Source organism: Tachypleus tridentatus, chromosome 10 (assembly GCF_004210375.1).
Source record: "Tachypleus tridentatus isolate NWPU-2018 chromosome 10, ASM421037v1, whole genome shotgun sequence".
In the NCBI taxonomy this organism is placed as follows: domain Eukaryota; kingdom Metazoa; phylum Arthropoda; class Merostomata; order Xiphosura; family Limulidae; genus Tachypleus; species Tachypleus tridentatus.
In genome coordinates this window covers 119,050,354-119,185,395 of record NC_134834.1, presented here as the reverse complement: position 1 = coordinate 119,185,395, position 135,042 = coordinate 119,050,354, and the positions used below count along the sequence as shown (strand labels likewise).

At 34.1% G+C, this 135,042-nt stretch overlaps 2 protein-coding genes across 4 annotated transcripts; one reads left to right on the top strand and one right to left on the bottom strand.

Moving 5' to 3' along the window:
- The first annotated feature begins 15,410 nt into the window (after positions 1 to 15,410).
- LOC143230168 (uncharacterized) lies at positions 15,411 to 32,035 on the top strand. Of its 3 annotated transcripts, none has more exons than XM_076463247.1 (2): positions 15,411 to 16,156; positions 28,736 to 32,035. In XM_076463247.1, exon 2 carries the CDS (start codon positions 29,621 to 29,623, stop codon positions 30,671 to 30,673), a length of 1,053 nt encoding a protein of 350 aa, XP_076319362.1. In that variant the 5' UTR covers positions 15,411 to 16,156; positions 28,736 to 29,620; the 3' UTR covers positions 30,674 to 32,035. The 3 variants fall into 3 exon arrangements, with proteins under 3 accessions (XP_076319362.1, XP_076319363.1, XP_076319364.1); XM_076463248.1 differs by having other exon boundaries at positions 15,486 to 16,595; XM_076463249.1 differs by lacking the exon at positions 15,411 to 16,156 and adding an exon at positions 16,167 to 16,376.
- Positions 32,036 to 35,577: 3,542 nt separating this feature from the next.
- On the bottom strand, positions 35,578 to 107,014 carry LOC143230167 (uncharacterized). Its single transcript, XM_076463246.1, has 18 exons — positions 106,525 to 107,014; positions 91,398 to 91,817; positions 87,241 to 87,321; positions 86,922 to 87,067; positions 85,978 to 86,146; positions 83,279 to 83,653; positions 78,166 to 78,292; positions 74,979 to 75,140; positions 60,030 to 60,748; positions 55,899 to 56,171; positions 53,041 to 53,214; positions 52,723 to 52,840; positions 50,844 to 51,167; positions 49,420 to 49,589; positions 44,735 to 44,861; positions 38,476 to 38,682; positions 37,396 to 37,529; positions 35,578 to 35,926 (listed from the first exon to the last, which is right to left on the bottom strand). Exons 2-18 carry the CDS (start codon positions 91,737 to 91,739, stop codon positions 35,897 to 35,899), a joined length of 3,678 nt encoding a protein of 1,225 aa, XP_076319361.1. The 5' UTR covers positions 91,740 to 91,817; positions 106,525 to 107,014; the 3' UTR covers positions 35,578 to 35,896.
- Positions 107,015 to 135,042: the final 28,028 nt, after the last annotated feature.

Below are 135,042 nucleotides of genomic sequence, written 5' to 3'. Positions count from 1 at the left end.
TGTTCCTTCAGCAACTTCAAACACAACATGTATTGTTAGTTATATATTCAAGTACAACGAAACACCTTGTATTGTTACTTATCTACCCAAGAACAACACATAACTGTGTATTGTAACTTACCTACCCAAGAACAACACATAACTGTGTATTGTCACTTATCAACCCAAGAACAACACATAACTGTGTATTGTTACTTATCAACCCAAGAACAACACATAGCTATGTATTGTTACTTATCTATTCAAGAACAACACATAACTGTGTATTGTTACTTATCAACCCAAGAACAATACATAACTATGTTTTGTTACTTATCAACCCAAGAACAACACATAGCTATGTTTTGTTACTTATCTATCCAAGAACAACACATAACTGTGTATTGTTACTTATCTATCCAAGAACAACACATAACTGTGTATTGTTACTTATCAACCCAAGAACAACACATAGCTATCTATTGTTACTTATCTATCCAAGAACAACACATAACTGTGTATTGTTACTTATCAACCCAATAACAACACATAACTGTGCATTGTTACTTATTTATCCAAGAACAACACATAGCTATGTTTTGTTACTTATCTATCCAAGAACAACACATAACTGTGTATTGTTACTTATCTATCCAAGAACAACACATAACTGTGTATTGTTACTTATCAACCCAAGAACAACACATAGCTATGTATTGTTACTTATCTATCCAAGAACAACACATAACTGTGTATTGTTACTTATCAACCCAATAACAACACATAACTGTGCATTGTTACTTATTTATCCAAGAACAACACATAACAGTGTATTGTTACTTATCAACCCAAGAACAACACATAACTGTGTATTGTTACTTATCTACCCAAGAACAACACATAACTGTGTATTGTTACTTATCTATTTAAGAACAACACATAACTGTGTATTGTTACTTATCGATTCAAGAACAACACATAGCTATGTATTGTCACTTATCTATCCAAGAACAACACATAGCTATGTATTGTTACTTATCTATTCAAGAACAACACATGACTGTGTATTGTTACTTATCTATCCAAGAACGATACATAACTGTGTATTGTTACTTATCTACCCAATAACAACACATAACTATGTTTTGTTACTTATCTACCCAAGTACAACACATAGCTATGTATTGTTACTTATCTATCCAAGAACAACACATAACTGTGTATTATTACTTATCTACCCAAGAACAACACATAGCTATGTATTGTTACTTGTCAACCCCAAAACAACACATAACTATGTATTGTTACTTGTCAACCCCAAAACAACACATAACTATGTATTGTTACTTATCAACCCAAGAACAACACATAACTATGTATTGTTACTTATCTACCCAAGAACAACACATAACTGTATTTTGTAACTTACCTGCCCAAGTACAACACACTTATAAAAGTTACTTTTATTATATGAAAAACTTTGCTGTGTAGATACATCTACGTATGAAAGTGGTTTTATTCATATTACTGTGTTGATTGTGTAGCCATATATATCTTTATACTTATATATCCAGATACAACGAATCACTTTATATTGTTACTTATCTGTCTAGCCGCAATGAAGCACTTTGTAACGTGTTTAATATCCACTGTTAATAGGTATATGTGACGTGTTTAATACTCCATTATTAGTAGTTACTAGCCGATTACCCCTGGCGCCTGACTTGAGGTACCAGCTATTGGTAGGAATGACTGTGCATGTTTGCTATGAGTAATTGCAGCCTTGTATAGTAAAATTCTTTTCTTTTTGTTGTCCAATGACAAAAGACATTTATTCAGCTATTGGTGAGCAACATAATAATTAATAATAACAACACTATTCATCGCTTTGTAACTCTGTGATTTTTCAAACACGATTAGATCTACGTGTGACGTATTCATGACGTCACATCTGCACCCCATGTATTTATAAATTAATAGCACCGCTTAGAGAACATTTTTCCAAGTTTCTTTTAATTTCTGGCCGCAAATGACAGTTTTTCGCTTGGATAATCTGTATACTCGGTAGCTACTTAAAAAAAAAACCTGTTTCTGACGCTATTCGTCGCTTTATATCTCAGTAAACGTTGAAACTCCGTGTGAACTCTTTAACTCAGTTTTACTTAACTAGGAGCAGGAAATTCAGCTGCCCAATTTTTTTGCTCCATTCGAATGTCACGGAGGCAAAACAGGAAAATCGAGATCCCTATTGCCAAACTATATGTACACAGGATACATTTTTGCGAAGCTGGGGTTTCACATCGCAAAATAAAAAATGTTTTTTCGGTATCATTCAAGTTTCATTACAGTTAATGTGTTTAATATCTTCTGTTAATAGTATGATATTTAATGTGTTTAATATCTTCTGTTAATAGTATGATATTTAATGTGTTTAATATCTTCTGTTAATAGTATGATATTTAATGTGTTTAATATCTTCTGTTAATAGTATGATATTTAATGTGTTTAATATCTACTGTTAATAGTATGATATTTAATGTGTTTAATATCTTCTGTTAATAGTATGATATTTAATGTGTTTTATATCTACTGTTAATGGTGTGATATTTAATGTGTTTAATATCTTCTGTTAATAGTATGATATTTAATGTGTTTATTATCTACTGTTAATAGTATGATATTTAATGTGTTTAATATCTTCTGTTAATAGTATGATATTTAATGTGTTTATTATCTACTGTTAATAGTATGATATTTAATGTGTTTAATATCTACTGTTAATAGTATGATATTTAATGGGTTTAATATCTTCTGTTAATAGTATGATATTTAATGTGTTAAATATCTGCTGTTAATAGTATGATATTTAATGTGTTTAATATCTTCTGTTAATAGTATGATATTTAATGTGTTTATTATCTACTGTTAATGGTGTGATATTTAATGTGTTTAATATCTACTGTTAATAGTATGATATTTAATGTGTTTAATATCTACTGTTAATAGTATGATATTTAATATGTTTTATATCTACTGTTAATGGTGTGATATTTAATGTGTTTAATATCTTCTGTTAATAGTATGATATTTAATGTGTTTAATATCTTCTGTTAATAGTATGATATTTAATGTGTTTAACATCTTCTGTTAATAGTTATATGTGATGTGTTAAATATCTACTGTTAATAATTATATGTGACATGTTAAATATCTACTGCTAGTAGTAATATATAACATGTTTAATATCCATGGTTAGTAGTATTATATAACATGTTTAATATCCATGGTTAGTAGTATTATAAACATGTTTAATATCCATGGTTAGTAGTTTTATATAACATGTTTAATATCTACTGTTAGTAGTTGTTGCTTATATTTAAAATTTACTTTCAAGTGTTTTTCTCATAATTGGACAATTATGAAATACAAATCTGAATAAATCAGTCTGTTATCAGTGTACAGATCGAACTTCATAAATACTACACTATAGGTTTCTACATATTACATACGTAGTTTGTTTTCATGAAATGTCATCTTTCTTTAGATCGATGACAGAGTTTCAGATAATTAGTAAAAAAGAAGTGAATGAAGTGTATTTACTGAAAACAGTCGATAGTACTTTATTATCTTTATGTTTCTCGTCACTGTGTGAGATTTGTTTTAGAAGTTTGATCCACTAGTTTGGAAGAGATTCAACTGAGAATGACTTATGAAACTGATATCTCGTCCCCTTCACATTTGTCCACTTTTCGGTTTCTTTTGTGGTCTTTAAAGGTTGTGGGAGTTCAGTTAGACTTTGGAGAAACCGATAACTCTTGTAGTGGGGTTCTTTTCAGTTTTTGGCGAGGTTTTATTTCGATACTATTGGTTTTAAACTTTGTCAAAGATTACCTATTTCTTTCAGCTACCGGATCTAACACAACAAAGTTCTTTTTGTCCTTTTCTCAAGGTTTCTCGGATCTAGTGTGCGTACTAACTCTAATCAGAATGAACCAGTGTAGTAAGAAGTTGGCAAGCATCCTGTCGGATCTTTGTGGAACAATTATTCCTGGAGTTGAAACAACGGATGAAAACAAATTCCTCCAACTTAAAATCATTCTTACAGTTTTCTGTATCTGGTGTGTTTATCTATCAGAATTTCTCTTGGAACTGTTGTTTTATTTCCCAACTCGTGGTGATCTAATAGGTTTTAACGACAGTTCATCAAACGTCACTAGAAGTAAACCGATGTATGAACATGTCTTGTACTGGTACAGTATGAGTACTTCCAATTTTCTAGTAATGCCATGTCTGTGGTTTTGTCTCACATTCTACACGTACTGCTGTGTGGCTCTTCGGTCTCACTTCCAAGCGTTCTACAAGACAGTGAACCACTTTTGGTATACAGATATTACAGCTTGGAACATAAGACACTTCAGGAAACACCATGGACGACTCTGTAGAGTTGTAGATAGTTTAAACTCTGTTTTTTCTGGAGTCATTTTGTTTTGGTATATGGAGATCGTATTGATGTTATACGTTCTTGCTTACTATCTGATCCAAGAAAAGAACAATTTCCAGGACAAGAACATATTATACACCATTGGTCCTCGAGTTCCACTCATGTTCAACACAGCTTTTATTTTCTTGTTGTTATCAGAACCACCGTCTAGTCTTACCCGAACTGCTCATGCCTTACTTCCCAAAGTTTATCAAATCCGAGAATGCAGTGATTTCCGTTTAGGCACAGAACTCTATCATGAAGTTCAGTTACTCATTTCCAGACTGAGTGGTCCATTGATTGGCCTAAACGGAGCAGACGCCTTCATTATAACAAGATCTTTTACCTTTAGTTTAGTAGGGGGCGCTGTGTCCTTTCTTGTCATCCTGCTCCAGATTAACCCCTACATTAAAAACACAATTGGTATCTGAGTGATAGAAGAAACTATGGATGACCGACGAGAAGTGAAGACACTGGTAAAGTCATCAAACACAGTTAATAAATTCAAATATTTTAAAACAATTTCACTTCACTATTTCTACTCAGGATCTATCTTTGCATTTTCTTCACACAAATTCGAATTCCGAAGCACATCCAATAAATCCACTTTTTGGATGATTCAAGATATATACCAGGCTTAATCAAGACATTCAAGCATTATCCATAAAATTCACTTACTATATAATCCACAACATCTATTCCAGGATCATCCATGACATCTATTTTAGGACCATTTAAGAAGAAGTTAATTTACTAGATAGCCCATGATATTTATTCTATCCTCATCCGAAACAACTCTATTCTAAGATATGAATTCCATATTTATTCGAGACATTTACTCGAAGATCATTCAAGACATGTATTCTAGATTCATCTGAGAAATATATTCCAGGTCCAATAGAGATATGTATTATAGGATCGTCCAAAAAGTCCATTTCCTAGATAGACCATGACATATATTCTAGGATCATCCAAGATGTGTATTCCAGGCTCGTCTGAAACATCTATTCCACGTTCCTCCAAGACATGTACTCCAGTCTTATCAAATCTATCTATTTCGTATTTGTGAAATACATCTATTCGAGGCTTATTCAAATTATCAATTTCCTGTGAACTAACCATTCAAGATGTTCCTAAATATCAAATAACGAACAGCAAGGTTAATTAAAAATCATTGACTTGGCGCCAGTTTGACAAAAATTCAACAACATCGTGACCAGACACCACAGAGAAGCTGAGACCCAGTACAAAAAAAGTAACATCAAAAAACAACTGCCTTACGAAACAGACTGGAGGCCTTACGTACATTAAGAACCATAAATTAAACACTTCTGAAGGTAGAACTCAACACCTACAAATAAATCAGGTGCTTTAAAGAAGACTAGGTGGAACATTAACACCTTGGTTGTGTAGCAGTGATATCCGTATGAAACTCAGTGATTAACACCTTGGTTGTGTAGCAGTGATATCCGTATGAAACTCAGTGACATTAACACCTTGGTTGTGTAGCAGTGATATCCGTATGAAACTCAGTGACATTAACACCTTGGTTGTGTAGCAGTGATATCCGTATGAAACTCAGTGACATTAACACCTTGGTTGTGTAGCAGTGATATCAGTATGAAACTCAGTGACATTAACACCTTGGTTGTGTAGCAGTGATATCAGTATGAAACTCAGTGACATTAACACCTTGGTTGTGTAGCAGTGATACCCGTATGAAACTCAGTGACATTAACACCTTGGTTGTGTAGCAGTGGTATCCGTATGAAACTCAGTAGTAATATTATTATTTTGAATGTCTAGTAATACATGTAGTAATATTGCTATTTTGAATGTCTAGTAATACATGTAGTAATATTATTATTTTGAATGTCTAGTAATACACATGTAGTAATATTATTATTTTGAATGTCTAGTAATACATGTAGTAATATTACTATTTTGAATGTTTAGTAATACACATGTAGTAATATTATTATTTTGAATGTCTAGTAATACATGTAGTAATATTATTATTTTGAATGTCTAGTAATACACATATAGTAATATTATTATTTTGAATGTCTAGTAATACATGTAGTAATATTATTATTTTGAATGTCTAGTAATACATGTAGTAATATTATTATTTTGAATGTCTAGTAATACATGTAGTAATATTATTATTTTGAATGTCTAGTAATACATGTAGTAATATTACTATTTTGAATGTTTAGTAATACACATGTAGTAATATTATTATTTTGAATGTCTAGTAATACATGTAGTAATATTATTATTTTGAATGTCTAGTAATACATGTAGTAATATTATTATTTTGAATGTCTAGTAATACATGTAGTAATATTATTATTTTGAATGTCTAGTAATACCCATGAAGAAGATGTACATTATGATTGTTTAAGATGTGTTGGAGAGAAGGTATACATTATGTTTGTTTAAGTTACTATTTTGTTATAATTGTTTGTACTAAAGATACATTCTGTAGTTACATAAGCCAGCACAAATGTTGTCGATTAGTTACTGTAATAGTAACTCTTGTGTTAACAACTGTTTTATGTTGGAGACCATTTATTGCTGAAGTAAGTTGGTTTCATTTTCTGTATTCCAAAGCCGATATGTATTGGTACCTCTATAGCTAAACATCTATTATTGCTGTCATTATCAAACCTTTACATCACATGAAGAGATAGTTGTTTTTTTGGTTTTAGAAAAGTTAAATTTGTTGTGGTGATTTACAGTAGTTATTATAGGAAATGACTCTGTGTTAGCGATTCAGAACATTAACGACACAATCTCTATCTCTGGGTGGGGGGTGAGTCGTGGGTTTTGAAATAATAACTGAGCACTGCAATTAGCATTCGTTTGATTTTCTTTTCGAGGAAATCACGTTGCGTATTTCGTCATGTCCCAGAATTATTGACAACAACGACTTCACCTTCATTTTGTGAAAAATCATTTGTTGAATAATCTACTCTCTACGAAAGCACTTACTCTTTAGTCTGTTGACTATAGTGACTTCAAGTTAACGATAATATGCTACCACTGACCATACAGTCGGCGTGGGCTGACCAGTCAAGAGTAGAGACGAAGGAAGAGCAAGGGAGACCGTCCTTTTTGAGGTCTTTCCGGTTTCTTTTGTGGACCTTAAAACTTCAAGGGATTCGATTAGAAGTTGGACAAACATCAAGTACTCTTCAGTCGCCGATTCTTTGGAAGATATGGCAGGTTTTGGTCGGTCTCCTGATGACCCTGAATATCGAGAGAGAGGTCATATTTCTCTGTTTCGTGAGTTCTACCACGACTGACGTCTTTCTTTCTATTGCTCGATCTTTGGCGATATATATCTGGGTATTAAACACCATTAAACTGAATCTCTCCAGTAAACAAATTTCCAAAGTTCTGTTTTTCCTCTGTTGTAAAGGTGACCTTGAGAAAGGCAGAATGACGAAACTTGTGGAAGTGAAGCTGTTGTTAACCATATTCTTCATTCTGATAACTTATTTATCAGAATACGTACTCGAACTTCTAAACTTCTTTCCTCAGACTTCGGTAGACGATCCAGAGGTTAATATAACTATGTCAAACAACACTCTCAACAATCAGGGGTTTGACACCTTTATATTTTTGTGCGACATAACAATCGGAGACTTCTTCATGATGCCTAGTTTGTGGCTGACTCTTACACTGTTCGCCTTTTCTTGCGTAATACTCAGTATACGCCTTAAGAAGTTTAACGACAGTGTGTTCTGTATCGATACGTCGACTGTCACAGTTTCTAAGATGAGGGAGATTCGTAAGACACACAGCAAGTTCTGCGAGGCTATTAACCTCCTGAACAACGTGTTCTCAACCGCAGTGACCTTGTGGTACACACTTCTCATGATATCTGCTTACTTCTACGTCTACATATTGATACAAGAAATCTTCAGTACCCCAGAGTTAAGCCTTTGGTCAGTTGTCGGTCCTCGAATTCCTTTACTCTCAGTATCTTTCCTGACCTTTATTTTACTCTCTGAACCTGCATCTACGGTGGCTCGTGAAATGCACGTGCTTCTTCCTGAGATATACCGTATTACAGAGTCCAACTATTTCCCCATGGATCCCGGACTTTATAGTGAAGTCCAGCTTTTCGTTGACAAGTTGTGTGGTCCAACGATCGGTCTTTATGGCTCAGATGTGTTTACTATAACCAGGTCTTTCTCCGTGAGTCTAATAGGAACTGCAGTGACATTTGGAGTAATCTTAATGCAAATCAATCCCGATATTAAAGAGAAAATTGGAATATGAACAGACCTTGTGACTTACTTAAAATTAAGATTATTGTTATCAATAAACAAGTTGAATCAACTAACGTCACACACATGTTAGATTTTGTGATAATAATTAGTGTTAGATTATTGTTATCACTGAACAAGTAGAATTAACTAACGATATAGTGTCACACACACGTAAGATCTTGTTATAATAATTAGTGTTAGATTATTGTTATCACTGAACAAGTAGTATTAACTAACGATATAGTGTTACACACACGTAAGATCTTGTGATAATAATTAGTGTTAGATTATTGTTATCACTGAACAAGTAGAATTAACTAACGATATAGTGTCACACACACGTAAGATCTTGTTATAATAATTAGTGCTAGATTATTGTTATCACTGAACAAGTAGTATTAACTAACGATATAGTGTTACACACACGTAAGATCTTGTGATAATAATTAGTGTTAGATTATTGTTATCACTGAACAAGTAGTATTAACTGACGATATAGTGTTACACACACGTAAGATCTTGTTATAATAATTAGTGTTAGATTATTGTTATCACTGAACAAGTAGAATTAACTAACGATACAGTGTTACACACACGTAAGATCTTGTGATAATAATTAGTGTTAGGTTATAGTTATCACTGAACAAGTAGAATTAACTAACGATACAGTGTTACACACGTAAGATCTTGTGATAATAATTAGTGTTAGGTTATTGTTATCACTGAAGAAGTAGAATTAACTAACGAAACAGTGTTACACACACGTAAGATCTTGTGATAATAATTAGTGTTAGATTATTGTTATCACTGAACAAGTAGTATTAACTAACGATATAGTGTTACACACACGTGAGATCTTGTGAAAATAATTAGTGTTAGATTATTGTTATCACTGAACAAGTAGAATTAACTAACGTCACACACACGTAAGATCTTGTGATAATAATTAGTGTTAGGTTATAGTTATCACTGAACAAGTAGAATTAACTAACGATACAGTGTTACACACGTAAGATCTTGTGATAATAATTAGTGTTAGGTTATTGTTATCACTGAACAAGTAGAATTAACTAACGAAACAGTGTTACACACACGTAAGATCTTGTGATAATTAATTATTGTTAGGTTATAGTTATCACTAATGAAAAATATTTAACTGAAATGTGACAGAAATCAAGATACACAAAATCCTTCAGATATGTTTGTTGGTATTTAAGATTCATTAGTTTATTTTTATTTTTGAAAAACATTTTAAACTGAAAAGGAGGAAATTCTCGAGTGTTAGAAAGTGTAGCAAAACGCAGCTTTATTATGAAACAAGCATTCATACACAAAGTTTTAGACCATCTGTACCATTGTTTTGTATGTGGAATATAAGAAAAGTTAACCCGATAAGTACGGCATACTGTAGAAATGAAAGTCTTTGTTATCTCTTCTGTCTTTCTTCGCTTTGGGAAGAAATTCTGGCGGTCTATCGTGGTTAACACGTTATCGTATACAAAACGCTTGAATTTCTAGAAATAAAACACTTAACGTAACTTAAGATATTACTCAAGGGTATTATATGGATTCTAATTAGTTTATTACAATAAACTTTATTACTTTATCGTGTCGTGAAAATAAAAAAATATTGTGTGTTTCTTTGTTGTCGATTTGAATTATTTTACTACTAATAAATGATTCACTGTAAATATTAGATTATTTTCAGATAGTCAATGGTAGTTACTTAACGTCATAAAGTCTCGTGAGATAACTATTTATTTAATTAAACTTTTCGCACTGCACAGGTTAATATTATAAAACAAATGGATGGATAATTATACCAGACTTCTTACCTACAAGCTATTTTATAGTTCTTACAACGGTTTTCTGTTGCAGCACATAACCACCAGAGAATAAGTACATTTGGTTTGGTTTATTTTGAATTTCGCGCAAACTTTCAAGAGGGCTATTTGTGCCAGCTGTCCCAAATTTAGCAGTGTAAGACTAGAGGGAAGGCAGCTATTCATCACCACCCGTCGCCACTCTTGGGCTACTCTTTTGCCAACGAATAGTGGGACTGACCTACACATTATAACGCCCATACGGCTGAAAGGCCGAGCATGTTTGGTGTGACAGGTATTCGAATCCACGATAATCAGATTACGAGTCGAGTGCCTTAGTCAGTTGACCATGCCGAGCCTAGAATAAAGTAAGGTATAGAATTGGAAATATTAAACAGTTGGTAGGAGTATGTGTGGACGGAGTAAAGTATAGGTTTAGGACTGGAATATTAAACAGTTGGTAGGAGTATGTGTGGACGGAGTAAAGTATAGGTTTAGGACTGGAATATTAAACAGTTGGTAGGAGTATGTGTGGACGGAGTAAAGTATAGGTTTAGGACTGGAATATTAAACAGTTGGTAGAAGTATGTGTGGACAGAGTAAAGTATAGGTTTAGGACTGGAATATTAATCAGTTGGTAGAAGTATGTGTGGACAGAGTAAAGTATAGGTTTAGGACTGGAATATTAAACAGTTGGTAGAAGTATGTGTGGACGGAGTAAAGTATAGGTTTAGGACTGGAATATTAAACAGTTGGTAGAAGTATGTGTGGACAGAGTAAAGTATAGGTTTAGAACTGGTATATTAAACAGTTGGTAGAAGTATGTGTGGACAGAGTAAAGTATAGGTTTAGGACTGGAATATTAAACAGTTGGTAGAAGTATGTGTGGACGGAGTAAAGTATAGGTTTAGGACTGGAATATTAAACAGTTGGTAGAAGTATGTGTGGACAAAATAAAGTATAGGTTTAGGACTGGAATATCAAACAGTTGGTAGAAGTATGTGTGGACAAAATAAAGTATAGGTTTAGGACTGGAATATTAAACAGTTGGTAGAAGTATGTGTGGACAAAATAAAGTATAGGTTTAGGACTGGAATATTAAACAGTTGGTAGAAGTATGTGTGGACAAAAATAAAAGTATAGGTTTAGAACTGGAATATTAAACAGTTGGTAGAAGTATGTGTGGACAGTGTAAAGTATAGGTTTAGGACTGGAATATTAAACAGTTGGTAGAAGTATGTGTGGACAAAATAAAGTATAGGTTTAGGACTGGAATATTAAACAGTTGGTAGAAGTATGTGTGCAGATAAAATAAAGTATAGGTTTAGGACTGGAATATTAAACAGTTGGTAGAAGTATGTGTGCAGATAAAATAAAGTATAGGTTTAGGACTGGAATATTAAACAGTTGGTAGAAGTATGTGTGCAGATAAAATAAAGTATAGGTTTAGGACTGGAATATTAAACAGTTGGTAGAAGTACGTGCGCAGATAAAATAAAGTATAGGTTTAGGACTGGAATATTAAACAGTTGGTAGAAGTATGTGTGGACAAAATAAAGTATAGGTTTAGGACTGGAATATTAAACAGTTGGTAGAAGTATGTGTGGACAGAGTAAAGTATAGGTTTAGGACTGGAATATTAAACAGTTGGTAGAAGTATGTGTGGACAAAATAAAGTATAGGTTTAGGACTGGAATATTAAACAGTTGGTAGAAGTATGTGTGCAGATAAAATAAAGTATAGGTTTAGGACTGGAATATTAAACAGTTGGTAGAAGTATGTGTGGACAAAATAAAGTATAGGTTTAGGACTGGAATATTAAACAGTTGGTAGAAGTATGTGTGCAGATAAAATAAAGTATAGGTTTAGGACTGGAATATTAAACAGTTGGTAGAAGTATGTGTGGACAAAATAAAGTATAGGTTTAGGACTGGAATATTAAACAGTTGGTAGAAGTATGTGTGCAGATAAAATAAAGTATAGGTTTAGGACTGGAATATTAATCAGTTGGTAGAAGTATGTGTGCAGATAAAATAAAGTATAGGTTTAGGACTGGAATATTAAACAGTTGGTAGAAGTATGTGTGGACAAAATAAAGTATAGGTTTAGGACTGGAATATTAAACAGTTGGTAGAAGTATGTGTGCAGATAAAATAAAGTATAGGTTTAGGACTGGAATATTAAACAGTTGGTAGAAGTATGTGGACAAAATAAAGTATAGGTTTAGGACTGGAATATTAAACAGTTGGTAGAAGTATGTGTGCAGATAAAATAAAGTATAGGTTTAGGACTGGAATATTAATCAGTTGGTAGGGTTGTGTATGCACAGGATATAGGCTATGTCTGGGACCTCTAGCAATGCTCACACGATTACTGAAACCTGATTTTTAGCATTATAAGCTTTTTCAGCCGCCCGTAAGCTATTCAAGGACGATTAAGTTTTGGAAAATCTCTCTGTTAGTGAAAGAGCGTGTATTTAGAAATGAAGCTGTTGATATCCGCACTGTTCAATACTACATCTCATTCCACAAACTCTATTTACACGTTTTACCTAACATGTAGATATCATAATACGCTTATACTAGTAGCTCTGGTGTTAGTACAACTGTAGTTGTATCACTGGTGTTAGTAAACCTGTAGTAATAACACTAGTGTTAATACAACTGTAGTAATAATACTGGTGTGAAATACTTCGTCGTTTTTACAGGTGTTGAGATTTTTGTAAATAATAAGTAACTATAATATAAACATTATAAAATAATAAGTTAATTTTACTAGTTGGAACAAGGTTTGCGGAATTTTCTTCATGAAAATCTTTTCTAAAAGAAAGATAAATAGGTGGCTGTATCATTTGTATTAATTTTAATTGGTGGAAATATTGTTTTTATTATTGAACAAAGTTGAAGGAAACACAAATATTATAAAAGTTTTTTTTTTACTGCTGTTACATTTCTAAAGGTGGCAGGTCTGTGACCCACCAAAATATGTGGAAGTTTTAAGGCCAGTAATCTAGTTTATAAAGTGTTTATCTTGTACGATTTTTAACGTTGTCTTACATGACATTTTAATAAAAGTATCATCAGTTGATTCTATTTAACGATAAAGAAAATTATACATTAGTCTCAAGGATATAGACGTGTTGGAGACACAGGTATGTTCACAATAGAAAAGTAGCATGTATATATTATGTTTTAGTCCTAGTGATATGGACATGTTCGAAAAACAGGTATATTTACAATAGAAAAATAACCTATACATTTTATGTATTCGTCCTAGTGATATAGACGTTTTAGAGACACAGGTATGCTCACAATAGAAAAGTAACAAATGCATATTATGTATTAGCCCTAGCGATATGGACATGTTAGAGATACATGTATGTTTCTTTTAGAAAAGTAGCATATACATATGTATTAGTCCTAGTGAATTAGATGTGTTAGAGACACAGGAACGTTTACAATAAAAAAGTAGTATATACATATTATGTATTAGTCCTAGTGAATTAGATGTGTTAGAGAGACAGGTATATACATATTATGTATCAGTTCTAGTGATATGGACGTGTTAGAGAGACAGGTATATACATATTATGTATTAGTACTAGTCATATAGACGTGTTAGAGAGACAGGTATATACATATTATGTATCAGTTCTAGTTATATGGACGTGTTAGAGAAACGGGTACATACATATTATGTATTAGTTCTAGTGATATGGACGTGCTAGAGAGACAGGTATATACATATTATGTATTAGTACTAGTCATATAGACGTGTTAGAGAGACAGGTGTATACATATTATGTATTAGTTCTAGTGATATAGACGTGTTAGAGAGACAGGTATATACATATTATTATTAGTTTTAGTGATATGGACGTATTAGAGAGACAGATGTGTTTACAAAAGAAAAGTAACACACATTTTGTAGACGTTCACAGAAGACACCTTGTAAATGGTTTGTTTTGTTTTGAATTTCGCGCAAAGCTACACGAGAGCTATCTGTGTAAGACTAGAGGGAAGGCAGCTAGTTATCACCACCCACCACCAACTCCTGGGCTACTCTTTTACCATCGAATAGTGGGATTGATCGTGACTTTATAACGCCCCCACGGCTTAAAGGGTGAGCATGTTTGGTGTGATAGGGATTCGAACCCGCGACTCTTGGATTGCTGGTCGAGTGCCTTAAAACCTGGTCATGCCAGGCTACCTTGTAGAGGGTGTTACAGTTCTTGTGAAATACTTTTGGGAATTTTGAAATTATGCGTTTTTTTCAACAAAAGGTTTTGAAAGTGTTCTTTGATATGCCGGTAAAAACTGGGTTAATTCAACAGAACGTGTCTAAATGTTTTTTAGAAACACCGGTAAGAACTGGGTTAATTCAACAGAACGTGTCGAAGATGTTCTTAGAAACAACTCTGGCAAACTGGATTATTTTAATAGTACATGTCGAAAGTGCTCTTAGAAACAACTTTGACAAACTGGGTCGTTTCAAGAGTACGTGTCGAAAGTGTTCTGAAAAACAGCGGTGAAAAAACTAAGTTCTTTCGAGAGAATGCTCGAAAGTGCTCTTAGAAACACCGGTAAGAAAAACTGGGTTAATTCAACAGAACGTGTCGAAAGTCCTCTTTGAAACAGAGCTGAACAACTAGGTTCTTTCAAGAGAACGTTTCGAAAGTGTTCTCAGAAACACCGTGGTTGTTTCAACATGTCGAAAGTGTGAAGGGGAAGATGAGTGTAACCAGGTAGATGTTTATTCATGTTTTATCTGACAAAGCATTACTAGTAAATTACACACGGATATAAGTTTTTTGTTGTTATCTAAAAGAAGGAAGTTCCGTGCTGTGACGGAAGTTCATAAACAGATCGAGTTCGGGAAAATCCACTGTTTATTTTATATCTTTGACTTTGAAGTACATTTGTAACAGTTCATCGTTTTACACAGTTTACTTCTATTAAAAGGTCGGGTCATTAACGTCTGAAATAGTACGTCTACATGGGAATATTCTTTAATAAGCCTGGAAACAAAATTTTACCGTTTGCTGCTGCTGCAGAGATCCAGTAGGATATTTCATATTAGTCCATTTGTTTAAATGTAACATATTTCATGCTAAAATAATATCTGTGTAAGACGTTGACCTGTAATATTAATCGTGTGAGTATAATCACTCTGTAGTAGCTGTCAAACGTTAAAGTATATGTGTAATAGCGGAGATGTTCCCTGTTTTATTTATAGGGAAAACCCCAGGTAATAGAACAGGATTCATCAGTGTCCAAGGCTGTGTTCATGTCGCAGTAAAATAAAACCACTATTTAGTGATAGTTGCTACATAACTTTTAAAGTTAGAAAAACTGAAGTTACGATGTGTTCGACACATGAAATGTCTAGTGTTTAATTGTATATAATGAATGTACATACACGTACTTTTGACCAAACAACGAGCTTTTCATGAGAGAGCAGGAAAAAAAAGAAAGAAAAAAAACATGTGTCACGTGATGCTGGTTGGTTTAATCTCGTGCTGAGAATGACTGGGGGGTAATTCAGTTTGTTGGAAGATCCCGAATAGTGAAGATGGAGGAATTTCGAAAGTGGTATGTGAAGCATTGTGCATTTTCACTGTGTTTTACCAATGTTTGTATACGCAACAAGAAACGTTAGAGTGAAATACTGTATTTACACGCGACTTTGTTGGTAACAGTACCCTTACATTGAATTGTGGGTCATGTGTGAATGTTTGTAATCGCGTACTCAAGAGGGAACGATATAAACACAGTTCTTTATAATGTTTTCAACAATGTCAAGAAAACCACAGTAAGAAAACTCTAACAACTTTGGAAAAATTACAAATTGAAAAAAGTCTACAAGTTAATACTGCTATTTAATTCGAAATATATTTACTTCAAGCCAGTTAAAAAGATAACAGACTAAAGACTATACCCTTCTAGGTGCTATCTGTATTTGTACAGAATTATATAATAAGTGAAATACTTCGTTTGTAAACTACATGAAACTTGAAATATTTACAAGGAGGTAATTAAAACGGAGTAGGTCGTGCGGCTACAAGCAGTGCATACCGTATATATATCAGTGTTAAAATAGTTATAGTATGATAAATCTATCAGTGGTGAAATAGTTATATTGTGATAAATATATCAGTGGTAAAATAATAATAGTATGGTAAATATATCAGTGGTAAAATAGTTATAGTATGATAAATATATCAGTGGTAAAATAGTTATAGTGTGATAAATTTATCAGTGGGGTGATAATTATAGTATGGTAGATATATCAGTGGTGTGATAGTTATAGAATGATAAATATATCAACGGTAAAATAGTTATAGTATGATAAATATATAAGTGGTGTGATAATTACAGTATGGTAGATATATCAGTGGTGTGATAATTACAGTATGGTAGATATATCAGTGGTGTGATAGTTATAGTATGGTAGATATATCTGGTGTGATAGTTATAGTATGGTAGATATATCTGGTGTGATAGTTATAGTATGGTAGATATATGAGTGGTGTGATAGTTATAGTATGGTAGATATATCAGTGGTGTGATAGTTATAGTATGGTAATTATATCAGTGGTGTGATAGTTATAGTATGGTAGATATATCAGTGGTGTGATTGTTATAGTTATGGTAGATATATCAGTGGTGTGATAGTTATAGTGTGGTAGATATATCAGTGGTGTGATTGTTATAGTTATGGTAGATATATCAGTAGTGTGATAGTTATAGTATGGTATATATATCAGTGGTGTGATAGTTATAGTTATGGTAGATATATCAGTGGTGTGATAGTTATAGTAGATATATCAGGTGGTTGTGATAGTTATAGTATGGTAGATATATAGTTGGATAGTTATAGTGGTAGATATATCAGTGGTGTGATAGTTATAGTATGGTAGATATATCAGTGGTGATAGTTATAGTATGGTAGATATATCGGGTGATTGTGATGATAGTTATAGTATGGTAGATATATCAGTGGTGTGATAGTTATAGTATGGTAGATATATAGTGGTGTGATATAGATATATCAGTGGTGGTTATAGTTATGGTAGATATATCAGTGGTGTGATAGTTATGTAGGAGATATATCAGTGGTGTGATAGTTATAGTATGGTAGATATATCGGTGGTGTGATAGTTATAGTATGGTAGATATATCAGTGGTGTGATAGTTATAGTATGGTAGATATATCAGTGGTGTGATAGTGTGTATAGATATATAGTGGTGTGATGTTATAGTTATGGTAGATATATCATCGGTGGTGGTGTGATAGTTATAGTATGGTAGATATATCAGTGGTGTGATAGTTATAGTATGTAGATATATATGGTGTGATAGTTATAGTATGGTAGATATATCAGTGGTGTGATAGTTATAGTATGGTAGATATATATCAGTGGTGTGATAGTTATAGTATGGTAGATATATCAGTGGTGTGATAGTTATAGTATGGTAGATATATCAGGTGGTGTGATAGTTATAGTATGGTAGATATATCAGTGGTGTGATTGTTATAGTATGGTAGATATATCAGTGGTGTGATAGTTATAGTATGGTAGATATATATCAGTGGTGTGATAGTTATAGTATGGTAGATATATCAGTGGTGTGATAGTTATAGTATGGTAGATATATCAGTGGTGGTGATGAGTTATAGTTATAGTATGGTAGATAGTTATATATGGTGGTGGTGTGATAGTTATAGTATGGTAGATATATCAGTGGTGATAGTTATGTGATATATCAGTGGTTATAGTATGGTAGATATATCAGTGGTGTGATAGTTATAGTATGGTAGATATATCAGATATATCAATGGTGTGATAGTTATAGTGTGGTAGATATATCAGTGGTGTGATAGTTATAGTATGGTAGATATATATCAGTGGTGTGATAGTTATAGTATGGTAGATATATCAGTGGTGTGATAGTTATAGTATGGTAGATATATCAGTGGTGTGATAGTTATAGTATGGTAGATATATCAGTGGTGTGATAGTTATAGTATGGTAGATATATGGTGGTGATGATAGTTATAGTATGGTAGATATATCAGTATATCAGTGTTGTGATAGTTATAGTATGGTAGATATATCAGTGGTGTGATAGTTATAGTATGGTGAGTGGTGTGATGTTTAGTATAGATATATATAGTTATAGTATGGTAGATATATCAGTGGTGTGATAGTTATAGTTATGGTAGATATATCAGTGGGTGTGTTATATATGGTAGATATATCAGTGGTTGTGATAGTTATAGTATGGTAGATATATGGTGTGATATATGGTAGATATATAGTGGTGTGATAGTTATAGTATGGTAGATATATCAAGTGGTGTGATAGTTATGATAGTTATAGTTATAGTATGGTAGATATATCAGTGTGTGTGATAGTTATAGTATGGTAGATATATCAGTGGTGTGATAGTTATAGATATGGTAGATATATCAGGTGGTGTGATAGTTATAGTTATGGTAGATATATAGTGTGATAGTTATAGTATGGTAGATATATCAGTGGTGTGATAGTTATAGTTATGGTAGATATATCAGTGGTTGATAGTTATAGTATGGTAGATATATCAGTGGTGTGATGGTGGTGATCAGTGGTGTGATAGTTATGGTAGATATATCAGTGGTGTGATAGTTATAGTATGGTAGATATATCAGTGGTGTGATAGTTATAGTATGGTAGATATATCAGTGGTGTGATAGTTATAGTTATGGTAGATATATATCAGTGGTGTGTGTGATAGTTATAGTATGGTAGATATATGGTAGTGGTGTGGTGTGATAGTTATAGTATGTAGATATATCCAGTGGTGTGATAGTTATAGTATGGTAGATATATCAGTGTGTGATAGTTATAGTTATGGTAGATATATCAGTGGTGTGATAGTTATAGTATGGTAGATATATCGGTGGTGTGATAGTTATAGTATGGTAGATATATGGTGGTGTGATAGTTATAGTATGGTAGATATATCAGTGGTGTGTGATAGTTATAGTATGGTAGATATATCAGTGGTGTGATAGTTATAGTATGGTAGATATATATAGTGGTGTGATAGTTATAGTATGGTAGATATATCAGTGGTGTGATAGTTATAGTATGGTAGATATATCAGTGGTGTGATAGTTATAGTATGGTAGATATATCCAGTGGTGTGATAGTTATAGTATGGTAGATATATCAGTGGTGTGATAGTTATTATGGTAGATATATCAGTGGTGTGATAGTTATAGTATGGTCAGTGGTGTGATAGTTATAGTATGGTAGATATATCAGTGGTGTGATAGTTATAGTATGGTAGATATATCAGTGGTGTGATGATAGTTATAGTTATGGTAGATATATCAGTGGTGTGATAGTTATAGTATGGTAGATATATCAGTGGTGTGATAGTTATAGTATGGTAGATATATCAGTGGTGTGATAGTTATAGTATGGTAGATATATCAGTGGTGTGATAGTTATAGTATGGTAGATATATCAGTGGTGTGATAGTTATAGTATGGTAGATATATCAGTGGTGTGATAGTTATAGTATGGTAGATATATCAGTGGTGTGATAGTTATAGTATGGTAGATATATCAGTGGTGTGATAGTTATAGTATGGTAGATATATCAGTGGTGTGATAGTTATAGTATGGTAGATATATCAGTGGTGTGATAGTTATAGTATGGTAGATATATCAGTGGTGTGATAGTTATAGTATGGTAGATATATCAGTGGTGTGATAGTTATAGTATGGTAGATATATCAGTGGTGTGATAGTTATAGTATGGTAGATATATCAGTGGTGTGATAGTTATAGTATGGTAGATATATCAGTGGTGTGATGTTATGATAGTTATGATAGTTATGGTAGATATATCAGTGGTGTGATAGTTATAGTATGGTAGATATATCAGTGGTGTGATAGTTATAGTATGGTAGATATATCAGTGGTGTGATAGTTATAGTATGGTAGATATATCAGTGGTGTGATAGTTATAGTTATGGTAGATATATCAGTGGTGTGATAGTTATAGTATGGTAGATATATCAGTGGTGTGATCAGTGGTGTGATAGTTATAGTATGGTAGATATATCAGTGGTGTGATAGTTATAGTATGGTAGATATATCAGTGGTGTGATAGTTATAGTATGGTAGATATATCAGTGGTGATAGTTATAGTATGGTAGATGATATCGGTGGTTATAGTTATGTATGGTAGATATATCAGTGGTGTGATAGTTATATATGGTAGATATATCAGTGGTGTGATAGTTATAGTATGGTAGATATATCAGTGGTGTGATAGTTATAGTATGGTAGATATATCAGTGGTGTGATAGTTATAGTATGGTAGATATATCAGTGGTGTGATAGTTATAGTATGGTAGATATATCAGTGGTGTGATAGTTATAGTATGGTAGATATATTAGTGGTGTGATAGTTATAGTTATATGGTAGATGATAGTTATAGTATGGTAGATATATCAGTAGTGTGATGATAGTTATAGTTATGGTAGATATATCAGTAGTGTGATAGTTATAGTATGGTAGATATATCAGTGGTGTGATAGTTATAGTATGGGTAGATATATCAGTGGTGTGATAGTTATAGTATGGTAGATATATCAGTGGTGTGATGGAGTATGGTAGATATATCAGTGGTGTGATAGTTATAGTTATGGTAGATATATCAGTGGTGTGATAGTTATAGTATGGTAGATATATCAGTGGTGTGATAGTTATAGTATGGTAGATATATCAGTGGTGTGATAGTTATAGTATGGTGATAGTTATAGTAGTGATATATCAGTGGTGTGATAGTTATAGATAGATATATAGTGATGGTAGATATATCAGTGGTGTGATAGTTATAGTATGGTAGATATATATGGGTGTGTGTGATAGTTATAGTATGGTAGATATATCAGTGGTGTGATAGTTATAGTATGGTAGATATATCAGTGGTGTGATAGTTATAGTATGGTAGATATATCAGTGGTGTGATAGTTATAGTATGGTAGATATATCAGTGGTGTGAGTTATAGTATGGTAGATATATCAGTGGTGTGATAGTTATAGTGATAGTATGGTAGATATATCAGTGGTGTGATAGTTATAGTTATGGTAGATATATCAGTGGTGTGGTTATGTAGTTATAGCTGTTGGTGATCAGTGTGATAGTTATAGTATGGTAGATATATCAGTGGTGTTAGATATATAGTGTGATAGTATGGTAGATATATATCAGTGGTGTGATAGTTATAGTATGGTAGATATATCAGTGGTGTGATAGTTATAGTATGGTAGATATATCAGTGGTGTGATAGTTATAGTATGGTAGATATATCAGTGGTGTGATAGTTATAGTATGGTAGATATATAGTGGTGTGATAGTTATAGTATGGTAGATATATCAGTGGTGTGATAGTTATAGTATGGTAGATATATCAGTGGTGTGATAGTTATAGTATGGTAGATATATCAGTGGTGTGATAGTTATAGTATGGTAGATATATCAGTGGTGTGATAGTTATAGTATGGTAGATATATCAGTGGTGTGATAGTTATAGTATGGTAGATATATCAGTGGTGTGATAGTTATAGTTATGGTAGATATATCAGTGGTGTGATAGTTATAGTATGGTAGATATATCAGTGGTGTGATAGTTATAGTATGGTAGATATATCAGTGGTGTGATAGTTATAGTATGGTAGATATATCAGTGGTGTGATAGTTATGATGGTAGATATATCAGTGGTGTGATAGTTATAGTATGGTAGATATATCAGTGGTGTGATAGTTATAGTATGGTAGATATATCAGTGGTGTGATAGTTATAGTATGGTAGATATATCAGTGGTGTGATAGTTATAGTATGGTAGATATATCAGTGGTGTGATAGTTATAGTATGGTAGATATATCAGTGGTGTGATAGTTATAGTATGGTAGATATATCAGTGGTGTGATAGTTATAGTAGTGTGATAGTTATAGATGGTAGATATATAGTGTGTGTAGTATGTTATAGTGGTAGATATATATCAGTGGTGTGATAGTTATAGTATGGTAGATATATCAGTGGTGTGATAGTTATAGTATGGTAGATATATCAGTGGTGTGATAGTTATAGTATGGTAGATATATCAGTGGTGTGATAGTTATAGTATGGTAGATATATCAGTGGTGTGATAGTTATAGTATGGTAGATATATCAGTGGTGTGATAGTTATAGTATGGTAGATATATCAGTGGTGTGATAGTTATAGTATGGTAGATATATCATCAGTGGTGTGATGGTGTGATAGTTATAGTATGGTAGAGATATATCAGTGGTGTGATAGTTATAGTATGGTAGATATATCAGTGGTGTGATAGTTATAGTATGGTAGATATATCAGTGGTGTGATAGTTATAGTATGGTAGATATATCAATGGTGTGATAGTTATAGTAGAGGTAGATATAGTGGTGTGATAGTAGTGGTGATCAGTGGTGTGATAGTTATAGTATGGTAGATATATCAGTGGTGTGATGGTGTGATATATCAGTGGTTATAGTATGGTAGATATATCAGTGGTGTGAGTGTGGTAGTATATAGTATGGTAGATATATCAGTGGTGTGATAGTTATAGTATGGTAGATATATCAGTGGTGTGATAGTTATAGTATGGTAGATATATCAGTGGTGTGATAGTTATAGTATGGTAGATATATCAGTGGTGTGATAGTTATAGTATGGTAGATATATCAGTGGTGTGATAGTTATAGTATGGTAGATATATCAGTGGTGTGATAGTTATAGTATGGTAGATATATCAGTGGTGTGATAGTTATAGTATGGTAGATATATCAGTGGATATATCAGTGTGATAGTTATAGTATGGTAGATATATCAGTGGTGTGATAGTTATAGTTATGGTAGATATATCAGTGGTGTGATAGTTATAGTATGGTAGATATATCAGTGGTGTGATAGTTATAGTATGGTAGATATATCAGTGGTGTGATAGTTATAGTATGGTAGATATATCAGTGGTGTGATAGTTATAGTATGGTAGATATATCAGTGGTGTGATATCAGTGGTTATAGTATGGTAGATATATCAGTGGTGTGATAGTTATAGTATGGTAGATATATCAGTGGTGTGATAGTTATAGTATGGTAGATATATCAGTGGTGTGATAGTTATAGTATGGTAGATATATCAGTGGTGTGATAGTTATAGTATGGTAGATATATCAGTGGTGTGATAGTTATAGTTATGGTAGATATATAGTGGTGTGATAGTTATAGTATGGTAGATATATCAGTGGTGTGATAGTTATAGTATGGTAGATATATCAGTGGTGTGATAGTTATAGATATATGGTAGATATATCCAGTGGTGTGATAGTTATAGTATGGTAGATATATCAGTGGTGTGATAGTTATAGATTATGGTAGATATATCAGTAGTGTGATAGTTATAGTATGGTAATTATATCAGTGGTGTGATAGTTATAGTATGGTAGATATATCAGTGGTGTGATAGTTATAGTATGGTAGATATACCAGTGGTGTGATAGTTATAGTAAGGTAGATATATCAGTGATGTGATAGTTATAGAATGGTAGATATATCAGTGATGTGATAGTTATAGAATGGTAGATATATCAGTGATGTGATAGTTATAGTATGATAAATATATCAGTGGTAAAACAGTTATGGAATGACAAATATATCAGTGGTAAAAAAACAGATAATATATCAGTGGTATAGGTATAGTATGATAAATATGTCATAAAATATATAAATATATCAGTGGTAAAATAGTTATACTATGTAAATATATTAGTAATAAAATAGTTATAATCAGTGGTTATAGTATGATAAATATATCAGTGGTAAAATATATACTATGATAAAATATCAGTGGTAAAATAGGTATAGTATGATAAAAATATCAGTGGTAAAATAGTTATAGTATGATAAATATATCAGTGGTAAAATAGTTATACTATGATAAATATATTAGTGGTAAAATAGTTATAATGATAAATATATCAGTGGTGTGATAGTTATAGTATGATAAATATATCAGTGGTAAAATAGTTATACTATGATAAATATATCAGTGGTAAAATAGGTATAGTATGATAAAAATATCAGTGGTAAAATAGTTATAGTATGATAAATATATCACTGGTAAAATAATTTTAGTATGATAAATATATCAGTGGTGGAATAGTTATAGTATGATAAATATATCACTGGTAAAATAATTATAGTATGATAAATTTATCAGTTGTGGAATAGTTATAGTATGATAAATATATAAGTGGTAAAACAGTTATAGTATGATAAATATATCACTGGTAAAATAATTATAGTATGATAAATTTATCAGTGGTGGAATAGTTATAGTATGATAAATATATCAGTGGTAAAACAGTTATGGAATGATAAATATATCAGTGGTAAAATAGATATAGTGTGATAAATATATCAGTTGTAAAATAGTTATAGTGTGATAAATATATCAGTGGTGGAATAGTTATAGCATGTTAGATATATCAGCAGTAAAATAGTTATAGTATGATAAATATACTCTTCAAAAAAAGAAACGCAAAAGGCAAAATTTGAGACATATTGTTAACAAGTTTATTCCGGGTAGGTTTGTATGATATGTGTGAAACTTTGCACATTCACTGCTGAACATCCAAAGTCTGCAAAGGTGAAGTCCACGCTCACTAGTTGACGTTTAACGTCACTCAACGTCAATAACGAGTATGACCTCCGTGAGCATCAATAACTGCTTGGTATCTCCTGCCCATGGAAACGATGAGATGACGAATCACATCCTGTGGAATGGCTGTCCACTCAGCCTGCAAAGCTGCTGCAAGCTGAGGTAGAGTTTGCGGTTGAGGTTGTCGCCGTCGCAGACGTCGGTCCAACTCGTCCCAAAGTTGTTCGATGGGGTTTAAATCTGGTGATCTGGAGGGCCAGGGAAGAACGTTGATGTTGTGGTGTCTCAAGAAGACAGTGGTGAGTCGGGCTCTGTGAGGACGGGCGTTGTCATGTTGAAAAACGTCGTTGACGTTCACCATGATGGGTTGCACATGGGGCCTAAGAATCCCGTCGACGGTTGCGTACGGTCTGATCGGAACTCCTACCCAGCCCTGGTATGGTTGAGGCAGTAGACGTCGCAGTGGTGGTCCTATCCCGAAGGTGACGTAGCCAGATGTAGCGATCTTGTGCGGGCGTGGTCACACGAGGTCTGCCAGATCGTGGACGGTCACAAGTTGATCCATGTTGTTGGTGACGATTCCATAGCCTTGTGATGGTGCTTGGGTGGACAATCACAGCTCTGGCAACATCTGATCGAGATTCGCCTGCTTCCAATCGACCAATGGCGTTGTTGCGTTGTGCTTCAGTCAGTCTTGGCGTAACTGTATTGCGTGTCGGTGGCTTGACACTGAGCTGTGGAAACCGAGAACCCGTCACTTTTATAGGGATTTTGCGCATGTTGCACTTGCAGAACATGCAGATCTCTCAAACAAATTTATTGGACACGAATGCGTTTTGGCGAAAAATCCGATGTTTTCCTCCGTTTTCAAAGTGCACAACTTTTATTGTCATTTTGGTCTGACAATCAGTGCCTTAACACGTGTAACATCACATACTCTGAGCTTGTAACGTTATTACATATATTTCTCTCTAAAATAACAAAAATATCCCTTTTGCGTTTCTTTTTTTGAAGAGTATATATCAGTGGTGGAATAGTTATAGAATGGTAGATATATCAGTGGTGTGATAGTTATAGAATGGTATATATATCAGTGGTGTGATAGTTATAGTATGGTAGATATATCAGTGGTGTGATAGTTATAGTATGGTAGATATATCAGTGGTAAAATAGGTATAGTATAATAAATATATCAGTGGTAAAATAGGTATAGTATAATAAATATATCAGTGGTAAAATCGTTATTGTGTGATAGTTATGGTATGAGAAATATATCAGTGGTAAAATAATTATAGTATGATAAATATATTAGTGGTAAAATAGTTATAGTATGATAAATACATATATCACTGGTATAACAGTAATAGTATGATAAATACATCAGTGGTATAATAGTTATAGTATGATATATATATATCACTGGTAAAATAATTATAGTATGATAAATTTATCAGTGGTGGAATAGTTATAGTATGATAAATATATAAGTGGTAAAACAGTTATGGAATGATAAATATATCAGTGGTAAAATAGATATAGTGTGATAAATATATCAGTATTAAAATAGTTATAGTGTGATAAATATATCAGTGGTGTGATAGTTATAGTATGGTAGATATATCAGTGGTAAAATAGGTATAGTATAATAAATATATCAGTGGTAAAATAGTTATAGTGTGATAAATTTATCAGTGGTGGAATAGTTATAGTATGATAAATATATAAGTGGTAAAACAGTTATGGAATGATAAATATATCAGTGGTAAAATAGTTATAGTGTGATAAATATATCAGTGGTGTGATAGTTATAGTATGGTAGATATATCAGTGGTGTGATAGTTATAGAATGGTAGATATATCAGTGGTTTGATAGTTATAGTATGGTAGATATATCAGTGTTGTGATAATTATGGTATGGTAGATATATCAGTGGTGTGATAGTTATAGTATGGTAGATATATCAGTGGTGTGATAGTTATAGAATGGTAGATATATCAGTGGTGTGATAGTTATAGTATGGTAGATATATCAGTGGTGTGATAGTTATAGAATGGTAGATATATCAGTGGTGTGATAGTTATAGTGTGGTAGATATATCAGTAAGTTCTTTTAATTTCCCTCTAAATTGATTATAACACTATATCTATAACTATATATTTTACAATAATCAATAATGATTGATACTGAGTAGAGGGGAAATTAAACTATTTGTGTCTTAGTAAACTGTAATTGTTGTTATTGATTAGAGAGGTAAACTATCTGTTTTACTGTAAACTATCATGGTTGTTACTGTGTAAATGGGTAATTAAACTACATATCTTACAGTGAACTATGATGGTTATTACTGTGTAGAGGGGTAATTAAACTACATATCTTACAGTGAACTATGATGGTTATTACTGTGTAGAGGGGTAATTAAACTACCTATCTTATAATAAAATGTAGTGGTTGTTACTGTGTAGAAGAGTAATTAAACTACCTGTTTTCCAGTAAACTGTAGTGATTGTTACTGAGTAGAGTGGTGAAATACATGTCTTACAGTAAACTATAATGGTTGTTATTAAGTAGAGAGGTAAACAACCTGTCCTACATTGACTTATAATGGTTGTTACTGTGTAGAAGGGTAATTAAACTTCCTGTCTTCCAGTAAACTGTAGTGGTTACTGAGTAGAGGGGTAATTAAACTACCTATCTTATAATAAAATGTAGTGGTTGTTATTGTGTAGAGGGGTAATTAAACTACCTATCTTATAATAAAATGTAGTGGTTGTTACTGATTAGTGGGGTAATTAAACTACCTATCTTATAATAAAATGTAGTGGTTGTTACTGATTAGTGGGGTAATTAAACTACCTATCTTATAATAAAATGTAGTGGTTGTTACTGATTAGTGGGGTAATTAAACTACCTATCTTATAGTAAAATATAGTGGTTGTACCTGAGTAGAGAGGTAATTAAAGCGCCTGTATTACAGTAAACTATCATGGTTGTTACTGTGTAAAGGGGTAATTAAACTACATATCTTACAGTGAAATATAGTGTTTGTTACTGAGTAGAGGGGTAATTAAACTACCTGTCTTACAGTGAACTATGATGTGAACTATGAATGGTTATTACTGTGTAGAGGGGTAATTAAACTACCTATCTTATAATAAAATGTAGTGGTTGTTACTGTGTAGTGGGGTAATTAAAGCACCTGTCTTATAGTATCCTATGATGGTTGTTACTGAGTATAGAGGTGATTAAACTATCTGTCTTACAGTAAACTAGAAAGGTAATAATTGAGTAGAGAGGTAGTTAAACAACCATTTGTACAGTAAACTTTTAAAAGTCATCACTGATTATGGAAGATATTTTTCTTTTTATTATTTTTCAATTGGGTAACTTTAACATAAATCTAAAAGTATTCATATTTAGTTACAGAAAGTTGGCAGTTTTTGTGAGTACTGTGTTGGTGATAAGCTCACGTTTGTTCTCTGTGCCGGGACTAGCTGATCACTTAGATGGGAAGACTTCTAGCATTTCTTATGAAGATATATATGAAATTCCGAATTGCAAATTTGATGTGAAGAACAGATATTTTAGTGTATTTTGTGAAAATGTCACCATCGACATTGTTTCTTTAATACCTAGTGAAACCAGTAAACTGGTTATAACAAATGGAAACTATCAAACTCTTACGAAGCCCTTATTTACTCACTTATCAAATCTGGAAGTTTTACACCTTCCCTCTAATAGAATTCGATACATAATCTCAAAATCACTTTTGGTTTATCTAAGCTGAAGGAACTTAATCTCGGTGATAATTTTATTGTAGTGCTGTCTCCTAAACTCTTTAAATTTACACCAGATGTCACTTCTCTCAATCTTTCTCATAATAACATCCGTAGCTTTCGGACCATAGTTGCTAGTGTCTCCGTCTTGCCATCCTTGACAGAACTAAATCTTTCTCACAACAAGCTTGTCGGTGCAATAAATGAGCAGGACTTCAATAAACTGGAAAACTGTTCTTTGGAGAAGGTTTACCTCAACGACTGTTCTATAAAAGTAGTTGAAGAAGGGGTGTTTTCAAGACTCAAGTTTCTTAAATTTCTCGACATTGGTAACAATCCATTCTCCCAGAATACTTTAAGGAATCTTACCAATGATTTGCAGGAACTCCAAGTTGAAGAACTTCGACTACAACAGTTGACACTTATCAATGATTTCCCAAGTTATGGACTGGCTCCTCTGGAAAATTCTAGTCTTCAAATACTACTGCTCGATAAGAATTATTTTACGACTGTTTATCCATTGCCCTCGATGCCTCAATTAAGAAAATTATCCATGAGTTATTGTAATATCAGAGTTTTATCAGACTCCTTTGTCAATATACCTAATTTGAAGGAGTTGATCCTTTCTCAAAATGAAATATTTGTTATAAGTTCCCCCATTACTTCTCTCAGGAACCTAAGCACTCTAGACATGCATTTTTCAACCAGAGATGTGGAACTGTTCACTTTTGTTTTCACAGATTTTGGTCTTAGTCAGTTGGAGAATCTACAGAATCTAACACTATATGGTATTCCTATTAAGAAGTCGATAAATAGGTATTATTTATTTGGATTAAAAAGTTTGAAATATCTTGATCTTGCCGACACCAAAATTGTGGATATTGAAGAATTTTCATTTGAAACATTAAGAGACCTTGAAATTCTGGATTTGTCATACAATTCCATCAGAAACATCAGGGAGAATTTATTTTATGGCTTGAACAATTTAAGGATTCTCGAGTTGCGAGAAAACTTGATATCATTTGCCAAAGATTCTCTTCCGTTTCAACATTTACCCAGATTACTGGTCTTGAACTTACGGAACAACAAAGTTAAAACACTTAACTCGGACATGTTTTCAAGTTGCTCCAGTTTAACACACCTGATGTTAGAAAGTAATTTGCTCACTTCGTGGAATCGTGACATTTTTCAAAACAATTCTCAACTCTTAGCTCTGTTGTTACGGAGGAACCAGATTAACCAAGTAACGGACACTATGCTGAAGGGTTTCTCACGCTTACGAATTTTGGATTTGTCCTACAATCCATTTTCATGTGAGTGTGGAATCCACATTAGGTTCCAAAAGTGGCTGATGGTAACGAACGTCACAGTGGTCAACTATAATAACAGAAACTATCCATTGGCCTATGTATGTTCAGAGCCGAAGGAAATGGAAGGCAATCAGTTGCTGGATGCTCTTGGGAAATGCGACGTTAGCAACAACAGGAAAATTGGAAGCATTGTGGTAGCTGCAAGTGTTTTGGCCACCCTCGTTGTATTTGTGATCTTAGTTGCTCTGTCATGCTGGTACTTCAGGGGGTAGTGTACACTACGTTACGGTGGGGATACTTTCCCAATTTCATCAGGAAAAAAGTAAGTGATGCATTTGTCACGTGGGCTACTGTGTTAGAAAAAGTCTATATCTAAATTATATTTCTTGAAGTTAAAACAAGTACTCAGAAATCGTACTTTGTTCTTCTCAACAAAGGTGATCATCACAGAGTTTCACATTCCATACATTCATATTAACCAAATGTTTTAAATTGGAAAAGGAAGTTAAAACAAAACTTTATGTATTGTTTAAATGAACTACTTCTCACATAACAATGAAATCATTTGTATTTTGATCTTTGATGTTGAGTTAAACCATTATATTACAGAGCATAGTTTTGGGTATGAATATTGTATGAAATATCTCAGTAATAGTATATAACATTGTTACAGATAACAGTAAGATAGATCTTCTAGTTTTGTAGTTACTTGTTAGATTATATAACATTGTTACAGAACACTACAATAAATTCTTAAGTATAATGTTAAATTGTTAGTTACTGTGGTAACACACTATGCATGTTAGGATTTTATCCCTTGTTATATAAGACAGTTTTTAATGTTCATTATTAACAAAGTGTTTGTACTTTATTTGTTCACAGTTTGGTATATGAAATTTATTTCATCTAAATATTTGATGTTTTTTTTTATTTTGAAATGAAAATCTGCCTTGTCCATGATAGTATGTATTAAAAGTAACAACAACAATATTTAAGATGCATACATCACCCACCATTTTAATACTTCCACAAATAAACCCATTTTGATTTTGGTTTCAGAACATAGATGGGGTGTAATATTATATTCGATTACACCAGGTCAAAACTAGACACTTAAATAAATCAACACCGTGAAACGTGGATTTTCATAACATTCGAACTTCTGTCCATAATCCGGTGGATTATTAAATCTTTAAGACATTGTTGGTGAGAACATTATTTCTTATTGAAATGTTAATGATAAAGTAGAGAAAAGTTTAAAAAGAACAATGTTTTCAGTGTGAATGGTGAACATAACAAATATTGCTTTACTATTATTTTATATGGAAAATCATAACAGTTCAAACAACGATTGTAGTTTTGAAAAATACAATAAGGATGGCTTATTAAACAGTGGCAGACTGTTTTATTAGCAGCAGTTAAATATAAATATAATGATGCCGTGTAATGTTATACCCATGTTACTTTAGTAAAGCATAGGTAGACCGATACACACACCCACAGAGTACGGACACTACAAACAATCAATCTTTCTGTATTATATATATAGTGAATTTTGCTCTACTTGTAAACAACGAATGTTTGATGGTGTGAGTAAATGGTGAGATTGTTTAATAAAAGGAAGTTTTAGAAAATCTGTTTCAAAAGATTATTTTATTTGTACATTTGATATTCGTACATTCTACACAGTGTTTCATAGAGAATTATTCAAAGATTTCCTTCCTTTTATCTACAATGTAAAATAAATATTGCCTGGATATCTCAAATTAAATAAACATTTCATCATGTTCTCTAACCATTCCCATAACAGCTGGTGTTTTAAAACACTGGAATCTTAACAGTATAGAATTTAAAATTTGTTTTAACTACATAAATATACACAAATTATTTCATTGTTCCAAGAAAAGACAATTTTGTTCTATCCACAATCTTCATAAATATGGTTTTCTTCCCATTACACACTAACATTATCAATTAAACAATTTGTAAAAATACTTACTGGAGGCCAGAATAACGATAAACATGCACATTCCTTCTGATGGACCATAATAATGGAACAAAAATTCACTGTGATTGAGTTAATCATATGTTTCATAGCTGTTGTTGGTAAACAATCAACTTGGAAACTTTTACTGATATTTAATTATAAGAACCTGAGGATAAAGTGGAATCAAAAACTAGCTTGGAGTTTTAGTTTTCACAAGTTTTAAACTATTTTGTGAAGTACAAAACCTACTACAATTTTGAAACCATATAAAGAACCATAAAAATGCACAAGTTTTAGCAGAACAAGCAACCTGTGCTCTGACCACCAGAGGTGTCCCAATTTTTAAAGAGTCACAAACCCTCAGACTCACTGTTGAGCCAATCTTCTTATAGTCCAGTCTATGTATAAATATAAACCAACAGTCAGTGGTGATGAAGACCTATTCCATACAGCCTGCACTCTTGACAAAGTGAAAATTATTACAACAGTCATACCACACACAACAGATATCTGTCAGAATCGGAAACCATTTTATATATTATCTACAAAAACAGGTGGAAAGAATACACTTGTCATAATCTTTAAGTACAAAAATGATACAGTATATAATAAACATTTTTGTGTATGAAACCATAACTCAGGATTAGTTTTAACACTGTAAATGTTGAGGATGGATTGGCCCACCTTCAATGCTTTCTTATGAACTGATATTAAACTTTCTTTAGCAAGTATGCACCATGTGATATTGCCTGGGCTGGCCCTTTGATACCAATCTGCCCCTGGGTAAGTTGAAGCTACTCTACATCAACAGTAAGAAAAATCTGTGAAAAAAACTATACAATAATGGGCAGCTGCTAAGATGAAAATATAACCTAATATTTATAAGATACATAGTAACTTTATATATAATATTTGTAGATATTATATGAATTAAAATATACTCTAATTATCAGAAAGTACAGAAAAAAGCACAAACATCTTGTCCAACTTATTATTCAATAAAACTACTTAACATTGTAAAAATAAAATTTGAGTATACCTTGAGAGTTCAATAAAAAGTTCAATCACAATCAAGCATAACAAGAACCTAAAGCCCCCAGTAAATTAATATACAATATCAAGTTCCAGGTGAAACCCTGTTATAGCTTCTAGTATAGTAAAAAACCCCAGTTGTCCATATTACAGTAGGGCATTTACTTGGTATGTTGTACTTTGGGAACTTTCATGTGTTGACAAGCAGTTCATTCACTGAAAATACTATAAAATATAGCATTGGTAACAGCAGAGCCCGGAGAGTACCATACAGCATTGACAGCAGAGCCTGGAGAGTAGCACACGGCGTTGACAGCAGAGCCAGGAATTTAGTATAGTTCACAGCTTTCATCACTCAGTGGCCTCAAACCTGACTAAACTTTAAACCTAAAATCAAAATATCTAATAAATGTAATTATATGTTCATTTAAAAAATAAGTAATGGACAGACATATTTAGAAATGTATCCTGTAATAAAATAATATGTATAATAAGTAAGTAAAACCAAGAGTACTTACTGAAAACATTTACAGTGTCAAAAATATTTTAAAATAAGGAAATATTTATATTTATAAATTAACAATTGCAAATGTAAAACAGCCATTACATAAAGATTTAAAAAACAACAACAATGATGATGATACTTAGGTCTTATTACAATAAAACATTCTATTAAATAGAGGTTGTAACCTGAGAAGGAATTAATACTCTGGCCAGTTAAATCAGCTGTCATTTGCTTGAAGTGAAATTGTTATAAAGTGCTGTTATGTGTGAATGATTTTGTAAGTTTCAGTAGCTGGTACCTACTATATAGTTTACTTTAAAGATTCAGAAGCTGGTACTTAACGTATAGTTTACTTTAAAGAAAGAAACTTACTCTGTGATGAACAATAATTTTCTCTTTGTGGACACAACATTCAGTGATTAGGTTCAGTGAATTCACTTTGGCAGGGCATAGGGTTTGGATCACCCATTTGTGTTAAAAACAGTTTGTTTAAAGACAACATAAGAATTACATTTTTGTTTTCTAAGTAGCAGTGTTAGAATTAGGTGCTATTTTGGTAAGAGAATATTGTTTATCATATCATTTTGAAACTAACATCTGAAAGGAAAGAGTGATGCAAAATACGTCACAAGTTATTTAATGGAAAACATTCAAACCAACTGACCATCGTCGTTGCTGTAACAGTTCTGGCAGTGTAGCTTGTTGTTCCGTACACGGACGTCTGTTCCACAAGATCCATTTCCTAGCTGAGCCTGACATACACAACACCGGAAGCAGTGGATGTGGTAAAACAACTGAAGGGACTCTATTATCATAGCTGCTCCCCGCCCTAATATTTCATCAACTAATTAGATCTTTGAATTACTGTTTAGAATTAGTTGGAAATCAACAAAACTTTATTATTTATTTATTTATTTTTAGCAAAGTTCTTAAATAAAACAAAAACTCCAATGACATCTGGTGCAAGAAACTGTTGAAAACAGACAAGAGAAACACAAACTCCAGTTTTCACACAGTTTCCAAAATCCAAAAAAGTTATGAATGTGTGTACAAAGCTGTAGTTTAGCCCATACATCAAGGTTTGCAATTACAAAACTTTAAGGACACAGCATAAATGTTTTGTGGTGAAACAGTGTAATACCCTTCAAATATAAAAATGTGAGTTACTTATAGCAAAAATTAATTCCAATAAATTTGAAAAGTTAAGGATTTTAAAATATCCCCCTTTTGGAAATGAAGGAAGTGATGTCATCTGACTGGTTGTGCAAAAACTGTCATTTATCATGCAACATGTCAGACTTCTAGTCATTATTTACAAATATAGGCAGTTTACTGTTTTTGAAACTTATATTATTCTAGCTATATCTCTCATTAACCAAAGTTTACTATATCTGTATATTATGCACTCTACCCACGAAGTTGTAATAATAATAGAAAAATGTATTTTTTTTTTAAAAGGTTGACCTGTAAAAGATTTATAGTTCTGATGTCTCAGAGCTCACACATAAATGAACTACATACCTAGCTCTTCACTACAATGAGAACACCGTTTCCTTCCACTCACAGAGAGCATGTGCTCCTGATGTTCAGGAAACCCTCGACTGTATCTGGTATTGGATGTAGTAGCAGGCTGACCAAACTCATTCCTGTAGTTCAGGTTTCCATGAGAATGGCTTCTGGTCTGTCCGATGGAGACGGAAGACTGAAGCTTCCAAAACTCATCTGGACCACGATCACAAGAATGTTGAGCAACTGTGTGGGGAGGCATAGAGACAGGCCTAGGGAGGTTTCTGTTTGTTCTAGTCACAACCCAATCACTATTAGAGAGAGGATACACTGGTGCAGACCTCCTACCATGCAACACCTGAGGGTCACTTGATGATCCAAGTCTCTGTCTCTCATTTTGTTCTGTAATTCGTCTCATCTCTGCTTCCTGGATTAGCCAGTGATTTAGATTGTACCTCTGTTCTCTCAGTGGGGGTCTGACCGCCTCTTCATGACCTACAGTAAACATTGTCATATTTCAGAACACAAAACATTAGTAATATTGGAAAACTAACCTTAGTATTTTATGTGTGTTACACAGCTCGTATAATATCACTACCTAAACATCCTTTCCAACTTCAGTAATTCTTAATACATACTTTAACGTTATATACTGGAACCAAAGCCACCTTTTGACTTATGGCCTAATTATGGGACAACTGTAATCTAACGCCACCTTTTGACTTATGGCCTAATTATGGGACAACTGTAATCTAACGCCACCTTTCAACTTGTGGCCTAATTATGGGACAACTGTAATCTAACGCCACCTTTCGACTTGTGGCCTAATTATGGGACAACTGTAATCTAACGCCACCTTCGACTTATGGCCTAATTATGGGACAACTGTAATCTAACGCCACCTTTCAACTTGTGGCCTAATTATGGGACAACTGTAATCTAACGCCACCTTCGACTTGTGGCCTAATTATGGGACAACTGTAATCTAACGCCACCCTTTCGACTTGTGGCCTAATTATGGGACAACTGTAATCTAATGCCACCTTTCGCTAACTGGGACAACTGTAATGGCCTAATTATGGGACAACTGTAATCTAACGCCACCTTTCGACTTATGGCCTAATTATGGGACAACTGTAATCTAATGCCACCTTTCGACTTGTGGCCTAATTATGGGACAACTGTAATCTAATGCCACCTTTCAACTTGTGGCCTAATTATGGGACAACTGTAATCTAACGCCACCTTTCAACTTGTGGCCTAATTATGGGACAACTGTAATCTAACGCCACCTTTCGACTTGTGGCCTAATTATGGGACAACTGTAATCTAACGCCACCTTTCGACTTGTGGCCTAATTATGGGACAACTGTAATCTAACGCCACCTTTCGACTTGTGGCCTAATTATGGGACAACTGTAATCTAACGCCACCTTTCGACTTGTGGCCTAATTACAGAACAACTTTAATCTAACACCACCTTTTGAGTTGTAGTCTAATTACAGAACAACTAATCTAACACCACCATTTGAGTTGTAGTCAATTGAACAACTGTAATCTAACACCACCTTTCGACTTGTGGCCTAATTACAGAACAACTTTAATCTAACACCACCTTTTGAGTTGTAGTCTAATTACAGATCAACTGTAATCCTACACCACCTTTTGAGTTGTAGTCTAATTACAGAACAACTGTAATCTAACATCACCTTTTGAGTTGTAGTCTAATTACAGAACAACTGTAATCTAACACCACCTTTTGAGTTGTAGTCTAATTACAGAACAACTGTAATCTAACACCACCTTTTGAGTTGTAGTCTAATTACAGAACAACTGTAATCTAACACTACCTTGCAATGTGATATTTACATTGTTCAAAAACTTCCTGTGACAGTTACTAACATTAGCTATTCCTCTTATCATGTACATGTAATAGTCCTGACAAAAATATAGAGACTACCAACTTTGTTTTTTATCCAAGATTGTTCATTTTGGATTATCTTGGCTCTGGGTGGAACACCGAGATCCTGTAGGGAGGCTTTGCTACGAAACTGTGCTTGGCTAGGATCTGGAGCTGAAACTTCTGTCTTTTCTTGAGCTATATGAGGAAAAATCAATTGACCATAAGCATTTGTTTGATTCGAGCTAATTACAGTTTCTCTGATTCAATGTCCGTATAACTAGTACAGTCCGTAAAATATTTCATAAGTTTGAATAATGTACACTATATGTATAAATTACCAAAAACCCTCATTTATTTATTATTGAACTGAAAAAATTTTTATTGAATCAATACTCACACAACTGATTATAAAGTTTCCGTGAATTATCATTTGAATAAATTATTGTAGTGATAATGATATTCTAGGCTCCATATTACTTCTTCTATCAGTAATATTACCTGACCTTTACATAAATGATATTCTTGGCTCCTTCCTTCCTTGGAACATCTATCAGTAACCAAGACTGTTTGTTTTTCAATTTTTAACAAAGCTACATAAGGCCTATCTGCACTGGCTGTCCCTAATTTAGCAGTGTAAGACTAGAGGGAAGGCAGCTAATCATTACCACCCACCACCTACTCTTGGGCTACTCTTTTACAAATGAATAATGGGATTGACCATCACATTATAATGCCCCCACAGTTGAAATGACGAGCATGTTTGGTGTGACAGGAATTCGAACCCGCAACCCTCAGATTACCAGTCAAGTGCCCTGACCACCTAACCAAGACTGATGGGAAAGAATTGTTATGTGTTGTTGGGATATCTTGTATGAAAGATAAGGTCACATAATATGACAAACCTTTCAGTAAGTTGATAACGCAGGTTGTCAAATGGAATTCTTACAATTCCGGCTTCTACATTGATGTTTCTGTTATGTCTTCTCTCCACTAAAACTTGTACAAAAATCACCTGTAATGTTTGTTGTTGGGCAGCAGTATTTCTTTATACTGTATAGTTTCTATCCACACACACATTTCCAATCAACATTTACATAAACCTTCTTGCTATTCTACGTTACATTTAATACATCTAACGCACCAGTAATGGTCTCCTGTTCATTAACATTCAGAGTTTCTACGAAAGGCTGTTGGTCCAATCCCTGAGGCTTTCGACTTGCCCGGATCATCTCTCCTCTAGCCCAAACATTCTCTTCTGTTGGGCTATGGGACTTGTAACTGTCCCTAACAGAAGGTTCTCCACTGTCTCTCTGGGTCCAAATTTTCTGGTAAGCAGCATCTGTGGATACTGTGTAGAATAGAGAGAAAGATTTCACTTCAATGAATGAAGTCAGTACTTGTCTAAGAGTGATAACCATCACTTGATGAGAGAGAACAAAACTGAAACTTTTATCATAAACTTAGAGTATTATGTTCTGGACATAAGCCAACTTCAGGTTCAACTTAATAGTAATAGCAGTTCCTTACTGGTGTGTATCTGAAGTAGGCCTATGGCTAGGATGTTGTACAGTGAGTCTGTTAATAACAAGTATTCAAGAAGTTTCATTGGTTGTCATGGCACTTGCTATACTGTATACATAGGATGTTGTACAGTGAGTCTGTTAATAATAAGTATTCAAAAGAAGTTTCATTGGTTGTCATGGCACTTGTCTATACTGTATACATAGGATGTTGTACAGTGAGTCTGTTAATAACAAGTATTCAAAAGAAGTTTCATTGGTTGTCATGGCACTTGTCTATATGGTATACATAGGATGTTGTACAGTGAGTCTGTTAATAATAAGTATTCAAAAGAAGTTTCATTGGTTGTCATGGCACTTGTCTATACGGTATACATAGGATGTTGTACAGTGAGTCTGTTAATAATAAGTATTCAAGAAGTTTCTTGTCATGGCACTTGTCTATACGGTATACAACTTGTCTGTAATGGTATACAACTTGTCTATACGGTATACATAGGATGTTGTACAGTGAGTCTGTTAATAATAAGTATTCAAAAGAAGTTTCATTGGTTGTCATGGCACTTGTCTATACGGTATACAACTTGTCTGTACGGTATACAACTTGTCTATACTGTATACATAGGATGTTGTACAGTGAGTCTGTTAATAATAAGTATTCAAGAAGTTTCATTGGTTGTCATGGCACTTGTCTATACTGTATACATAGGATGTTGTACAGTGAGTCTGTTAATAACAAGTATTCAAGAAGTTTCATTGGTTGTCATGGCACTTGTCTATACTGTATACATAGGATGTTGTACAGTGAGTCTGTTAATAACAAGTATTCAAAAGAAGTTTCATTGGTTGTCATGGCACTTGTCTATACTGTATACATAGGATGTTGTACAGTGAGTCTGTTAATAATAAGTATTCAAAAGAAGTTTCATTGGTTGTCATGGCACTTGTCTATACTGTATACAACTTGTCTGTACGGTATACAACTTGTCTATACGGTATACATAGGATGTTGTACAGTGAGTCTGTTAATAATAAGTATTCAAAAGAAGTTTCATTGGTTGTCATGGCACTTGTCTATACGGTATACAACTTGTCTGTACGGTATACAACTTGTCTATACGGTATACATAGGATGTTGTACAGTGAGTCTGTTAATAATAAGTATTCAAAAGAAGTTTCATTGGTTGTCATGGCACTTGTCTATACTGTATACATAGGATGTTGTACAGTGAGTCTGTTAATAATAAGTATTCAAAAGAAGTTTCATTGGTTGTCATGGCACTTGTCTATACTGTATACAACTTGTCTGTACGGTATACAACTTGTCTATACGGTATACATAGGATGTTGTACAGTGAGTCTGTTAATAATAAGTATTCAAAAGAAGTTTCATTGGTTGTCATGGCACTTGTCTATACTGTATACATAGGATGTTGTACAGTGAGTCTGTTAATAATAAGTATTCAAAAGAAGTTTCATTGGTTGTCATGGCACTTGTCTATACTGTATACATAGGATGTTGTACAGTGAGTCTGTTAATAACAAGTATTCAAAAGAAGTTTCATTGGTTGTCATGGCACTTGTCTATACTGTATACATAGGATGTTGTACAGTGAGTCTGTTAATAATAAGTATTCAAAAGAAGTTTCATTGGTTGTCATGGCACTTGTCTATACTGTATACATAGGATGTTGTACAGTGAGTCTGTTAATAATAAGTATTCAAAAGAAGTTTCATTGGTTGTCATGGCACTTGTCTATACTGTATACATAGGATGTTGTACAGTGAGTCTGTTAATAACAAGTATTCAAAAGAAGTTTCATTGGTTGTCATGGCACTTGTCTATACGGTATACATAGGATGTTGTACAGTGAGTCTGTTAATAATAAGTATTCAAGAAGTTTCATTGGTTGTCATGGCACTTGTCTATACTGTATACAACTTGTCTGTACGGTATACAACTTGTCTATACTGTATACATAGGATGTTGTACAGTGAGTCTGTTAATAATAAGTATTCAAAAGAAGTTTCATTGGTTGTCATGGCACTTGTCTATTGTATACATGGTATACAACTTGTCTATACGGTATACATAGGATGTTGTACAGTGAGTCTGTTAATAATAAGTATTCAAAAGAAGTTTCATTGGTTGTCATGGCACTTGTCTGTACGGTATACAACTTGTCTATACGGTATACATAGGATGTTGTACAGTGAGTCTGTTAATAATAAGTATTCAAAAGAAGTTTCATTGGTTGTCATGGCACTTGTCTATACGGTATACATAGGATGTTGTACAGTGAGTCTGTTAATAACAAGTATTCAAAAGAAGTTTCATTGGTTGTCATGGCACTTGCACTTGTCGGTATACAACTTGTCTGTATACATAGGATGTTGTACAGTGAGTCTGTTAATAATAAGTATTCAAAAGAAGTTTCATTGGTTGTCATGGGTATACAACTTGTCTGTACGGTATACATACGGTATACATAGGATGTTGTACAGTGAGTCTGTTAATAATAAGTATTCAAGAAGTTTCATTGGTTGTCATGGCACTTGTCTATACGGTATACATAGGATGTTGTACAGTGAGTCTGTTAATAATAAGTATTCAAAAGAAGTTTCATTGGTTGTCATGGCACTTGTCTATACTGTATACATAGGATGTTGTACAGTGAGTCTGTTAATAATAAGTATTCAAGAAGTTTCATTGGTTGTCATGGCACTTGTCTATACGGTATACATAGGATGTTGTACAGTGAGTCTGTTAATAACAAGTATTCAAAAGAAGTTTCATTGGTTGTCATGGCACTTGTCTATACAACTTGTCTGTAACGGTATACAACTTGTCTGTACGGTATACATAGGATGTTGTACAGTGAGTCTGTTAATAATAAGTATTCAAGAAGTTTCATTGGTTGTCATGGCACTTGTCTATACGGTATACATAGGATGTTGTACAGTGAGTCTGTTAATAATAAGTATTCAAAAGAAGTTTCATTGGTTGTCATGGCACTTGTCTGTCGGTATACTATACGGTATACATAGGATGTTGTACAGTGAGTCTGTTAATAATAAGTATTCAAGAAGTTTCATTGGTTGTCATGGCACTTGTCTATACTGTATACATAGGATGTTGTACAGTGAGTCTGTTAATAATAAGTATTCAAAAGAAGTTTCATTGGTTGTCATGGCACTTGTCTATGGTATACAACTTGTCTGTACGGTATACAACTGTATACATAGGATGTTGTACAGTGAGTCTGTTAATAACAAGTATTCAAGAAGTTTCATTGGTTGTCATGGCACTTGTCTATACGGTATACATAGGATGTTGTACAGTGAGTCTGTTAATAACAAGTATTCAAAAGAAGTTTCATTGGTTGTCATCATTGGTATACAACTTGTCATGGTATACAACTTGTCTATACGGTATACATAGGATGTTGTACAGTGAGTCTGTTAATAATAAGTATTCAAGAAGTTTCATTGGTTGTCATGGCACTTGTCTATACTGTATACATAGGATGTTGTACAGTGAGTCTGTTAATAACAAGTATTCAAAAGAAGTTTCATTGGTTGTCATGGCACTTGTCTATACGGTATACATAGGATGTTGTACAGTGAGTCTGTTAATAATAAGTATTCAAAAGAAGTTTCATTGGTTGTCATGGCACTTGTCTATACTGTATACAACTTGCACTTGTCTATACTGTATACATAGGATGTTGTACAGTGAGTCTGTTAATAATAAGTATTCAAAAGAAGTTTCATTGGTTGTCATGGCACTTATCGGTATACAACTTGTCTGTATGGTATACAACTTGTCTATACGGTATACATAGGATGTTGTACAGTGAGTCTGTTAATAATAAGTATTCAAAAGAAGTTTCATTGGTTGTCATGGCACTTGTCTATACGGTATACATAGGATGTTGTACAGTGAGTCTGTTAATAACAAGTATTCAAGAAGTTTCATTGGTTGTCATGGCACTTGTCTATACTGTATACATAGGATGTTGTACAGTGAGTCTGTTAATAATAAGTATTCAAAAGAAGTTTCATTGGTTGTCATGGCACTTGTCTATACTGTATACATAGGATGTTGTACAGTGAGTCTGTTAATAATAAGTATTCAAAAGAAGTTTCATTGGTTGTCATGGCACTTGTCTATACGGTATACATAGGATGTTGTACAGTGAGTCTGTTAATAATAAGTATTCAAGAAGTTTCATTGGTTGTCATGGCACTTGTCTATACGGTATACATAGGATGTTGTACAGTGAGTCTGTTAATAATAAGTATTCAAGAAGTTTCATTGGTTGTCATGGCACTTGTCATAGCAACTTGTCTGTACGGTATACAACTAGTCTATACGGTATACATAGGATGTTGTACAGTGAGTCTGTTAATAACAAGTATTCAAAAGAAGTTTCATTGGTTGTCATGGCACTTGTCTATACTGTATACATAGGATGTTGTACAGTGAGTCTGTTAATAATAAGTATTCAAAAGAAGTTTCATTGGTTGTCATGGCACTTGTCTATACTGTATACATAGGATGTTGTACAGTGAGTCTGTTAATAATAAGTATTCAAAAGAAGTTTCATTGGTTGTCATGGCACTTGTCTATACTGTATACATAGGATGTTGTACAGTGAGTCTGTTAATAATAAGTATTCAAAAGAAGTTTCATTGGTTGTCATGGCACTTGTCTATACGGTATACATAGGATGTTGTACAGTGAGTCTGTTAATAATAAGTATTCAAAAGAAGTTTCATTGGTTGTCATGGCACTTGTCTATACGGTATACATAGGATGTTGTACAGTGAGTCTGTTAATAATAAGTATTCAAGAAGTTTCATTGGTTGTCATGGCACTTGTCTATACGGTATACAACTTGTCTGTACGGTATACAACTTGTCATAGGTATACATAGGATGTTGTACAGTGAGTCTGTTAATAATAAGTATTCAAGAAGTTTCATTGGTTGTCATGGCACTTGTCTATACTGTATACATAGGATGTTGTACAGTGAGTCTGTTAATAATAAGTATTCAAGAAGTTTCATTGGTTGTCATGGCACTTGTCTATACTGTATACATAGGATGTTGTACAGTGAGTCTGTTAATAATAAGTATTCAAGAAGTTTCATTGGTTGTCATGGCACTTGTCTATACTGTATACATAGGATGTTGTACAGTGAGTCTGTTAATAATAAGTATTCAAAAGAAGTTTCATTGGTTGTCATGGCACTTGTCTATACGTATATACACTTGTCTATACAACTTGTCTACGGTATACATAGGATGTTGTACAGTGAGTCTGTTAATAACAAGTATTCAAAAGAAGTTTCATTGGTTGTCATGGCACTTGTCTGTACTGTATACATATGTAACAGGTGGCACTTGTCTATACTGTATACAACTTGTCTATACGGTATACAACTTGTCTTGTCTATACATATGTAACAGGTATATAATTAGTTGTAACTGTTTTTTGTTCAACATTTCAGTTGCTTATGTCTTAAAGAAACAGAACTACAGGGGCTCCGAGTTTGTAATTAGACTTAGATAACTGTATAGGCAACTACCCATGACAATGGTTTATATTTGATCAATACATGCTTATTTAAGTAAAATTCAGTTACCTACATGGTGAGTACAGTTCAACAGCTGTTTATTGACTGTTAAATGTTTGAAGGACTAGAAGGATCTCCTTCACCAGTGACATAATATCTTCATCTTCTAATAAGTCTAGATTAAACAAACAGTTACTGGACTTCATCTGAACTTTCATGCTGTAACCTTAACATTTAACTTTTGTGTTTCAGCTTAACACAAAAACTAGGAAAGTTTTATATACATGATGACACTGACCATTAGTGGGGACTGTTGTTCTCACATTGCCTTTGCACTGATACTGGACAAACTGGTAACTATGTTCTGGTTGAAAAACAGGGTTTCCAGTTGGATTAACTGCTTTACTATCATCCTCAAACATTGCCTTTAAACAAAATTAAACAAATGAAATCCTTTTAAAACTGTTAAGAGTCCATAATCTTGTGTTAGTTACTTACAGTAAAATAATTATTTTCTCCAAAACCCTTTCAGTTTTACACAAACAAACATATCTATAGTGTTTCAACAACACAGATTTGTTTACATTTATTCAACACTGAAGAATTATTATTAATAACGTCATTGTTATAATGAACATAATTACGAGATTGATGCAAGGAATATTTTTCAAACAATTTCTTATAATCTGACAATAATTTATTTAACTTTTAATTTACCTGTTCATACTACTCTTACCATTTGTATTCTCAAAGGTTTTTATTTTCCTATACTATAAATGTATGATAGGTACTCACCTCCTGTTACATGTTTCACTATTCTCATTCAATGCTGCACTCTATAAGATATTTTTTTCATGTGCCACAAGCCTTGCTTGAACCACATTGATGGTGGGACACATGGGAGTTTGTGTCTTGCAAATAAATCATCATGTGACAACCCTCCACCAGTAGAAGTGCAACATTAACTCCTCTCATGTGTATAGCCAGAATTCTACATTGAATAGGTGGAGGGACTGGTGCGAGGGATAGAAATGTGTGTGGGAGACCACCCCACTTTGGTACTAAGTATACCTTGCAGTCAGTGTGGAAATAGGTGTCACATACATGGAAGGAGTACAATCAAAAGGGAAAGAAAAATTCAGCAGAAAATCCACAACTGCACATGCATCCAAATTATGGTGCAAGATGGATTAAAACTTGTAGAGTCTAAACGAGCACCAATACTGGAGACAGTGCAGTCGGTGACCATGAAAACCCTATACTAAAAAAATAGACAATTTCTGATTTATTCAATTGAAAGGACAGCAGGATTGGGCAGTTTTCCTCCTTCTTATAAGTTCATTGGGTGGTATGGTATGGAATAGGCATATCATTGAAGCAAATATATTGTGAGGGAAAAACCTATTAACAATCTTGTGGAACACTCCATCTCAACAGTATGCATTATTGACCATGTGTATATTAATTCATCTTGGCCTTAAAGTACAGATTTGAGATACGGAAAGTGTACATGAACAGGCAATGCTCACCATTTAGCAAAATCTGAATCCTAAAGAGGACAGGTCCCCCAGGAGGAAAAATATATGTAGAAAAGATAAATTACACAGCCACACCAAAGTTTGTAGGATGGCAGCAGGTGTAAAGAGATACCATCCAAGAAGAAGAAACAGCTACCTAATGATGACAATAAGAAATGAACACATGAAAAGTACAACACAAACCTGACTGAAGAGTTTCCTCCAATGGATGACAGGGGTAAGACTCCAGAAAAAAGGAAGGTGCCCAATCCCAAGTAAAGACACTTGGAACAGAATTCTGGAAGTAAAAAAAACTGGAAGGAATAAACAAAGAAAGTAGTTGATAGTCTCAACTCAATGGTGAAATAAGAAAGTTCATGTACAGATGAACAATGCCAGAGAATGTAAAGGTGAAATGGTAATTGCAAAATGAGGTTATGCAAGAAATGGAACAACAAAGAGCACATACTGGACATTGAAGTCTATCCAAATCAGACTGGGAATAAACATGTGAAAAAGGGGAGAAGGAAGAATAATCCTCATGAGCTGCTAAACTTCTGAGTAGGAAAAATCAAACAGGAAGAACCACATGACAAAGAAGCCAATGAATCTTAAAGAAATGTTAAGAAAATTGGCTGGTCCAGTCATGACTAGGAAAACCTATTGCCAGTGTCTGAAAATGAAGAACCAGAGGTCAAAAAGAGGTAACTTGGTGCTGGAGTACCTCAATGACTGCATAGTTACCTGAAGGTCAAGAAACCATTTCATGGTCAGATTTTGAAAAATTACGTGCTACATGGTGAATAGCACTCTGAACATGAGAGAGAATTCATCCACAGCATATGGGCCCAATATTTGACGTAAAAGAGAAAAGGAATGGGTGCTTCCATAGCAAATAGGCCAAAATGATGGAAATGTCAGAATAAAGCATACTATTACAAGAAAATGTTGTAATGCCATAAGGTCCAAAATGTTGAAATGGTAAGATGTAATCTAAGACCTTTGTTGATAGATCAACACTCTCCAATGTGGGAGAGAAGTATCTGTGGTTTGAAACAAATCTAGAAGTACTGGAGAAAGTAGTCCTTTTCCACCACCAATGCAGACAGTTTGTAAGGGAAGAAGGAAAGGTAATTGGGAAGTTCAAGGGATCTACAGTACGATTCTATGGGCCATGCAGAGATCTTTGAGGAGAATGAATATGTACTCAATTCCAAAGAAAAATCATCCAAGAAGTCCAGGTCTCTAAAAATGACAGAATATTTTGTACAGACGTTGAGGAAGCAGTAAATGCATGGAGGACTCAAATCACTATCAAACAGAAAAGAAATGGGTCTAAATGAGGGTGATGTTAAAAAATACATCCAAGTGGATAAGATGGTGAGTAATCAAAAGAAAAGTTCCCCAATTGTAGAATCCAACCAACATGAGCTGCTACTGTTAGCAGCAGGCTGTGTTGAGGAAGGTTAGGAGGATCACATAACAAAAAACTTGAAGTAAAATGCTGGAAACGGTTGGCTGATGAACATGATAGCTTTCTGTGACAAAAGAGTGAACTTAACATTGAATATATTCTATCGGGTAGCTGGATCCTGAGATAATAGGAAGGAAATAAATATATGGATCAAAAGGTGAAGGGGAAAGGAAAAGGATGAAAAGTCCTTATGACAAAACTTGGATCAACTAATAATCAGTAGTGAATAATTTCCACAGGGGAATAAAAATTGTCCAAACACACATCCACTGGATTGAAAACTACCTAAATGTCACTGGAACTGCTGGTGACAATGAAACAAGCTTTGAGATGTACAGCAAAATTTCAAACTCCTAGTGGTTGGAACTGTCAAAGGACAGAGGTTACAGGATGAAAAATGGTATAAGAAAAATGAGTAGCCAAAGACTAAAGAGTGAAATGTAGTCTGAAAGTTTCCACACTGGAGAAAAGGAGCAATATGGAAGATAAGGGAAGGGAAGGTAGAAAAGACAGCATTCTTTTCAATATGATCCAAAAGCTAACAAAACCACATGTGAAGGGACAAGGCCAAAGACCACAAGATGATCAAGGAGGCAGAAGAAGGAAAAGTGTATCAGCAGAGTGCTGTAGTAGGTGGACATTGGTCAAGTACAACAGGAGTAGTGTAAGGGTAGTACTCATAACATCAGATGTTGTAAAATGCAAGCTTCATTATTCATCTTAAACTGTGAGGAAATCAATAATGATTAAAAACAATAAACAAATGTATGTTATTGTAGCAAACATCTACAGAAAACTGTAGCAAATAAACAGATCAAGTAAATCACTACTTCACTAAAAAAATGTGGAAAACATCTGCCTAACAAGAAGTGATTGTCTGGTCGACTTGAATATAGGGAGTCACATGCATTAGTAGAATGTGTCACACCAGTATTGATAGTTGGTTATTGCATGATGATTAATGTGCAGTTGAAACAACTTGATTGTGGGTTAATATGGGAACTCAAGGCTTGTGGCATGCAAAAAATTTTGTGCATATAGAGTGCAGCACTGAATGAAAATAGCTATGAGTGGAGGTAATATACAGTAGTGAATGTTTGAGTGGAGGTAATATACAGTAGTGAATGTTTGAGTGGAGGTAATATACAGTAGTGAATGTTTGAGTGGAGGTAATATACAGTAGTGAATGTTTGAGTGGAGGTAATATACAGTAGTGAATGTTTGAGTGGAGGTAATATACAGCAGTGAATGTTTGAGTGGAGGTAATATACAGTAGTGAATGTTTGAGTGGAGGTAATATACAGTAGTGAATGTTTGAGTGGAGGTAATATACAGTAGTGAATGTTTGAGTGGAGGTAATATACAGTAGTGAATGTTTGAGTGGAGGTAATATACAGTAGTGAATGTTTGAGTGGAGGTAATATACAGTAGTGAATGTTTGAGTGGAGGTAATATACAGTAGTGAATGTTTGAGTGGAGGTAATATACAGTAGTGAATGTTTACTTACCAGGAGTTATTAATTAAATTAACGTTCCTGGCACTACTGAATACCTGTATAATATTGTTGAATGGTATCACTGTACTTCTTATTTACTACATAAAGCCATATTTCCTATTAAGAATTCAAACTTTTACTGCACAAAGAATGTTTAAAGGCTAAGTTGCTAAGCAACAATCACATACCTTGTAGACCAATACCCTTTACTATTATTTTAATTAACCCTATAAGCTTTAAGGTATAAATATTTGAAATCTCTTAGTGAAAATATATTGAAAACTGATACAAATTGAAACAGGTTTCAAAAATGTATAGTTTTTGTTTTTCTCCAAACAAGATATTATTAAATAAGTATATAAACAGCTAATGACACCTACTTCATAATCACTAAAATTACTGCTTTCCGACAAGCAAGTCACACTTTACAAAATATCGCCATAAATCTATTTGAAAATAGAGCTAACTAGGATAAAGATATCACCAGTTGTTATACCCCTCTCTGTCTGTCTGAGAACTGACTCTCTTCTTCCATTCTCATCCGTTGCTCCTCCATCCTCATTCGTTCTTCCGACATTCTTCTCCTTTCTTCCTGAAGTCTTTGAATCCTCTCATCTTCTTCCATTACACAACCTGGTTGATCAGCAATACTCAGCTCTTGCTCATCTGGTAATAAACAAATGATTCATTCATCAGACAATTAATAAATACAAAAAGGTACCACACAACAAAATGTTATTATTCATCTTGTATAACACAAAGGGACAGATAGCTGAACACAGGTACCACACAACAAACTGTTATTATTCATCTTGTATAACACAACAGGGACAGATAGCTGAAGACAGGTACCACACAACAAACTGTTATTATTCATCTTGTATAACACAAAGGGACAGATAGCTGAACACAGGTACCACACAACAAACTGTTGTTATTTATCTTGTATAACACAAAGGGACAGATAGCTGAACACAGGTACCACACAACAAACTGTTGTTATTTATCTTGTATAACACAACAGGGACAGATAGCTGAAGACAGGTACCACACAACAAACTGTTGTTATTTATCTTTTATAACACAACAGGGACAGATAGCTGAAGACAGGTACCACACAACAAACTGTTATTATTTATCTTGTATAACACAACAGGGACAGATAGCTGAACACAGGTACCACACAACAAACTGTTATTATTCATCTTGTATAACACAAAGGGACAGATAGCTGAACACAGGTACCACACAACAAACTGTTGTTATTTATCTTGTATAACACAAAGGGACAGATAGCTGAACACAGGTACCACACAACAAACTGTTGTTATTTATCTTGTATAACACAACAGGGACAGATAGCTGAAGACAGGTACCACACAACAAACTGTTGTTATTTATCTTGTATAACACAACAGGGACAGATAGCTGAAGACAGGTACCACACAACAAACTGTTATTATTTATCTTGTATAACACAACAGGGACAGATAGCTGAAGACAGGTACCACACAACAAACTGTTATTATTCATCTTGTATAACACAACAGGGACAGATAGCTGAAGACAGGTACCACACAACAAACTGTTATTATTCATCTTGTATAACACAACAGGGACAGATAGCTGAAGACAGATAACACACAACAAACTGTTATTCACCTTGTATAACACAACAGGGACAGATAGCTGAAGACAGATAACACACAACAAACTGTTATTCACCTTGTATAACACAACAAGGACAGTTTGTATTACACAATGAGGGACAGATAGCTATGAAGACTAATAAATGCAACTCAAACAAAACACAAAACTGCGTTTAACACATTTTAAAGGACAACAGGTGAGAGCTTTAGGCTTAAAATTGACAACAAATTTGTTATTGCATATACCACAAGTATATACATAAAACTTTACCCTTCTCTATTTCATGTTGATTTCTCTCTTCCCGTTCTAGATTTTCAATAATTTCCCTTTCTTTTCGTGCAATTTCCTCGTCATCTTCTTCCAAGCACTGATCACCAGGGTAGCTATGCTGTCTCTGATATTGTGGTTGGTTTCTTGTGTCAAGTTCTGTTTGGCTCTTTGACCTCTGTAGACTCAACAAGTTTTCAGTCTGTTCAGACTCTTGACTGTTAAGTCGTAAGTCTGTCTGCAGTTGTAGACGTTGCTGTCGTTGTAATTCTCGTTCGGATACCAGGAGTTCCTCGATGGCAGGTGGTGGCTGGATAACCTGTTCATCTAAGTATGGATCCAAACAATATTTATTATCAAGGATGGTAACACCCATGATGCATTTAGCTTGGTGTTTCAAAGAAAAAAGAAAATGACAACATTTATTTCATAAGTTAGATATCTGGAACAACTAAAAATAATGTTAAAAAACACTGCTACATAGCCACAATGTTAACTCAAAGTGTTTAGTGAACACTAAGTAGCCTTGACTCAAAATGTTCAACAAATACTACATAGTTATGACAATACCTTAGAACATTCACAGACATGACTGTCCAAGCTTTCTTTTTTATTTTTCCAGAGAAATGCTTGAATAACGAACTAAAGAACACTTAGAATAAATGCTTACTTGAAAGTAAATAACACTCTCCTATTAAACATAGGTTAGAACAATGACACTATGCTTCTATTTAACACCACACAGGACAATAGTTCTCTACTTACGTGTTAACGATACTTATTACCTGGTGTGTGTGTGTGTGTGTGTGTGTGTAAGTTAATGAATTTCTGATACTAGCATAAACAACTGTAACAGTAAGTTTTAATTTTACTCATTAATTCATTGGAAACAATGAAACAATGGCAACAATAATATCTAGCTTATGGCAGGCAGAGCTACGTTATCTGGACATGTGCTGGATAAGTGGAAGTTGACCCCTCATGACTGTTGATAACATGAGAAAAGGATTTCAGAGCTAAGTCTATTTACCTGATTTAAAAACTACTTGATAATATTACTAGATACATTTACAGACACAAATGGCTTAAATATTTATATCATTTTTTAAATTGTTTGTCTACACAAAATCCTACTTTCACGGAAAGACCTAAGTCTTAAACAACAAACATTTACCTAATGTCATAATCATTCAATGCACAAATGCTTATCATAATTAATGTGTTAATGTGTAACATGGTTAAAAACTGATGCATCAGGAAGGATGGAATACAACCACAACCACTACAGTCTAAATTCCTATATCTGGTCATGTGCTACCTGACAACCTACATCTTCACAATAACCCTGCAGTTCAATTATATTGCAAATTGTTCATAACTCTTCCTTATAAGCTTCCATAATCAATCTAAAGGTGGAGGTCAATAGTCCAATCACATGTACATCCCCAGCTGGAGACTTTAACACTGTGTGTTCTGTCTTTGTATCCAGATGATTCTTCCCATAGGTACTGTTGTCTACAGTACATGGACAGCTATTACCACTATGTATTTTTCATTTTAACATTCTACAAGATGTCTAATTACAGCTTTTGTATGATTGTTGCAGGTCCCTTTCTGGATGGTCCAGGTGCTCCTTGTTAATTCATATTCCTTTTTGTCTAATCCCATGACATACAAAGGATATATTTATCTTAGATTCTCAATCTGAACACACCTGTAATATCTAAGTGTATGAATATTTTGCATTGCAAAGTGTTGTTACACACAGCTGAAAGATAACCATTTACCTGGTTCAGATTTATCATAATGTGGTAACATTTACTAAACTTACATGACAAAATAGGTTAGAAAGTTTATTAACAGTTGAAAGATAACTATTTACCTGGTTCAGATTCATCATCACCTGGCAAGTTGATCCCTAAGAAGTCTGATCGTCTCTTTAACAGTTCTTTTTTTACATTTTTTGAAGTGTCACCTCTTAACTTTATGGATGGTTCTTCCTAGAATATCAAATGTACTAAATATGTTCACTACTGGATAAGAATAAAGAAGTTAAAGTTTAAATAAGTGTAATTATGTGTGCTGTTTAGCTCACTAACATTTACTAGATACACACTTATTTAAAACTTATGTTAATTTGTTTAAGAAATATGTTAATAAACAGATTAATAGCTGATTATTTTGGAGCCACTTAGCCTACTTTCACATCCTCATCATCAGACAGCTCAGATTCAATTGGTGGTGGTGGAGGTTTCTCTTTTGGGGGTTCCATTGAACAAGGTGCCATGTCTATTTCAGCCAGCAGAATGCTGTCAAACTCTTCAGTATCAACTGGATAGCCTGGCTGATCAAAATCAGCTGTTTCTTTAGAAACCTAGAAGATAATTTAAGCATTACTTTTCAAAATAATAATTATACTGCTTATGATAAAGATATGTTTCAGATTATGTAGCTTACACAGTTCTAACGCCTGTCAATAATAATAATAAGAAAAAACAAAGTAACTGAAGCTTGGCAATTAATAACGATGTAATCAACTGATTCCTTAACCAAATACATTCAACTAATGGATCACTCTCATGTTAAACTTATGAAACAAAGAGTAATAAATGTTAACACTGCTTTCCATCACTTGACTCACAGCACTATCTGGTAGAGTCACATTTCAGGTAAAGGTCACATTCACATGATTAGCCTCTTCCTATTGGAGTCACTTGAGATAAAGGGTCACATTCACATGATTAGCCTCTTCCTATTGGAGTAACTTGAGGTAAAGGGTCACATTCACATGATTAGCCTCTTCCTATTGGAGTAACTTGAGGTAAAGGGTCACATTCACATGATTAGCCTCTTCTTATTGGAGTCACACTTGAGGTAAAGGGTCACATTCACATGATTAGCCTCTTCTTATTGGAGTCACACTTGAGGTAAAGGGTCACATTCACATGATTAGCTTCTTACTACTGGAGTCACACTTGAGGTAAAGGTCACATTCACATGACTAGCCTCTTCCTATTGGAGTCACACTTGAGGTAAAGGGTCACATTCACATGATTAGCCTCTTCCTATTGGAGTAACTTGAGGTAAAGGGTCACATTCACATGATTAGCCTCTTAACTACTGGAGTCACACTTGAGGTAAAGGTCATATTCACATGATTAGCCTCTTCCTATTGGAGTTGCTTGAGATAAAGGGTCACATTCACATGACTAGCTTCTTACTACTGGAGTCACACTTGAGGTAAAGGGTCACATTCACATGACTAGCTTCTTACTACTGGAGTCACACTTGAGGTAAAGGTCACATTCACATAATTAGCCTCTTTCTATTGGAGTAACTTGAGGTAAAGGGTCACATTCACATGATTAGCCTCTTAACTACTGGAGTCACACTTGAGGTAAAGGTCATATTCACATGATTAGCCTCTTCCTATTGGAGTCACTTGAGATAAAGGGTCACATTCACATGACTAGCCTCTTCCTATTGGAGCCACACTTGAGGTAAAGGGTCACATTCACACGATTAGCCTCTTCCTATTGGAGTTACACTTGAGGTAAAGGTCACACTCACACGATTAGCTTCTTACTACTGGAGTCACACTTGAGGTAAAGGTCACATTCACATGATTAGCCTCTTTCTATTGGAGTCACACTTGAGGTAAAGGTCACATTCACATGATTAGCTTCTTACTACTGGAGTCACACTTGAGGTAAAGGTCACATTCGCATGATTAGCCTCTTCCTATTGGAGTCACACTTGAGGTAAAGGTCACATTCACATGATTAGCCTCTTTCTATTGGAGTCACACTTGAGGTAAAGGTCACATTCACATGATTAGCCTCTTCCTATTGGAGTCACTTGAGGTAAAGGTCACCTTCACATGATTAGCCTCTTAACTACTGGAGTCACACTTGAGGTAAAGGTCATATTCACATGATTAGCTTCTTACTGTTGGAGTCACACTTGAGGTAAAGTTCATATTCATGTGATTTGCTGCTTGCTACTAGAGTCACTCTTCAGGTAAAGGCCATATTCTTAAGACTAGTTTCTTCCAAGATGACACTACCTAGAGTAGTATTTAGTCTTGAGGGTAAAGATGAAAATACTTTTGGTATTACTGGTGATGTTATAAGAAATAGTTCATTTGGTCTAGAGGTGTAGAAACACCTAGCCTACAGAGACGTAAACAAAATTTGAAAAACTTGGTACCCACTAGATATAAGAAACAATGTTGTGAATCAGCCACATGTCAGATAACAAACAGTTGGACTAGTGGTGCACAAATATTCACAATACCAGACTTCATGGAATTACAATCAATATTAAGAAACACCTTGCCAACAGAGATGTACACAAGATTTGAATAACTTTGTACCCACTAGATATAGGGAACAATGTTGTGAATCAGCACATGCCAGAAGTAAATGTAGTAAGTTAATTACATTTAAAATCTGATGTATGGGTATCATAAACCCATGTATATGTTACACATGATCATATCTCACTGTTAGAGATGAAACACTGTACAGATATAAACCTAAGAATTCAACAGATACAGTACATATAATAGAATTTTTTCAATCAAAACTAAACACAGAAGAACCCAAAAGTTAGACTCTAGTTACATGCAAGAATAACATGTAAATAATATACCACCAAATGTGAAGAATATAAACAGAAGTGAAGGAGCTGCTAACATTAAAAACATTCCACTAGCAGGGAGACTGTTACTGTGTTCACACAGTAATCTATTAACACATTAAAGTATACAAGAACTAAATCACCAAGTCCAAATGTTTACAGATAGATGGAAGTAATACATAAATTTAAACTAAAGAGTAGGTGTTCAGGGAAAAAATAAAGATAGAAAAAGGCCAAAAATCATTTTGGGATATTGTAAAAATATTTAAAAGAGAGAGATAAAAACCAGGAAAGATGTGTTTATTTAGTTACATAAAACAGCTAATAAAGTTTGTTTTCTCGATTGAATCATTTAACTGTGTAATATAAAAATTATTTTGATAATAACAGGTTTCATAACTGATTCATATAACTCACATGTTCCTGTTCCTCTTGTTCTAACTGATCCAAAATAATCTTTTCCATTTCTTCAATTACGTCCTCAGGACTCAGCAAATCCGGCTGTGTATCGCTCCTTTCCTTAGCATCCAAGTCTTTGCTAGTAACACTTTGGACATCACTGTGTAACATTTCTGTTACTGTCTGTTGATAATTAGAATTTATTTCACCCTCAGATAAGTCAGCCTGTAGATCAGTTTCTAGTTCTGAATGACAATATGCTGGTTGATTTATCTCCTGCGGTAGTGAACTCTGTTTCAATAAAACCCAAACAAGAAAGTGAGCATACACATCAACATGATTTCCAGTTTTCCCATAAGGTTATGATCATTTATGATCAGTGTTACCGTTGAATGAATTATACATGTATACACACTGTACGGTTTTTGTCAAGTGACAGAATACACACACAATCTCTTCATGTTCACCTTACAAATCTTGATGAAACTAGATGTTGTTACACAGAAAACTGTATAGAGTTGGAACCACTGAATGTTGGTTTGATATATGTTTCACATTTGAACATACAATATTTATGTTATTGCATAAGACACTACTTATGGTTTGAAGCATATAGAAAATACATCTATAAAATTAGAAATCTCTTTCCATCATCTCCTAGTGGGAAACAAACAGACTATTATATACTCTTGGGTACAACAGTATTCTTGTTCTGAAGTAAAAACAAAAATGCAACATTAGTGTTCTCTATCATTGGCTTCCTTGTGGGAAATAAATGTACTAGTATATTATGCTGGAAAGTATTGAAAATAAACGTAAGACTACGTTGTTGAAAAACGTTTAAAAAATAGTACAAATACTGGACCAAATACCCCTGATATTTTCTTTGTTCAGAGATTAAACCATTTCAATCATTACCTAGGTTCACTCTACCCTTTCCTACAATATACATACACTAGAGGGTGTTTTTGTTTTATGTACTTCACTGTTATTTCTGACAAAATTAACATTTGTATATTATAAACTGACCATTTGTATATTATAAATTGACCATTTGTATATTATAAACTGACCATTTGTATATTATAAACTGACCTTTTGTATATTATAAACTGACCAAGACACATACAATTACTTATATTTCACATCCAGTTATTCAGTTCATACAACATATCCTAAATCGCAATCTAGAAGATTTCAGAAAATAAGTAAACATGGACACCTTTCACTTTACCTAACACAGTCTGAACAAGACCAGAGCACTAAAGAGAACACCCCTTATACTTCAGAAAACCACTCACTGTTCAAATTAGTGTTGAATGTTTAATAATCATTTTATCATGCACAGAACTTTATAAAGTTTCCACAAAAGTGAAACAATGTTACCATCTACTTTAAGGATAACATTCTAATGAAAAATAATATTCATAATCTCACATTACATAGCACTGTAGACCTTTCATAACACCCACAACACTGTATTAAATAAGAATAATGCTATTCCTGGGAGATAGAAACATACCATGTTGTAACACCAGTATTTCCTTCAACCCCAAAACATCCATACATATTTTCACTACACCTACAACATTGAGGACTACTTCTACAGCAAAATTTGCACTATATGTTCTGGTCACACTAGAAAATCTGTAGCTGGTTTCAAGGGAACCTAATACATCAAAGACCATTTCATTTGTGCATTGAGATGTGTAGTATATTTTATGGTAACCAACAAACATCCATACCTAGTTTCCAGAGCACTTACTAAACTAAGAATCACTAACTGTTACATAATATAAAGTATTTTATGGTGACCACCAAACATCCATAAATAGTTTCAGTAGTACTTACTAAATCAAGGACATTGGTTGGTTGATTATTGTTTTGTGGCACAAAGCAACTAGGCTATCTGTGCCAAACATCCAGTAAAAAATCAAAAGTAAATTAAGTAAGATTATTAAAAGTAAATTAAGGTAAAACAATACAAAGTTTAATAGAAAAAACATAAATAGTATAAAACCAATGTTTATGTCTAGTCTACAACGTTAAGAGAAAAACTACAGTAATACCAGTTGTAAAGGACTTTCTGTAGCGTAATTGTAATTATCATAACTCGCCAAGAAGACTAACAGGTAAGTACAAAAACCACCATCAGTCACATGAAGTTGGGCTTTCCAGTCCTGGTTCCGTGTTATTTGACATTATGGCCATTTTCAAAAAAAAAAGTAATAAAAAGGTTTTAAAAGGCGTGTAGCAAAATTATAATAATAATTCGCCAGGATGACTAACAGGTAGCTCAAACAGCAGTGTTAATCACCTGAAGTTGACCTTTCCAGTCCTGGTTTCGAGTTATTTAATGTTACGGCCAGTTTCTAATTTCAAATCGAACTAGATGAACTGTGATTTTTAAAAGGGAGCCACATTAAAAAGGTGTAATGTATAAATTAAAAAACTTAAATAGCATTAAAAAGATTAATGGCCTTTAAAAAACTAAAAACATTTTCAAGATGGACAGTGTCACAATCACCAATAACACTGTCTATCAATATGAACAAACCTTGGGACAGAACATGTTTAAAATGGTGCCATCCTTGATAGTTGTAATGATTACAAGAAAGTAAAACGTGGCTGATAGTGATTTGAGTGTTACACAAACTACATACTGGTGCATCAGTTCCAGATAAAAAAAATGATGAGTTAAAAACTGTGACCAATGCGTAGTCTAGTTAGAACAACTTCCTCTTTTCGATCCTTATGGAAACAAGATGGTCCAAGTTCAATACAGGGTTTTATTTGGAAAAGCTTGTATTCGTGTTGCTCATTCCAAGTCGACTGCCAACTGTCACAGAGCCGAACCTTGAATACAGGACCATAATCCACATATGGGACAGGCACAGCAGTGAGAGTGCCAGGGCAGATAGACTTAGCTGTGGTATTGGCGAGCTTGTTCCTGCAAATACCAACGTGGCCTGGTATCCAGATAAACTGGATAGAAGTAGATGTTGAAGAGAAATGGGCCAGTTGGTTTTGAATATCGGCGAGTTTGAGTTGCACCAATGTGAATAGGGTGTGAACCAACATGGAGTGATTCGGGGCCAGTAGAGAAGTAAGCGAGTTGATATAAATAGTGCAGTTTCAGTACTGCTTAGCTTCTATGTGATCCAGGGCAAGAGAAATGGCGTACGGTTAAGCAGTGAACACAGAAGTTGCAGATGGGATCTGTGCACAACCACTGAACCACAACAAACCATGGCAGAGCCCACACAGTCACCTGATTTCAAACCATCTGTATAAATAGGAATGGAAAGATGGTTCGAAAGATGTTCAGCAAATAGCAGACAGTATTTCTAATCAGGAGTGTCTACTTTTATCAGATGACTTAAATATAGGTCACAATTGAGGACTGTAAGAAGCCATGGTGGGATGGGCTGACCAGTAGTCAGCCAAGCCTAAGTGAACCATCCAAATGAACCAAGGGGAGCCACCCCAAGGCCAACCATCTACAGGAATTCAAGGCCAAAGTGGTGTGTTTGGGTTAGACCCTTCAACTACCAGGATCCTCTCCTCCCCTTCATTGGTTGCTATGCACAGCAAACACGTGTGTGGATGTTTAGATCCCAGAGGAGGTAAACTGAAAGAACAGAACCTTTTCTGGGAGGTTCCCTCTACACGTACAAGAATCCACACTGAGGGACCAAATACCACTAACTGTTACACAGATATGTAGTGTATTCTATGTTGACCACCGAAAATCTGTACATAGTTTCAGCACCACTGAGTAAACCAAGGACCACTAACTGTTACATAGATATATAGTGTATTTTATGGTGACCACCAAACATCCATACATAGTTTCAAGAGCACTTACTAAACCAAGGACCACTGTCTGTTACACAGACGTGTAGAGTATTTTGTGGTGACAACCAAACATCCATACATAGTTTCAAGAGCACTTATTAAACCAAGGACCACTTTCTTACTTATAAATGTGCAGTACGTTGCTTACTATGGACAATTACCACAGCCTCAGTTTAAGTGTTTTACTATAGCATCAGGTTCAAATTCTTAAGTTATTAAATGTTAAGTATGATTCATAACAGAATACTATGAGGAACAACAGTATTAAAAAATACATAACAGTACACCTACCTCTGTTTCAAGTTTCTTTTGTTCTAGGGAAGTGTCTAAAGGGACGTCACACTCAAGGTTAGGTGTAATGAAAACCCCTTTATGAAGCTGGTCATCACAGATTGTGGAGTCAGAAATCTGGGTATAATCTGGCATAGGTTCATTGTCAATAACTTCTTTCACTCTTTCAGATTTAAGGTTGTCTTCAACAGGAGCAGCATCTGAACTTGTAGATGTCATTATTTCAGGAGAGATGTTTTCTGTTTCCTTCAGATGATCAGTAGATTCATGTTTGGTCAAGCTGTCTTCTTTAGGACTACTAGCAGCTTCTACTTCAGCTTTTAACTGTTCAAAGTCATCCACAAACATTTCATTGTCCGAACTGGAATCTGCAGAAGTTTCTTCCAGTGGACCACAACTCAGTACATTTGTAGCCTCATCCTTCCAGGTTCCAGCAGTCGTCTCTCTTTCAACAGGCATTTTCTGAATAATGGTTTCTGTTGGTAGACATTTTGGTTTTTCGGGAACAGGTGGTGGTTTCTTTGTCTTTCTCTGTATTTCGGAGAAAGATTCTATTCTTGGTATATTTGTTAGAGTTGATGCTTTGCTTGTAGATGAAGGAAACTGATTACTTGACTGAGAAGTTTGAGACAAAGCAGTTTCAGTTTGTAACCCTTCCATGTTGCTAGTACCAATTTCTAATCCGTTATCACCTGTATATTTCTTACCACCTTCTCCTTCTGTAAATAAAACATACCTTGAACTACCTAAATTTTGTTTCAAAAACAAAAACACTGGGTGTCCAACAACATCGTCCGTAACTTGTATCATCGTTTTAATATTTTCTTCATCATGTTTCATTAACTTACTTTATACTAATATCACTAAGGTTTTCTATTAAACTACTATTTACCATAGCAATAAGCTTAACAAATGTTCTGACAAGTTATCAAAAAAGGTGAATTACATAATATACAGACATTTAAAAAAAACAACTCAAAATGAGATAAAGTTGCATTTTACATTTAAATATCCTGATACTACACACCTGTGAAATACTTAGATTTTATCTATATTCAATTTTAAATTTACAATACTGATTAACTACCAACCTTGAAATATAATCTTTAATGGTTACAAAATGTCTTTCCTACTTGAATGCCAATCCTATCTGTAAATGACAGCTTTTTATCTAAGTTCATAGGTTTACTTCTAGAGAGATATAGAGTCAGTATTATTATATAATTAAAACTTTCTTTTCATCAGATTATAATTAATTTATAAACACAAATTATTAAATTCAAAAAAGAAGGATAGCGTTCTTCCTTCCACAAACATACTGTATCTTCCTTGGTTTTCCCAAATAAAATCTACTGGGTTCTAATATCACTTCTTTTTAACTTAAAAGTTACAGATTTTCCACTGTAGAGTGAAAGACAAGTTGTAGGTCATCTCAACCTTCAATGAAGGATTGCAACAATTTCATCATCAGTTTCAAGACACATTAACTTTGATGAAAGACAAAAACAACAACGTCAACCTTAATATTCAAGTTTCAAGACACATTAACTTTGTTGAAGGACAATAACAAAAACATCAACCTTAATATTCAAGTTTCAACACACCTTAACTTTGATGAGAGACAATAACAACAACATCAACCTTGATATTCAAGTTTCAAGACAGCTTAACTTTGATAAGAGACAATAACAACAACATCAACCTTGATATTGAAGTTTCAAGACACATTAACTTTGGTGAGAGACAATAACAACAACATTAACCTTGATATTCAAGTTTCAAGACAGCTTAACTTTGATAAGAGACAATAACAACAACATCAACATTGATATTCAAGTTTCAAGACAGCTTAACTTTGATAAGAGACAATAACAACAACATCAACCTTGATATTAAAGTTTCAAGACAGCTTAACTTTGGTGAGAGACACAAACAACAACATCAACCTTGATATTCCAGTTTCAAGACACATTAACTTTGATGAAGGACAATAACAACAACATCAACCTTGATATTCAAGTTTCAAAACACATTAACTTTGGTGAAGGACAATAACAACAACATCAACCTTGATATTCAAGTTTCAAGACAGCTTAACTTTGGTGAAGGACAATAACAACAACATCAACCTTAATATTCAAGTTTCAAGACACATTAACTTTGGTGAGAGACAAGAACAACAACATCAACCTGAATATTCAAGTTTCAAGACACATTAACTTTGGTGAGAGACAAGAATAACAACCTCGATATTCAAGTTTCAAGACAGCTTAACTTTGATGATAGACAATAACAACAACATCAACCTTGATATTCAAGTTTCAAGACACATTAACTTTGATGAGAGACAATAACAACAACATCAACCTTGATAGTCAAGTTTAAAGATAGCTTAACTTTGATAAGAGACAAGAACAACAACATCAACCTTGATATTCAAGTTTCAAGACAGCTTAACTTTGGTGAAGGAAAATAACAACAACATCAACGTCAATATTCAAGTTTCAAGACACATTAACTTTGGTGAGAGACAAGAACAACAACATCAACCTTGATATTCAAGTTTCAAGACACATTAACTTTGGTGAAAAACAATAACAACAACATCAACATTGATATTCAAGTTTCAAGACACCTTAACTTTGGTGAAGAACAACAACAACAACATCAACCTTGGTATTCAAGTTTCAAGACACCTTAACTTTGGTGAATGACAACAACAACAACATCAACCTTGATATTCAAGTTTCAAGAAAGCTTAACTTTGGTGAGAGACACAAACAACAACATCAACCTTGATATTCAAGTTTCAAGACATATTAACTTTGATGAAGGACAATAACAACAACATCAACCTTGATATTCAAGTTTCAAGACACATTAACTTTGGTGAAGGACAATAACAACATCAGCCTTGATATTCAAGTTTCAAGACAGCTTAACTTTGGTGAAGGACAATAACAACAACATCAACCTTAATATTCAAGTTTCAAGACACATTAACTTTGGAGAGAGACACAAACAACAACATCAACCTTGATATTCAAGTTTCAAGACATATTAACTTTGATGAAGGACAATAACAACAACATCAACCTTGATATTCAAGTTTCAAGACACATTAACTTTGGTGAAGGACAATAACAACATCAGCCTTGATATTCAAGTTTCAAGACAGCTTAACTTTGGTGAAGGACAATAACAACAACATCAACCTTAATATTCAAGTTTCAAGACACATTAACTTTGGAGAGAGACAAGAACAACAACATCAACCTTGATATTCAAGTTTCAAGACACATTAACTTTGGTGAGAGACAATAACAACAACATCAACCTTGATATTCAAGTTTCAAGACACATTAACTTTGATTAGAGACAATAACAACAACATCAACCTGATATTCAAGTTTCAAGACACATTAACTTTGGTGAGAGACACGAACAACAACATCAACCTTGATATTCAAGTTTCAAGACACATTAACTTTGGTGAAGGACAACAACAACAACATCAACCTTGGTATTCAAGTTTCAAGGCACAATAACTTTGGTGAGAGACAAGAACAACAACATCAACCTTGATATTCAAGTTTCAAGAAAGCTTAACTTTGGTGAGAGACACAAACAACAACATCAACCTTGATATTCAAGTTTCAAGACATATTAACTTTGATGAAGGACAATAACAACAACATCAGCCTTGATATTCAAGTTTCAAGACAGCTTAACTTTGGTGAAGGACAATAACAACAACATCAACCTTGATATTAAAGTTTCAAGACACATTAACTTTGGTGAGAGACAATAACAACAACATCAACCTTGATATTCAAGTTTCAAGACACATTAACTTTGATTAGAGACAATAACAACAACATCAACCTGAATATTCAAGTTTCAAGACACATTAACTTTGGTGAGAGACAAGAACAACAACATCAACCTTGATATTCAAGTTTCAAGACACATTAACTTTGGTGAAGGACAACAACAACAACATCAACCTTGGTATTCAAGTTTCAAGACACCTTAACTTTGGTGAAGGACAACAACAACAACATCAACCTTGATATTCAAGTTTCAAGACAGCTTAACTTTGGTGAGAGACACAAACAACAACATCAACCTTGATATTCAAGTTTCAAGACACATTAACTTTGATGAAGGACAATAACAACAACATCAACCTTGATATTCAAGTTTCAAGACAGCTTAACTTTGGTGAAGGACAATAACAACAACATCAACATTAATATTCAAGTTTCAAGACACATTAACTTTGGTGGAAGACAAGAACAACAACATCAACCTTGATATTCAAGTTTCAAGACACAATAACTTTGGTGAGAGACAAGAACAACAACATCAACCTTGATATTCAAGTTTCAAGACACATTAACTTTCGCGAAGGACAATAACAACAACATCAATCTTGATATTCAAGTTTCAAGACACCTTAACTTTGGTGAGAGACACAAAGAACAACATCAACCTTGATATTCAAGTTTCAAGACACATTAACTTTGGTGAAGGACAATAACAACAACATCAACCTTGATATTCAAGTTTCAAGACACATTAACTTTGGTGAAGGACAAGAACAACAACCTTGATATTCAAGTTTCAAGACACATTAACTTTGGTGAAAAACAATAACAACAACATCAACATTGATATTCAAGTTTCAAGACACCTTAACTTTGGTGAATGACAACAACAACAACATCAACCTTGATATTCAAGTTTCAAGAAAGCTTAACTTTGGTGAGAGACACAAACAACAACATCAACCTTGATATTCAAGTTTCAAGACATATTAACTTTGATGAAGGACAATAACAACAACATCAACCTTGATATTCAAGTTTCAAGACACATTAACTTTGGTGAAGGACAATAACAACATCAGCCTTGATATTCAAGTTTCAAGACAGCTTAACTTTGGTGAAGGACAATAACAACAACATCAACCTTAATATTCAAGTTTCAAGACACATTAACTTTGGAGAGAGACACAAACAACAACATCAACCTTGATATTCAAGTTTCAAGACATATTAACTTTGATGAAGGACAATAACAACAACATCAACCTTGATATTCAAGTTTCAAGACACATTAACTTTGGTGAAGGACAATAACAACATCAACCTTGATATTCAAGTTTCAAGACAGCTTAACTTTGGTGAAGGACAATAACAACAACATCAACCTTAATATTCAAGTTTCAAGACACATTAACTTTGGAGAGAGACAAGAACAACAACATCAACCTTGATATTCAAGTTTCAAGACACATTAACTTTGGTGAGAGACAATAACAACAACATCAACCTTGATATTCAAGTTTCAAGACACATTAACTTTGATTAGAGACAATAACAACAACATCAACCTGAATATTCAAGTTTCAAGACACATTAACTTTGGTGAGAGACACTAACAACAACATCAACCTTGATATTCAAGTTTCAAGACACATTAACTTTGGTGAAGGACAACAACAACAACATCAACCTTGGTATTCAAGTTTCAAGGCACAATAACTTTGGTGAGAGACAAGAACAACAACATCAACCTTGATATTCAAGTTTCAAGAAAGCTTAACTTTGGTGAGAGACACAAACAACAACATCAACCTTGATATTCAAGTTTCAAGACATATTAACTTTGATGAAGGACAATAACAACAACATCAGCCTTGATATTCAAGTTTCAAGACAGCTTAACTTTGGTGAAGGACAATAACAACAACATCAACCTTGATATTAAAGTTTCAAGACACATTAACTTTGGTGAGAGACAATAACAACAACATCAACCTTGATATTCAAGTTTCAAGACACATTAACTTTGATTAGAGACAATAACAACAACATCAACCTGAATATTCAAGTTTCAAGACACATTAACTTTGGTGAGAGACACGAACGACAACATCAACCTTGACATTCAAGTTTCAAGACACATTAACTTTGGTGAAGGACAACAACAACAACATCAACCTTGGTATTCAAGTTTCAAAACACCTTAACTTTGGTGAAGGACAACAACAACAACATCAACCTTGATATTCAAGTTTCAAGACAGCTTAACTTTGGTGAGAGACACAAACAACAACATCAACCTTGATATTCAAGTTTCAAGACACATTAACTTTGATGAAGGACAATAACAACAACATCAACCTTGATATTCAAGTTTCAAGACAGCTTAACTTTGGTGAAGGACAATAACAACAACATCAACATTAATATTCAAGTTTAAAGACACATTAACTTTGGTGGAAGACAAGAACAACAACATCAACCTTGATATTCAAGTTTCAAGACACAATAACTTTCGCGAAGGACAATAACAACAACATCAATCTTGATATTCAAGTTTCAAGACACCTTAACTTTGGTGAGAGACACAAAGAACAACATCAACCTTGATATTCAAGTTTCAAGACACATTAACTTTGGTGAAGGACAATAACAACAACATCAACCTTGATATTCAAGTTTCAAGACACATTAACTTTGGTGAAGGACAAGAACAACAACCTTGATATTCAAGTTTCAAGACATATTAACTTTGATGAAGGACAATAACAACAACATCAGCCTTGATATTCAAGTTTCAAGACAGCTTAACTTTGGTGAAGGACAATAACAACAACATCAACCTTGATATTAAAGTTTCAAGACACATTAACTTTGGTGAGAGACAATAACAACAACATCAACCTTGATATTCAAGTTTCAAGACACATTAACTTTGATTAGAGACAATAACAACAACATCAACCTTGATATTCAAGTTTCAAGACACATTAACTTTGGTGAGAGACAATAACAACAACATCAACCTTGATATTCAAGTTTCAAGACACATTAACTTTGGTGAAGGACAACAACAACAACATCAACCTTGATATTCAAGTTTCAAGACACCTTAACTTTGGTGAAGGACAACAACAACAACATCAACCTTGATATTCAAGTTTCAAGACAGCTTAACTTTGGTGAGAGACACAAACAACAACATCAACCTTGATATTCAAGTTTCAAGACACATTAACTTTGATGAAGGACAATAACAACAACATCAACCTTGATATTCAAGTTTCAAGACAGCTTAACTTTGGTGAAGGACAATAACAACAACATCAACATTAATATTCAAGTTTAAAGACACATTAACTTTGGTGGAAGACAAGAACAACAACATCAACCTTGATATTCAAGTTTCAAGACACAATAACTTTCGCGAAGGACAATAACAACAACATCAATCTTGATATTCAAGTTTCAAGACACCTTAACTTTGGTGAGAGACACAAAGAACAACATCAACCTTGATATTCAAGTTTCAAGACACATTAACTTTGGTGAAGGACAATAACAACAACATCAACCTTGATATTCAAGTTTCAAGACACATTAACTTTGGTGAAGGACAAGAACAACAACCTTGATATTCAAGTTTCAAGACACATTAACTTTGGTGAAAAACAATAACAACAACATCAACATTGATATTCAAGTTTCAAGACACCTTAACTTTGGTGAAGAACAACAACAACAACATCAACCTTGGTATTCAAGTTTCAAGACACCTTAACTTTGGTGAATGACAACAACAACAACATCAACCTTGATATTCAAGTTTCAAGAAAGCTTAACTTTGGTGAGAGACACAAACAACAACATCAACCTTGATATTCAAGTTTCAAGACACATTAACTTTGATGAAGGACAATAACAACAACATCAACCTTGATATTCAAGTTTCAAGACACATTAACTTTGGTGAAGGACAATAACAACAACATCAACCTTGATATTCAAGTTTCAAGACAGCTTAACTTTGGTGAAGGACAATAACAACAACATCAACCTTAATATTCAAGTTTCAAGACACATTAACTTTGGAGAGAGACAAGAACAACAACATCAACCTTGATATTCAAGTTTCAAGACACATTAACTTTGATTAGAGACAATAACAACAACATCAACCTGAATATTCAAGTTTCAAGACACATTAACTTTGGTGAGAGACAATAACAACAACATCAACCTTGATATTCAAGTTTCAAGACACATTAACTTTGGTGAAGGACAACAACAACAACATCAACCTTGATATTCAAGTTTCAAGACACAATAACTTTGGTGAGAGACAAGAACAACAACATCAACCTTGATATTCAAGTTTCAAGAAAGCTTAACTTTGGTGAGAGACACAAACAACAACATCAACCTTGATATTCAAGTTTCAAGACATATTAACTTTGATGAAGGACAATAACAACAACATCAGCCTTGATATTCAAGTTTCAAGACAGCTTAACTTTGGTGAAGGACAATAACAACAACATCAACCTTGATATTAAAGTTTCAAGACACATTAACTTTGGTGAGAGACAATAACAACAACATCAACCTTGATATTCAAGTTTCAAGACACATTAACTTTGATTAGAGACAATAACAACAACATCAACCTGAATATTCAAGTTTCAAGACACATTAACTTTGGTGAGAGACACGAACAACAACATCAACCTTGACATTCAAGTTTCAAGACACATTAACTTTGGTGAAGGACAACAACAACAACATCAACCTTGATATTCAAGTTTCAAGACACCTTAACTTTGGTGAAGGACAACAACAACAACATCAACCTTGATATTCAAGTTTCAAGACAGCTTAACTTTGGTGAGAGACACAAACAACAACATCAACCTTGATATTCAAGTTTCAAGACACATTAACTTTGATGAAGGACAATAACAACAACATCAACCTTGATATTCAAGTTTCAAGACAGCTTAACTTTGGTGAAGGACAATAACAACAACATCAACATTAATATTCAAGTTTCAAGACACATTAACTTTGGTGGAAGACAAGAACAACAACATCAACCTTGATATTCAAGTTTCAAGACACATTAACTTTGGTGAGAGACAAGAACAACAACATCAACCTTGATATTCAAGTTTCAAGACACAATAACTTTGGTGAGAGACAAGAACAACAACATCAACCTTGATATTCAAGTTTCAAGACAGCTTAACTTTGGTGAAGGACAATAACAACAACATCAACCTTGATATTCAAGTTTCAAGACAGCTTAACTTTGATGATAGACAATAACAACAACATCAACCTTGATATTCAAGTTTCAAGACACATTAACTTTGATTAGAGACAATAACAACAACATCAACCTGTATATTCAAGTTTCAACACACCTTAACTTTGGTCAAGGCCAATAACAAGAACATCAACCTTGATATTCAAGTTTCAAGACACATTAACTTTGGTGAAGGACAATAACAACAACATCAGCCTTGATATTCAAGTTTCAAGACAGCTTAACTTTGGTGAAGGACAATAACAACAACATCAACCTTAATATTCAAGTTTCAAGACACATTAACTTTGGAGAGAGACAAGAACAACAACATCAACCTTAATATTCAAGTTTCAAGACACATTAACTTTGGAGAGAGACAAGAACAACAACATCAACCTTGATATTAAAGTTTCAAAACACATTAACTTTGGTGAGAGACAATAACAACAACATCAACCTTGATATTCAAGTTTCAAGACACATTAACTTTGATTAGAGACAATAACAACAACATCAACCTTGATATTCAAGTTTCAAGACACATTAACTTTGGTGAGAGACAAGAACAACAACATCAACCTTGACATTCAAGTTTCAAGACACATTAACTTTGGTGAAGGACAACAACAACAACATCAACCTTGGTATTCAAGTTTCAAGACACCTTAACTTTGGTGAAGGACAACAACAACAACATCAACCTTGATATTCAAGTTTCAAGACAGCTTAACTTTGGTGAGAGACACAAACAACAACATCAACCTTGATATTCAAGTTTCAAGACACATTAACTTTGATGAAGGACAATAACAACAACATCAACCTTGATATTCAAGTTTCAAGACAGCTTAACTTTGGTTAAGGACAATAACAACAACATCAACGTTAATATTCAAGTTTAAAGACACATTAACTTTGGTGAGAGACACAAACAACAACATCAACCTTGATATTCAAGTTTCAAGACACATTAACTTTGACGAAGGACAATAACAACAACATCAATCTTGATATTCAAGTTTCAAGACACAATAACTTTGGTGAGAGACAAGAACAACAACATCAACCTTGATATTCAAGTTTCAAGACAGCTTAACTTTGGTGAAGGACAATAACAACAACATCAACCTTGATATTCAAGTTTCAAGACAGCTTAACTTTGATGATAGACAATAACAACAACATCAACCTTGATATTCAAGTTTCAAGACACATTAACTTTGATTAGAGACAATAACAACAACATCAACCTGAATATTCAAGTTTCAACACACCTTAACTTTGGTCAAGGCCAATAACAACAACATCAACCTTGATAGTCAAGTTTCAAGATAGCTTAACTTTGATAAGAGACAAGAACAACAACATCAACCTTGATATTCAAGTTTCAAGACACATTAACTTTGGTGAAGGACAATAACAACATCAACCTTGATATTCAAGTTTCAAGACACATTAACTTTGGTGAGAGACAATAACAACAACATCAGCCTTGATATTCAAGTGTCAAGACACATTAACTTTGGTGAAGGACAAGAACAACAACATCAACCTTGATATTCAAGTTTCAAGACACATTAACTTTGGTGAAGGACAATAACAACAACATCAACATTGATATTCAAGTTTCAAGACACCTTAACTTTGGTGAGAGACACGAACGACAACATCAACCTTGACATTCAAGTTTCAAGACACATTAACTTTGGTGAAGGACAAGAACAACCACATCAACCTTGATATTCAAGTTTCAAGACACCTTAACTTTGGTCAAGGCCAATAACAACAACATCAGCCTTGATATTCAAGTTTCAAGACAGCTTAACTTTGGTGAAGGACACAAACAACAACATCAACCTTGATATTCAAGTTTCAAGACAGCTTAACTTTGATGAAGGACAATAACAACAACAACAACATCAACCTTGATATTGAAATTTCAAGACACATTAACTTTGGTGAAGGACAATAACAACAACATCAACCTTGATATTCAAGTTTCAAGACAGCTTAACTTTGGTGAAGGACAATAACAACAACATCAACCTTAATATTCAAGTTTCAAGATACATTAACTTTGGTGAGAGACAAGAACAACAACATCAACATTGATATTCAAGTTTCAAGACACATTAGCTTTGGTGAGAGACAAGAACAACAACATCAACCTTGATATTCAAGTTTCAAGACAGCTTAACTTTGGTGAAGGACAATAACAACAACATCAACCTTGATATTCAAGTTTCAAGACAGCTTAACTTTGATGATATACAATAACAACAACATCAACCTTGATATTCATGTTTCAAGACACATTAACTTTGATTAGAGACAATAACAACAACATCAACCTGAATATTCAAGTTTCAAGACAGCTTAACTTTGGTGAGAGACAAGAACAACAACATCAACCTTGATATTCAAGTTTCAAGACACATTAACTTTGGTGAAGGACAATAACAACATCATCAACCTTGATATTCAAGTTTCAAGACAGCGTAACTTTGGTGAAGGACAATAACAACAACATCAACCTTAATATTCAAGTTTCAAGACACATTAACTTTGGTGAGAGACAAGAACAACAACATCAACCTTGATATTCAAGTTTCAAGACAGCTTAACTTTGGTGAAGGACAATAACAACAACATCAACCTTGATATTCAAGTTTCAAGAGAGCTTAACTTTGATGATATACAATAACAACAACATCAACCTGATATTCATATTTCAAGACACATTAACTTTGATTAGAGACAATAACAACAACATCAACCTGAATATTCAAGTTTCAAGACACATTAACTTTGATGAGAGACAATAACAACAACATCAACCTTGATATTCAAGTTTCAACACACCTTAACTTTGGTGAAGGACAAGAACAACAACATCAACCTTGATATTCAAGTTTCAAGACACATTAACTTTGATGAGAGACAATAACAACAACATCAACCTTGATAGTCAAGTTTCAAGATAGCTTAACTTTGATAAGAGACAAGAACAACAACATCAACCTTGATATTCAAGTTTCAAGACAGCTTAACTTTGGTTAAGGACAATAACAACAACATCAACATTAATATTCAAGTTTCAAGACACATGAACTTTGGTGAGAGACACAAACAACAACATCAACCTTGATATTCAAGTTTCAAGACACATTAACTTTGACGAAGGACAATAACAACAACATGAATCTTGATATTCAAGTTTCAAGACACCTTAACTTTGGTGAGAGACACAAAGAACAACGTCAACCTTGATATTCAAGTTTCAAGACACATTAACTTTGGTGAGAGACAATAACAACAACATCAACCTTGACATTCAAGTTTCAAGACACATTAACTTTGGTGAAGGACAACAACAACAACATCAACCTTGATATTCAAGTTTCAAGACACATTAACTTTGGTGAAGGACAATAACAACAACATCAACCTTGATATTCAAGTTTCAAGACAGCTTAACTTTGGTGAAGGACAATAAGAACAACATCAACCTTGATATTCAAGTTTCAAGACACATTAACATTGATGAGAGACAGTAACAACAACATCAACCTTGATATTCAAGTTTCAAGACAGCTTAACTTTGGTGAAGGACAATAACAACAACATCAACCTTGATATTCAAGTTTCAAGACACATTAACTTTGGTGAAGGACAATAACAACAACATCAACCTTGATATTCAAGTTTCAAGACAGCTTAACTTTGGTGAAGGACAATAACAACAACATCAACCTTGATATTCAAGTTTCAAGACACATTAACATTGATGAGAGACAAGTAACAACAACATCAACCTTGATATTCAAGTTTCAAGACAGCTTAACTTTGGTGAAGGACAATAACAACAACATCAACCTTGATATTCAAGTTTCAAGACACATTAACATTGATGAGAGACAGTAACAACAACATCAACCTTGATATTCAAGTTTCAAGACAGCTTAACTTTGGTGAAGGACAAGAACAACAACATCAACCTTGATGTTAACTTGTAAAGCATCATAAATTTGGCAAGCATTAGGTATAATAACAATCTTGTTCAAAAGTTGCATAGCATCTACAGTGAGAGTGAGGAACAAGAAAAATCTCGTTTATTTGCCCTTGACTTTAAGAAATAATATAAAAGAAGCTGCAGTGTATTAACCCTGACACCTTTACTGATCGTGACACAAAGTTTTAAAGTTCAAATTCGAAACTTTATTATTGATTAGTATGACATGAAATCTTAACTTATAATCCATATCTTAACAGTATACAAATTTTCAATTCCACAAGGCAATAGTAAAAAGACAAAACATTAATTTTCCCTAGTGTAACATTTTCTCCGGGCATCTTTTCTTTGCCATTTTATCTACCATCCTTTGAAAAAGTACAAAATTAAACATGATACTTATAAAATTGTCACTGCTCAGACAAACCAGAACATTTATATTATAATTTTCAATTTTGTTGGGTTACTGAATAGCAAAATTAAACCCCTCCTATCATGCCTATCTGTTTAATCCTGTCTTTCAGGATTTGTTACTGACTTTCTCTTACATTTAATTATATTACTTGTAACCAACAGGAAATCAAGGTTTCCATCTATGAAATAATGAGTTGTATAACACTCACTGGATTCTGAACAAATAACTGTGAATTTCACTTAGAATACAAGCTTTGTTTCTGTGGAATATTTAATGACTAGCTTGGATGAATTTGTAACAAACTGTCTCATAATTAGAAATCAAGAAAAAGATTTAGACTTAGGGGAAATTATTTTTCTTTCACATGTTATTATTCTATGTTGTTTGGTTCATTATTTCATCAAATAAAAATTTCTACCATTGCTACCATTAGTATACAATATATGTGTCATCAACAATCACCAGTAAGAAACTTAGGTAAGAACTTTATTTTCATCTTTATTCATTATTTATTATTATAAAATAAACTAAAATGTATAAATAGGGATCTGTTAGATTAGGTAAACTAAATAATAATAATATAAAATGTTTCACAAGGTACACATGTGAGCAGCTCATATTAGCTTGAGTGATGTAATTCAATAAGGTAAGAGGAGCCTTACCCTCCCGCTCCCCGAGTGACTTACAATTTAACAATGGCATGTACAGCAATTGGATACAATTAAAAAGATAATAAAACAATAAAATGTAATTATAAATAGATGTATACTGCTACAAGCTCAGAGCTGCTTAGGATAAATGAATGTAGTTTCATGTTACAATCTGAAGTGAATTTAGAAAGAAAGAGAATAGCTCAGATTTGTTTTGGTGGTTATGAGATCAGCCACATTGACTGACACTGTATAGACTACAGAGAAAATATAGAGTTCTACTGAGGAAATTGTCTGAAGTGTATTTAGAAGGTTTTATGTATTGCACAAAGAAGTATTTTAATCTTAACATGAAAATTACTTTGAACTCTCTTTAAAACAAATACTCAATATATTCATGAACAAATCTTTAGTTTATCTTATTAAAAATAATTCACTACAATAATTTTTTACATGTATAAGCATTATAATATTAAATGAAAGACTGCTAAATTCTGTCAAGATATACACAATATATTGCATGTTGGAAGCATTATATCTATAGATTTTAAATAAACACAAGGAAATCACATGGTCAGTTACATTAACCAAGCTTGTGTTCGGAGAGTTAACATAAAACACGTGTTGTTATTCTATATGCTGACGTTGTGTTTTTATGCAACAATATCTATTCTAGTGAGAATTATTAATAGACTTATTCTGAAAATTCGTAACTGCTAGGATGGTGAACTTACCAAATGTAGACTGGTAAGGTCTCCACACGACCAGTTCTACTGATCTTCTGTAAACAGCCTGTTTTATTACACGTTCTGAATGTGCTCTTCCTGCAGCTTTCTCTCCATCTATGGCCCAGATTTTGTCTCCCACTCTTAAACCTGCAAAATCGCTGGGACTTCCTAAGAATGAGGTGAAACCAGTTAAGTAGGTTTGAGAAGCTCCTCTAAATATGTGTTTCAAACATGTTCTCACATCTACACAGAAGAGCTTGATTTTTATGTGCACCTACCTAGCTATGAGATTTGCATGTCACTAGTTACATTAATGATGCATGGTGTCATCAATGTATGAAAATAGTTATCCACTAATAAGAGGAAGACAGTCTTTTTGCTTGAATGAATGTCTTTCTTATACACAGAAAGAAAAAAGGTACCACATATGGGAAGTCAGTCAGTCAGTGTGTGTGTGTGTCAGTCACTTGGTGTAATAGGGTCGACATAGTGGTTGTGTGTCAGTCACTTGGTGTAAGAGGTACGACATAGTGGTTGTGTGTCAGTCACTTGGTGTAAGAGGGGCGACATAGTGGTTGTGTGTCAGTCACTTGGTGTAAGAGGGTCGACATAGTGGTTGTGTGTCAGTCACTTGGTGTAAGAGGGTCGACATAGTGGTTGTGTGTCAATCACTTGGTGTAAGAGGGGCGGCATAATGGTTGTGTGTCAGTCACTTGGTGTAAGAGGGGCGACATAGTGGTTGTGTGTCAGTCACTTGGTGTAAGAGGGGCGACATAGTGGTTGTGTGTCAGTCACTTGGTGTAAGAGGGGCGACATAGTGGTTGTGTGTCAGCCACTTGGTGTAAGAGGGGCGACATAGTGGTTGTGTGTCAGTCACTTGGTGTAATAGGGTCGACATAGTGGTTGTGTGTCAGTCACTTGGTGTAAGAGGGGCGACATAGTGGTTGTGTGTCAGTCACTTGGTGTAAGAGGGGCGACATAGTAGTTGTGTGTCAGTCACTTGGTGTAAGAGGGTCGACATAGTGGTTGTGTGTCAGTCACTTGGTGTAAGAGGGTCGACATAGTGGTTGTGTGTCAGTCACTTGGTGTAAGAGGGGCGGCATAGTGGTTGTGTGTCAGTCACTTGGTGTAAGAGGGGCGACATAGTGGTTGTGTGTCAGTCACTTGGTGTAAGAGGGGCGACATAGTGGTTGTGTGTCAGCCACTTGGTGTAAGAGGGGCGACATAGTGGTTGTGTGTCAGTCACTTGGTGTAAGAGGGGCGACATAGTGGTTGTGTGTCAGTCACTTGGTGTAATAGGGTCGACATAGTGGTTGTGTATCAGTCACTTGGTGTAATAGGGTTGACACAGTGGTTGTGTGTCAGTCACTTGGTGTAATAGGGTCGACACAGTGGTTGTGTGTCAGTCACTTGGTGTAAGAGGGCCGACACAGTGGTTGTGTGTCAGTCACTTGGTGTAAGAGGGCTGACACAGTGGTTGTGTGTCAGTCACTTGGTGTAAGAGGGGCGACACAGTGGTTGTGTGTCAGTCACATGGTGTAAGAGGGGCGACACAGTGGTTGTGTGTCAGTCACTTGGTGTAAGAGGGGCAACATAGTGGTTGTGTGTCAGTCACTTGGTGTAAGAGGGGCGACATAGTGTGTGTGTGTGTGTGTGTCAGTCACTTGGTGTTATAGGGTCGACATAGTGGTTGCCACCACTGTGAAAGATTCTACACAGTCCACCATCTCAGTCATTAAAACCTTGTTAGTGGAAAAGGTTTTCCATCCTCCACTTGACAAAAGGTGGGTAAGATAATTTACACTGGGGAGTTCAGGAAAAATCCATGTACCTACATCACACAAGTTAGAAATGCAGAAAATGAAATGACTGATTATTAAATTCTAAGTTTTGTAAAAGGCACAAATAAGCCAAGAAATTTAGCAGCTAACCCCATGGTACCAGCTTTCTGCATGATAATCCATGAAATGGTATAGATCAAACAATTGCATAAGTTTAATACCAAGAAGATATCTTGAGTTATTTCACAAAGATTCTTTTCTCATTATCAATACAGTTTAAATATAATTCCCACTTTCTTCTATAGCTAAGTGTTTGTCCATTACCATAACAGTTTAGGTGTTACTGTCGCTTTCTTCTATACCTAAGTGTGTGTCCATTACCATCACAGTTTAGATATTACTGTTATCTTCTTCTATAGCTAAGTGTGTGTCCATTACCCTCACAGTTTGAATATTACTGTCATCTTCTTCTATAGCAAAGTGTGTGTCCATTACCATCACACTTTAGATGTTACTGTCATCTTCTTCTATAGCTAAGTGTGTGTTCATTACCATCACAGCTTATATGTTACTGTTATCTTCTTCTATAGCTAAGTGTGTGTCCATTACCATCACAGTTTAAATATTACTGTCACCTTCTTCTATAGCTAAGTGTATGTCCATTACCATCACAGTTTAAATATTACTGTCACTTTCTTCTATAGCTAAGTGTGTGTCCATTACCATCACACTTTAGATGTTACTGTCATCTTCTTCTATAGCTAAGTGTGTGTTCATTACCATCACAGCTTATATGTTACTGTTATCTTCTTCTATAGCTAAGTGTGTGTCCATTACCATCACAGTTTAAATATTACTGTCACTTTCTTCTATAGCTAAGTGTGTGTCCATTACCATAACAGTTTAGATGTTACTGTCATCTTCTTCTATAGCTAAGTGTGTGTTCATTACCATCACAGCTTATATGTTACTGTTATCTTCTTCTATAGCTAAGTGTGTGTCCATTACCATCACAGTTTAAATATTACTGTCACTTTCTTCTATAGCTAAGTGTGTGTCCATTACCATAACAGTTTAGATGTTACTGTCATCTTCTTCTATAGCTAAGTGTGTATCCATTACCATAACAGTTTAGATGTTACTGTCATCTTCTTCTATAGCTAAGTGTGTGTCCATTACCATTAAAGTTTAGATGTTTCTGTCGCTTTCTTCTATACCTAAGTGTGTGTCCATTACCATCACAGTTGAGATATTACTGTTATCTTCTTCTATAGCTAAGTGTGTGTCCATTACCATCATAGTTTGAATATTACTGTCACATTCTCTTAAAGCTGAATGTCAGTTACAATGTCAATAACAAATGATCTTACAAAGTTACCACTAATATATATATTTAATATTCTGATACTCACCAGCCATAACTGACTGAACAGTTACTATGTTGTTAAAACATTCATCTTTCATGATAGAGAATCCAAAGTTTTTAACATCCGTTCCTTTTCTCAGCCAAAGACGAAGACATAACTCAACGCCATCAGCCTACACATTAAAACAATAAAACAAATAGCATATACAATAAAAGCCTACCATTTTGTACCTACACTAACTCAGAGTGATGTACATAAAACTAATGTTCTACTATATGAACAGATTCCTTAACTGTATTGTGGTACACCCACACATGTATAAAAAAAAATGTGCATCTCAGAACAGCTGGTATGGGTATTAACACTTTTAGTGATAAGGAGAGAACAACTGAAGATGACCTATGAAGGTTGAAACATTGTTCTCTGCTTATTAATAAAAGTGTTAATACCCATACCAGCCTTTCTGAGATACATTTTTACTCCAAGTGGGTTTCTCATCATCAAGAATAAAAACATTTAATAATGTAATTAGTTTTATCTTCATAAACATATACTAAAGAAATCTCTAACTGTACAACACTATTGTGATATACAGAGTTAATTTGTTGATGTACATGTATGTTAAACAGATACTGCAGTATTTGGTTGGTTGGTGTTTCATGGTGGAAAACAAACAAATGGTAAAAGTAAAGAAGCAAAATATTATAAAAGGTAAACATAAATTGAATTGAAAACTTAGTTGAGTTTGAAAAATGCCAAACTTTAATAGAATTAAATATAAGTTAGACACTGTCATCATCAGGAAAAAAAATCCACAAAAAACATGTCTGAAATGGTGCCAAAGTACATGGATAGAACAACGATGTAACAGTAAAATGTGGGCTAATCTAACTTCAATGCCACACAGACCACATACTGGTGAATTAAATTCAGATAAAAGAAAATGATGACTTAAAAACTGACCAATGTATAAACTAGCCAGAACAACTTCCTCTTTCCAACCCTCATGAAACCAAGACAGCTAAAGAGCAACAAAAGGTTTGATCTGGGAATGCTTGCTATCATGTCAGTCACATCAAGTCGACTGCCAATTGGAATGACAACAAGATTCAAATACAGGACTGTAGTCCATATATAGGACAGGAACAGCACCAGAGCAGAAGGATTTAGCTGCTGTGTCAGTGAGCTCGTTACCATAAGAGCCAACATGGCCAGGTATCCAGAAAAACTGGACAGAAACAGAAGATTAAGAAACACAGATCAGTCATTTTTGAATATGAATTAGTTCTCACCCTATTCTCATGTGAAGCAACTTCAGGACCAGTAGAGAGCTAAGAGAGTCAGTGTAAATGGTACAATCAGTGTACTTCACAGCTTCTGCATAATCCAGGGCAATATAAATGATGTACAACTCAGATTTCATGAGAAACCACTGAACCACAACCATGGCAGAGTGCATGAAGTTACACGAGTTTGAACAGTAGGAGAAAGTTGGTGAGTAATAAAGAACAGGAAAGGATCAAACATAGAATCAATTGTAGAGTAAAAAATGATGAGCAAAAATGAGCAAATGGTGAAAAGCTGGAGACCACCATGGATGAGGCTACCAGAAGAAACATGCCAATATATTAGGTACAGAATGAACAGATGATTCAATGATGCACTCAGTTACTGCCTTCTCATGATAATTAACAGATAGAAGACAAACAAAGCAGGATTGAGTTCCAGGAGAGAGGTGAAGGTGAACCATTCATCCTGGCACTCAGATGATGTGGCATCAACCATGGCCAATTTCCATCAAAACAACAGATAAATGATCACTGCCCCACAGGTCACTGTCAATTCTCCAGGAAAAATGTGAAGGAGGACAGATAGATAAATCAATAGCAAGAAAAAAATGACTAGGTGTATGAAAATATGTAAAGGAACCAGTATTGAAAAGATAATGGTTGAGATCCCATAGCATATGCTCCATGAAACAACCCCTTCTGTCAATATCAGCACTATCCCAAGGAGAACTGTGTCCATTAAAGTCTCCCAGGATTACAAAGGAAGATGACAACTGTTCTTTGAAAGCATCAAGATCTGACTGATCCCAAGTCTCTCCAGGAGACAGGTAGAGAGAACAAGCATTGATGGTATGTCTCAAGGAAGCATGAATGGCTATGGCTTCCAAGGGTGTATTGAGTGGCACAGACAAGGTGGGCAAGTGCTGATCAACCAGCATTGCCACAACTCTGTGCATTCATCCATTACACAACCTGTCATTCTTGTATAAGGAAAATAGCTGAAAAGTGACAGTATCAGTAGGTTGCAGGAATTTTTCCTGTAAGGAAATACATGTAGGATGATAGGAATTGATCAAGGCCTTAATGTCAGCCAGTTTACAATGAAAACCTTGACAGTTACACTGTATCAAAGTGACCATTTTTATGTAGGTGGAGGAGAAATGGGCAGAGAACTCATCTGTTTATGACCATATCATTTTTCTTTGTTAGAAAGAGGTTTATTATCTCCATGAATCCTGCTCTAAGTCCAGTGGCAACTCTCAGTCAGTAGACAGATCCCAGTAACTGAGGTCATGAACAAATAATTATTCTGCATCTTGGGACTGACGAAGATGGACCTGAGCTGACAAAGGAAGTGTTGTTCTATGAGGAGACACACCACAATGCTAAACAAGGACACTTGAGACAATGAGAAGGCTTCACAAGCACAAGCTACCCCCAAACACCAGTGTCACACACAATATCAAAACCACTTCAGAATGTCCAGTACTGGTACTAATTCACTGCACAACAATGTTTTTGAAAAGTTTTGCTTTCTGAAAAGTTTTTGCTCATTTTGAGAGGTACCTGGTGGGAATGCACAAATATAGTTTTTGTTTTGCTTCATCATGTAGGAACTCTGAGAAATACATAGTTAACTGCTTACCGGCAATGACGTATTTAATTGCGTTTATGTTTCTAATACGCTATTAAGTTCAACATAATTAAAAGTGTTTTGATCCTGATTTTTGTTTGTATTCAATGTCATGTGCATCACGTTGCAGTGTCCAACAGTAGTCAGCAAGTATTGACGGATTCCAATTGCCCTGATATCGTTTTTCCATTGTAGCAATGTCCTGGTGAAACCTTTCACCGTGTTCGTCACTGACAGCACTGAGATTTATGGGTAAGAAGTCCAAGTGTGAGTAGAGGAAATGAATCTTGAGTGACATGTTGCACTTCATTGTTTTGTTTGCTTTGAGAAGTTTGTCTACCAGCTGAATGTAATGTGGGGCTCTGTAACTGCCAAGACAATTGTTAACAACGTCTTTGAAGGCTTTCCAGGTAATCTTTTCCGGCCCAACTAACAGATCTTCAAACTGCTTGTCACTCATAACATGTCTGGTCTGAGGGCCAACAAATATGCCCTCTTTGGTCTTGTCCTCAGTTATTCTTGGGAACACCTGTCTTAAATAACGAAAACTTTTGCCTTCTTTGTTCATTGCTTTCACAAAATTCTTCATAGGTCCCAATTTTATGTGAAGAGAAGGCAAAAAAATCTTTGCCGAGTCAACAAGCGGTTCATGTGTCACATTTTTCTGTCCTGGAACCTACTTTTTATGGAGTGACCAGCTCTGTCTTGAATAATGCGACTCTTTGGCAGGACTGTCCCATTCACAGATAACACAACAGTACTTTGTACAGCCGAGCTGCAGTCCCAGTAACAGGTCAATGACTTTCAGATCTCCACAGATATTCCAATTGTACTTGCTGTACTGGATGTGCTTTAGTAACATTTCCACGTTCTCCTGGTTTCTTTCATATCCAACAGGTACTGAATGGTGAACGTTGTCATTGTGTAACAAAACAGCTTTGAGGCTTAACATTGATGAATCAATAAAGAGACACCACTCTTGTGGGTCATGGTCACAACCCAAAGCAGAGAACAATCCTTCGATGTCAACACAGAAACAGAGACTGTTAACTTGTGCAAAGAATTTGGTTATATCATCTTAGTGGCTTCGAAAAACAGAAATTTTTGCACCTGGTGACAGCAAACACCATTCCTGCAGTCTCGAACCCAACAATTCGGCTTTTGCTTTTGACAGACCCAAATCTCTGACCAGACCATTTAATTCTGAGTGTGTTATGAGATGTGGATCGCCTAAGGAGCACTGTTCAAAATCCAGATCAATGTCACTGCCAGTTCCCTGCATTACAGTTTCTTCATCTAGTTCATCTAAGGTCCATTTCTCTGGTGGTTTCTGAATTAAAAGACTGTCATCCTGTAAAACATCTATAACATCTAACCTACTTGTTACAGTGCTACTGAGGCAATGCTATATTCTGAAACAATACGTACACACTATAAGGTCTATATTAATCCAATGAGTAGCATCTGTATATGCAAGCCACTTTTATAGCCTGCTGAGACAATGTCAAGCCAGCTCAGGCCTGCCGGGTCTGCATACTTCCACAGAACAGCTTCCAACCTGGCCTGATTTCATGCTTGGACATGCCCAGACTGCACAAAACATTGTTCATAGGTCTCTTTCAGAAACAAGAATTTTTGGACACAAATATAAGAAAAAAATGACAAAACTGAAGATTTAGATGAAATGGTACGTGATGGGCAAATTTGGATTGATTTTTGTGATCAGCAGCCAAAAAATCTATAAGGAACACCCAACAGTGTTGAAGAAGCAAAAACTTTGTTGTGCAGTGTAATTTGATCCTAGCTCAACAGGACAAACCAAGTGACCTTGGTAGAGCCATTCCAAGGACACCCATCAACAGGAACCAAGACCAAAATAGTGTATTGCATTGCTCGAAATATTACTTAACTATCAGGATTATCTCCTCCCCTTTGCAGGTCACCATGCATGGCAAACATGTAAGTGGATGTTCAGATCCCAGTGGAGGTAAACTGAAAGTACAGAACCTAAAGAAACACTACAACAGTAACACACATGTACATCAATACAGCTAATCCTACATTTCTATACATCCTAGTAAGTATACAGTAAAATCAAACTTACTCGAGTACAAAGTTAAATTCAAGAAGCTATGGCATAAAGGAAGATCCACCTTCGTGTAATATAAAGCTAATTCCAGAATTTAAAGCTAAACCTACCAGTGTAAATTAATATTTAACAAGAATTATAACATACCTTGAACTGGTTATAGAAGCTATCTTTACTACTTCCTTTCTGATATTTACTGGAACTGAATTCTTCAAGCATTTCCATTCCCACTGTCAACTCTTCATTGCCACATTCATCTTCAGTAAGGGTTTTTTCTACACCACTGCTGCTGTCAAAGCTAAAGTCTGAAGCACTATCCAACCGTTCACAGGAGTTCTGTCGACTGTCTCTTGTGAAGTTGGCACCTCTGCTTTCACTGTTTTCAGTGCAGGAAGAAAGAAGCCCAGAATCTGTGTGATATGACACATGTTCACATTCTTTGTCCAATGTCTTGTACTTATCAGGTGATATCAATGTTTCCTGTTGAAAGGTTTGATTCATTGTGCCATTTGTTTCATTTACCTACAACAAATGTGGAGAAAAACAACAAACTGTCTAAATATCATGTATATGTTGACATCCAAGAAACAACAATACATATTATTAACCAATAATAAGAATCTGCAATGATAAGAATCTAAAATAATGTAGTTCATGAAAAAAATCAATAAGAACCTACAACCATGTAATTCATAAACAAACACATAACCTGCAATAGTGCTGTTTGGTTTACAATACCTTACTATTATTTCTAGCTCAGGAACATCATAAAACATGATAAAGGCACATATAAAGAAAGTGTTTAACTGTATATTTAATTAATTCACTTCACCAATGCAGGAAGCTAAGTTTTGAAAGTGAAAAGTGAATTATAAAAAAAAACAAACAATTCCACAAGAAATATCAAATAATACAAATCCAACTTTGTTGATGAACAAAAATATTCCAGCAAAAGATTATCAAAGCAAATATCTTAATATATCTTCTTATTCTGAAAAAGGAACAACGTTAAAATGAGGTTAAATCTCTTCACAGAGTAATAAACCATGAAGAATTTCTTACATTATACAGCATGACTCGGACTTTTTAAAGCACATTAGAAATATGAAAAACTATCTGAGTTCATTATCAATCCGTCAACATTAAAATCTAAAAGATAGATAACTTTATAGTTTATCTGCTGTTTTAAACAAGGACTATCTAGAAGAAAGATAAGATAATGATCTCACTCATAACCAGACAGCAAGAACATAACATCCTGGTGAACAAAAGGTTAAAAGGAAATATAATTTGAAAGCAGACATCAGGCCTGCCAGGCCAAAACTTGCAAGAATAATTTTATTTACATGAAGCAGACATCAGGCCTGCCAGGCCAAAACTTGCAAGAATAATTTTATTTACATAAAGCAGACATCAGGCCTGCCAGGCCAAAACTTGCAAGAATAATTTTATTTACATGAAGCAGACATCAGGCCTGCCAGGCAAAACTTGCAAGAATAATTTTATCTACATGTAATGAGATTATAGTTCCTATTAGGAGGGGTATTTCTCTACTTGAAAGGCAGTTTTCTTCTTAATTATAGGTACTGTTGTAGAATCACTAAACAATAAAAGATGAACAAAGGTCCCGTTATGAGAAATAATCTGTCTTCAAGCAAGCTGATTAAAAGTTATAATGGTAACAATGCAAGATGCAGTATTAGAAAATAACAAGTGGCTGGTCTGTCAAATACAGAAAACCATTACATTCAGGAGCTTTTTCTTTCTTTCATTCACCACATTTCCACTAAGTTTTTTAAATATTTTATGTTACTATAAGACAAATAAAGCTAATGTATATCTATGATTTCTGACAATGTACTATGGTGTTTAAAGATAAGTCTTGTTATTATTCAATCAATTTTTGCTGATAATGAATAAATAACCATTTTACAATAAGTGAAGTTCCATGTACTACAACATCATGTATGGTCCTTCCAATTTTCTGACATTTGAAGCCAAATATATTAATTAATGTTTCTGATAAAATGATGGAATACTGACACATCATTCTATACACACCCAGATCAAGATCCATGAATCTCAAAGTTCTTTTTTAGGTATGGAATTTCTGTAAGAAAATCACTTTAGTGATAAAAAGTTCTTTCTATCTGAATTTATAAAAGAGTTAAATATTTCATGTATTAAATTTAAATACCTGGATGTTATTCACTCCAGACAACTGGAATATTCACCTCGTTATTCATCGCTCCAGACAACTGGAATATTCACCTCGTTATTCGCTCCAGACAACTGGAATATTCTAGACAACTGGAATATTCACCTCACCGTTATTTATTCCAGACAACTGGATATTCACCTGGAATATTCACCTCGTTATTCATTCCAGACAACTGGATATTCACCTCGTTATTCATTCCAGACAACTGGAATATTCACCTCGTTATTCATTCCAGACAACTGGATATTCACCTCGTTATTCATTCCAGACAACTGGATATTCACCTCGTTATTCATTCCAGACAACTGGATATTCACCTCGTTATTCATTCCAGACAACTGGAATATTCACCTCGTTATTCATTCCAGACAACTGGATATTCACCTCGTTATTCATTCCAGACAACTGGAATATTCACCTTGTTATTCACTCCAGACAACTGGAACATTTACCTCGTTATTCATTCCATACAACTGGATATTTACCTCATTATTGAATTTAGACACAGTTAAATACCAAGCAGTACATAAAAAGTGAGAAATAAAACTTGTCAGTTCTTTAGCTCATACAGAGGATCTTACAGTACAGGAACCTGAGGATCATGACAACAAACACCTGGACTTACCTCACCGTGCATCTGAAGAAAAACCTCCTTTTTCCAACATTCTTCCTCAGTGTTACTTTCATTATTAGAACCACACTCAGAACTGGTGTGCCTTTCTTCGTTTGAGTCAAATTGACCTTCATCTTGGGCTGAGTAAATGGACAAGTTGAAAGGTTTTCGTTTTTCTGAACTAAAATTTTAGGGAGGAAAAAAATCAGTTTTTGATAAAAATTAGTATAAGACTTCAAGATGGGCCATTAGTATATTTATACAGTTAATGATTACCCTCACTACAACACACTGAGGTGAATGAACCAGCTGTGTGTTACATATTCCCTTCTTCATGTAACTGTTCACAATATCTGTCATTCTGACTGACACAAAGTATTTGTTGTTGAGATAAACAAATGTATTTACAGACTGGTGAAATTAACATTCAACAAATGTTACAAACAACAAGAATTAATATAGTAATTAATTATTCAGATGAAAAGTGTTTTGGTAAAGTTATTTTATTCATTGTACAAGCACACTCCAGACTAGGCTACGTTACAAGCACACTCTAGACTAGGCTACGTTACAAGCACACTCTAGACTAGGCTACGTTACAAGCACACTCCAGGCTACGTTACATGCACACTCCAGGCTACGTTACATGCACACTCTAGACTAGGCTACGTTACAAGCACACACTAGACTGTGTTACATGTATGACATCAAGGTACCATGAGTTACAAAGTGGTAACATGTAACGTTGATGCTAAGTTATTATCAGGTCTGGAGTGGTAACATCTGTTGTTCAACGTGCAACATGAGGAAATGCTTAAAATGTGAAACTACTAATATCTAGTTCCAAATATAAAAGTCACTAAACCTACATTATATTATACTACATGTGAACATGTAATCTTAAACAAGTTATAAAAAATATCTTAAGTAATGTTCTGGTAACTGAATATCATTACCGTTCTTCCATCATTTTAGAGAAGGTTTTTGTCTTTTTTGGCTCATAGTTCAGTTTCTCTTCAAGTTCAATTTGGCGCATTTCCTCCATTCGTTCAATTATGTCCTTAGAGGCCTTCTTTCTTCGAGATTTCCAGCTATCCAAGTTCTTTACAAAGATTGAATGTTATATGTAAACAAGAGAATTACTAGATAAGTAACAGTAGTTTATTGTTATATCTTTCTTAAAATCTTTATAATTACATGCACACCACTGTTAGAAAACCATCATTAATTACATTAAAATACAGGTTTTTTAATAACATCTAACTTCATACTCACATCCTGCCATTCATCATCATGTTCTTTCAGTTTGGTTTTTATTACTTTTGTTTCTTTTGCCAATTTCATTTGTTCTTTAGCCTGAAAGTTTAAAAGTAAAATTATACACTTCTGCATGTGTATGAAACACTTATGTTTCTGTACACACATAAGAAAGAATTTAGCCAAGATCAAGGTATACATAGTAGCTCCTTTTGTGAATTGAATGGATATTTGTACATTAAAGCAAAATTTTATCCAAACAATAATTACTTTTGTGAAGCTAATGACAAATATTATTTGCTACTAAAAATTATGTTGAAAAATGTTAATTACAGTTATCAGATTTAGCAACACATACAAATGTTGGCTGAACTCTAGACTAGAAAGTACAACATTACATGTACAAATGTGAACTAGAAACCTCTGCACAATACTCACACAGAAAGTCAAGATCTGTCCATTACAAAGCTATTTGCAGTCAAATGTTTATCAACTGATTTCATTTTACATTCAAAAGTTCCATAGACAAAACAAATATGAATTACTTGAGTTGAGGAATATAAATTATCACCAAATGCACCAAGACTGACAAAATCCTAGAAGGAAAACATTAACAAGAGTACATTATCAATAATAATGTCCTTTGTTCATACATAACAGGTTGATCCTCTTCTAGTTGGATGTTAAAATACAGGAATATATCACCAGTGGAGAATATATAACCTTTACAGATGTACTGAAGCTTTGCTATCTATCAACAGGAAACTTTCAATATGAAAAAAAGACTAAACTAGACTCATCTGCTACTATGAAACTTAACTTTAATACAGCCCTGGATTACAAAATAGTTTCCTTTTCTGGTAGCACAACTTACTGCTTTACAGCATACCTGAATAATGAAGTGCAGAACTTTGTGCAACATCAAACCAGCCACCTTAATACTTACTGGCTGAAGTAACAGAATGTATGCTTCGCTGACTTCAGTAATGATGTCTCAAGACGAGGTCAGACAGTCCTGAACTCTGAAGGATCACCTTATATTCAGGTTAAGGCAGATTACACAAAACACGCTACTGAGAATCATGTTATTTATGAGGGAAAGCAGGTTTGAAAGCTTTTATTATTTCCATTGGTGAATCATTTATTTATACCCCTACATGTGATACATTATATACTTCTAACTTGTTTGGTTAATTCCTTACCTACAAAAACATTAGATTCCTTTCAACCACCAGTTACATGTGATACGTTACACATTTATAACTTGTTTGGTTAATTCCTTACTTACAAAGACATTAGATTCCTTTCAACCACCAGTTATATGTGATATGTGAACCATGCTCATTTCTCAATATATCATTATTGTTATCAACATGATTAAATGTTATAATTTTAAATGTTAAAAACAAGCCTTATGTATCTCAAGCTTCTTTAAAGTTACAATATATAAACCATAAATGTTTAAGCCATAAACAAGACACATTAAAATTAAACAAAATATGCTGCATATGTTTAAAAAATGATCCTGGGGTACAAGCTACAACGTGTGATTATGAAATGTATCTTAGGTTTTGAAGGTGACTGAGAAGTAGGATCCACATTGTGGTGGGGATACACTGTCTATCAGTCTTAACCTACAATTTGCTAGTCTCACATAAGAAGATTAGAAATTTAAAAATTAGGAAAGTAAGATGTTGGTGCTCAAGGCCAAAATGTCCCTCATCTATATCACCCTTCACTGCCTGCAAACTGTTGTGGGAAGGTGACTGCTCTCCCAAGTTAAAATAAAAATGAGATAAGCATAAAAAGATTAAAAGTAATAAATAAATAAAAATATAAAATAAGGTACTTTTTTTTCTGAAATGCTTCAGTTCTATAGAATTCATTAAATTGTTTTTAACTTGAGATCTATGTAAATGTATATGTATATATAATTGGTTTGAAGTTTGACCCCATATTCCATATTACATTTAGTACACATTACTTAATGAATAAATTATATTTCTTATTTTACAAAATGAATTAGTATAAGTAATAGGGTGAAAAGTATTTAGAGAAGGATATGCGAGACATATTTTGGTATTACATTTACAGCAATATAATTACTATAACCAGCTCACTAGGCTAAATTATAGTTTCAATTTAATATGTCACAAGTTAAGGCTATTATACTTAACTTCATAAAACTCGAATAATGCAATTTAGTACCTTATTTTCCATCTTTTTATGTTTATCTTATTTTTATTTTAACATGGGAAAGTAGTCACCTTCCCACAACTGTCTGCGGGCAGTGAAGGGTGATAGAAAAGAGAGACATTGTGGGCTTTAGCACAAACATCTTGCTCTCCTAAATTTTAAATTTTTAATCTTCTTATGCAAGACTAGCAAACTGGAGGTTAAGACTAATAGACAGTGTATCCCCACCACACACAATGTGGGTCCTACTTCCTCAGTCACCTCCAAAACCTAGGATACGTTTTATAATCCCACATTGTAGCTTGTACCCTAGGATTTTTTTTTTTAAATATGCAGTGTATTTTGTTTAATTTTAATGTGTTTTGTTTGTGGCTTAAAAATTTATGGTTATAATATAATTAATCAGAGGTTGGGATTTCCTGTTTTAAGCAGTCCTTCATTGTGATTTTGTTTACTTATTTAGCTTCTTTTGGATGTAATTATTTAATTTCACTAAAATATATATAAAGACACATACACTCTTTTAAGCACACTGTATTGGTGAAAGTGTGTGTGGTTAACCTAGATTTCTCATGACTGAAGATGTTATGGATTATTTAAAGAACACATAACATAAAGAATATCTGACAAGTGGTTACCCACCAGCAACACTGGTGAATCACAGTTTAATGCTGTTTTTATTAATACTATGACCATCGTCTAGTTTTCAGGAACAAATAGAAAGTTACTTATTTCCAAGATATTAACAGAAAACATAATACAAACAGTTTATCAGATTTGAGATAGTTGAAATTATAGACAGATATGTAAAACAATTGGGTATTTGTAAGTCATGAGCTCAGCTCTTTAAAATACAGGATCCATGCTGTCCTATTGAAACTAAAGTATGAAACCGTTCCAGCAAAGTAAACCAAACAACAATAAAATAAGTTATACTTCTGAAGGAAAATCATTGTTAATTAAACATCCCATTAATTAGAATTATTATTATGAACTTCTCACATAGTTTCATTCATGAACAGATCCAATAAAATCAATCAATTTTTTAGTTCATAAAAATAATTAACTGTAATCATAGTTAACACAACACTAAAGAGAATCAGTTTTACTGTTATCCTTCCTCATGTTAACACAACACTAAAGAGAATCAGTTTTACTGTTATCCTCCCTCACGTTAACACAACACTAAAGAGAATCAGTTTTGCTGTTATCCTTCCTCATGTTAACACAACACTAAAGAGAATCAGTTTTGCTGTTATCCTTCCTCATGTTAACACAACACTAAAGAGAATCAATTTTGCTGTTATCCTTCCTCATGTTAGCACAACACAAAAGAGATATTCAGTTTTATTGTTACATGTTCATTTGTACTAACACATATATGTAAGAAAGAACCAAGATAGATTCACAGTTATTTATGGAAGATTAAAGATAAGATAAACATACAGCTGAGGACCACGTCAAGATACACATACTGCTGATCTTCACTACAATTTTAGCATTTTCTACATCAAGACTTTCTTGTTCACAGACATAATTATATTAAATACTAAATGATCCTGTATGATTTTGATGTAAATCTCTGCTGCCTAAGTTTTGTAGGTGAATAATTATCTTATTTCCCAATGATCGGGGGTATTTACTAAACAGTCTATAGTAACCCACCATTTGATTCATGAACAGTTGGAAAATTATTAATGAAATGTTGAATGGACATTGTGATAGAGAATCAATTCCTTTTATATCTTATGTATTCAATTAAAACATGATAATCTGTGATGTATCCAGAAACTGAAACAGTGAGTTATGTTTCATTATTTACTTTCTTTTATGACTCTTAGAAGTTGCAAGTTACAATTTCAGAAACATTTATGTATTAAGTATTCTATACTTTTGTACAGAATGTGACAATCGTGGCCGACAACAATAGGCTACTCAGTCATTAAATCTTCTGTTGGACATAAAATGAAGTTTTATACCTTTTGTGAAAGAGAGCAAGGGTTTATTTTAACAAATTGCAATGGGTTCACAGTTGGCACGGTGGCACCTTTTGATAGAGTTCGTTTCAAGCCAACACTTCCTGTGCTGTCTAACGACAACTGACGGGAATGACTAGCAGAGCTTCCTCCATTACTGTCCAAACTTTCATACGAGTCAGCTCGGGAGTGACGCCCATAGCTTCCATTCACTGCATCCCCATTAGAAGACATTACAGAGAGCTTCGTTGAGTTAGTTGTTCCACGAGAAGTACTACTACCCAGTGAAGAGCTATCTAGGTAAGTTTTATCATATGTAGCCGAGTATCTGTATGTCCCTGGCATTCTTCCAAATTCTTCACATTACACATTTACAGGCAATCCAATCTTTGTTCATTTGTTACCAGTTATTATCCACCGTTTCTATAAAGGAAGGAAAACAAAATGAGGTCAGTAAAACTAACATTATTTAACCAACAACACAATGTTTACACAGAATGTTTTACACAACTATAACAGGCAAGTCATATCAACATGCGATACACTTATAGAGCCCTCACTTACAGATTAAAAAACTGTTTTATATAAATATAGGCCCCTACTAAGCAACCTGAAATACACCAAACAACTATAAATATTTAAAGTGATCTATTATAAATTTCATAAGACCTCAATTCTCAATCTCCAAACAGAATGCAAGACCCCATTAATCCATAATCGTATCAATCACGTCAATATCCCCTGCTACTCTTTCAGGTTTTTGTATGTTACATAATACACTGTAAACAAGTCATCAGTATTTACATGTGTAAATAATTCCCCAAATACACACTGTCAGTACCTTTTTATATACAAGTCCTATTAACAGCTTACACTCTTTCAGTTAAAAAATAAATAAATAAAAAGTTCATTAACTAATTAAAGTATCCAGATACATAAAACTTTCATGTTAATAAATTTAAACAATTATCTATACAAAAGTGGAATACATATAATCATACTAAGTGTTCATTCAAATGGGGTGAGTTCTTAAGATATGAAGAAAAATACAAAATTTAATCATTTTAATTTTCTGACTATTGAGAACTATCTTGAAATATTTGTAAGTATTTATTGTTATTAAATAACTTAAGCGTCTATTAAGAATTAAAAATATTATCAAAATTCTAGTACATTACTAGTTACAATATCATTTTTTCGTCAGAAAGCTTGTTTAGTTTATACTATTAGCAGTTTTCTTTAACTTAACGTTTAAGACTATTATTCTATTACTGTTCACTTCAGTGAAACTACTGACATCACTGTAGATGTAGCGTATGTATCTCTTGTAATCTCAGTATTATAAGCATTTTTTTGTTTCTAGAGGATTTTAATTCTGTCAAAGTTAACTTACACCAACTCAGCCTACAGAGTAAACTTACTGATATTAGAAACTGGATTTTTTTTAACGCCCGAACAACATCGCACTGTAAGTTGTAACTTGTACGTGTAACACGGTAATTGATAGTGTTACCTGATTTGCTAGCCTTAGGCTTAGCATAACATGAAACTACCTAAGGATACTTAAAATAATCTCATAGTGTTACTAAAAATTATGCAATTACAAAATCAGTACAAAACAGCTCTTGCTATGAATTGTGTACACATAACAATGATCTAAAGACTTCTATCTTTGTTTTGTTTGATCAAAAAATTTAAACAAGAAAATAAAAACTGTTAGTAAACTATTTTATTCAGCTGTCCTGGTTAATGTACCAAATTGAGATGCAACGATCAATACTAGGTGGCAATAACGTCCTACGTTATGTATAAAGTGAGGTGAAATTTCCAATATAAAGTGCTATATACTGACATCTTAACACCATTTAATATTTTCTGTTTTAATTTTACAGTTCGTTAAATGTTAACAACTTTTGGAGCGCCTTAAAGTAAACATAGCAACATCACTGTCGAAACGCAATTTCAGGTTCGACGTTATTTCTGAAAACAATAAATTTCGTGTTCTTGAAATACTACAATTTTATTATGTGGCCAACTTGACTAGTGTGCGTATGTTTTTATATACCAACTTATTTATGAAGCAGGTTTCAACTCCTAAGTTATATACATATAATTGTTATTAGATCGACGATTTAATTGCTATAAATAACCATACTTTTAATCGAAGTTTATATATCCAGAATAACTTAGAACGGAAAAAAGTAATAATAGCGCCCGTCCTTACTATTTATATCTAGATATTAGTAAACGCAGAGCACAATTGACTACTTTTCATAACAAAAGAGCTTTTAATGTTCCCATTCTTGATCTATTCACTTTCAGTAGTGTTGTTTCACTTATAATGCTAAAAGACTTCTTTACATCACAACTAAAAAAAACAAAATTAACTGTTTGTAACAATATCAATTCTTTTATGGATAATGTTTTATTACTCATAACTAAACTAGAAAATAATGAGTCTTAATATCAGCAACTGAGAAAATGTTTCATATTGTCTTATAATAAATGAGAAAATATTTTAAAAATAAATTTTCGATAAAGAAAATACATTTTTGTCACTAGAGGTAGTTAATCTCCGTTAAACAATTCATATAAAAATATTTAGTACAGGCGGGAACCCGTGGAAACAAAAACTTCAAATAGTTGGGTCTGTCTCAGCTATCTCGAGTTATCCTTGAATAATTTTATTAGAGAAGAAATACGAACCACACAAAGTTTGAGGTAGGATATGCAGTTCGTTTTGAAATATTTAAAAATCTGCCATATTCTTAGAAATGGTGAAGGCTGGGAGTAGCCTGTAGTATATTAGGGTGCATCCATTATTATTTTTTCTACTTTTGTAACTATTGGAACTTTTAAGGGTAACTACCTTCCCACAACTGGCTGCAGACAGTAAGGAACAGTAGGGGTTGAGACGTTGTGGGTTCAAGCACTCAGTTCAGCAACCTTAATTGATTTTCCATGTCTGTTGAATAGTTTTTCATTGATGTTTGGAATTTGTCTGATATATTGGATACCAACGTTATGGACTATTACCACAATTTCTGTTATGGCTTTAAGATTACGACTAGATATTATAATAAACTCTATAAAATAGTTTTAAGACTTATCTTATATATCTTCAGTTTCTACAGAATGATAATCCATATATCTTTTCCACTTCCAGAACTAATTTTTAGCTACCAGAAATTTAGTATATTATTGAAACTTGGTAACAGTCATCTCCAAAACTTCAAGTCATACGAAACTTGTATGTTAAGCACAAAGCTACCAATAAGCTGTGCTTTGTCTACTGTAGATATCTAAACTTCGGAACCTTCAGAATTACCGCTGCACCACCAGGGAAGGTTGTACAAAATATCTATCAAATAAAATTGAAATGACTTCACATTTCAGATAACTACTGAAAAACTAACATCTTTGAAATATAATTTTGTATGTCATATAACGATAAAAAAGGTTCTGCGATTTGATAGAGGTAACAGTTTCTCCTGGCCTGGAACACTAATTACATATTCTCTACACAGGTAGTTCGGATTTGGACTAGAAATAGCGTACGTATAAGATGAAGTCGAGATATCTCGACTGCACGAGGCTTGTCCTGCGCAGAAAGCGACTAGCTATTAAACGTACGGAGTCAATGCACTATCTACGAACCACCTGGTTCTTGACCTCTTCGAATCTAACAGGCTTAAATTTCAGGAACCCATGCACTGTATCCGACAAGATTTAATATCATGATATACACTCTCTTTTTTTCAACTGTCTTACAGGTAAATAGTGTTAGATGAAATACTGTGTATTAATACACCGGAAAAATGTAATTATAGCTTTAGTTTAGTAACTAGTCATGATTTTAAGTGATACTCATAATTCCCAAAAGCGAAGTTTAATAACATCCCGTGTAAGTGTTAGATATTACTGAAGTTAGTTTTTATTTTATTATTTATTCCAACGTTACCACAAGTACGTATTTCAACTACTGCTGTTGGTTAATAAGTAAGAATTATACAAAGCAGTAACCATGGAGGGTTTGGTACTTCAACATAATTGACGAGTTCCCCAGATTAATTGCTATTTGATAATTAAAAGTTACACATTAATTCAGTGGTTTAGTTTCGAACATAGATATTATAATGATAAACTAACAAGAAATCATAATAATAATTAAATAAGCAGTCTCCATACTAATAAACTAATTAGTCTAGACGTGGTGGCACTACACAGAATTATGTACCTCATCAAGACACACACACACACAAAATAGTTGGTGTATGTGAACAAATCGCCTAACTGTATCAGTTCTGATTGTGACCTACAGCATCAACAGTGGCCACGTGCATTACAAAATTAAAGTACCATTAGAGATCCACACACCAGTTGTGTTTGTACTCAATGTCAGCTATTAAAGGTTCATAAACCAATTTGTGTTTATTCTGCGTGACGTATCTACTTTACTGTCACGTGGTTTGCACTTTGTGGAACATCATTTCACAATTAATTATTAAACTGATAACAGACAAGCGTGTTAAATAGGAAAATAACTGGGTTTTGTCATGAAACTATGCAAGTTACTTTTATAGAGATATAACATCGTTATCTATAGGTAGGTATCCATGTGGGGTGCACGTTCATCTCACCAAGACTCTCTAGAAAAATAACCCAAAAAACACTGGGCGTTTACTTGTTCTGTTACAAACCCTTACACCAGGTTATGGGTATCGACGTAGTTAAAGGTGTCGTTAACACTAAAGAATGACAAATACTTGTTAAAGTGTCAGTAATAAAAGTGGATATTGTAAAGTGTTGTTTTAACACTTGTGTGTGTCTCCTCGTTTGGTGCACGAGGCAATATTAAACAAGGAACCAAATTCTGAATCAAGTAATCTAGTCGTTCTGATGACTCAAACTACAAGAAGGAACACGAACCTGTCAGCAGACTTTACAGCAACCAGTCACTGGAATATGTGACACACGAACATTTTAGTTGACTAAATCTTGCAACTAGTAGTTCACTGCAACAAGAACACGTCACACTAACACTGTCAGTACGCCAAGTCTTGTAACACGTGACACACACTGCATGTTCCAACAAATGTTTTTCTCACCACAAAAAGTATCGAAGGTTACAAAAACAAAGAAAATTATATATCAAAGAAAAACATGGTGGACGTCATTAGACAATGAAAGAAAAACACGATTCTTCGTAGCGTGGATCCCCAAAAACGTTTTTAACTAAACAAACTAGTACGAGTTTCAGAAGTAGCATTCGATCCAGATCCTGGATTGGTAATGTAAATTACTGACATTAATATACTTAATATCAGCTTGGAGAGACATGAGATAATAAAATGTCACGGCCTGCTTACACCAAGTATGCTGTCTCAATAAATAAAGAAATTCGTGTGTTGAATTACGAGACTTTGGTGACGCCAATAACTAAATATATGAGCTAGTGATATCTAACTCAATAAAAATGTGTCACACATAATGAAAAATGGAAGTAATTGACACTATCAGTAACAAAATAATTTTAGTCAGCACCTGTTAATAAATCGGACATGTTCATATTCAGTGACACTGACCCCAAGTGAGAATACAGAACTTTTCCCGTTCGACTAATAATAGGTCCTGTTTTTTTTATAACGGAAGTAAAACACGAGAAACTTTGATCACTTCATGTCTACATGACATGGTAATCTTGAAACATCAATTTATTTCCAAGTCTACATATTTCTGGTTCTCTAATGTTAAAATCTGGTAAACAGATAAAAATAACTTTTTGTGTTGCTTTGTTCAAAATAATAAGTTTAAAATTACAGACGGAAATGCGCAGAAGATTCGAAAAAACAAACTGTTAGTTTCGATCACTGATCCTAACCCTTCCAAGTAAGTAACGTTTAAATAGATGGTTCGAGTTCCTCAGATTTCTTCCGTGAATTCGACATGCTTGAAGAATCTGTTAAGAAGATTTGGACTTCTGAATCTGAAAACCACTTCACTTTCTCTGATAAGTTCAGCAGTTGGTTTAAAAACAAGTTTGTAAATATTACGATTTAACGAACGTAACCTCGTTCAATTTACTTAAGTTCTTATCGGTTTACCCACGACTCTTTCTTCCGATTGATATTAAATAAAAGTATCAATAAACTCAGCCACGAATTTCGGTCATCTTGTTTCCTCAGAACTCCTCCTATTGAAGAAAAAAAAAAGTCACATCTGTTTCTAATAACAGAAAATTTATGTGCGTTTCCAGGGATGGTTGGCTACTGGATAACTGTTGGATAAATCAGAAGAAATAAAAAAACAAAAACAAAAAACATTCCACAAACGTTTCCTTGCCGAGGTTGTCAACACGAGAGAATGTTAAAACATTTCGATACTTGAGAATACGAAGAGGAAACCGTAAGTACTTAACGAACCCTGGGGTGGGGCTTGTGGCACACACGGAAATGTCTAAAAGCTGACGAACAACGTGTAAACCAGTTACGTGATGTCAAGATGTTGAACTGGAAATAGTTGGTCATATGTTAATCGTCATGGTGAGAGACAACCAAAAATAATAAGACGTTCCGAATATCACGAAAACAGAACTTTAGAACACACCCATAACAGAGAAAACAAAAACTCAAACTTTGTCGCGTCTGAATTTAAAGAGAAACTTGAAGTAAAAATAAAACTGTTAATCTACGCCAACTGGTGTTCACACAAAACATTCGTCATGTCGACAATTACACATTGAAGTACGACAACGTGGTAAGAATCAGAAAAGCAGTCCTTGTTTTAAAATGTTTGTACCTTATAAGAGAAGGAGTGACACTACACTGCGAATGTGATGGAACTGAGATCACCCAAAGAATCTACAGCTCATGCTCTTAAAATACGCGAACAAGGTAACCGTAACTTAGAAAATATCTGAACATCTGGTGGATCGGGTAATAAAACACAGGGAAATACGTCGTCTGTATGAAACTTCAAATGTTAATAAAAATAAGAGAAAAAGTACATTGAACATAAAAATAATATTACACCAAAGATTGTAGAAAAGAACTAAAATGTAATTGAAACTTAGATTTTTAGACCCAATCTGTTATCGTTAACTCGTCCTTGTAGATGACCACGGATTATAGTCAGTTTAATATGAATGAACCTGAATAATTACTCAATTATTTTAAAAGTTGACAACAATCTGATTACAACACGGTTGCGATGTAATATATAAATACAAAATATATGTCATCACAAAAAAATGTTCTAATAGTAGGCTTATAACTGAATTAATTAAACAACTTGCCATCCCGCCTGAAACCAGGTGGGCACAGCACAGATAGCCTATTTCATAGCTCTGTGCTTCATATCAAACAAAAATTACCAACCCTAACATATGAAAGGAGAGAGAAACTGACACCACAACCACGTGACGAAAAAAGGCACCAGAAAAACGACTGTTTAATTAGATGTGTCTCTTTTGGAATGTGAAGGTTGAAACAACTTTCGCTTACCAGTAGCCCATCCCAACAAAAAAACTTATAGGAAGGAGGGTATTACTGTTTCAAGTCACGTGGTCTATACAACATATTAGGTTATAAGAACCTGTTTAAAAATACGTAAATGAAAACTGTTTACTTAAATTCCTGGTTTAAACTGCAAGTTCTAAGCGCTTGGTGAAATCAAAATAAACTTCAAACGAGTCCTTTGGGACAATGGCTACTGTAGTTATCGGGTAACTGGTTTACATAAACTGTATTTGAACTGAGAAAGTCGTCGTGTTCATATTCTCTAAGTTTCCACACAGAACTGAATATTTATGGTATTAAGGATAACTTGTTTGGACGAAACGTCGCTCTACCACTAAGTACATCAATAAGTTACAAATATAAGCAACAAAAACGAGTTGTACAATTAAAAAATAAACACAAGTTAGATGTAAAAAATGGAAATGCTTGGACGAGGTTTGTCGTAGTTGTCTTCTAAACAGAGCGTAACTAAATGGAGACAATGACATTTCAACTTGAACAGGCTTACGTGCACAGAGTTCACGCCCGGAAGGTGAAGGACATGACATCTAATGCATCTTTGTATTACATGTACCAGTTTTGGATGGGTTCAGTAACACAGTAAAAACATTAAGAAATGTCATAGCTACCTTAAAAGGTCAAGATGTCCGAGCGGAGTTTCTGACAATAATGTAAAATTTCTGGAGTAGCTATAGGAAGTGACTCACCATTAAATATAGTTCTGTAAAACTATACCGAATAAAACAAGGTATAATAAAGTGTGAAATTAGGTACTGTAAAACTATACACCGAACGAAACAAGGCTTACTAAGGTACGAAAGTAGGCTTTACAAAACAATTTTGAAATAAGGTCTGCTGATCCCAGGTTCAAGCCGTGGTATGCCACTGATTACATTATGCACGTTCAACTGTAGGGGCATTATAATTGTGACAGCCACTATTCAGTTAGAGTGGTTGTACGAACAGTGAGTTCTACCAACTCCTTATCCGACTCTGTTAAGGGTAATTAGTTTGAATTTGAGGGTGTCTTTCCCTTCGTCGTTTGGCCCACGTGTCATTCAAATTTAAAGCACAATAACAATGTCTGGTTGGTTGGTTGGCGTTTTATGGCGCAAAGCAACTAGGCTATCTGCGCCTAACAAGCGGTGAAAAAAAATTAAAATTAAAGTAAAATTATTAAAATTTGTAAAAATGAATCATGTTAAAACAAAGTTTAATTTATGAACTAAAAACTTATATAGTGTTTAAAAAGTCAATGACCTTTAAAAAAACTTGTAAGGTGGACAGTGTCACCATCGCCCATGACACTGTCCAGCGTAAGGGGTAAACCTGTAAACAAAACATGTCTAAAATGGTCCCGTCGTTGAGAGTTGACTGTAAAAATGTGGACTATTGCGACTTGAATGTCACACAGGCAACACATTGGTGCATCAGTCCCAGAAAAAAGAAAACGATGAGTTAAAAAACTGTGACCAATGCGTAGTTTAGTTAGGACAACTTCCTCTTTCCAATCCTTACGGAAGCAAGACGACCAAAGTCCAAAAGAGGGTTTTATTTGGAAAAAACTTGTTTTCACGTTACTCACTCCAATTCGACTGTCAACTGGCACAGAACCTAGCCTTGAATACAAGGTCATAATCCATGTATGGAACAGGCACAGCAGTGATAGCACTAGAGCAAACTCAGCTCCGGTGTTGGCGAGCTCGTTCTCGCGAGTACCAACGTGGTCTGGTATCCAGAAGAACTGAATACAAGTAGATGTTAAGGAGAAATGGGCCAGTTGGTTTTAAATATCGGCGAGTTTGAGTTGCACCAAAGTAAATGGGCGATTATAGTCACAGAGACTATCAACCCGGAAGGAAAGAGGCGATTGCTCTGCCCGAGTCTTGATGGCTAAGGAGGTGGAGGATGAAGGAGAAGTGCTGGATACCCGATAAAAACTTTAAACGAGAGTACCGGCGATGCTCCAGGAATCAGCTACTACCTGACCATCAGAGAGAAAGATCAAAAAGAGGACAGAATTATACTGGTCAATTTCTCAAAATGATAGGAAAATGATCACTGCCTCATGGGTTACTGTCAACCCACCATGGAAAGTGTTGGAATAGTGAATGGTAGCAGACTGAGAGATCAATAGCTGTAAAAGACTGACTAGGTGCATGAAAACAAGTATAAGAACCAGTATTGAAGAGATAAAGGTTGTGATCTGAGAGCGTATGCTTTATGGAGCGACCCCTCCCATCAATGTACTTCCCCAGAGGGGATTATGTCCATTAAATTCCCCAGGATTAAAAAGGGAGACAGCATCTGTTCAATGAGAGCCTCGAGGTCTGATTGATTATATGTCTCTCCAGGAGAAGGTAGAGAAAACAAACAGTGACAGAAGACCAAAGGAAACAGTGATAGCTTCGGTCTCCATGGGTGTGTCGAATGGTATGATAGGGTGGGCACATGCTGATCGACCAGCAGTGCCACCCCTCCATGCATTCATCATCACACAACCTGTCATTTCTGTACAAAAAAAAAAGCTGCCGAAATGTGACTGTATCAGCAGGTTTCAGATATGTTTCCTGTAAGGAAAAACATACAGGATGGTAGGAAGCAATCAGTGTTTTGATGTCATCCAGATTATAACGTAAACCTCGACAGTTCCATTGTATCAAGTTAGCCCTTTTTATTTATGTGTAAGCAAACTGGGTGGAGACCCTTCAGTTTTCGACCACGTTTTTTTTATTCGAGGGAGGTTGCAATGAGTGTTTATTTCACATTCATAGGCATCGTGGTCCTTGCCACCGCAACGAGCACACATTAAGGAATCCTGACATGATGTCTTCGAGCGACTAAACTGCTGACACTGGAAACATATGAGAGGGTGTGGAATGTATGTCCGTATCTTGAAATTAACATGACCTGCCTTGATGGTGGCAGGTGGATGTGGTGATTTAAACTTTAAATTAAGACATTTGTCGGCATCATAATTCCAATTTTGTGAATGGAGATACGCTTTACTGCAGAAACTCCATGGGTGGAGAAACCAGCGAGTATATCTGACTCAGGGGTGTTCTTCAAATCCCTCTCAACAATAACTCCTTGGGACGAATTCAAAGTAGCATGAGATGTAACCTCAATGGGTATATCCCCAATGATCTTCGAATGGAAGAGGGGTCCACTGTGTTTAGGAGTGAATGTTTCCACCAATACGTCACCAGAACAAAGCTTTCTGACTGACTTAGGAGAGCCAGCAAGTCTTTCTAGTCCTTTCTGGATAAAAAAAAAAGGAGACATTTGCCCTAAATATTTGTCTGAAAGAAAATGTAATATAAGAAAATGAGGTACAGGTGTTAGAGATGTTGAAGATTGCTGCTCAGAATCTTAAAGATGTGGTTGTTTACCTATGATCTGATTTTATTATTTTTTTTTATTTGGAGAGTACATAATGAAGAAAGATTATTTCGGTGGCCATCGACTCCACCCACCATGGAGCCCTAAGAAAGGACGCACTACTATTCCAAACATAAACACTGCAGCAACACCTGGGTTTAGTGAGCACTTTACTTAAACACAATGTCCATAACACCCATTGAGAACGTCTCACACCGATACTTGGTTGACCCTAGCCCAAGTGGTCCAACCGATTGATCCCGGGAGGGGGCACCCAAAGGCCGCCCGTCTGCAGGAATTCAAGGCTAAAGTGGTGTGTTAGGGTAGGACTCCTCAACCAGCAGGATCCTCTTCTCCCCTTCACGGGTCGTCACGCACGGCAAACACGTGAGTGGATGTTTAGATCCCAGAGGAGGTAAACTGAAAGAATAGAATCTTCCCTGGAAGGCCCTCTCACCAAGTACAGGAATCCACACAGAGGGTTTATAACAGTGTATAACGTCTAGAATAGAATTACTAACTAGTAGTTTAATTATGGCATAATTACTATTTTTTTAACATATTCAAACCGTATTCTGGATTGGCGCAAAACCAAAACACGATTCAGTTAATGTAGTTTTTCTGACACTTGGGTTTAGCAGAAAAACCGTCTAAATATCCATTCAGTATTTGAGCAATCAGAATGAAACAACATAGATAAATTAATTAATTTTTTGTGTTGGAAGTTTCTAGTCTGTTGCACAGCGACAAATCTACGGACTTATAGCACTAAAATCAAGGGTTCGATTCCCTCGGTGGACTCAGCAGATAACCCGATGTGGTTTTGCTAAAAGAGAACACACATACAAGTTTCTATAGAAAAACGTGTGTTTATCTGGGTGTTATATTAGTGTAGCAACGTTTTATACTACAAGTTTCCACGGAAAAACGTGTGTTTATCTGGATATTAGTGTAGTAACGTTTTTCCTAACTGTCTTCCACTTGCAAATTGAAGTAAGTATCTTAAATTATCTCGTTCATATTTCTTTACCTACACGTTTCACGCTCAAACTTTCACTAAATGAGAAGTTTTTCAGAAAAGCAAAAACAAAACACTTTTTAAGCTACATTTTTTTGTTTCAAATATTAATAAATAAATAAATAAGAACAACTATACAGGTAAAAATACTGGAGTAAGTGTCCAAGCCCCCTACCGGCAATAGTTGACTAACAATTTATTAATTATCATTTTTCAACACACACACACACACAAACAAATATACACCAAAATTTGTAGAACTACCACTGTCAACCCTAATTATCATAAATGTCTGTGGTAATAACAGTATTAACACACAACTGTGTTGTGGATATTCCATTTATTTGACAATATCTAATCTTTGATGATGAAGTAACCAACTATAAGGGAAATTAATTAATGATAAAGAACTGACACCTACAACGTCTCAACTTCTACTGTTTTTCACCGTCTGTAGCCAGTCACTCTCAGAGTTCTTAGAGTAGAAATAAACCAACCCTAATTTTTTTTTATTATATGAAACTCCCAACCTCATATCTTATGAAACTATATTAAATGAAACTAAGTGATCTTAAGGAGAAATACCAACCCTACCTTAATAATTCTTACATACCCAACTTCCTACCTTACAAAAACATATTAAACTATCTTAAAGAGAACTAAAAACCCGAACTCAATAGTGCTTACATACCCATTCTTCCTCTTAAAGAGTTATTCAAGTATAACACGGGATATTTGCGATTAGTCTTTCCATCAAGATATGCCGAATAAAATTACATTTTCAAACCTAAGTAACTAACGACCCATAATGTCTCCACAAGGTATTTTCCATGACAGAAATTTTAATTTTTAAAATATTTTCATATTTATTATAAAAACAAAAATGTAGAGAACGTGTTTCAGTACCAACGTAGAAGTACAGAAACACACTGGGGGGGGGGGGTCAATGAGGGTGAATTTCTCTTCAAAGGTAGACAACGTGTATCTGTTCTTTCATGAAAACACATTTGTAAAACGAGTATTAAATCCTAATTTATATATCTACACACTCCGTTATATAGATTCCATAATAAACAGAATTTTGTATCTAATATAATATATAAGAAATAACTTGCAAAAGAAACAATTGTAATGATGATGTCACTTATCAAAGCACAGCAGTATATTCAAGCGCCGAAAAACCGTTACTTAATTCCGAAGCGAAAATCTGTCCGTTCGAAGAATTGGTTACAATATATTATGCGCACATACGCTAATAATATGATAAAATAGGTCTCGTACATTTCCAGTATGACACCTTTATACACTTATCTTAAAAGAAGTACATTTATGCTTGTGGTTTTAATTCTTGTAAATGTTACGGGTCTCAGATGTATCGCTATACTAAAAGTGTAGAGATGTATCCATTCCACTGACAAATAAAAATTAAAGTAAATAGGAGGAACAAAATTAAAATTTTAACAGAAAGTACCAGTCATTGTAACATTTATTTTATTTTTATATTTCTTATATATTTCTACAAATAGCCAACGCTCCCTACTTTCTATTAGGATCTTAATTTTCCCCCCTATTTATACTAATTATTTATATATAGACATTAATTTTACTCTAGGCAGAGTAAAATTAATTACTTGGTAAAAACAGAATTTAATTTTCCCTTCCGTGGTCTATCTATCTCTAATTATATTATTTCGTGCCCAATGTTAAAATGTATTATTATCTCAGTTAAGGTTTTTAATAAGTTGTAACAATAGTAATTGTTTTATGGATAATGTTTCATTATTCACAGATAAATTAGTTTTTATAATATATAAGAAATGTTTAAAAAATAAATTTTAGATTATGGAAAATACCTTATGGAGACATTAGATGTTAGTTTCTTAAGTTTTATAAGTCGCCAACTTTAAATAATATGATGTTATTCAGTAGAGCGGGAAGGAAAACTAGTTTCAAGTAGTTAGGCCTATCTCGGTTTTCCCATGTTATATTAGAATAAATCTTCAAGAGAAAGAATGGCTATGCAAGAACTATTTAAGTATGGTTTATAATTCTCTTTACGATAATTTAGTTTAATTTAATATATTTTTGCAGGATAGCAGGTTGGATATGTAAGAACTATTAAGGTAGAATTTTTAGTTCTCTTTAAGACCGTTTAGTTTCGTTTAATATATTTTTGTAATTGCGAAGATTGGGAGTTTGATATAGTAGAGTGGTTTAATTTCTACTTTCAGAGCTTTCAACAACTGGCTGCAGACAGTGAAAGGAGTTAATGTTGTAGGTGGAATTACTCATTTTCGTACCTTTAACAGATTTTTTTTCATAACTAGTTTCTTTATCATCAGCGTTTGGATTTTGTCTCGCAGATAGGATACCCCCAACATAACTGGGTATAAATACTACTATCTCCACACACACCTGTTACGATATAAAGCTGAATAACTAGGACTGCCCACGACATTTCTACCAGTACCAACGTAACTAATTATCTTAAGTTTACTATTACTCTATAGTATTAATTTCTATCACCTTTTAATAATTAATGCGATTAACAATATCGGAGTTTCCTGACATTCTATAATTATAAAACAAGAACAATTGGTTAAAAATATATATATTTATCACTAGATGGCAGCACATTAATTTGTAGCTTCACAGTTCAGACGATAACCTTAACGCCGTCAAACTACATTCAGACTTTACAAGCTTTAATAGTACGGAAGTACCAATGAATACAGGTGATACCGTATCACTTTAAAGCTAGGTTTTTTTGCTGCGAGTCTGTTCGGTAGCGAAAGCACGACTTAATAGCAGTTAGTTAAATACACCTCTTCGGCTGTACCAGTAACAGAACAGAAAAACATTACAAAATGTCGTCTGGTAAAATTGTTCTCTGTTTTATAAACTTCAGTGTTAATTTAATGAATTAACTCTGTGTTTGTATGTATATACATACACAATTCATTAAAGTTAAATAAAGCTCAACGTAAAATCGTAGGGTACTCAATAAACATAGCATCTCCCAATAATAATTAAAAATAACTAAAATAATAATAGTAACAACTTCACATATCACAACGACAAAACACTGTTCTCTGAAAACATTGTCAATTGGAAGAAATAAAGTGGTTGTATGTTCACCCCTCGGGTATTTCTACACCAAGTAACTGACCGGATCCAACTTTCAAAGCACTTTCTTTGACAAAATAATACTTACTTGTTGAAGTGGTTAGTTGTATCTTGTCTGGTCAAGATTTCAATCCACTAATCCGTTTCCCCAAACTAATTCCTGTAAACGAAGTAACTGGCTTTACCCTTTGTTGTTCTAAAACATAAAACATACAGGAAATGTTAACTTGCGGCTACCATTATATTTTATTAGTATTCGAAACGAGTCGCAGAACTTGGTTCGGTTTTCCAACACCAGCACTAACAGTAACAATACACCAATGTACGAGTACGGAAAATGGCTAGCGCGAGCGGACGGACGCCGGCCTAAGAAGCTTGATACAAGATTATTCGCAGCAAATGGACGCTGAATTGCAACTCCTAGCTTTCCTTACGGGATGGTACAATCACATAATATTCGGGAATGTCGAGACACGATGATACTGGTGTTCCAACCTCATCTACACTGTGCACTAACAACGCTTCCTATACTTCTTACGCAAGTTTTACACATTGAAAACAAGCTTGCTGAAATTGCGTGTGCAAAAACCAACCAATCGAAAGCCGAAATACCTTGTCCAATCACAAGAGCTGACACGTTTCAAGCAGGAATAGCATTGTAGACTACTGGAGGCAAGATTGTTTACTCTAGAGGTTTGGGTTTGAAGTGAGCGAGAAGTTGTTTTTAGTGTTAACTTTTGGGTTTTAAACTCTGGTTAAGTAACTGTTAATAATACTGGTATATATGTTCAACATGAAGCCTGTCTATGGCTAAAAGCTCGTGTTTAGTAATTATTATAAAATAGCGAGTGTATTACCATGACGTTGATTTGTTTTTAATAAGTCATTGCTCTGTTATTTGTGGACTTTATGTGCTGTGGTTGCTCATAAATTAAAGAAATTCCCACATTTCAAATTATTTGAAGACAATTTCTCGCATCACAAAGTATTAATTTTTTAGGATCTCTCTAACACAAGGACACAAAACATAAACTAGTTATATTGTGCAATCAGTGAGTGATATAGTTGACACTTCATAAGTGTCCTTGAGTTGCTGTTTATAGCTGATACAGAACAAGGCGCTTGTGAAACCAGGTTGCTGACACAGAACAAGGGCACCAGTGACACCAGGTTGCTGACACACAACAACAGCACTTGTGACATCAGGTTGCTGACACACAACAACAGCACTTGTGACACCAGGTTGCTGATGCAGAACAGCGGCACTTGTGACATAAGGTTGCTGTTGCTGTCAGAAGCGGGTAATTATGTTGTGTTAGGTTCTTTATATTTCTTAAAGCACGGATAACAGAATATTACATTATTGTTATTAAATGTAACCAAATAAGCACATTTTCTAACCAAAATACACAAACAAATAATAGAGAAAAAACGAAATAGCTGTTGGTTTATCTATGTATATCTGATCAACCAATAATAACTGTTTAAATTATTGTTTGTTGTTCTCACTGTCACAGGAAGAACCACTAGAAGGTGCATTTCCCACTGTCACAGGAAGAACCACTAGAAAGTGCACTTCGCACTCTTACATGAAGAACCACTAGAAGGTGAGCTTCCTACTGTCACAGGAAGAACCACTAGAAGGTGCACTTCCTACTGTCACAGGAAGAACCACTAGAAAGTGCACTTCCTACTCTCACAGGAAAAACCACTAGAAAGTGCACTTCCTACTGTCACAGGAAGAACCACTAGAAGATGCACTTCCTACTGTCACAGGAAGAACCACTAGAAGGTGCACTTCCTACTGTCACAGGAAGAACCACTAGAAGGTGCACTTCCTACTGTCACACGAAGAACCACGAGAAGGTGCACTTTTTACTGTCACAGGAGGAACTACTAGAAAGTGCACTTCATACTCTCACAGGAAGAACCACTAGAAAGTGCACTTCATACTCTCACAGGAAGAACCACTAGAAAAGTGCACTTCATACTCTCACAGGAAGAACCACTAGAAAAGTGCACTTCATACTCTCACAGGAAGAACCACTAGAAAGTGCACTTCATACTCTCACAGGAAGAACCACTAGAAAGTGCACTTCATACTCTCACAGGAAGAACCACTAGAAAAGTGCACTTCATACTCTCACAGGAAGAACCACTAGAAAGTGCACTTCATACTCTCACAGGAAGAACCACTAGAAAGTGCACTTCATACTCTCACAGGAAGAACCACTAGAAAGTGCACTTCATACTCTTACAGGAAGAACTACTAGAAAGTGCACTTCATACTCTCACAGGAAGAACTACTAGAAAGTACACTTCATACTCTTACAGGAAGAACTACTAGAAGGTGCACTTCCAACTGTCACAGGAAGAACTACTAGAAAGTGCACTTCATACTCTCACAGGAAGAACCACTAGAAAGTACACTTCATACTCTCACAGGAAGAACCATTAGAAAGTACACTTCATACTCTCACAGGAAGAACCACTAGAGAGTGCACTTCATACTCTCACAGGAAGAACCACTAGAAAGTGCACTTCATAGTCTCACAGGAAGAACCACTAGAAAGTGCACTTCATTCTCTCACAGGAAGAACCACTAGAAAGTTCACTTCATACTCTCACAGAAAGAACCACTAGAAAGTGCACTTCATACTCTCACAGGAAGAACCACTAGAAAGTACACTTCATACTCTCACAGAAAGAACCACTAGAAAGTACACTTCATACTCTCACAGGAAGAACCACTAGAAAGTACACTTCATACTCTCACAGGAAGAACCATTAGAAAGTACACTTCATACTCTCACAGGAAGAACCATTAGAAAGTACACTTCATACTCTCACAGGAAGAACCACTAGAAAGTTCACTTCATACTCTCACAGGAAGAACCACTAGAAAGTGCACTTCATACTCTCACAGGAAGAACTACTAGAAAGTGCACTTCATACTCTTACAGGAAGAACCACTAGAAGGTGCACTTCCTACTGTCACAGGAAAAAAAAATCACAATGAAGTGTTTTGTTTCTATCCCAATTGGATGGATCTTTACTTTAAATAATTCACAATGAAGTGTTTTGTTTCTATCCTAATTGGATGGATCTTTACTTTAAATAATTCACAATGAAGTGTTTTGTTTCTATCCTAATTGGATGGATCTTTACTTTAAATAATTCACAATGAAGTGTTTTGTTTCTATCCTAATTGGCTGGATCTTTACTTTAAATAATTCACGATGAAGTGAAGTGTTTTGTTTCTATCCTAATTGGATGGATCTTTACTTTAAATAATTCACAATGAAGTGTTTTGTTTCTATCCTAATTGGATGGATCTTTACTTTAAATAATTCACAATGAAGTGTTTTGTTTCTATCCTAATTGGATGGATCTTTACTTTCTTTCGTACGTTAAACTTACCTCGTCATTCTTTTAGTTACGGCCATCTCTGTTTCTCGTGCTTTAGTGGTTTCTCTAACAGCATCATTAGATTAGTGTTAAAGCTAAGTGTGGATTTATGAAATTTCTCATCCGTGCAAGTCATGAGACTTAACATGGAATACATCTTAACATTGTCTTTCAACTGGTGTGACTAGGAAGGTAGGTGAGCATTGAAGTTCCCGTTATATCTCGGAATAGAGCTCTACAAACATTTTACCAACAAGTTACGGTATCCGTGTCGAACTGTAGGGTGAGGCAGACTCCATTTTGAAAAGTCAACATTTTATCCTTTCTTTGTTCGATAACTTATAACCAACCTCCACTTAAGGCAACGATTCTTTTAAAAATATTATTCTGTATGTTCTGATATCTACTCTTTAATAACGTCTTGTTGTAATTTAAAACTTAGGCCAGGCGACTAGAGTCTAGGGTTTGAGATAAGGTGCCAGTGAGCATTTTCAGTTCTGCTCATGTTATAAAGTGATGCTATGTTATTCGTTTCGAGACAAGATCCATGTGGGGATGGATGCAACTGTTTGCTTTCTCTTGTCAGTAGCTCAAAATTAAAGAGAGGTGTACCTTAGGTTTAGTTAAAACGTCTAGTTTAAAGCGTGGGTACTGATATTTAGGTTGTTTGATGAGCCACATCTCTGTTTGTGTGAATTTTACACTATGTTACTAGAGTGATATCTGGCTTAAGCCAGATGTATTATTGGCCTACACATTGCAACGCCATGAGATCCGAAAGAGTACCACAGTATTCGGTAATGGACTTGAACTTGTAGTCCGCGCAGTTTTAGCCACCAGGTGATGTGTATGTTTTCTTATAGTAAAGTCACATCGGGCTATCTGCTGAGTCCACCGAGGGGAATCGCACCTCTGATTTTAGCGTTGTAAATCCATAGAATTACCGCTGTACCATCGGAGGACCCAGATGATGCTAGCCCTTTTTGTTTGATGTTTCATTCTTGTCTTTAGGATCTCGTTGTATTTCGTATTTGCTTTGCAATGTTACACTCTAGTTCTCGTGTTTTTAAGGCCATGCTTGATGCTAATTGTGTCAAGTTTAAAATCTTTGTGGTCTGGTGTCACAAAATGTCACTGTTCAATGGTATAAGATAACCCTAACATTTGGCAGTGGTTGCTGCTGATTGTTTACTTTCCCGTAATTGTTTTTTTTTTTCTTTTCAAATTATCCTTTGTGTAGCTTTGCGCAAATATAAAATAAAAATAAATTATTGCTTGTTTTTTGTTTGACTTTTTGTACTTGTGTTTGGTTGTTCTGTAGTCTTGTTCTCTGATATTTTGGTCCTCCTTTAGAGGTATAGAGTTTGGAGTTAACAAGCCGGTTTCGAATCCACGTTGTGATACCAGAAATCCCCCTCGCCAGCTAAGTTGTGGGTTAGTTACAAGAAAGATGGTCAATCCCATAGCTTCAGATGTTGATGGTAGGGTGGCTTCTTTCCTTATGGTCAGTAGCTCAAACTCAGGGAGTGGGAGAGGAACAAATTGCTACAAGTACAAATTTGTAATTGGTTTCCAGATACATTCCACGGTTTTATTCTTGTTTTTAATCTTTCACTGTTTCCATCTATTTCATTGTTGTTTCTATTCTTGAATGTCGTTCTAATGTTTGATGTATTTTTGGTTTGGGTATTCCTTTTGTTTGTTTAAAGTAACAAAACCTTATCGAACCAAAGATTATAAACAAATATGTCTACACAAAATAATATCATTGACGATATGTAATGGACCACAGAATACGCCATATTATTGAAACCTTTCAGTTAGTACTATTAACATGATGTGGGTAGAGGTGCTGTGAAGCGTGACATTCTCTACAATATTTGTGGAAGACGAAATAGTATACAAGATATTAATATTGAATAGTTATGTCTAATAAAACATTTATAGTTTGGAAGTAAGTGACTTATCCTTAGAGTGGGATCTTTATCCTAACTATATCCGAAAAGGATGCTTGGATTCAGAGACGAAAATTATTTGTACTGGTAGGAGAAATGATAAGACAAAGGGTTAAATTACCAAGACCACAAAGTATTACATCAACTTAGTTAGATTACCAAGACCACAAAGTATTAGATCAACTTAGTTAAATTACCAAGACCACAAGGTATTACATCAACTTAGTTAAATTACCACAAAGTATTACATCAACTTAGTTAGATTACCACAAAGTATTACATCAACTTAGTTAGATTACCACAAAGTATTACATCAACTTAGTTAGATTACCACAAAGTATTACATCAACTTAGTTAGATTACCAAGACCACAAAGTATTAGATCAGCTTAGTTAAATTACCAAGACCACAAAGTATTACATCAACTTAGTTAAATTACCACAAAGTATTACATCAACTTAGTTAGATTACCACAAAGTATTACATCAACTTAGTTAGATTACCACAAAGTATTACATCAACTTAGTTAGATTACCACAAAGTATTACATCAACTTAGTTAGATTACCACAAAGTATTACATCAACTTAGTTAGATTACCAAGACCACAAAGTATTACATCAACTTAGTTAAATTACCAAGACCACAAAGTATTACATCAACTTAGTTAGATTACCACAAAGTATTACATCAACTTAGTTAGATTACCACAAAGTATTACATCAACTTAGTTAGATTACCAAGACCACAAAGTATTACATCAACTTAGTTAGATTACCAAGACCACAAAGTATTACATCAACTTAGTTAGATTACCAAGACCACAAAGTATTACATCAACTTAGTTAGATTACCAAGACCACAAAGTATTACATCAACTTAGTTAGATTACCAAGACCACAAAGTATTAGATCAGCTTAGTTAAATTACCAAGACCACAAAGTATTAGATCAGCTTAGTTAAATTACCAAGACCACAAAGTATTAGATCAGCTTAGTTAAATTACCAAGACCACAAAGTATTACATCAACTTAGTTAGATTACCAAGACCACAAAGTATTACATCAACTTAGTTAGATTACCAAGACCACAAAGTATTAGATCAGCTTAGTTAAATTACCAAGACCACAAAGTATTAGATCAGCTTAGTTAAATTACCAAGACCACAAAGTATTACATCAACTTAGTTAGATTACTAAAACCACAAAGTATTAGATCAGCTTAGTTAAATTACCAAGACCACAAAGTATTAGATCAGCTTTGTTAGATTACCAAGACCACAAAGTATTAGATCAACTTAGTTAAATTACCAAGACCACAAAGTATTAGATCAGCTTAGTTAGACTACCAAGACTACAAAGTATTAGATCAAACAAATAAGATATCGTTAATTCCCCAAATCGTACTAAACATTGAGATATTATCTCCAACAAAGGGGGCGAGGTGCTTATAAAAAAAAACGAATGTTATTATTAGCTCCAAGGAGCAAGATGCCTACTGTAATCCAGCTTGACTGCAAATTTAACAACATTATTAATATAATCTGAGGTACTATCGTTCGAACTATTGCATCGAAGATTTTGTATTTACAAGTTTTTGGTAAAGAGGTTTACACGCGACTGACGATAGAATAGCTAGAATGTGAAGGCTCTAAAACATTCCAGATAAGTCGTTTAACGTGTTCGTGTACCTCATGGCCGCGTGCGCAAATCACAATAACCCTGACACACTTCGCTATTGTGCTGTTACAGGTCTTGCAGCTTTTGGTACTTCGTTTGAAATTTAATCATGAAGACTGACGAAACCACCAGTTGAGGCTTTAGTTTCGTTAAACGAAACGGTGATTTTAATGTAACCTTATACTAGCGAGGGAGATATTTTATCAGAACCCGTTAAAAACTTTTATAAAATGCGATCTTGTAAATTTTCTTTGTGAAAAATGAAAGACCGTTTATTTCTCTAAGCCTTCTTTTGAAACATATATCAAAAACTGATTATTTGTGTTTCCTACGACTTTTTTTATAGAATTAATAGAACTTTAAAGAAATTAACAGCATGATAAATAAACTGAAGCGTCGTTTACTCAAGTGTCCTGGCATATACTGATGGTTAGGGCGCTTAATCTGCGAATTATACTTTCGAATTCCCGTTACCGAATATGTTTATCCTTGCAGCCGCGAGGTCGTCATAATGTACCGTCAGTCCCACTATATTTTGGTAAAGGAACGCCGGAAAAGTTGGCGGTGGGTAATGTTTACTAGATCAGTCAGTCCCACTATATTTTGGTAAAGGAACGGCCGAAAAGTTGGCGGTGGGTAATGTTTACTAGATGCATTCCTTCTTACTCTGTCACATCTAAATTAGGGACATCTAACCGAGATATATTAACACTTCTGTCAAGTGGTTTGTTCGACTGAAACTGTGCTACCTGTAATAACGTATATTAACACTTCTGTCAAGTGGTTTGTTCGACTGAAACTGTGCTACCTGTAATAACGTATATTAACACTTCTGTCAAGTGGTTTGTTCGACTGAAACTGTGCTACCTGTAATAACGTATATTAACACTTCTGTCAAGTGGTTTGTTCGACTGAAACTGTGCTACCTGTAATAACGTATATTAACACTTCTGTCAAGTGGTTTGTTCGACTGAAACTGTGCTACCTGTAATAACGTATATTAACACTTCTGTCAAGTGGTTTGTTCGACTGAAACTGTGCTACCTGTAATAACGTATATTAACACTTCTGTCAAGTGGTTTGTTCGACTGAAACTGTGCTACCTGTAATAACGTATATTAACACTTCTGTCAAGTGGTTTGTTCGACTGAAACTGTGCTACCTGTAATAACGTATATTAACACTTCTGTCAAGTGGTTTGTTCGACTGAAACTGTGCTACCTGTAATAACGTATATTAACACTTCTGTCAAGTGGTTTGTTCGACTGAAACTGTGCTACCTGTAATAACGTATATTAACACTTCTGTCAAGTGGTTTGTTCGACTGAAACTGTGCTACCTGTAATAACGTACATTAACACTTCTGTTAAGTGGTTTGTTCGACTGATTAAAATTAAACACAAACCTACACAACAGGATGTCTTCTCTCTGTCCATCACGGGTATCGAAATCCGGCTTCTAGCGGTGTGAGTTGGCAGACATCCTGTTGTACCACTGGTACTAACTTCTCAAATGTAATGTTAAATACAAGACCAGCTTGTTTTAACAACATGCTACAATGGTACAAGAACATATAGTACCACTCTAAATCACCGTTACACAGCCAACTTTAGTTGTATAAAAACATGAAATGGAATAAATAATCTGTTTAGACATGTTACATTGAACGTTTACCACGGTCTTCGACCCGATGGAAAAGTTATTACAGCAGTAATTGTTTTTGTTTTGATGTTCTCGCGATGCTAAACTTTAGTTGTAGAGCTTTGGATAACTTGAACCTGATCTCACGTGAGGTGTCTAATCCAGCACGAGGCACAACAGTGTGTCCGTTAAGTCGTTATTATCTTTAAAATACCAGAACTATGAAAGGACAAGATGACTCAAACATTAAAAAATTGTTATTTTATTGAAGTATACAGAAAATTAATTGCATATAACAAAAACCCCACTTGAATACATGTCGCGTATCATAGTTCATAGTTGTGTTAATATATTTATAGTAACTACCTATTTGTTTCAGACCGTTTGACGGTGAAATGCTGTTGAGTAGGGGTTACGGCTGGATGACTGTCATGCCCTCCAGAAGAAAGATATTGACTCGTTGAACGATTCAGAGAGAACAAAACATATCAAAGAGTTAAAGTTTCAGTTTTATTCATAGAAGCGGAAAATATTAACACAACAGAGCGTTACGAACGGCACCAGAATCTAAAGTAATGGATGTTCAGTAGCGGAACAATGTGGACATTTTCATACCCTATACAGCGCCTTGTGAAAACCTGTTTAATATCGGACACTTCTAACAATAATAAAGATGACTTCTTAAAAAGGAACTAAGATGCAAATATTTTCCAAGTATAAGCTGTAAGCCGTTAGTATCTTTAAACAAACTGGTAGAAGGTGGGGCACGTGACCTGGTGTCACCAGTGAAACAAACTGGTAGAAGGTCGAACCTGAGCACTAGTGGAACACGTGAACTGGTGTCACTTGTGAAACAAACTGGTAGAAGGCCGAACCTGAGCACTCGTGGAACATGTGAACTGGTGTCACTAGTGAAACAAACTGGTAGAAGGCCGAACCTGAGCACTCGTGGAACATGTGAACTGGTATCATCAGTGAAACAAACTGGTAGAAGGCCGAACCTGAACACTAGTGAAACATGTGAACTGGTATCATCAGTGAAACAAACTGGTAGAAGGCCGAACCTGAACACTCGTGGAACATGTGAACTGGTGTCACTAGTGAAACAAACTGGTAGAAGGCCGAACCTGAGCACTCGTGGAACATGTGAACTGGTATCATCAGTGAAACAAACTGGTAGAAGGTCGAACCTGAACACTCGTGGAACATGTGAACTGGTGTCACTAGTGAGACAAACTGGTAGAAGGCCGAACCTGAGCACTCGTGGAACATGTGAACTGGTATCATCAGTGAAACAAACTGGTAGAAGGTCGAACCTGAACACTAGTGAAACATGTGAACTGGTGTCACTAGTGAGACAAACTGGTAGAAGGCCGAACCTGAGTACTCGTGGAACATGTGAACTGGTATCATCAGTGAAACAAACTGGTAGAAGGCCGAACCTGAATACTAGTGAAACATGTGAACTGGTATCATCAGTGAAACAAACTGGTAGAAGGTCGAACCTGAACACTCGTGGAACATGTGAACTGGTGTCACTAGTGAAACAAACTGGTAGAAGGTCGAACCTGAACACTAGTGAAACATGTGAACTGGTGTCACTAGTGAGACAAACTGGTAGAAGGCCGAACCTGAGCACTCGTGGAACATGTGAACTGGTATCATCAGTGAAACAAACTGGTAGAAGGTCGAACCTGAACACTAGTGAAACATGTGAACTGGTGTCACTAGTGAGACAAACTGGTAGAAGGCCGAACCTGAGTACTCGTGGAACATGTGAACTGGTATCATCAGTGAAACAAACTGGTAGAAGGACGAACCTGAACACTGGTAGAACGCGTGACCTGGTTTCACCGAATTCTGAAATACTCTTATCTCTTGCGACTACATAAAATAAAGGAACATTCTGGTGAAACAAAGACTTAAGATGAACCTAAATATATCTCATGGTACCCCAAATAAAATAATTGATAATGTGAAAGTGGTGAAGGCTTAACATCCAGAAATGTAAAATGTTTTAACCACATGTTGAAATGAAGGGTTGTCGTGATGGTACATCGGAAATATGCCTTCAGAAAATGTGACACTCGCCTCTACTGGTGCACGTGCGATGTATAACCATAAGGAAAACAATCGACGACTGAGACAGAAGACTGAAGGGTGGTAAGGAGGGAGGAACATCTATTGTATCAATTGTAACATCTTCAATAAATGGTCCACACTTCTACAACAGTTTAAAACGTATCATTAACAGTCCATAAACGGTCCAACACTTCTACAACAAACTTATACAAGCAGATAGATGTGTATACAACATGGAAAAACTTCATTTTATTTATTCGGAAATTATGACGTAAGTTAGATAAAAGTAAAGTTGCTGTTGTAACTATCCTATACGTCAAAACTGGTCCGTCAGCTGCTGTGACTTACTGTCACTCGGCCAATTGTATTTAGCAGCTGAAGAATGGAGAAATTCTATTAAGCAAGTTATTTAAAATGGGCTTAAAATAGGTCAACCCAGTATTTTTATTTGTAGCATCATATTTAGGTCTGATAAAATTAATGTTCGGAATATAAGATAAACATTCAACAAAAATCTACCAAGTTACTATGGATCTGTCTAAAGAACGACATATCTAACATAAGCAGAACAAATAAAGCACTTTTTGTTACTGTTTCTATGAGTCTGTTTAGAACGACGAGACAAAAGTGACTGTGCGACTAATTTATTACTTATAGTAATTAAATGTTACGTGGCTTGTTTGTTCTGTGAGGCTGTAAGGGATCAAGTTTCACGTAATCTAACTAATTTATTACTTATAGTAATTAAATGTAACGTGGCTTGTTTGTTCTGTGAGGCTGTAAGGGATCAAGTTTCACGTAATCTAACTAATATATTACTTATAGTAATTAAATGTTACGTGGCTTGTTTGTTCTGTGTGGCTGTAAGGGATCAAGTTTCACGTAATCTAACTAATTTATTACTTATAGTAATTAAATGTTACGTGGCTTGTTTGTTCTGTGAGGCTGTAAGGGATCAAGTTTCACGTAATCTAACTAATTTATTACTTATAGTAATTAAATGTAACGTGGCTTGTTTGTTCTGTGAGGCTGTAAGGGATCAAGTTTCACGTAATCTAACTAATGTATTACTTATAGTAATTAAATGTAACGTGGCTTGTTTGTTCTGTGAGGCTGTAAGGGATCAAGTTTCACGTAATCTAACTAATGTATTACTTATAGTAATTAAATGTAACGTGGCTTGTTTGTTCTGTGAGGCTGTAAGGGATCAAGTTTGACAAAATGTTACTCGTTACGGGTCTCTCTTCTTTGTAAAAGATTATTGAAGGTAAAACTGTATACAATGTTGAGATGTATGGCAGTGACACAGAACATGAATAGACCTGTGATGTTACACAGGAAGTTTGTACACAGAACATGAATAGACCTGTGATGTTACACAGGAAGTTTGTACACAGAGCATGAATAGACCTGTGATGTTACACAGGAAGTTTGTACACAGAACATGAATAGACCTGTGATGTTACACAGGAAGTTTGTACACAGAACATGAATAGACCTGTGATGTTACGCAGGAAGTTTGTACACAGAGCATGAATAGACCTGTGATGTTACACAGGAAGTTTGTACACAGAACATGAATAGACCTGTGATGTTACGCAGGAAGTTTGTACACAGAACATGAATAGACCTGTGATGTTACGCAGGAAGTTTGTACACAGAACATGAATAGACCTGTGATGTTACACAGGAAGTTTGTACACAGAACATGAATAGACCTGTGATGTTACGCAGGAAGTTTGTACACAGAACATGAATAGACCTGTGATGTTACACAGGAAGTTTGTACACAGAACATGAATAGACCTGTGATGTTACGCAGGAAGTTTGTACACAGAACATGAATAGACCTGTGATGTTACACAGGAAGTTTGTACACAGAACATGAATAGACCTGTGATGTTACACAGGAAGTTTGTACACAGAACATGAATAGACCTGTGATGTTACACAGGAAGTTTGTAAAAAATAATTAGAGACGTGGCTACTTTTTGTAAAACTGTTTATAAAGAAGTGGATGTGATAAACAGTGCAATGAAGGTTGTTTTTTGTTTAGGCTTAGATATGTACACATATACCTTGTTTACTCTAGCTTGAATCTCAAATACGAAACCCTTTTTTCCTAACATGAAATAGTTCTGATATAATATGAAGTGTGTTCATGAGATATCTGATAGATACGTCAGTTTGACAGGCGAATAAACAAATAGTACGTGTGTTAGGTTTTACTAATATGTTTCTCTGCCTTCCTTATCTCAGTAGACAAACTTTATACCTACAGATAAACAGCGGTCACGTGAGTCTGTTTTGATTTCCTTGGTGTACTTTACTTTCCTTTCATACTTCTGAAACGTATTGCTGGACTAATTTTATACTTTCGATGGCAATTCTTCTTTTAATCACGCAATTAGTTACGATTATCACTGAGGTACGACCATTTTCTGCTGGACTTCCATTGTTAATAGTGAAACTAATTGTTGTTTTTTGAAACTCTCACTTGTGGGAGAGCTACATAAAACGTGGTGCTCTATGGCGGTCATGTTAGTCACGGCTTTTACATAACTGACCGTTTTAATCGCTCTCTGAACAACAGAAAGTACGGTGGTTAAGGTGGCACTTTCACTATCAAGCTATTATAGTCGTGACATTTACCCTATGAACTGCTGACGTCATATTTTCTCTGTTCGCAACGCCTCCAGTGGTGAGATGCTTAATAACTGCTCTAACTTCTCGAAGGTTCCAAATTGTAGCAATTCATTTTAGTAACCGTGGTTCTGCATAGCAGTATGTGGCTTTGAGTATGCATAATCTGTAACTAGTGTAATGAAAGGTGCAAAATCCTCTCGTGCTTTAAATATTTGGCAACAGTAATTACAGATGTCAGTATACAAGTCGCGTGAAGAGCCTACACTGTAGGAATATGGTACTTAAATTACAATTCATCATGAAAATACACAAAAATGTCACCTTGTAATATAAATCATAGGGTGAATTAGAACATAGAAGTACAAAGAGACACCAGTGTGTGAAACAGTGTTTCTGGTGTTACGGGTGTCTAATGAAACATTTACTGCTACATTCTGACTGATAAAAATAAAATGTATTATTATCAAAGATGTATTGCAGTTCATACGACGTTCCTGTAAACTTTAAATATTAATACATAAAAGTGTCTCAGTGTTAAAGCATAATCAAGTATTTACCATTAATATACTGTTTAAATATGATAAAACTGGTAACAGTTTTCCACACTAGATGTCTTACTACGTCACACTAGGAATTTATTAAGTCACACTAGGATTTCACAAGAGTTAAAACATTTAAAAACCTCGTGATCAGATTTAGCTGAATAATTTTAGTTCACAATGTTTCCTTCTTTAGTTAATACTTTATTATTTCAATCAGTTCAAAGATATCGGTACATTTGATTCTTCTAGTTTCATTACTATGTTAAGGTAATGAAAAGTCATCGACTTTAGTGGAACATTTCTTTTGTGTTCATATATTCTGTATGTTAAATTTCTTTCAGTTCGTCGTAAGTAAATATTCCGACATTGTTCATTTTATATACCAGTTTTTTAAGAAGCTGGCTAGCGTTGTTTACATTTCGGAAAGATAATTTTTGTTGTTTTCTAAAAGCTTATAATATTTGACAAAGTAACCCAGGTATAAATAATAACACATGCCTTTCTTTCAGGGGTATCAAAACCAGAATTTTAGCGGTATATGTCCGCAAACATATCGCTGTGCCACGAGGAAGGGGCTTTATTTACTCTTAAAGTTGTTCCCGTGGTAATAACAACAGTTAATAACAAATAGTTAAGTATTGATCGACTCGTAACGAGGTACAAGTCATTACCCTACACAGGGTGGGGGTTTCAGGGTATTGATTGACTACCCAGAAGTCTGTACAATATTAACACCATCTAAGTGGAACACGAAACGTTTCCTTCTGTTCGTAACTGGTGTTAGAAACGTTATTGTAGTGTAACGAGCTAAATATAAATAAACATCTACGTTGCTAAGGAAACAAAATAAAAAGAAACTAGAAGCTTTTGTGTTAAAACTAATACTTTTGACTGCTCAGTTAACACATTAGCACAATAAGCGTGACACGCAGTCGAGCAGCACATAACATCGTTGTTGATTCAGATAAGGAAGGAGACCAGATATCGAATTGTACCTGGATCTTTAGCTTTGTGAACATGGTAAAAAATAAACATCTCATATTTATATCGATAAAGTTGAATACATTTTAATATTTTACTTTATTTATACACCAGCTCCATGGAAACATAAAAAAATATAAAATTAAATTTTACTCTATTAATACAGAAGAACAACTGTAATGTTGTGTACACTAAACTATATGCAACAATATACCTGATGGTTGGTTTGTTGTTTGAAAACATCTGAAGATTCGTTTGCTGTTATTGTTGGAAAAAATATCTGAGGGTTGGTTTGTGGTTGTTGTTGTTGGAAAAATATCTGAGGGTTGGTTTGTGGTTGTTGTTGGAAAAAATATCTGAGGGTTGGTTTGTGGTTGTTGTTGGAAAAAATATCTGAGGGTTGGTTTGTGGTTGTTGTTGTTGGAAAAAATATCTGAGGGTTGGTTTGTGGTTGTTATTGTTGGAAAAAATATCTGAAGGTTGGTTTGTGGTTGTTGTTGTTGGGAAAAATATCTGAAGGTTGGTTTGTGGTTGTTGTTGTTGGAAAAAATATCTGAAGGTTGGTTTGTGGTTGTTGTTGTTGGAAAAAATATCTGAAGGTTGGTTTGTGGTTGTTGTTGTTGGAAAAAATATCTGAAGGTTGGTTTGTGATTGTTGTTGTTGGGAAAAACATCTGAAGGTTGGTTTGTGATTGTTGTTGTTGGGAAAAACATCTGAAGGTTAGCTCGATCCTTTATTAATTGGTATTAAACAATTAAAATAGTTAGTAAACTTATTCGTTGACTAGGTATAAAAACTTAAAAAATATTACCAAACGTATCTGGTGTATTCACAAGACTTTGGCAACGTTAACTAAAACAGGCACTATGAATTATTTCTTTGTATATAGCAACAGTTTCTGAGTTTGTTGTTTTACTGTAGGTGTCGCTTGACTTCTTCGAGGTCGAGTAGTATTGGTAACGAATGACGTGAGTAATGCTGATCTTTAGCCAGTTGTTACCTTGGAATAAAATACATTTTTACTGAGACAAAATTATAACATTATTCCTAATATCTTATAACGAAACAAAACAAGGACCGAACGAACTGGTTTTGTGGTCGTAACTTGTTGTCACTGTTTTGTGCAGGGTTTTTAAAGCTCTATAGTTTTATTCAAAACTTCCCAAACACTTGATTTGAATAATTTATTATTGTTATGAGTAGAATTCCCTTTTCATTTCGCTAAAGGTCTTGCTGCACTTGTCATCTAAGAAATAATGATTGTTGCCTCGTTGTAACACACAAAACTGCGTTACGAAATGTTGGGTAAGACGTGCGTTATAAGAATGTAAGTAAACTTCCACCGTTTGATTAGAGTAGCTGAAGAGTTGGTGAGAGCGTTTGACCTGTTTCTTTCCCATATGTCTGTTCCCCCCATCCACAGACAGTTGATTACGTTAAAAACGTGTTTCGATACTTCTGGTGGGCACAGATATACCACGGTGTAGCTTTGTGAACATCAGGAAGAAATACCCGAAAGAAACATTTCGTATGAAAATTAGAGAAAACGCTGATAAAATATCAAAGTATTACAAATACAAATTATAAGTAACAACAGAAACATTTATAGAGGGCGGGTTTAATGTTTTATCCTTTAAAGTTTAAGAAGGGTGTGTTTTGGTGTTCTAACCTGTATGCTATAACTTGTTTCTCATCCAGTTACCGTTCTGCACAACTGTATACCCGTAAGATGATAAAAAGAGAAAAACAAACAAGCCAGTAAAGTTTGTTTGTAACTAAGCACAAAGCTACATAATGGGCTGTCTGTGCTCTGCGCAACAGGGGTATCGAAACTCGGATTCTAGCGTTGTAAGTCCGGAGACATGCCTCTGTGCCACTGGTGAGCAGCATACCAGTAAATAGAACGTTACTGGCTGTTTATAAATGTTTTCGAATCCTTCCACCACATTAAAGATAAAGTTCATTGATTATCGTTCAACATAGAGAAAAACTAAAAACGTGTATTTCATTATATAAGGGCCACTGTAAGAACATAGGAACGCATCAACTGGTGTTCAGAAGAAAACATAATTTAGCTAACGTAGGACAGATTTACTATTACTCTTGTTTGATTTCTTAAACAGAAGACGTGACACTACAATCTGTGTAATTTGTAACACATACTTACTGAAAACGTGAAACTACAATCTGTGTAATTTGTAACACATACTTACTGAAAACGTGAAACTACAATCTGAGTAATTTGTAACACATACTTACTGAAAACGTGAAACTACAATCTGTGTAATTTGTAACACATACTTACTGAAAACGTGAAACTACAATCTGTGTAATTTGTAACACATACTTACTGAAAACGTGAAACTACAATCTGTGTAATTTGTAACACATACTTACTGAAACGTGAAACTACAATCTGTGTAATTTGTAACACATACTTACTGAAAACGTGAAACTACAATCTGTGTAATTTGTAACACATACTTACTGAAAACGTGAAACTACAATCTGTGTAATTTGTAACACATACTTACTGAAAACGTGAAACTACAATCTGTGTAATTTGTAACACATACTTACTAAAAACGTGAAACTACAATCTGTGTAATTTGTAACACATACTTACTGAAAACGTGAAACTACAATCTGTGTAATTTGTAACACATACTTACTGAAAACGTGAAACTACAATCTGTGTAACTTGTAACACATACTTACTGAAAACGTGAAACTACAATCTGTGTAATTTGTAACACATACTTACTGAAACGTGAAACTACAATCTGTGTAATTTGTAACACATACTTACTGAAAACGTGAAACTACAATCTGAGTAATTTGTAACACATACTTACTGAAAACGTGAAACTACAATCTGTGTAATTTGTAACACATACTTACTGAAAACGTGAAACTACAATCTATGTAATTTGTAACACATAATTATAGAAAACGTGAAACTACAATCTGTGTAATTTGTAACATATAATTATAGAAAACGTGAAATTACAATCTATGCAATTTGCAACATATAATTATAGAAAACGTGAAACTACAATCTATGTAATTTGTAACATATAATTATAGAAAACGTGAAACTACAATCTATGTAATTTGTAACATATAATTATAGAAAACGTGAAACTACAATCTATGTAATTTGTAACATATAATTATAGAAAACGTGAAACTACAATCTATGTAATTTGTAACATATAATTACAAACTGATTATTCCATTACAGCGATAGTTCTCACAACATTGTGTTGTTTCTTAGTTGAAATAAACGACTTCAGTTTATAAAAACTTTCACGTGTATCCATACAATATTCCACAGTTAAGTCGGAAGAATTAGTCCCAAACTAAATATATATTTTACATTCTAAATATGCCACGTGTTTGTAATGTATATTGGTGTAAGTAAACACAAGGTAATTTCTGTTTTTACTACACCTATTAGCTCAGGTCTTTTGAGTGTTGTCAGTTGCATTACCACCATTTCTCCTTTCTTCAGGCCTTCTTAGCTTCGTTACACCAAGGCTACTTGAATTCAATCTATAAAGAATTGGTAAAATAACTAATCTTTGTCGTGCATAACATGAAGTTTAAACTGAATAATGTTTGTCAACGAAATCAAAATTTCAAAACGAAATATTTCGAATGATAACGAGTCTGGTAGGAACGACTACAGACCGCCAAACCAGCTGTATTGTTTGATCTATCTGTGTCTGGTAGGTACGACTACAGACCGCCAAACCAGTTGTATTGTTTGATCTGTGTATGTCTGGTAGGTACGACTACAGACCGCCAAACCAGCTGTATTGTTTGATCTATGTATGTCTGGTAGGAACGACTACAGACCGCCAAACCAGTTGTATTGTTTGATCTATGTATGTCTGGTAGGTACGACTACAGATCACTAAACCAGCTGTATTGTTTGATCTATGTATGTCTGGTAGGAACGACTACAGACCGCCAAACCAGTTGTATTGTTTGATCTATGTATGTCTGGTAGGTACGACTACAGATCACTAAACCAGCTGTATTGTTTGATCTATGTATGTCTGGTAGGAACGACTACAGACCGCCAAACCAGCTGTATTGTTTGATCTATGTATGTCTGGTAGGAACGACTACAGACCGCCAAACCAGCTGTATTGTTTGATCTATGTATGTCTGGTAGGAACGACTACAGACCGCCAAACCAGCTGTATTGTTTGATCTATGTATGTCTGGTAGGAACGACTACAGACCGCCAAACCAGCTGTATTGTTTGATCTATGTATGTCTGGTAGGAACGACTACAGATCACTAAACCAGCTGTATTGTTTGATCTATGTATGTCTGGTAGGAACGACTACAGACCGCCAAACCAGCTGTATTGTTTGATCTATGTATGTCTGGTAGGAACGACTACAGACCGCCAAACCAGCTGTATTGTTTGATCTATGTATGTCTGGTAGGAACGACTACAGACCGCCAAACCAGTTGTATTGTTTGATCTATGTATGTCTGGTAGGTACGACTACAGATCACTAAACCAGCTGTATTGTTTGATCTATGTATGTCTGGTAGGTACGACTACAGATCACTAAACCAGCTGTATTGTTTGATCTATGTATGTCTGGTAGGTACGACTACAGATCACTAAACCAGCTGTATTGTTTGATCTATGTATGTCTGGTAGGTACGACTACAGATCACTAAACCAGCTGTATTGTTTGATCTATGTATGTCTGGTAAGAACGACTACAGACCGCCAAACCAGCTGTATTGTTTGATCTATCTGTGTCTGGTAGGAACGACTACAGACCGCCAAACCAGCTGTATTGTTTGATCTATCTGTGTCTGGTAGGTACGACTACAGATCACTAAACCAGCTGTATTGTTTGATCTATCTGTGTCTGGTAGGAACGACTACAGACCGCCAAACCAGCTGTATTGTTTGATCTATGTATGTCTGGTAGAAACGACTACAGACCGCCAAACCAGCTGTATTGTTTGATCTATGTATGTCTGGTAGAAACGACTACAGACCGCCAAACCAGCTGTATTGTTTGATCTATCTGTGTCTGATAAGAACGACTACAGACCGCCAAACCAGCTGTATTGTTTGATCTATGTATGTCTGGTAGGTACGACTACAGATCACTAAACCAGCTGTATTGTTTGATCTATCTGTGTCTGGTAGGAACGACTACAGACCGCCAAACCAGCTGTATTGTTTGATCTATGTATGTCTGGTAGAAACGACTACAGACCGCCAAACCAGCTGTATTGTTTGATCTATGTATGTCTGGTAGAAACGACTACAGACCGCCAAACCAGCTGTATTGTTTGATCTATGTATGTCTGGTAGAAACGACTACAGATCACTAAACCAGCTGTATTGTTTGATCTATCTGTGTCTGGTAGGAACGACTACAGACCGCCAAACAAGCTGTATTGTTTGATCTATCTGTGTCTGGTAGGTACGACTACAGACCGCCAAACAAGCTGTATTGTTTGATCTATCTGTGTCTGGTAGGAACGACTACAGACCGCCAAACCAGCTGTATTGTTTGATCTATCTATGTCTGGTAGGTACGACTACAGACTACCAGCCAGTGAATAAACGGTTGTATTACTTAGTCTATAACCGATAAATATCTCCCTGTCGCTCAACACTTCAATCAACACGGTCATATCCATTGATGATGTCAGTCATCTAGATCCAGGAATCTGAGATCTCCGGTCATTAGTTTCATCTGTCAGAAAAATAACTTCATTTTTCACTTACTTTTTTATGAAATAATTCATTTTGTTAATTGATTTATATAAACATATCTTTATTAATCACTCTCCAGGTGCTATCTATACTTTTTTGACTTAAACACCTGAACACAGTTCATAACAACACACACATATTGTATCCATTATAACAACACACACATATTGTATCCATTATACAAACACACACATATTGTATCCATTATAAAAACACACACATATTGTATCCATTATAACAACACACACATATTGTATCCATTATAAAAACACACACATATTGTATCCATTATAACAACACACACATATTGTATCCATTATAACAACACACACATATCGTATCCATTATAACAACACACACATATCGTATCCATTATAACAACACATACACATATTGTATCCATTATAAAAACACACATATCGTATCCATTATAACAACACACACATATCGTATCCATTATAGCAACACACACATATTGTATCCATTATAAAAACACACACATATTGTATCCATTACAACAACACACACATATTGTATCCATTATAAAAACACACACATATTGTATCCATTACAACAACACACACATATTGTATCCATTATAAAAACACACACATATCGTATCCATTATAACAACACACACATATCGTATCCATTATACAAACACACACATATTGTATCCATTATAAAAACACACACATATTGTATCCATTATAACAACACACACATATTGTATCCATTATAAAAACACACATATATTGTATCCATAAAAAACACACACATATTGTATCCATAAAAAACACACACATATTGTATCCATTATAACAACACACACATATTGTATCCATTACAACAACACACACATATTGTATCCATTAGAACAACACACACATATTGTATCCATTATAACAAACACACACATATTGTATCCATTATAACAACACACACATATTGTATCCATTATAACAACACATACACATATTGTATCCATTATAAAAACACACACATATCGTATCCATTATAACAACACACACATATTGTATCCATTATAACAACACACACATATTGTATCCATTATAAAAACACACACATATTGTATCCATTACAACAACACACACATATTGTATCCATTATAAAAACACACACATATTGTATCCATTACAACAACAACACACACATATTGTATCCATTATAAAAAACACACACATATTGTATCCATTATAAACAACACACACATATTGTATCCATTATACAAAACACACACATATTGTATCCATTATAAAAACACACACATATTGTATCCATTATAACAAACACACACATATTGTATCCATTATAAAAAACACACATATATTGTATCCATTATAAAAACACACACATATTGTATCCATTATAAAAACACACACATATTGTATCCATTATAACAACACACACATATTGTATCCATTACAACAACACACACATATTGTATCCATTATACAAACACACACATATTGTATCCATTATAACAACACACACATATTGTATCCATTATAAAAACACACACATATTGTATCCATTATAAAAACACACACATATTGTATCCATTACAACAACACACACATATTGTATCCATTATAACAACACACACATATTGTATCCATTATAAAAACACACACATATTGTATCCATTATAACAACACACACATATTGTATCCATTATAAAAACACACACATATTGTATCCATTATAACAACACACACATATTGTATCCATTATAAAAAACACACACATATTGTATCCATTATAAAAACACACACATATTGTATCCATTATAAAAACACACACATATTGTATCCATTATAAAAACACACACATATTGTATCCATTATAAAAACACACACATATTGTATCCATTATAACAACACACACATATTGTATCCATTATAAAAACACACACATATTGTATCCATTATACAACACAACACACACATATTGTATCCATTATAAAAACACACACATATTGTATCCATTACAACACACACATATTGTATCCATTAGAACAACACACACATATTGTATCCATTATAACAACACACACATATTGTATCCATTATAACAACACACACATATTGTATCCATTATAACAACACACACATATTGTATCCATTATAACAAACACACATATTGTATCCATTATAACAACACACACATATTGTATCCATTATAACAACACACACATATTGTATCCATTATAAAAACACACACATATTGTATCCATTATACAAACACACACATATTGTATCCATTATAAAAACACACACATATTGTATCCATTATAACAACACACACATATTGTATCCATTATAACAAACACACACATATTGTATCCATTATAACAACACACACATATTGTATCCATTATAACAACACACACATATTGTATCCATTATAAAACACACACACATATTGTATCCATTATAACAACACACACATATTGTATCCATTACAACAACACACACATATTGTATCCATTATAAAAACACACACATATCGTATCCATTATACAAACACACACATATTGTATCCATTACAACAACACACACATATTGTATCCATTATAAAAAAACACACACATATTGTATCCATTATAACAACACACACATATTGTATCCATTATAACAACACACACATATCGTATCCATTATAACAAAACACACATATCGTATCCATTATAACAACACACACACATATTGTATCCATTATAAAAACACACACATATTGTATCCATTATAAAAAAACACACACATATTGTATCCATTATAAAACACACACATATTGTATCCATTATAAAAACACACACATATTGTATCCATTATAAAAAAACACACACATATTGTATCCATTATAACAACACACACATATTGTATCCATTATAAAAAAACACACACATATTGTATCCATTATAAAAACACACACATATTGTATCCATTATAACAACACACACATATTGTATCCATTATAACAACACACACATATTGTATCCATTATAACAACACACACATATTGTATCCATTATAACAACACACACATATTGTATCCATTATAACAACACACACATATTGTATCCATTATAATACACACATATTGTATCCATTATACACACATATTGTATCCATTATAACAACACACACACATATTGTATCCATTATAACAACACACACATATTGTATCCATTATAACAACACACACATATTGTATCCATTATAAAAACACACACATATTGTATCCATTATAACAACACACACACATATTGTATCCATTATAAAAACACACACATATTGTATCCATTATAAAACACACACATATTGTATCCATTACAACAACACACACATATTGTATCCATTATAAAAACACACACATATTGTATCCATTATAACAACACACACATATTGTATCCATTATAACAACACACACATATTGTATCCATTATAACAACACACACATATTGTATCCATTATAAAAAAAACACACACATATTGTATCCATTATAACAACACACACATATTGTATCCATTATAAAAACACACACACATATTGTATCCATTATAAAAACACACACATATTGTATCCATTACAAAAAACACACACACATATTGTATCCATTATAAAAACACACACATATTGTATCCATTATAACAACACACACATATTGTATCCATTATACAAACACACACATATTGTATCCATTAAAACAACACACACATATTGTATCCATTATAAAAACACACACATATTGTATCCATTATAACAACACACACATATTGTATCCATTATAAAAACACACACATATTGTATCCATTATAACAACACACACATATTGTATCCATTATAACAACACACACATATTGTATCCATTATAAACAACACACACATATTGTATCCATTATAACAACACACACATATTGTATCCATTATAACAACACACACATATTGTATCCATTATAACAACACACACATATTGTATCCATTGTATCACATATTGTATCCATTAAACAACACACACATATTGTATCCATTATAAAAACACACACATATTGTATCCATTATATAAAAACACACACATATTGTATCCATTATAAAAACACACACATATTGTATCCATTATAACAACACACACATATTGTATCCATTATAACAACACACACATATTGTATCCATTATAACAACACACACATATTGTATCCATTATAAAAACACACACATATTGTATCCATTATAAAAACACACACATATTGTATCCATTATAAAAACACACACATATTGTATCCATTATAACAACACACACATATTGTATCCATTATAAAAACACACACATATTGTATCCATTATAAAAACACACACATATTGTATCCATTATAACAACACACACATATTGTATCCATTATAAAAACACACACATATTGTATCCATTATAAAAACACACATATCGTATCCATTATAACAATAACACACATATTGTATCCATTATAACAACACACACACATATTGTATCCATTATATAAAAACACACACATATTGTATCCATTATAAAAACACACACATATTGTATCCATTATAAAAAAACACACACATATTGTATCCATTATAACAACACACACATATTGTATCCATTATAAAAACACACACATATTGTATCCATTATAACAAACACACACATATTGTATCCATTATATTAAAAACACACACATATTGTATCCATTATAAAAAACACACACATATTGTATCCATTATAACAAAACACACATATCGTATCCATTATAACAACACACACACATATTGTATCCATTATACAAACACACACATATTGTATCCATTACAACAACACACACATATTGTATCCATTATAAAAACACACACATATTGTATCCATTATAACAACACACACATATTGTATCCATTATAAAAACACACACATATTGTATCCATTATAACAACACACACATATTGTATCCATTATAACAACACACACATATTGTATCCATTATAACAAAACACACACATATTGTATCCATTATAACAAAACACACACACATATTGTATCCATTATAAAACACACACATATTGTATCCATTATAACAACACACACATATTGTATCCATTATAAAAACACACACATATTGTATCCATTATACAAACACACACATATTGTATCCATTATAAAAACACACACATATTGTATCCATTATAACAACACACACATATTGTATCCATTATAACAACACACACATATTGTATCCATTAAAAAACACACACACATATTGTATCCATTATAACAACACACACATATTGTATCCATTATAAGAACACACACATTTGTATACATTATAACAACACACACATATTGTATCCATTATAACAAACACACACATATTGTATCCATTATAAAACACACACATATATTGTATCCATTATAACAACACACACATATTGTATCCATTATACAAACACACACATATTGTATCCATTACAACAACACACACATATTGTATCCATTATAAAAACACACACATATTGTATCCATTATACAAACACACACATATTGTATCCATTATAACAACACACACATATTGTATCCATTATAAAAACACACACATATTGTATCCATTATAACAACACACACATATTGTATCCATTATAACAACACACACATATTGTATCCATTATAACAACACACACATATTGTATCCATTATAAAAACACACACATATTGTATCCATTATAACAACACACACATATTGTATCCATTATAAAACACACACATATTGTATCCATTATAAAAAACACACACATATTGTATCCATTATAACAAACACACACATATTGTATCCATTATAAAAACACACACATATTGTATCCATTATAAAAACACACACATATTGTATCCATTATAACAACACACACATATTGTATCCATTATACAAACACACACATATTGTATCCATTATAACAACACACACATATTGTATCCATTATAAAAACACACACATATTGTATCTATTATAACAACACACACATATTGTATCCATTATAACAAACACACACATATTGTATCCATTATAACAACACACACATATTGTATCCATTATAAAACACACACATATTGTATCCATTATAACAACACACACATATTGTATCCATTATAAAAAAACACACACATATTGTATCCATTATAAAAACACACACATATTGTATCCATTATAAAAACACACACATATTGTATCCATTATAACAACACACACATATTGTATCCATTATAACAAACACACACATATTGTATCCATTATAACAACACACACATATTGTATCCATTATAACAACACACACATATTGTATCCATTATACAAACACACACATATTGTATCCATTATAAAAACACACACATATTGTATCCATTATAAAACACACACATATTGTATCCATTATAACAAACACACACATATTGTATCCATTATAAAAAACACACACATATTGTATCCATTATAACAACACACACATATTGTATCCATTATAACAACACACACATATTGTATCCATTATAAAAACACACACATATTGTATCCATTATAACAACACACACATATTGTATCCATTATAACAAACACACACATATTGTATCCATTATAAAAACACACACATATTGTATCCATTATAACAAACACACACATATTGTATCCATTATAAAACACACACACATATTGTATCCATTATAACAACACACACATATTGTATCCATTATAAAAAACACACACATATTGTATCCATTATAACAACACACACATATTGTATCCATTATACAAAACACACACATATTGTATCCATTATAAAACACACACATATTGTATCCATTATAACAAACACACACATATTGTATCCATTATAAAAAACACACACATATTGTATCCATTATAAAAACACACACATATTGTATCCATTATACAAACACACACATATTGTATCCATTACAACAACACACACATATTGTATCCATTATAACAACACACACATATTGTATCCATTATAACAACACACACATATTGTATCCATTATCAACAACACACACATATTGTATCCATTATAAAAACACACACATATTGTATCCATTATAACAACACACACATATTGTATCCATTATAAAAAACACACACATATTGTATCCATTATAACAACACACACATATTGTATCCATTAAAAAACACACACATATTGTATCCATTATAACAACACACACATATTGTATCCATTATAACAACACACATATTGTATCCATTATAACAACACACACATATTGTATCCATTATAAAATCCATTATAACACACACATATTGTATCCATTATAAACAACACACACATATTGTATCCATTATAAAAACACACACATATTGTATCCATTATAACAACACACACATATTGTATCCATTATAAAAACACACACATATTGTATCCATTATAACAACACACATTGTATATTGTATCCATTATAAAACACACACATATTGTATCCATTATAAACAACACACACATATTGTATCCATTATAAAAACACACACATATTGTATCCATTATAAAAAACACACACATATTGTATCCATTATAAAAACACACACATATTGTATCCATTATAACAACACACACATATTGTATCCATTATAAAAAACACACACATATTGTATCCATTATAAAAACACACACATATTGTATCCATTATAACAACACACACATATTGTATCCATTATAACAACACACACATATTGTATCCATTATAAAAAACACACACATATTGTATCCATTATAACAACACACACATATTGTATCCATTATAAAAACACACACATATTGTATCCATTATAAAAAACACACACATATTGTA

Coding starts and splice junctions, on each gene's coding strand:
- LOC143230168 (XM_076463247.1), top strand. CDS start 29,621: ATGCCTCAATTAAGAAAATTATCCATGAGTTATTGTAATATCAGAGTT.
- LOC143230167 (XM_076463246.1), bottom strand. CDS start 91,739: ATGCCAGGGACATACAGATACTCGGCTACATATGATAAAACTTACCTA. Junction 78,293..83,278: donor GCTTCTATAACCAGTTCAAG/GTATGTTATAAT, acceptor TTTAATGTGTAG/GCTGATGGCGTTGAGTTATG. Junction 49,590..50,843: donor TCAACATGAAATAGAGAAGG/GTAAAGTTTTAT, acceptor GTTTATTACCAG/ATGAGCAAGAGCTGAGTATT.